Source organism: Lepus europaeus, chromosome 7 (assembly GCF_033115175.1).
Source record: "Lepus europaeus isolate LE1 chromosome 7, mLepTim1.pri, whole genome shotgun sequence".
In the NCBI taxonomy this organism is placed as follows: Eukaryota; Metazoa; Chordata; class Mammalia; order Lagomorpha; family Leporidae; genus Lepus; species Lepus europaeus.
The window spans coordinates 113,359,372-113,488,707 of NC_084833.1; the positions used below are offsets into that span (position 1 = coordinate 113,359,372).

General features: G+C 45.0%; 4 protein-coding genes and 1 pseudogene across 4 annotated transcripts; 4 read left to right on the plus strand and 1 right to left on the minus strand.

Moving 5' to 3' along the window:
* The first annotated feature begins 2,686 nt into the window (after window positions 1-2,686).
* On the plus strand, window positions 2,687-8,594 carry PANX3 (pannexin 3). Its single transcript, XM_062198443.1, has 4 exons — window positions 2,687-2,867; window positions 4,400-4,542; window positions 6,221-6,435; window positions 7,863-8,594. The coding sequence occupies exons 1-4, from the start codon at window positions 2,687-2,689 to the stop codon at window positions 8,500-8,502; spliced, it is 1,179 nt and encodes a 392-aa protein (XP_062054427.1). The 3' UTR covers window positions 8,503-8,594.
* Window positions 8,595-12,023: 3,429 nt separating this feature from the next.
* Window positions 12,024-22,062, plus strand: TBRG1 (transforming growth factor beta regulator 1). The gene is made up of 9 exons (XM_062197246.1): window positions 12,024-12,377; window positions 13,917-13,987; window positions 14,637-14,869; window positions 15,721-15,857; window positions 16,144-16,290; window positions 19,615-19,712; window positions 19,944-20,054; window positions 20,847-20,989; window positions 21,570-22,062. Exons 1-9 carry the CDS (start codon window positions 12,228-12,230, stop codon window positions 21,713-21,715), a joined length of 1,236 nt encoding a protein of 411 aa, XP_062053230.1. The 5' UTR covers window positions 12,024-12,227; the 3' UTR covers window positions 21,716-22,062.
* Window positions 22,063-25,217: 3,155 nt separating this feature from the next.
* Window positions 25,218-64,721, minus strand: SIAE (sialic acid acetylesterase). The gene is made up of 10 exons (XM_062197247.1): window positions 64,603-64,721; window positions 60,082-60,243; window positions 50,216-50,394; window positions 45,510-45,648; window positions 42,437-42,614; window positions 39,388-39,497; window positions 38,412-38,545; window positions 30,064-30,221; window positions 28,959-29,154; window positions 25,218-27,733 (listed from the first exon to the last, which is right to left on the minus strand). Exons 1-10 carry the CDS (start codon window positions 64,667-64,669, stop codon window positions 27,512-27,514), a joined length of 1,545 nt encoding a protein of 514 aa, XP_062053231.1. The 5' UTR covers window positions 64,670-64,721; the 3' UTR covers window positions 25,218-27,511.
* Window positions 64,722-64,818: 97 nt separating this feature from the next.
* Window positions 64,819-79,028, plus strand: SPA17 (sperm autoantigenic protein 17). Its single transcript, XM_062198444.1, has 5 exons — window positions 64,819-64,944; window positions 66,681-66,864; window positions 73,160-73,230; window positions 76,403-76,480; window positions 78,708-79,028. The coding sequence occupies exons 2-5, from the start codon at window positions 66,711-66,713 to the stop codon at window positions 78,843-78,845; spliced, it is 441 nt and encodes a 146-aa protein (XP_062054428.1). The 5' UTR covers window positions 64,819-64,944; window positions 66,681-66,710; the 3' UTR covers window positions 78,846-79,028.
* Window positions 79,029-107,901: 28,873 nt separating this feature from the next.
* Window positions 107,902-108,360, plus strand: LOC133763975 (myosin light polypeptide 6-like; annotated as a pseudogene).
* Window positions 108,361-129,336: the final 20,976 nt, after the last annotated feature.

Below are 129,336 nucleotides of genomic sequence, written 5' to 3' on the forward strand. Positions count from 1 at the left end.
GAGTCGAAGGATGCCCAGGTCAGAGCCACAGATCTTATTGGCTCTAAGCTGAAAAGCCCTTCACTCAGCCCAACTTCCAAAGTGACCACTGCAGCTGAGGGTATGGTCAAGTAGGGTCAGCAACATTGCAGGCAGAACTGTAAATTTCTTGTTAGAGATGCCCCCTGCCTTTACCTGGCCAGCTCTCCTCCCAGGCCAGCCAAGTAATCAAAGTCAACAGAGTGCCTTTCCCTAGGAGGTTCACACCTCCCTTAGGATATACCCCATGTGAAGAGATAGATAGGTCTGGGCCTCTTCACTTACAAGGCCTAAAGCCCACCAGATTATTATCAAGCCCCTTCTATCAGGTTCTATTTGCCTCTCAATCAGAAAACTTCATTGTAGCTTAGACAGCACCTTTCTTAGCTCCTCTAATAATGACTCTGTCCTTTGTTCTAGACCCTGTCTAGCGCACTTGGGCCTCATTCCTTTGTAATCATAAGCTCTACTCTACCACCAATGGCTCTACTCCCAACCTGTGTGTACTGATGGTCCTCTTCCCCACTTAATGCTGTATAATTGTTCAAACCTGGTAAATGCCACTCTTAGGATCATTGGTTACTATCCTCACTCTGTCTTTTATGACCTTGTCTAAATATGATCAGAGTCGGTAAACTTGGAAGGCTTCCATAGCCTTGGCAACTCATGACGACAGCCTAGGGTGGTTAATGGTGCCATAAACTAGAGTGTCAATTTGTTGGGTCAACAACAGGAGCCACTGTGCACTTGCTCCTCATGTGGGATCTCTGTCCTTAATGTGCTGTACATTTTGATTTAATGCTATAACTAGTACTCAAACAGTATGTTTCACTTTGTGTTTCTATGTTGGTGCAAACAGTTGTAATCTTTATACTAAATTGATCTTCTGTATATAAAGAGAATTGAAAATGAATCTTGATGCAAATGGAAAGGGAGAGGGAGCGGGAGTGGGGAGGGTTGCGGGTGGGAGGGAAGTTATGGGAGGGGGAAGCCATTGTAATCCATAAGCTGTACACTGGAAATTTATATTCATTAAATAAAAGTTTAAAAAAAAAATCGTGTCACACAGTGGCAGGGAGCTTGATGGAAAACAGAGCAACCAGGACACCAACCGACTCTCCAATATGGGATGCTGGCATCCGAGGCAGCACCTTAATTCACTAAGCCACAATACCAGCCCCTCTGCATTTATTAACTGGAATTTTGTTATTTAAGAAAAAGAACTACTGGGGTTGGCACTGTGGTGTAGTAGGTTAAGCCTCTGCCAATATCCCGTATGGGTGCCAGTCTATGTCCTGGCTGCTCCACTTCTGATCCAGCTCTCTGCTAGTGGTCAGGGGGGACAGCAGAGGATGGCCCAAGTGCTTGGACCCTTGTACTTGAGTGGGAGACCTGGAGGAGGCTCCTGGCTCCTGGCTTTGGATCGGCCCAGTTCTGGCTGTTGTGGCCACTTGGGGAGTGAACCAGAGGATAGAAGACTCTCTCTCTCTGTCTCTAACTCTGCCTCTCAAATGAATAAATAAATCTTTTAAAAAAATTGTGTCACTTCCCAGTGCTGTGGCCTAGTGGCGCTGGCATCCCATGTGGCACCAGTTCAAGTCCTGACTGCTCCACTTCCAATCCAGCTCCCTGCTAATGCACCTGGGAAAGCAGCAGAAGATGGCCCAAGTGCTTGAGCCCCTGTACCCATTCGGGAGACCCGGAAGAAGCTCGTGGCTCCTGGTTTCAGATCAGCATAGCTCCAGCTGTTGAGGCCAATTGAAGAGTGAACAAGTGGATAGAAGAGACTCCCCCTCCCTCCCTCTCTCTCCCTCTCTCTCTCTCTCTCTGTCTCTCTTCTCTCTGTGTAACTCTTTCAAATAAATAAATAATTTTTTTAAAAAATAAAAATAACAATAAGCACTACCAGATCTTCAGGAGAGGATGGGTCCCTTTTTCCTCTACTCAACACCACCATACACATAAACACACACCCACACACACACCCACACACAATCACACACACACATAAACCCCGCCCAACCCCCATCTTTCCAAAGAGCCAAGGGAACTAAAAAGAAACTGGATGTTGTAAATTTGTGGAAATTTTTGGAAAAAGACCAGAATCAGGTACCCAACACAGAGCAGTTTCTGGAAATAAGCCTGGGACCAGAACAGAGCTCATCGCTGGAACAAAGACTACTCTGTAGGGGTAGCTATGCCAGCTGAGTCCTTGGGCTCCAGTCCTACCCCAAACCATAAAATGAGGGCCTTCAACACGCTGAAGCAATCCCCACCCAAATTCCACACCAATTACATGGGGAGGCCTAGCTCCACAGCCCTCCTTCTCTCCACTGCCCTGCTGAAAATACTTTATTAATGAGAGGACAGGATAAAGCCACACGCTCCGAGACAATCCAGAGACAGCAATCTGGCACCAGCCGCAGGTGAGTACTGACCCTCCTCCAAAGAGGACCCAATAAAGACCAGGCCTCCCTCTAATTACCGGGAAGCCTGTCTGAGGGCTGCAGCCGCTATTTAGAGAACCATCAGCTCCTCCTAGCACAGACATCCACGAGGTTGGGCTGCAGCGCTGCCTGCTCAGAGCCTGCCGGGTGAAGCTGCCTTCTCCTCACTCTGCTCTCCCAGGACCGCCTGCCGCCTCCGCTCCCCTGAGCCCAGCAGCACCATGTCGCTCGCACACACAGCTGCAGAGTACATGCTCTCGGACGCCCTGCTGCCCGACCGCAGGGGACCCCGCCTCAAAGGACTGCACCTTGAACTGCCCCTGGACCGGATGGTCAAGTTCATAGCTGTGGGCTTCCCCTTGCTGCTGATGTCCCTGGCATTTGCCCAGGAGTTCACTTCTGGTAAGTTGCTTCCCGGACCAGTGCGTGAGAGAGACCCCCACTTCCTTTCCCTCTTTGCACAGGCTCTGAAGTCAGCTCCCACATCACATATGTAGGCTTCAGGAGTTTGGGCTGTGCGAGATCACCCAACAGGCAGACGATGCATGAGTTTGCAAGGTAGCAGCAGAGCAGAGAGGCAGCAAAAAGCCTTAGAAGTCATCTCTGGAACTTCGTAATTTTTAAAAATATTCGATGCTGTTTCATTTTCCATATATTTTATGTCATTTCAATAATTAAACTTTTATTTTGGTTTTCATATGGATGAGAGAGGTTGGGGCCCTGTAAACTCAGGACCTCAGATCTCTCCACACTACCAACATGTCTCTCATTTTCTCTGAGTCCTTTTCCTACCCCTACCTCCAGAGTTACTGATTGGAGAACACACAACAAGTACTAGACCAAGCCTGGCACATCTGAGGCAGTAGATATTAGCATGCACAAGTATTGAGTCTTCTAGGTGCTGGGTTAACTTAGCAAATCCACCATCTCTATCAAACAGAATGTGGACCTCCTGAGAACTGAGACTTCTGGCTTTCTTTCCTGGCTGTGCCATTAGCTGACCACATTTCCCAGTGAGATATGCCAACCTCCCACTGCCGTCTTCATCCCTCCACAAGAGGGGAAGATTTGGTTTCTTTTCTTTTTTTTTTTTTTTTTTTTTTTAATTTTTGACAGGCAGAATGGACAGTGAGAGAGAGAGACAGAGAGAAAGGTCTTCCTTTGCCGTTGGTTCACCCTCCAATGGCCGCCGCGGCAGGCACACTGCGGCCGGCGCACCGCGCTGATACGAAGGCAGGAGCCAGGTGCTTCTCCTAGTCTCCCATGGGGTGCAGGGCCCAAGCACTTGGGCCATCCTCCACTGCCCTCCCGGGCCATAGCAGAGAGCTGGCCTGGAAGAGGGGCAACCGGGACAGAATCCGGCACCCCAACCGGGACTAGAACCCGGGGTGCCAGCGCTGCAAGGCGGAGGATTGAGCCGCGGCACCAGCAAAGATTTGGTTTCCAGCTCAGCATCTTTCCATAGAATGAAAGAGAAATAAAAAGCCAGGGAGTCTACTGCAATCCCACTTTCCTTCCAGCACTTTCTCCTGATTTGGGTTCAGAAGTCCAGGCAATTAATCCTCTGCATTTTAGAGCTTAAAGATGCCAGCTCACAGCAAATTAGAGGAGGGCAAAAGTCCCCACTTCCTGCCTAACTGGGAACCCAGGGATGAGATGAGAGAAAAGAACAGCAGACCTAAAAGGCTAAGTCAGTGCATTTTTGGCAAGCCTGGAACTAACAGAGGGGTGCTGTCCTGCCATGCCTCATCCCACTCTGACATAACTGTGTCCCCTGACCCCACAGTAAACAGCCTGGGGAGAAGACAGTGCCCACCAGACACACAGAGAAGAGTTGTGGAGGGAATGGCTAGGAAACTCTTAGATGATAGCCCTCTGCGTTCCCACTCCTCCATGCCAACTCAGAGCTGCCTTAACACTGTGTTCTGCTCCAGGGTCTCCGATCAGCTGCTTCCCTCCTAGTAACTTCAGTGTTCTCCAGGCTACCTATGTGGACAATTCCTGTTGGGACTCACTGGTTCACCATGAACAGGATGAGCCTGGCCAGTTCAAGACGAAATCTCTTTGGCCACACAAGGTAAAGCAGAGACTGTAACAGGCCTGCTTCATGGCTGAGTGGAGGGTGACAGAACTGAGTCATTACATTCCCTCTCAGCTCTCCCCCTCCCTCCTGCTACCCCATTTATTTGGGTCACTGACTTTCATATTTCAGGCATTCTTCAAAGGCCTGGTGATCTTACGTTGCCTGCTTTTATGCATTTGGAAACTTTGTGCCTATGGGTGAGGCTTGTTGAGTTTCCAGCATTTCAGTGCTCTTGTCTCTCTTCCTGTTCTCTCTGACCTTGGAGGATTTATATTCATATAAATAATTATCCTGTATTGTCAGCCTGATGGGAGTTTTGGAGGGAGTAGTGGTAATAGATACGTTCAATTCACAATGTTTAATCTGTATCATCTCACAATTCCAGAGGTCAGAAATCTAAGATCAAAGTGTCATTAGGGTTGGTTGCTCTGGGTGCTATGAGGGAATGATCTCTTGGGTCCATTCCTTTGGCTTGCAGACATGTCACCTTCAGTGTTCTCTCTGTGTGCATATCTAACACTCCATTGAAGCTTTTTGTTAAGGACACCAGTTACAATAGGTTAGGGGCCACCATATTGCAGTATGATCTCATTTTAAATTAATTACATCTGCAATGACCCTATTTCCAATTTCTCAATGAGATGCTCAGGATTAGGATTTCAACATACAAACTTGGGGATTTGGGAAGAGGGGGGAGCACACATTTCAGTCCCTTATCTCAAGTGGCTAACAAGGTAGTTGAGGAGACAAGGCTCATGTAATCCCTGAAAGTCAGTTTCTACAGCTGCATACCTGACATATAGCGTCTGATGATATAGTTTGGCATTATCAAGAATCCACTGTACACTGGAGAAGTCAGGGGAAGCTACATGAAAGACAAGGGATTTTCCCATAGGATTGCCATAGCCACTGTTGGTCAGTAACCCAACATAGTTACTCAAAACACATTTGGTGTAAGGAAAAGGAGCTTCCTTTCTCTTTCTCTCTTTCTTTCTCTCTCTCTCTCTCTCTCTCTCCACTCCACTCCACCAACCCAGACTTCCACCAGGACTCTAGACAGATCCTGAATAAAAAAAAAAAAAAAAATGGTTCTTGATGGATGTGGGAAGCAGGAAAACCCACTATCCCTTCTCTACTTCACAATATTCATCCCAGTCAGTAGACAGCCTCGGGTCCCACAGGCAGTAGCCCATTCCACACAGTGCTTTCCCTTCCTAGGGCAAGAACTGGGGAGAGACTGGCGCCGCGGCTCAATAGGCTAATCCTCTGCCTTGCGGCGCCAGCACACCAGGTTCTAGTCCCAGTCAGGGCGCCGGATTCTGTCCTGGTTGCCCCGCTTCCAGGCCAGCTCTCTGCTATGGCCCGGGAGTGCAGTGGAGGATGGCCCAAATGCTTGGGCCCTGCACCCCATGGGAGACCAGGAGAAGAACCTGGCTCCTGCCTTCGTATCAGCGCGGTGCGCCGGCCGCGGCAGCCATTAGAGGGTGAACCAATGGCAAAGGAAGACCTTTCTCTCTGTCTCTCTCTCTCTCTCACTATCCACTATGCCTGTCAAAAAAAAAAAAAAAAAAAAAAAAGAACTGGGGAGAGGATAGTACCTCACTAACAGCTGTCACTCAGGGTCCAACATCTTGTGCTCCCTCCTCAGTGGACTCTGACTCTTGCCCTGCAGGCCCTCCCCTATTCCCTGCTGGCTCTGGCCATGGCCATGTACCTGCCAGTGCTGCTGTGGCAGTATGCAGCTGCACCCGCCCTCAGCTCAGATCTGCTGTTCATCATCAGCGAACTGGACAAATCCTACAATCGCTCCATCCGCCTAGTGCAGCACATGTTGAAGATCCGGCAGGAGAGCTCCGACCCCCACGTTTTCTGGGATGAGCTGGAGAAGTGAGTTTTCTCTTCTTCATTTTTCTGAAGGACTTGGTCAAGCGTTAAAATGATGTCCTTGCATAGTAATCTTTAAGTTATCTTCTAAACCCTCCCTTTTAAGAGTGCAAAGTGCTTAGCACATCATCTCATGAGCTTCCTGTCATTTCTGTAAAGGGAGAAGAGAACAGACTCTGCCTGTAACTTGCAGATGAACGCACTAAGCCACAAAGGGATTCATCTCTCTATAATCTCTCTAAAATCACTCTCATGCACTATTCTCCTGCTCGGAAATCTTAAGTAGCTCCCCTCATGCCTACCAAAAGTACTCAAATTCTCCCAAATATTTGTCCAAGGCACTCAACACAGTTCCTTTTTCAAACTTCTACCAGCTGACAAAACTTTCCACTCGACCTAAGCAGTTTCCTCCTCTTCCCCTAAATAAATCATTTATTTATTTATTTAATCATTCTTTCATCTGAGTACCAGGCACTGTGTTGAGTGCTATGTGGGGAGGAATAGGAGGTGAAAGAGAAAAACCTATCCATGTGGGGCTTATATTCTATTGATGGAAAACAGGCAACAAGTAAGCAGACCACTAAGTAAAATATGTGTTAGGAAATAAGTGACAGGAAGAAAAGAAAAAGCAAAGCAGGGTGAAGGGGCTCAGGAAAGCTGGAGGGATAGACTTCATTTTAAATAGGGAGCCCAGGGTAGACCGCACCAAATGGATAGTTAAGAGTCGCTGTGTAGACAAACCTACTCTATCCTTTGAAAAAAGTCCCTCTCGAACTTTTGAAGCTCAACTTTAAACCCAAGTTCCCTGTAACTGTTTCTGAACACTTCAGCCCACACTGCTACCCTCCTAGCTTTTGCATCAGTGATATATACTATTACTATCTATATTACTATCAAATATATTTATTATATATACTAATATATCTATTATGTTGGCATGTCTTATCTGTCCCTTCTCAACAGGCAGACTTCAAGTCCCCTCAAAGCACAGACATACTTACTTGCACCTGAACACCACAGCTCTCAATAAATACTTGTTAGCACATTTATTTGTATAAATGAATAAATTTGCACAAAGCTGATACAAAGAGTACAACAGCCAAGAACCTAATGCATTTTAAAGCCCCATTGCAGAATGGTTTTCATAAGCCTATTGCCTCCTAAGGATCCTACCTCAGTTTGGAGATTTAGTCTACCTTGTTGGGAAGAAATCTAGTGTAACCATTCATCAATTGCTGCTCATTAATATACCTGGAGGATCAGGATATAGTCACACATGTCTTTTGCAGGATGTAAGGTTATACTCTGGGAAGGTAGATTTTCATGTGAGCCAAGGATGCCATGTTGCATACATACTTACCCACAGGACTCTCTTGGGGTATGGTTCTAAACAGTTTTTCTAACTTTGCCTCCTTTCTTCCCCTGCCCAGGGCCCGCAAAGAACGATACTTTGAATTCCCCTTGCTAGAGCGGTACCTGGCATGCAAGCAGCGCTCACATTCACTAGTGGCAACCTACCTCCTGAGGAACGCCCTCTTGCTCCTCTTCACCTCAGCCATTTATCTGTACCTTGGCCACTTCCACCTGGATGTCTTCTTCCAAGAAGAATTCAGCTGCTCCATCAAGACAGGGCTGCTAAGCGATGAGACCCATGTCCCCAATCTCATCACATGCAGGCTGACCTCCCTGTCCATTTTCCAGATTGTCAGCCTCTCCATTGTAGCAATATACACCTTATTGGTTCCAGTGATAATATACAACCTCACACGGCTATGTCGGTGGGACAAACGACTCCTATCCATCTATGAGATGCTCCCAGCTTTTGATCTCCTCAGCAGGAAAATGCTGGGATGCCCAATCAATGACCTCAATGTAATCCTTCTTTTCCTCCGAGCCAATATCTCTGAACTCATCTCCTTCAGCTGGTTGAATGTCTTATGTGTATTGAAGGACACAACCAACCAGAAGCACAATATTGACACAGTGGTCGATTTCATGACTTTATTGGCTGGCTTAGAACCCTCAAAACCTAAACATCTCACCCACCAGACATGTGATGAACACCCATAGTGAAGAAGTCATAGAGCAAGGAATTTTTTGGAAAGTAAGTCTCCTCGTTCCTTATATGCCACAGTACCAACACACAAAAATACCTACTTTGGAATGGCTAAGCTTGAATTCAGCTGAATCCTATATCATGTATCACATTATCTAAAGATAATAAGATATAATCAAGACATGGAAATATATGTGAAAGGTAGAGGTGAAGAGTCAGAAAACTAAAAATTAGATCTAGTACACTCTTGGAAGGTAGTAAACATAAATAAATCTAGACATTCTACAAGTAAAAGAAGATTCTAAAGACTATTTCTGAAGACAGGTTCTTCTCACTATATTTACTCTATGGGCCTTCTAGAATGCATACTTTGGTTTATCCCAAAGAGCAAATAGAGCAACATGTAAGAGATTAATAAAGATGTGAAACCCCTGGAAACCCTTTGGTGTGACCTAAAATCCTAGGAATTTGTGCAGCTTGCTTTGTGGAAGTCTCAAACTTGCCTAGGCCCCCTATGCTCCTCAAAGTGCACTGGGAGCTAATGATGGTTTCAATTTGTAATCTGCTCTTGGGATTTAAGGACAGAGTATAATAAGGTCAGTGGCACTCATCAACTATGCGTGGAGCTTTGAGGTACCTAGATGTACATTTCAACATCTAAACTAGAGACTCATTTCACCAAGGGCTGAGGTTATGGTCTGTGGACTCCTTGACAACTTTTAATAGTCCAGGTAAGCTTTTAGTACTCTAGAGGATACTGTATCTTCATTTATAGCCAATCACTAAATAGCAAATATTTTGAAGTAAACACCATCAATAGTGAAGTGCTATTCAGCATCTTCTCTCTCACCTCTGACTCACCACCCCCATCTCTTATACCTCTCATTCCTATGCATGGATTTAATAGAACTTTGATCTCACTCCAAAGGCCCCGCTCAGCCCATAATACCATGCATGCTCTCATTTTACATTTCCTTTTAGAGCTACACATTATGTATTTCTTGTGAAAATTTGTGCATAGGACCTTTAGATGCCTCTTCATATAGGCAAGTAGAAAAATTATGTTGCTTCTGACAAATTCAGAATGTGTCACCTAAACAATAAGATGACTGATGTATAGACATTCATCAATGACTTCCTATCATCATTGCATACATACTCAACTCCTTAGCAGATACACAAGACCTTTCATGATCCAAACCATGTCATCCCATGCCATGACTACTTCAGTCTCTCGTCTGGCTTCTCTACACACACCTGTTTTGCTCTAATCAATTACTTGTAGTTCCCATGTTTCTCATGACGCTGATCCTTTGAATATGTTGTTTCCAAGATGCCTCCTCTATACTTCACCAGGCCAACATCTACCTCTCCTTCAGGTCTTCCTAGGAATATTTCCTTAAAGAAGACATTACTATCTCCTCCCTCCTGTCTTAACTGGGAGCTGCCAGATCAAACAAAATCTACCTCTAAATAAAAGTACTACATTGTATTAACACTATTAATTTATTTGTCTATATTTCCCTCCTAGACACCCTAAAGGCTGTGTCACAACAGGCACTAAATAAATGTCCTTCTGACAAACAAGTGACTCAATTGGTTGCTCAACAGCATCACGTTCTTTGGAGCATCATATTTGTTGGAGCACACAACCTAGCCTTTTTCCTATTGAGAAAAAGCTTTGTGCACAAAGCAACTGACCAAAAAATCAAGCAATGTGGAAATAATTATGCAAAATATAATACAGCCATAACCAGAATGTTAGCCATTCATTTAAAATCATGTTTACAGAGAAGTCTTTAACACTGTTAAATGACTATAATAATGGTAAATGAACAAAAATATATTCTCCAGGACCTAACCTACATTGAAAATATTAAACAGGTATACTAACAGATTCAAAGTAGTGCTTGCCAAGTAAACCACTACGGATTTTTTTAAATGCACTTTGTATTGTATGTCCTGAATTTCTAAAACTTGCAAGCAATGTTATAGAAAGTTAAAAAATGTTTCTAATGAAGAAGAAACGGTAAACATTTCATGCAAATTCCATTAAACTAACCACATTGGCCAGAGTAGCCTGCAAAATAAGACAAAAAGCACTTCCCTTCCCACTAGATATGACACATGCACATGAAAATCAATGATTCAAATTAGCTCAGACTCCAAAGTCTACAAGGACAACATATAGCTGGACAACAAATACACTGAGTAATTAGCAAATAAGATTTGGAGGAGGAGGGGAAGAGAAGGAAGGGGAGGGGGTCATCTTCCTATTACAGGGACCATTTAGATTCCAAGGTAAAGTGTTAGTCTATGTTATCAAAGACGTTAGTGTGGGTATTCTGTGAGCTGAAAATAATCCTGGCTATTTCCAGAAATGAATCTATGTGGTTATCTTCAGCATGTTTGCAAATGCAAACTTGACATCCTAAAGAATAGCACTATTAAAAGGTCCGACAAGCACAACTTACATATGAATGGTCATAAAAGGACTTCCAGAAGCATTCTCTGTGTAGTAAAACCATCTTAGAGAGTGCCTGTAATTTCAGAAATAAAGTACCTGAGACATCAATTCTATACCAATCTTTTGACTTCTGCTTGCTATCTTTTCTCCAGTAACTCAATGAATTTAATCTAACTATGTAACATTTTCCTGAATACCCATATACAACTTAGGAAATCTACACTTTTTAATATATAATGTATATTTTGTATCAGAGAACTTTGCAATTTAAAAATCCCATTTGCCTCCATTAAAGAGTACGAATATATTCAGTTTGAGAAGAAAAAAACAGGTGTGAATAAGAGGCTCAATCAACTAGTTAGTGGCACCAGCAAGAATGCAAGCAAGCCTTAAGCAACGGGCATTTACCAATACTCCATTCTCAAGATTTGCCCATCCTCCTCATTTGGTGATTTTAAGTAGCTTTGGTTATAAAGTTGGAACACACACACACACACACACTTTTGGTTTCCTTGGGCACACCTTTCGTTAAAACTGCCCTGCTAAATTTTCTAGCTAGAATCTACACTTTGAGAACGACAAGGCCTTTGTTCACTGTTCACTTTGTTCACTGTTGTAGTCCCAGCTCCTAGGAAGATCTTAGCATAAAAGCGTATGCGAAGTCGCACAATCAACCGTCGGAAGCCAAGAGACCAGCAGACCCCCAACACCTGCGTGCTGCAAACACAGGTTTTGGGACACAGCGGCCAGGGGGGGCGCGAAGCAGAACTTGGCGTCGGAAAGACTAGCTTGTCCTCGCTTCAGCTCAGCAACCGCAGGCAGCGAAGCACACGGACGCACGAATTAAACCTGGCGCTTCCGGCCGCCGCCCGCATTCCCTCTCCCCGACCCGAACTCAACCCCGCCCCATCCCCTCCCCCAGACCCGAACTCAACCCCGCCCCATCCCCTCTCCTCCTCCCGAGCTCAGGCCCGACCCACCCTCCCCAAGGCGAGCACTAAGAACTCGCGGCCCAGACCCAACAAGAACGGCCCCGGAACTTACACGCAGCCGGCGCCTTACGTCACTTCCGGGCAGCGCCGGCGTCCCAAGCAGACGCGGAAGTGCTGGGAAGTGCGGGTAGCCGGGTCCGTTGGTGGACCCCTGTCGGGGGCTTTCCACCTTAAAAACTCTTGGAGCGCTAGATTGCTAGAGGCCCGATTCTGCCAGCCGCTGTTCGACCCCGGAGCCGATGCTGGCCGCGGTCCGGAGGCCCCATAGCGGGGCCGGACCATGAGCCTGCCGGGCGGCCTTGCCTCCTCGCCGCGGGCCCCTCTGCAGCCCAGCAAGGCCAGGATGAAAAAGCTGCCGAAGAAGAGCCAGAACGAGAAGTACCGCCTGAAGTACCTGCGGCTGCGCAAAGCGGCCAAGGCCACCGTGTTTGTGAGTCTGATGTCGCTCCGCCTCGACACTCCCTCCCAAAGTCTTCCCCCAACCCCAGAGCGACAGTATGAGTATAGCTAGCTTTCCAGTAAATGTTCCTACTTGTTAGCTTTGTGTCCTGGGACAGACTGTGTCATCTTTCTGGTCCTGTTTCCTCGTCTGTAAATAAAACTGCCTTGCAGAGTTCACGAAAGATAACATGAGAACAGGAAAGTGCGTGGTACCCGGCAGTGTGTGCCAATAAATTTTAGTCATTGTTACCGCTTCTGCAGAATTCTTAGAAATGCACCGGTAGTTGTGGAGATAATCCGGAGAGTTAAGCACTGTTTTTCAAATGAGAACACAGAAGCCCGTAGAGACAGGAATTTGCTGGAGGGCGCTGTGTCCGAACCCTGATTTCAACTTGGGCCCCCAGATTCCAGCTTATCACTCCCAGCACATGGCCTATTTCCCAAGCACCCCACATCCTTAAAACTTACCTTGCCTAAACAGGTACATGAACATTTCCGTCTCTCCTCCTTGCAACCTCTTGACCCTCCCATGTGTTTGTTCCTTTCTGAGTTTATTGAATGCAGGGTTTGCCAGCTGTTGCTCTGAGTTACACCATTCAGGCTTGCTCACGCTTACTCCAGTGCTTGGAAGCTGAGGTGCAGTCCACAAATCCCGTCCCGCATCTGAACCAACCGTTTACTGCTTTCTACCAAAAACTTGAACATCTCAGCGTTTGGGGAAAGACTTAGGAGTTGGAATATTCATTCCAGAAACATCTATTCAGTATGTGCCATGAGCTGGGAAAAAAATAAGAAAAGTAGAATTGAGAGAACCTGACATCTGAATAACCAGTCCCTTTTTTTTTTTTTTTTTTTTGCCCTATATGTCAAAGGAACCTAAAGCTTGGAGTCTGTGTTACCAAAAGGGTCTTGGTTCCTTGAAGTACGTAAAGGTTTTGTGAAGGAAAGGCATGTTGTTTTGAACACTGGGAGGTTGAGGTTCCACCTGTGGAGCTTCCAGATTGAAGCATCCCTTTCGGGATATGTACTTTAAGAATTTTACACATAAAATGTGATTTTACTAATCCAAGTTTTCTCTCCCAGGTTCTTATTATATGGAAGTCAAGGCCCTTGGGGATGGACACACCCTAGAGTGATAGTATTGAATTTAAGAATCTGTAGGTTTAAGCAGTATACCCTTTATTTCTGCCACAGATTACCCCAATCACGGTGACCATACATCTTAGTTTGCCCAAGACAATCGTGGTTTTCCATACTGTTCTGGCATAATAAGCATTGATATTGCCCCCTTTTAACTCAGAGGTGCCCCAAATTAGATAATAAATTATATAATTACCCTGCCCATAGTGGAATCTAGCTACCTTTATTACCTTTAGGTTTACTTGCAGCTTGCCTGCAAGGTAAAATAGCTCATTCAGTTTACTCAGCAATACAGAGTTTTTTGGTTTGAAATATAAATCTTCTTCCCAATATAATGCTTTGATCTTTTATTCATTTTATGTGATGATGTTCAAAATTTTTCTTAAAGGAAAATGCTGCTATTTGTGATGAAATCGCTCGTCTTGAGGAAAAATTTCTTAAAGCAAAAGAGGAAAGAAGGTGAGCTGGCTTTATTTTGTGCTCAGATTCACATTTTTGGTGATTGATAGAGTATTATTACTCTGGGGGTTTTTCTCCAATGTGATTTCTGTGAATTGCACAGCCCCTTGGCCGCGTGATCAAATACAGAAAAATTTACAGCCTTTAATATTGGTTCCTACACAGCCAAGTTATTTTGGACCACGATGATGAGACAGCTGCTCTAATCATCTTTCTAAGACCAAGCCCTGTCACACGTCTAATGAGGAATCCTATTATAACTCCCCAATTACAAAAGCCAAAGGATGAAAGAAACTGCCTTTAATTCAGTGGATATTTATTCAGAGTGTATCACTCTGTGCAAAGTACAGTGGGCTTATGTACACCTGTAATTTATGATATAAGCCCTTTAGAAACTTAACACCTTCCATTATCAAGGTAGAGAAACCCTCCAGATGCAAGACAGAAAAGCTGCAATCATTCTCCTTGGCTTCTTAAAGTAATGCTGACTCTCTGGGGCTTCATTAATCCCAGGGTCCAATAAGAATCTTATTTTTGCAAGTGTAATAATCTTTGCTTCTAATTCTGCTTTTTTCTCCACTATTTGAGTAAAATACGGAATTGAGATAAAACTGCTCACTACTCTGCTCCCTTTCTTTTCTGACCTCAGGTACTTGCTAAAGAAGCTCCTCCAGCTTCAGGCGCTAACTGAAGGGGAAGTGCAGGCTGCAGCGCCTTCCCACAGCTCCAGTCTGCCCCTGACTTATGGTGTGGCCAGCTCTGTGGGAACTATACAGGGAGCTGGGCCCATTTCTGGGCCCAGCACTGGGGCTGAGGAACCTTTTGGGAAGAAATCCAAGAAGGATAAAAAAGAAAAAGGCAAAGAAAACAACAAACTGGAAGGTACTTTGGGAGATACTAGTTGTCACGTAGCTGAGCTACCCAATAATGACAAAGACCTGGTACTAACTGGTAAATACATGGCCATAGTTAGACTCAAAGTCTCATCTGGTCCTTATGGAACCCTACTAGCCCTTGAGAAGCAAGTGTCTTACTGGACCTGGCCAGCAGATAGACCTCCTCTTCCCCCAGCTCACTGGATTGCTCTCGGATCAGTCTTTCCTAGAGGAAAATGGACTAAGTGGCCCCTTGAGCACACTGTTGACTTGGGAAATTTCTGACATTTTACAGATGAATTAAAAGACCTTAAAAAGTATAAAGCTTATAACTGTTAAGTGCCAGTATTTAGATTGGTTACAACCCAGTGGGTGAGACAGAAACCCTATGTGCCCATTCAGTGAGTACACATGGACTCCAGCTTAACAATGGTTCAGCTTGGGATTTTTCAACTTTACCATAGTGCAAAAGTGATGCACATTCAGTGACACCATACTTTGAATTTTTAATTTTAGTCTTGTCTTGGGCTGATGTTATATGGTGTTATACTGTTTTAGGACTCTGGGCAACAGCAGCAAATGCAGCTCCCACTCAGACACCCAATCACCCAATCGCTGACACTCTACATTCTGCTGTGTTCTGTGTTAAGCTATGGTGTTCATGGGCTAGGTGTAATAAATGCCTTTTCTACCTACAGTATTTTCAACTTACGACACGTTTATGTAGCTGTAACCCCACTGTGAATAAGGAGCATCTGTATAAAGTCAGGGTGGGCTTAGCATTCACATTTGAATTCTTCTCTTCCCCCTCACCATTGGGAAGGGCCTAAGGTGGGTGACCCCAGATTTGCGTTTCAGTTCTGAAGAAAACATCCAAGAGAAAGAAAATGGAGGGAGGTGCTCGCAAGCTGGTTCAGCCCATTGCCCTGGATCCCTCAGGACGGCCTGTGTTCCCCATCGGACTAGGGGGTCTAACAGTATATAGCCTGGGGGAGGTGAGTGAGACCAACCATATAGAGAGAGGAAAATCGGAAAAATCCGGGACTGGGACTGAGCCTTCCTTCCCTATTCCTGTTAGCAGCAGCTCCTTGCTGATCCATACCAACCCCAGACAATCCTACAAAACCGGGTCACTTTTCTCTGCTGCACAGCATGTGCTCTTTCTCTATGTGAGTTGACTCCTCCTTCTCAGACCTAAGTGGTTACAGAGGCCACCACTATAAACTGGACTTGTGAATTCTTGAGTGACCTCAACCCCAGGTTGGGGGAATCTTTTTATAGATCATCACCGACCGACCTGGCTTCCATGATGAGAGTGCCATCTACCCTGTGGGCTACTGCAGTACTCGAGTCTATGCCAGCATGAAGTGCCCAGACCAAAAGTGTCTGTACACCTGTCAGATCAAGGATGGTGGGGCGCAGCCTCAGGTACCCACTGTAAAAGTGGCCTTTTTTTTCTTTTCTTTTCCTTGAGAACCTTCTCTGTTCTAGGCACTTAATATGTATTACCTGTTCTAACACACTATAAAGTTGATAATTCATAATCATCATTTGGGTAGCCCCAAGATACAGAAAGGTGACTGGCCGTCAGTCACACCTGTACTGGGATGTGAGTCTGTATCTGATTTTCAAATTGATGCCCTTTCCCTTGAATCATTATTGTGACATTGTATTGTGACAGTGGGAAGCCTGATCCAGCCTGCTTATGTGAGGCAGAGGCCCAATACAAGGAAGGTTATGATACTCTGCCATTTCAGACTTGACCAAAGTGGGAGGTAGCAAAGAAGCTGCATATTGGCTTTAGCTGTCATATTCTTAAGAACCTGGAAGACTTGGTTCCTAGTCTTCCTAAATACCTTTATTCATCCTTTTTGTTTTTTAATACTTATTTATTTTGAAAGCACTGCAAAGAGGGAGGAGAGATCTTCCATCCACTGGTTCAATCCCCAGATGACCACAACAGCCAGGGTTGGGCCAGGCCAAAGCCAGGAGAGATGGCAGGGTCCCAAATACTTGGGCCATTTTCCACTGCTTTTCCCAGGCCACTAGCAGGGATCTGGGTCAGAAGTGAAGCAGCCAAGACATGAACCAGCTCCCATATGGGATGCCAGTGTTGAAGGTGGCAGCTTTATCCACTACATCACAACACCATCCCCGGTTCATTCTCTTCAGTGCTCAGGTTCAAGGCAGTTCATTTTCCCCAACTATCACTTCTTGATTACTGGGAAAAAGATAGAACATTTTTGGAGTTCCAAACTTCAGTAACTGATGAATTTCCAGATCACTAGGAAATTGAGTTGAAGAGAGTGGAGGCAAAATGAGTAACCTTTAAACAGAAGCTGCAAGAAACCTGAGCCTCACTGACATTTGCAGATAATATTGTGCCATTCCTGTCAGAGCACTGTTAGAGCTAAGAGTTCAAATGACTGGCCATGCACTGGTTCTTACAGAAAATGTTCTGGCTGAAAAGACTCACTATCATGGCGGCGTACCCTAATTTATAACAAACTTCCCAATGCATTGCAAATCTAATCAAAATCCTGACAGTTAAGATGCCCTTGTCTGATATTGTAGTGCCTGTGTTTGAGACCTGGCTCTGGCTCCCAATTCTAGCTTCCTGCTAATACAGACCCTGAGACACAGCAAGTGATGGCTCAAGTAGTTTGGGTGCCTGCCACCTACATGGGAGACCCGGACTAAGTTCTTGGCTGCAAACTGGCCCAGCCCCAGCAATTGCTGACATCTGGGGAGTGAACCAGCTAGCAGATGGGTGCATATGTTTTCCCCCCCATCAATTATCTGTGTCTGTCTATCTATCTGTGTGTGTGTGTGTGTGTCTTCCTCACAAATTTTTTTTAAAAATCAAATTTTAATGGAAATTGACAAGCTGATTCTTAATTTCTTCTGAAGGACAAAAGTGCTAAACATTTTTTGGAAAGAAGAATCTGGAGCTTTTAGTTTTCTTTCTTAACTCATCAACCTAACTAGACATTTTTAAGTTTGTGAGCCAGGCATCTGTTATGCTAAATACGTGTAATACTGGACTCTGTTTCATTTATGTGTTTGTGTCAGTGTGACTTTTAAGTGCTTCAGATTTATGGAATTTTTAAAGATATATTTATTTATTTATTTGAAAGGCAGAGTTACACAGAGAGAGGAAAAGACAGAGAGAAAGAGACAGATCTTCCATTCATTGGTTTACTCCCCAAATAGTCGTAGTGCTTAGGGCTGGGCCAGGCTGAAGCCAGGAGGCTGGACCTCCATCCTACTCTCCCATGTTGGTGGCAGGAGCCCAAGTACTCAAGCCACATTCCACTGCTTTCCCAGGCGTATTAGCAGGGAGCTGGGTCAGAAGTGGAGCAGCCAGGACTCCAACTGGTGCCACAACACCAGCATCTAGAATGTTTTATTAGACCAAAAAATATTTTGGAAAATGCAGACAGGCTTTTTATAATCTTAGGGTGAAAATATTTCTCATGTCTTGAGCAAGACATGAGACATAAAATCCCTACAGGAAAGTAGCCCTTGTTTTGTAGAGACCCACCTGCATCCTTCTTCAGCCATCTTAGCAACTAGGATCACCCCACAATGGCCAGTGTGCCGGCGCCGCAGGCGGAGGATTAGCCTCTTGAGCCGCAGCGCCAGCCCAAACTGCAAATTTCTCTAGGAAACAGACTACCTAGAAATATTCTGGGTCAAAGATATACATATTAAGATTGTGATACTGCCAAAAAGCCCTCCAAAAACTTTTTCCAATTTTCACCAACTCTAGCCAACACTGGCTATTATCAATCTCTGATAGTAATTTTGTCTATGGGCAAAATAAAATCTAATTTTTATTTTCTTTGCATTTCCCTCATTACTAGTGAGGTTTGCTCTCATCAAACACCTGCACAGTTTCTGTGGAATGCCTGTTTTATTGGTTGCTTTTTATCTTATTCTATTGGAGTACTACTTTAGCTGGCTAATAATCCCATGGTATCTTTCTTGTTTTGTGTTTAAATGTCAACTATGATTACATTTTGTCATTTACAAGTGTTTAGATTTTAAAGTCAAATCTGTTTTGAGAGCAGAGGGAGATGAGGATAGTATACAAATGGAAGGATGGTATGAGCACACTTGTGCGGCGCCGGCACCCCGGGTTCTAGTCCCGATTGGGGTGCCGGATTCTGTCCCAGTTGCTCCTCTTGCAGTCCAGCTTTCTGCTGTGGCCCAGGAGTGCAGTGGAGGATGGCCCAAGTCCTTCGGCCCTGCACCCGCATGGGAGACCAGGAGAAGCACCTGGCTCCTGGCTTCGGATCAGCATGGTGCGCCGGCCGCAGCGGCCATTGAGGGGTGAACCAACGGAATAGGAAGACCTTTCTCTCTGTCTGTCTCTCTCTCACTGTCCACTCTGCCTGTCCAAAAAAAAAAAGAAAGAAATTTGCAGTTTGAAAAACGAGTAGCATATAATAATGTAGATGGCATTTGTTTTTAAAATATCATTCTATTTGTACTTGAGGATATAAGTAAATAGATAGGAAAGGGTCTGGAAAGCAGTCAGCCAAATGTAGAATTCAGTCAGTGGACTTTCTCTGTTTCCTTGGATTTGTTGGCATTTCTAACAGCACTGTAGGAATGATTTGCTCCCATTTCCTAGTGTGGTATACATCAACTTCAAGTTCTAGCATGCAGAAATACCTTAACAGGAGTAAAATAGCTCTGCTTCTCCCTCCTTCAGGATTGATCTGATTGTTCCTTTATCTTTCTCAGTTTGAAATTGTCCCTGAAGATGACCCCCAAAATGCCATCGTCGGTCTTTCTGCAGATGCTTGTCATGCAGAACTGCTCCAGACCATAAGTGCTACTCTGTAAGTTGACCAGCAGCTTGAAGACAAGCTAAAAGGATCACTGTTGGTATGGTGAGACCTTTTCTCTTGCCTTTAATGAGTGGAGAGCCCTTATTTTGTAGAGACCACGTGCATCCTTCTTCAGACATCTTAGCAACTAGAGTCTCCAACTTAGAAAGCTTGTCATGTATGTTCATACTATCCTCATCTCCCTCTGTGCTCTCAAACTAAAATTCTCCCTCTTTTATTTAGGGGGAAACTAATGCCTAAACTGCTTCCATCTGGAGCTGACTTTTTTGGGTTTTCTCATCCAACCATCCACAACCTGATCCAGAGTTGTCCAGGAGCTCGAAAATGTATCAAGTAAGTGTGGTGAAGACCATTTCCTTTGAGAGAAACTCAGTGATCAGCAGAGCAGGGACCTGACACTGGCAGTACTCCATTGTTCATTCATGTGTTTATTGAGCTTCTGTGTCCAAGGCATGCTTGCTTCTCTACCGTTGTTCTTGATAGTAGCCCCCTTAGCCTCCTGGACAGGGAAGCAGGAATCATGACCTCACTGTACATACCTCACTGTATCAGGTTGAGTAGCCCTTTTTTGAATGAAATGCTTGGGCCCACAGTGTTTCAGATTTCATATCTTTTTGGATTTGGGAATATTTGTGTATTTATCATGAAGGTAACTTGGGGATGGGACCCAGGCCAAAACATGAAATTCAATTATGTTTTGTATATGCCTCATCTACATAGCTCAAAGATAACTTTTATAGAATATTTTTATCTGTGTTTTGAGTGCAGTTCACCACATGAAGTCAAGTGTGGGATTTTCTAGTTGTGGTGTCATATTGATGCTCAGTAAGTTTTGGATTTTGGAGCATTCTGGATTTTGGATTATCAGATTGGGAATGCGCAACCTTTATAATTTTCTGTGTATATCATGACAGCAAAAGGGTTGAGAAGTATAGCAAAATAATGTGTCACTACCGAGACCTATCCACTGGCTTTTAGTTTTTATTGTTTGTAGCTAATATTTTTAGGTATATATGGGAGAGATTTGAAGAAAAAAGTACCCAAACCCTTTATAGGAAGAAAGGGTTATAAGGGCTATCAGACAACTGAGTAATCATTAAAGAATGATTCCCTTTGATCGTACAGTTACCAGTGGGTGAAATTTGATGTGTGCAAACCTGGAGATGAGCAACTACCACTGGGGCTGCCAGAGAACAACGCAGCTATGAGCTTTGAAGCCTTTCAGAGACAGATGTTTGATGAAGATCATAATGATCCCGTTCTGCCAGGTATCTTAACTTTACCTTTCTGCTTTGAAAATTGCCCATCTCCCGCTCTTCACACATGGCTGAATACCTTAACTCTCTGGGCAATAAATGATACAAGCTTTCACTGATCCAGTTGTGGATGAGTGTGGAGTCTGAGAGGACCTTATCCTACCAGCTTCTCAGATTACTCACAGAAGTCACAGTGAGTGCCTGTCATTATAGCAAGGCAGGGTACCCAAGAAACTAGGGTGTCTCACCATAACCTAAGTGGAGAATGGAGTTTCAAGTGAAGTCACAGGGCATAGGTAGTAGATTTGGCCCTGCCCACGTTCCATGGATTCCCTCTCACATATGGGTGCAGTGGTCATGGGTTGTCAGTGACGTCATAAAGGGTAATGTAGCAGGCAAGTTGTTTAGTCAGTTTCAGCCACTGTTTTCTTGTAAGAGAGAGTACCTGCCTTCCCTTACCAAACGTGGGCACAGTTGGCCTGGCAGGTGCACATGTGTTAAGGAACGGAAAGGACATACGGGTCTGACCAGAACAGAACTGTCTCCTGCAAGTCCCAGACAGCAGTGGAACTTAAGGAATTGTTTTTTCCAGGAACCTTGGACCTCCCAGAGCTTCAGCCTGCAGTCTTTGTTTCTCCTTACCAGCCCGAGTTCCTGACACCCGAGTCCTTGGTAGATGCACAGCTGCAGGGCTTGAATTCTCCACCACATTGCAGCCCAATTCCATCTTCAGACTGAATGAGAAGGGACAAGATATACATCATTTTCATCATGGTGGATCTTTTCAGTTAACAAAACTTACAATATATGGAAGAAAGCGGTTAATTCAGGAGATACTTCTTCGTGGAGTTCTCGTGGTGACTGTGGACCCTGGGAAAATCTAAAGCTGCTTTATTTTTAGTAATAAATTTCTCTTGACAACTCTGCTTCTTTTCATCTTAAAATCAGGATATAATCTTTTTGGCTTAGCTGCCTAGAGTAAACTTTAGTCCTTTATAAAATAGAGTGAGAGAATCATCATGGTCCATTCGGGCTGCTATTAAAAAATACCATAGTTCAGTGGGTTATAAACAATAGAAATTTATTTTTCAGGCCGGCGCCGCGGCTCACTAGGCTAATCCTCCGCCTTGCGGCGCCGGCACACCGGGTTCTAGTCCCGGTCAGGGCACCGATCCTGTCCCGGTTGCCCCTCTTCCAGGCCAGCTCTCTGCTGTGGCTAGGGAGTGCAGTGGAGGATGGCCCAAGTCCTTGGGCCCTGCACCCCATGGGAGACCAGGAGAAGCACCTGGCTCCTGCCATCGGAACAGCGCGGTGCGCCGGCCGCAGCGCGCTACCGCGGCGGCCATTGGAGGGTGAACCAACGGCAAAAAGGAAGACCTTTCTCTCTGTCTCTCTCTCTCACTGTCCACTCTGCCTGTCAAAAAAAAAAAAAAGTTAAAAAAAAAAAAAGAAATTTATTTTTCACAGTTCCAGGGGCCAGAAGTCCAGGTTCAGTGTGCCAGCAGACTGAGTGGTCAGGGCTTCCTACTTCGTAGACACTGCCTTCTTGCTGTTAACATCACAGGGTGCAGGGGGAGAGGGAGCTCTCTCTGGTCACTTTTATAAAGAACACTAATCCTACTCATGAGGGCTCTGCCCCTGAGACCTAGTTACCTCTCACAGCTCCCATCTCCAGATATCCTCACGCTGTGGGTATTTAACTTAGGAGTCGTTGAAGGAGTAGAAACGGAGTCTGTAGCAACTACAGACTCAGGACAGAGATAGTAAGATTCTGACAACCTTCTGCTGATTCTGATCCCAGTTCAAAAGTATCAATTCCCCCAGCCCCTCAGCCTAAGCTGCTGCTGTATTTTCCTGTGGGTATCATGAAAATCAAATCCTTTAGCTCAAGCTGGAAAGTCCTGTCCAGGGTACACTGTTCACCTTTTTCCTCAGTTTGCACATCCTTCAAGGGGATCTAGGTTCCTTAAACCCTTTATACATCCCCTTGGTACCTCACTGGAGAATGTGCTTTCAGCTCAGTCCATTGAAATGGTCTGATGATACAAATTCAGACATGATTGGAGATTAACTCCCATCCTCCATAACAGACTCAGCCATATCATTTCATTAGCCATGGAGTTACTATTGAATTTTTTAGACTCTGCTTATAGCATTAAGGTGGAGGTGTATTGCCTCATCTAATCACAGTCAGTGTAACTCCACACTACCTTACTGGATGCCCTAGGTCCCCAGAAACAAGAGACACAAGGTTGGCTGGAATAACAGGAGACAAAAAAATAAGAAGTTCAAGAATGGGGACAGGGTAGTGAGAATGAAATGGTTGATGTGCAAACACTGGTAAGAATAGCATCTTAATGGTGATAAATCCAGCCAACAGAGGGAAAGGATATTAGCAGTGTTAGAGCACAGTGCATTGGCCACAATGAACTGCTGGCATTGCTTTAATGACTTTATTATAATCTTTTTATATGCTTGTATAAATCCTACAGTGTAAAAGAAAAACAATAAAGTTGGGCTAAAAGCCAACCGAGGGTGGGAAGGGGATTATGCAAAGCTGTGAATGTCTTAGTGTTTTAACTGTGTTCCCTACATCAGTTGCTTGAGCATATTGGCACTCACACAGAAATGATAAGTGCTTTTTTTTTTTTTTTTTTTTTTTTGACAGGCAGAGTGGACAGTAGAGAAAGACAGAGAGAAAGGTCTTCCTTTTGCCGTTGGTTCACCCTCCAATGGCCGCCGCGGTAGGCGCGCTGCGGCCGGTGCACCGCGCTGTTCCGATGGCAGGAGCCAGGTGCTTATCCTGGTCTCCCATGGGGTGCAGGGCCCAAGCACTTGGGCCATCCTCCACTGCACTCCCTGGCCACAGCAGAGAGCTGGCCTGGAAGAGGAGCAACCGGGACAGAATCCAATGCCCCGACCGGGACTAGAACCCGGTGTGCCGGCGCCGCAAGGCGGAGGATTAGCCTAGTGAGCCGTGGCGCCGGCCTATGATAAGTGCTTTTATCATATAACAAATAGCTTCCCATCTTATCACGACTTTAGTAAAACATATTTAGAAAAAGCCTCATGTAGAAGTTAAATTTTTAAATAAATTGGTGTAAGTTTCCTCAAGTTGTTTTTCAGACTGCAAATCTCGTTAGTTATTCATAAACTTAAGGAGTCAAGACTTAACACCTTTTAAAACCAAATAAGGGGTCAGCGCTATGGCATAATGGGTAAAGCCACTGCCAGTATTGCTGGCATCCCATATGGACGCCGGTTGGTGTCCTGGTTGCTCCATTTCCAATTCAGCTCTCTGCTTGTGGCCTGGGAAAGCATAGATGGCCCAAGTCCTTGGGCTCCTGCATGCATGTGGGAGGCCTGGAAGAAGCTCCTGGCTCCTGGCTTCGGATCAGCACAGCTCCGGCCTTTGCAGCCAATTGGGGAGTGAACCAGTGGCTGGAAAACCTCTCTGCCTCTGCCACTCCTTCTCTGTGTGTAACTCCAACTTTCAAATAAATAAATAAATCTTTAAAAAAAAATAGATAAGGGGCTGGCGCTGTGGTGTAGCAGGTAAAGCCACCACCTGTAATGCCTGCATCCCATATGGCCACCGGTTTGAGACTCAGCTGTTCCACTTCCAATCCAGCTCTCTGCTGTGGCCTGGGAAAGCAGTAGAAGATGGCCCAAGTCCTTGGGCCCCTGCACCAGCGTGGGAGATCCAGAAGAAACTCCTGGCTCCTGGCTTCAGATTGGTGTAGCTCTGGCTAGTGCGGCCAGTTGGGGAGTGAACCAGTGGATGGAAGACCTCTCTCTCTCTCTCTACCGCTCCTTCTCTCTCTGTGTAACTCTGACTTTCAAATAAATAAATAAATCTTTAAAAAAAAATTAGAACATGTTGGAATGCATCAAAAGGTTGAAGCTGATCTGAATTACAGTGTGTATGTCAATATAAACATCACATGCACACCTACACATATATAGTGATACACAAAATAATGTGAAATATTTTTTCTGTGGGTCATGGTTTTTAAAAACTGTCATGACAGACACTGCCTTAAGTATAACTTTCATCTAACAAATTGAAAGGATTTTAGTTTGACAGTTGATGTCAATGAGGGTGAGAGGAGAAAGGGACTTTGAATGTGTTGGCAGGAATGTATACTGTTAAATCTTTGGGAGGGTTAAGCTGTAGGTATCTTTAAATATATGCATTCATTAAGCTGCTCAGAAATAACTGGATAAGTGTGGTATAATGTTTGCATGTAACAGTCTCACAACTTAATTGTGGAAATTTGTAACAAAAAACAAATGAAGAACCAACATACCCATCAATAGGATACTGGTTAAATAAGGTGTGGGACTTTCCACAAGCAAAACACTAAATCTATATTCTATTTACATAGGAAATTTTAGATAAAATAGACAAAAAGGTACAAAGCAACATACTATAGTATAGAAAATTATATAACCCAAAGCAATCGACTTCCAAAAGTGATTCTGGTTAATTTGTGGGTGATTTTTTTTTTTACTTGCCTATATTTTTCTTTAGTGTCCAGCTCTGGTACAGTGATTATAAATTTCATTTTCAGTTCCAAGTTCTTTTCATTTGAAGAAATACACTGAATTCCCATAGTTTTTTACATTATTGAATCACTAAATAAATTTACACATGGCTTTGTTAATGTTATCCACTATCTAACTGAATTCTTTTCACTGAGTGTGCTTGGAGGGGTGGGGGTTAAAGGAGCCTGGCTTAGAGTTCTTGACTACTTCTAGCTGCCTTCAAAGTGAACAGCCCATGGGCAAGGCTGAGTGGACAGAGGAATTTACTTTTTCTCAGGAGTCCGTTACTAGGTTTGTGGTTCCCTGGGGCCAGATGGGTGCATGATCAAAGTGTGGGCCTTGAAAGCTCATTGCTAGGAAGTCTTCAGAGGAGCCAATGATCCTTGCAGAGTACATCACTTCTGGAGGGGGCGTTTTTGTTCTACCTTGGCACTGAAGAAGCTATTTCTGTTGTTCAGAGATACACCAGAACCCCTTGGAAGATATACAGAGAGAGTGATATTGCCTTAGTTATCATTTTTCACATTACAAGAGTGAAAGCAAACCACAGATTACAGTCTTTCATTTTTCCCATGCTTCAAAGACAAATATATATTCATCACTAATTATAATACTTTTATTTCCAACTTCCTTTTGAAAAGATTTATTTATTTGAAAGAGAGAGATCAATCTTCTGTCTGCTGGTTCACTCCCCAAGTGGCCACAATGGCCAGAGCTGTGCCAGGAAAAAGCAAGAAGCCTGAAACTCCATTCAGGTCTCAGATGTGCACGCAGGGGCTCAGGTGCTTATCTATTTGAAAGGCAGAGTTACAGAGGCAGAGAGGTCTTCCATCCACTGGTTCACTCCCCAATTGGCTGCAATGGCTGGAGCTGCGCCAATCCGAAGCCAGGAGCCAGGAGCTTCTTCCGGGTCTCCCATGCAGGGCGCAGGGGTCCAAGGACTTGGGCCATCTTCTACTGCTTTCCCAGGCCATAGCAGAGAGCTGGATTGGAAGTGGAGCAGCCGGGTCTCGAACAGGTGCCCATATGGGATGCTGGCACTGCAGAGGGTGCTTTACCTGCTATGGCACAGTGCTGGCCCTGTGGCTTTACTTTCAGCTTTGTATTTTTCTTCCATCTGGATTACCCTTAAATCATTTACCTTTAAAGACTCACAGGTTCCTATTTGACTGTAAACGACCCCTTTGCCTCAGTTATCTCTACTTCCATGTTGGCCTAAGCCCATGATTCCACCACCCCTCCTGCTATTGGTAGCCTGAGTGCCTGCACTTGGCTCCTACCACCTGGTGCCTTCTCTGTTCCTTCAGACAGCCCCTCAGCACCTCCCAAAATGCCTGCACAGGGCTCTGGCTTGTTTGCTTTAAACATTTACGTTATCACTATTGAGACTAAAGGAACAGAAATGGTTTTGGATTGAAGAAAATCAAAAATAAGTCTGCAATTATCTGAAAAACTGTCATATAGTAGGGAAATTTCACAGGAGGAAGATTTCAGCTCCACATTAGGAAAAAATGTTAGGAAGTTTAAAATGGAAACTTCATACAGAGGTTCAGTAACAACTCGTCAGAGGTTCTGGAAAGAAAACAAACACTAGCTGGCCTCTATGGCCTTTAAAAATCTCTTCCAACCCTGAGATTCCACACTTCTGGAAGAAAACGGGCATAAATGTTAGACATTTCACTTCCAGTAATATAAGGGAAGTGAATGACATTGAGATCCAGTTTGTTTGTAGTTCAATACAGACTCTTAGACTAACTAGGGCACAAAAGCATCTCAGATTGCCTACCAGCCCAGGCTCATCTCAGCATAGAAGCAGCCACAGAACAACCCAGCTCATTGCCAGTTTAAAGCTATTCGATGAGGTTTTCTATTAATTTCCTTTAAAAGCAACAATGTCATTGTCTGAACTGCATGCCAAAAATCTAAAGGACCCACCCTTATCTCCAAGCTCTGATCACACTGCATCTATCCTTGGGCAACCTTGTTCTAACGTCCATTAATGAAAGCAATGAAGGGAGGCGCCGGCAGGGTACTGCTGGGGTGGTAAATGGGACACTGCTTATATTCACAAGGCCACGTGTCCCAGGCATAGCGAACAGCAGCCACGGAGTCACGACAAGGTTTGGTGTTCAGGGTCAGAGTCCGGGTGGAAAACGTGCTCATGGGAGCTGGAAGCCACTTGCATTGATGGTTACTGCAACATGAGATCTGATAAAGAGAGTCAGAAAACAAGGACGGTCAGCTCAGAGGCTGCTCTTTTAGACACACTGGAAGGGAGGGAAGGACCCTCCCAAGGACTCATTTACCTGGGACAAACCTGACTCCAGGTTGATAATGTGATTAGACAAATGAATAATATGAATAAATAGAACACTAACGTACTGGTGGGGGGGCACAGGAAGCACAGTCATAGAGCATTGAGGGAAGGCTCCCCAACACTTTCCCAGTGACCCCTCCTACTAAAGGGTGAACAAAGCTGCCCCTGCTGCTGCTGCACCCCGGCACTCCCAGAGGAGCCGCGGGATGAAGAAGGGCCAGCAGACGGCAATCCCAATTGACACAAATCATCTAAATGCAAAAGGTTAAAGTCTGACCCCAACTCCGATTCTGGGGCCATGCCAGCAACTGACTGCAGAGAAGTAGGAATCCAGAGAGATCGTGGGAGTCTCTAAATTGATATCAAACCCAGTGTGGAAAGAAGCCAAGTGGACCTCCAGCACCGACCAAGCATCTGAGGGAGACGTTGTGGTGAGGATTCTGGAAAACTTGCAGCTCTAGGTCAGCGCCTTGTTTATCTGTAATATGCTTTCATCCCCTGCAGGGCCCTCGTTGCACACCCACCCACCCACCCAGTCTACAGGCCTCAAGATTCCCAAAGACACTCATGCATTCGATCCTCTAGGAACTCCTCCGCCCCACACCCTCAGCTAAAGAAGACACCTAAACAACCTCTTTAATCAGTAGCCCCCATTCCCTAGCAGGAAGATCCTAGCTAGATGTCAGGACAAAGCAGCCTCACTACATTAATTCACACTAAGCTACAAATCACTAAACGTAACCATCTCAAGACATTAAGCTCAAAGAATGTCAGAACTGAGCTCAGTGTCAGAGGAAAAGACACCAAGGATGAGGGAAACATTCTGGAGTGAAGGTCTTTGACTGGATCACTACAAAGCAAACTGCAGGCCCTTCCACGAGCAAAGCTGGTTGTTCGGCCCGGGGAGGGCACAACAGGAGCAGCATTTTAATATGGCTTCTTTCCCCGCCCCTGATGGTGCGGTCAGAACCGCCTCGAAGCTAATGCATCAAGAGCTGCTGCTTTGCCCTTCTGAGAAAAGCTCAGCCCCACCAAGCAAGCAATAGAATGCTGTGATGAAAAGGAGGGGCCTCGGCAGGAAGGAATCCTGAACCCCTACTTTCCTGCTAGTCTCACCTGAAATATCTTATTGTCCTGCCTCTGCAACTGGATTTGCTGGTGATATGTGATGTTGATCAGCTCCTGGCGAGCCAAGAGTTCAATCTTCTCAGGTAGCGGTCCTTGAAAAATCAAATTCTTCTCACCATAAACCACAGCCCGGGCACCCAAGTGCAGCCGATAGGCCACAGTCTGCTTATCACGAGGATGGACACTGCAAGGCAGAGAAGGCAGAGAACTGAGGGTTTGAGCTCAACAGTATCCACATTTTAGAAAACGTATTACACAAAGCATCCTTTAAGAAAGCAAGAATAAGATCCACTGAACTATCAGCTTAAAAGAAATGGTGAATAGTAGCGGGAATAGGGCTCTGGGCCGTCTATGGAGTGGGCCCTGTAAACAATAGGTGGCATGGAAGAAAGGAATAAGTGGAAGGAGGGACTGTGGGTGGGAAAAAAGACGTTGGAATCAATGTAGGAGCGCTAACTCAGACTATTCCCATCACAAAAAGTCATGCTTCATCTGAATCAGCTCTTCATAATTTGGTTCCAGCTTTTATTTGTTCATTTAACAAATATTGTCAAAGCTCCTATTAGAATCCAGACATTACATGTCAGGCTGCATTTCATATTTGAAACCTCCTGTACTCCACAGCCAGTATGTGGTATTCACGGGAACTGTTCAGAAACACTCCACCCCTCCTCCTCTGAGTACATGCAAGATTCCATTTCCTGCTCTCACTAAAGCAATCCACGGCTGTGTGATGTGGTTTGCCCAATGCAGTATGAGTAGAAGCGGCTTAAAAGTGCTTAATTGTCAGCATGAGACTTCAGGGTGACTCGGGGAGCACAAATCAACTTGGAGCCCCTGTTGTTCTGGTCTGGCAAAGTCTCTGCGGGTCTTCTCTGGATATGAGATAGGAGCAAGAAATAAATTTTTGTTATATCAAGACACTGAGCTGTTGAGGAGCTTTTTGATGATATAGCAGAGCCCAGGGGAAATGACTGACATTGTGTTTCTAAGCTCCAAGACTTGACCCAAACTGTCCCCTCACAAGTGAACACAGAGTGAAGAACTACAAACAACGTGCACTGTTCAAGCAAAGCCCACACAGCAACCATACCTGCCAAAGGGTGAGTCCCTGTCACCAAGATCCATGGCCACAGCCATGAAGGTGTTGGGCATCTTTACGTTGGGGACATACCCAAAGTCTGCTGTTTGATGCCAACGGATGTGGGGAAATCCCTCATCGGGACTGGGCGGAGCCAAATATGAAGACAACTAGGAAGGAAGACATCGTTATATCAGAACCATGCACTGGAGTCTCTTTTACCTACACACTGCTTCTGCTTCACTGTTTGTTCAAAGGCTCACTCAACAAGTGTTCACTGAGCTCCTTACTATTGTAGCAGTGTCTTCCCAAAAATGGAGCAACAACCCCTCTCCTCCCGTGCCCCCTTTCACGACCCAGCTTTGCCACACCTCTCAACAAGAAGCGAGCTCTGTTTCTCCTCCCACTGAATCTGGGCCAGCCCCGAGATGTGTTCCAACCAAGAGACTGCGGCAGAATGGATGCTGTGCATCTTCTGAGGCTCTGCCATCAGAGACCCCGCCTTCTGCTTTCACTCTCTTGGAACCCTGCGCTGGCCATGTAAAAACAGTCCAACTACTCAGCTGGAGAGAGGTCTTGGAAATGGAAAGATCATAGAGAGGCTCTCAGGTCCCAGCAATCCCCATTGAGGGGCCAGTCAAGAGAACTCTAGCTTTTCTAGTTCCAGTCACAGCCACGAGAGCAACCCTGGCTCACATTATAAAGAGCGCCGCTGAACCATCCCAGCTGGGCCCTGACAGTCAACCCGGAAAGTCAGCAAATAAAACGTTTTGAGATAGTTTGTCACAAAATAGGCTACTGATAGATCTGCATACAAGAGAGGAGAAAGCACCAGAGGGAAGCAGAGAATCTGCCCTGGAGTGTGTGGCAAGCTGCAAGGATCCCAAGTCTTCTTTCACCCTCTTGCCACGCAGCTTTGCTGTTCCTGCCGGGAAGAGGATGAGTCTATTTCCCTTCCCCTTGATTCTGAGCTCAGCCATGTGGTGTGCTAGGGCCAACTGATGGAAGCAGAAGTCAAGCTGTGTCAATTCCGACCGAGGCCTCAAGAGACCTTATCTAGCAGCTCTATACTCATACGTACCACTAGAGCTGTCTGTCTAATCCACTCAGGCCAAGCCCCAAGTGGAGGGAGCAGAGGCTCCTGCTGATGCAGAGAGCTCTAAAAAAGCACAGTGGAACCAACAGCACCAAGTGCCCAGATCCCCAGACACCTGAGTTGTAATCAAAAAGGTTATTTTGTGTCATGGGGAACTGTGGTGGTTTGTTATATAGTTGTGGCTAACTGGTGCAGCTACTTTACAGCTTTGTTTGGGGGACAGACCTGCACATAAGAAATAAAAAATAAAAACAAGAAATTATAAACAGAATAAAAGAGTATGGATTAAACATAAGATTGTTAGTACACACAGCAAGTGCTATACATTTAGAACAAAGATTATTACAGGAAAACATGGCCTCTGAATCTGTAAAACACACACACACACACACACACACATAGGATTGCTCTTACTTCACCTGGCAGACCTCTATAAGGTGCGAAGGTAGGAAGGAGGATGGCTGCCTTGAGAGAGAGAGCAATCCAGACAAACGGGGGGGATTTTTTTCTGGGAAACATATGGTTGGAAAGACAGCAGACTGTCTGGACACAGAATTTCTACTTGATTCTGTGAGCAACAGGGAACCACTGTAGGGATGACAGTTGTACAGCCTTGCAAATATACTAAAATACCACTGAACTGAACACCTCAAAATGGTAAATTTCAGGTTACATGAATCTCAACCCAATAATAAGAAAGCCCATGAAATTACTGATGTGACACAATGGACCTATACAAAAGATTAATCCAGTGATCACACAAATGGCTCTGGCCCAAAAAAAGGGGGCAGGGACTTAAGTAGACAGAGACTACCATGATAACTGGACACACAAAAACACAGGCCTAAACTAGAGGTTAGAAATAAGTAAAAGAAGGCCAGCACCATGGCTCAACAGGCTAATCCTCCGCCTAGCGGCGCCAGCACACCAGGTTCTAGTCCCGGTCGGGGCGCCGGATTCTGTCCTAGTTGCCCCTCTTTCAGGCCAGCTCTCTGCTATGGCCCGGGAGTGCAGTGGAGGATGGCCCAAGTGCTTGGGCCCTGCACCCGCATGGGAGACCAGGATAAGCACCTGGCTCCTGGCTTTGGATCAGCACGGCGCGCCGGCTGCAGTGGCCATTGGAGGGTGAACCAATGGCAAAGGAAGATCTTTCTCTCTGTCTCTCTCTCTCTCTCACTGTCCACTCTGCCTGTCAAAAAAAAAAAAAAAAAAAAGAAATGGTATGGTCAGAAATAAGACAAACTGACCGACGCACTAGGAATCTGTAGAATCTGAGTCATCCGCTTGGAACTGGGGGTATTGCAGCAAGTGGTAGTAGAGTATTTGGGAAACGATGCTGCCTCTGCAGGACCAACAGCTCATGTACCATCTATCCATTCAGTCTTCTAACAGATGTTTACCCACTCGGTGTCAGTCACCGAACACTGGCCCAGGAGCCGGAGCAGGGAACGAAATACAGAAATTCCTTCCCATGCTTACATTCTAGTGGGGACAGCAAACCAATAAAAAAGGTAAAAAAGTAAATTACTTTCCTGTGGGAAAGTCAGCAGATTAGAGAAAAATAGATCAGGGAAGGAAGTGGGAAGGCCCATGAGAAGCAGCTATGAAAATTTATGATGTGTGAGACAAAATTCTAAGATGACCCACAATGCCTCACACCCTCTTCAAATACCCTCCCCTTTTTGCGGGAGCAGGTTATAACTTGCTTACAACCAATAGGCTATTGCAAAGGCAATGAAAAATCATTCCTGTTATTATCTTCTGTCAGGTGGCAAAGATGAAGGCACTTTGCTGATCTAAGTAAGGTCCCCACTCAGTTGCCTTCAAGATCCCCAAAAGGAAAAGGACTGTGGTGAGCCTGACCTGGTCAGGTGAGCCCCTGGGATGAGGGTCAGAAGGTCAGACACTCACCTGCTGGTCTTCAAAAAGGAAGCTGCCATGAGTTCTCCGGCCTCAAGAAAAGGGATTCTGCCAACAGTGACGTGAGCTGTGAGAACTCAGCCTCAAATGAGACCCCAGCTCTGTGCCATGGCAGAGGACCGCACTGAACCCTGCACGCCCAGGCTCCTCACCCATACAAACTGGGGTTACTAGTGTGTGAGGTGTCATTTTAAGCTGCTACATACACAATAACGAATGTTAAGCATTACTGTAAAGTCAAGTCAACAGCTTTCCAGGCAGAAGGAAAAGAAAATGGTAATATTCCCTGAGATGGGAATATTCCTGTTGTGCTTACAAAAAAGAAAAGCAGGCAGTCAGTGTGGCTGAAGCAGAAAGAGAGAATTAGGAGGTGGGGTCATACATGGCCTTATTGACCTCAGCCACATGGGGGCACCCCACTGGAGCTTCAGTCTGAGCACCACTTGGACACGGTGAGAACATCCTAAAGAGATAACAATTCAAGGGAGGAATGGCAGTGGCTTAGAATCATGTAGGAACAGTCAAGTAGTGAGAAGTGGTCAGACACCATAGCGGACTGGGCTGATTTCCTCTAGATTCAAAGTTAATTCATTCCTACTCCTGGAAAGGACAGAGACTTCCAGAAAAATTAGTTGTTTTTTTTTTAATATTTATTTATTTATTTATAAGTCAGAGTTACAGGAAGAGAAAGAGAGAAAGAGAGAGAGAGAGAGATCTTCCATTCACTGGTTTACTCCCTAAATGACCACAATAGCCAGAGCTAGGCTGGTCCCAAGCTCGGAGCCAGAAGCTTCTTACATGTCTCCCATGTGGGTGCAGTGTGGGCCATCCTCCATTGCTTTCCCAGATGCATTAGCCAGAAGCTGGATTGGAAGTCGAGCAGCCAGGACCCAAGATGGCATCCAAATGGGATGCCAGCATTACAGGTGGCAGCTTTACCCACTGTACCACACAGTGCCAGCTCCCCAGAAAAATTCTTTAGTATTGCTGTGATGCATGAAGTCCCACTATTTCTTCCTTACTTTTTTGATGTTTACATCACCCTGTTCTTTGATTTATAAAGCACCTTATTCTTAGCTCTAGTTCCAGCCACTGAGTCACCAACCTATATCTCTCTTTTCTTCTTTTTTTTTTTTTTTTTGACAGGCAGAGTGGATAGTGAGAGAGAGACAGAGAGAAAGGTCTTCCTTTTTGCTGTTGGTTCACCCTCCAATGGCCGCTGCGGCCGGCACATCTCGCTGATCCGAAGGCAGGAGCCAGGTGCCTCTCCTGGTCTCCCATGGGGTGCAGGGCCCAAGCACTTGGGCCATCCTCCACTGCACTCCCGGGCCATAGCAGAGAGCTGGCCTGGAAGAGGGGCAACCGGGATAGAATCCGGCGCCCCGACCGGGACTAGAACCCGGTGTGCCGGCGCTGCAAGGCGGAGGATTAGCCTGTTAAGCCACGGCGCCGGCCTATATCTCTCTTTTCTAAATCATGATCTAGCAGTAAGTCAGATCACAAATTGGGAAGGTCTGGGCCATCAACCATGCTGCTTTTGACTCCATTTCTAAAAGTTCAGCCCCACCAGAGGAGCTGCATCACAGATGGTTTTACTACTCATATAGCCTAAGAAACACCTGACATCATCCCTACAAAAGTGGCCAAATAAAGCTTAAATGGAGGACACTTTCTGCTTCTCCACTTAACTCTAGAAAGACTAGAAAACCATCTGGAAACCATGGAGCAGGTCGCAATGATAGCAGAAAGCAGCCTTGGCTATGATACGGAACTAAGAGGACATTTCCAGCTCTCTCATTGGAATCATCCTATGCAAACCAGCTTTACCATGAAACGATACAAGGTGCTGAACCTACCCAGTGGAATCTCATGAAAACTAGCAACTAGAACAAAAAAGAGCCAGTGAGTCACCCCACGCCTTCCACGCAACACCCAGGAGACTGGAAGGAGAAGCGTGTTCACCAGCAGGGTCACAATATGGAACACAGACACAAAGCCGCCAGAAGGAGTCTCTGGTTAAGTACCAGGCTGAAGCTCAGCACAGAGAAATTCAATTAACAGCCTCACGAGCCAAGGGGAGTTGTTTTCAAAATGGCAGTTTGCTGAGAATTCCTGCAGCAATTTATTTGACTGCACTACCACATACTGGACACATGGGGGCACCAGCACACTCCATACTCAAATGAAATTCCTTCTGCTTTCTTAATCTGAGATAACATCAAGAAGCACAGTGATGGCAGAGCATCAGAGACAGTGGCTTTACCCTCTATGCCACAGCGCCGGCCCCCAAATCCAACACTTCTATGAAGCCAATTCATCTTTCCTCACAGATCACCTGTCTCTCCAGATTTCCTGATTTCTCTCACAGTGAAAAATACTAACATTATCTGGCATGTGCAAGAATTTACATGGGGCTAATTCATCTAATACTTAAACTAGGAAGGAAAAAAGTATCTCGTGGTCAAAATGCCACAGGTCAAGACGTGTCAGAGCCAGGCAGTCTCGTTCCAGACTCAGTTCCAGCAGTCCCTGAACTACTGTCATCACATTGGATAGTTTCCTTTCAAGGAAAATTTATACTTCCAGGCTTCCATAAGTAACCAACATATTATCATTAAATATCATAAAGCTAAGGCCCAGAGCTTATAAACTTGTACAAGGCCCAGGTCTTGCTGATAGGCTGTAATTCCTAACACCTCACACAATGGATGGCAAACAAGGAGCATTCAAGAACACTCTCGGGGCCTATGATGTGGCACAGCAGATTGGACCACCTCCAGTGACACCAGCATCCCACACGAGTGATGGTTGGAGTCCCAACTGTTCAACTTCCAATCCAGCTCCCTAATGCACCTGAAAAGGCAGCAGAAGATGGTCCCAGTGCTTGGGCCCCTGACACCATGTGAAAGACCTGGTGGAGTTCCAGGCTGCTGGCTTCAGCCTGGTCCAGACCTGGCAGCTGTGGCCTTTTGGGGAGTGAACCAGCCGACAGAAGGCCTGTCTCTCCCTGTCTCTCTCTCGCACTCGCTCTTGCTCTCACTCTCTCTCTCTTGCTCTCTCTAACTCTACCTTTCAAGTAATCTTAAAAGAAAAAAAAAAAAGACCACCACTCTGAGTTTGAATTGGCTGAAGTCACATTCAAATTGCCATGTACACAGGGTAAGGGAGGAGAGTAGAAGCGTGGTTTCTACCAAAAGTGATACACAACTGGTGACAAGAGCTGCTATTTTGAAAATAATGAGAATAATTTTGTTTCAAAGTCAAAACAAAGAAAGAAGAAAGTGATCATAAAGTAATTTTAAATGGGAAGAAGGGTCTATAAAATCTTTATTCAGAAAAAAGGGTAAAGGTGGAGGAGACAGGAAGGCGATGAGTAGGAGATATCTGGGGTTGTGTGGGGGTTGATGTCTGGAACTGTGCCTGTTCCATTCACATAATGACTGTCTCATAGTTATGTTGCAAGTTTTTATTATATCTTATCTAACTGCCTCTGGTCCAGAAAAGCTAGACCCCCACCAAAGTCTGGTACCCCGGATCTTAGATGAACACATGAAGCAAGGCAATTAGGAGCTCAGCCAAATATGTTTATTCTTTCTGCACAATGCTGAAAAGAGAATCTTTTTTTCTAATGACCTCAAGTATGGCTTCTTCTCTGATATATTTTTTCTTTGTGCATATGCTAAGCTATTATTTAATGACTGTTGACCAACTCCGTACCAGGGATATAACTGTGATAGAGAAAATCATCTGGCCATGTGCACCACCTACATGAAAGCCAAATGGGGAAGTGGAAGGTACGAGAAGATCATTATCTGGGGGAACACTTGGGAGGGTAGCAAGCAGTCCCTTAACTAAGATCCAGACTGAAGGATGATTGGAAATGGGGAAAGTATGGGAGGCGGCTATCCCTACAAGGAGAGCAAGAGAGGATGGAACATTCTAGCAGGTGAAAGAAATACTGCAAGTGAGGGAGGGTGTAGGGAGGGGGACGTTCTCACAGACAGTTGCCAAGATATAAATATACACAAATTCATAAAATTCTACAGAGAAACTTGGGGACATGTTCAAAGCCTTATAAAGGTATGCCTTTCACCACAGCAATTTCATTCCTGGGAACTTATGGAAATAATTAGGCATACAGTGATTTAGCTTCAAGGAAAATAAACACAGCACTACTACTTGTAAAACCAGAACATTTAAAATAACCTAAGTATTCATGTGTTGAGAACTAGTTAAATAAATTACAATACAACCATATTTCAGAACATTCTGCAATTATTACAAATCAGGCTAAAGGTCAGTATTTACAGACATGACAAATGTTCACAATAAGATATTTTTTAAAAAGAAAGATAGGGTACAGTATTATTGTATGGGTCTTATTTCTTTTTTCTTTTTTTTGACAGAGTTAGGGACAGTGAGAGAGAGAGACAGAGAGAAAGGTCTTCCTTCTGTTGGTTCACTCCCCAAATGGCCGCCACGGCCAGTGCTGCACCGATCCAAAGCCAGGAGCCAGGTGCTTTTTCCTGGTCTCCCATGCGGGTGCAGGGGCACAAACACTTGGGCCATCCTCCACTGCCCTCCCAGGCCACAGCAGAGAGCAGGACTGGAAGAGGGGCAGCCGGGACTAGAACCCGGAGCCCATATGGGATGCTGGTGCCACAGACAGAGGATTAACCAAGTGAGCCACTGCACTAGCCTGTATGGGTCTTATTTCAAACACACAAAAGCAGAAAAAGGCTGCTTACTTCTGGACTATAGAATTATCCATGTTTTAGCTTTTTTCTTTTTGATATTTTTTCCAAAAAACTACAACTTTTTCAATAAGAAGTATTTGGGCCAGCGTTGTGTCGTTAGCAGGTAAAGCTGCTGCCTGAGACACCAGCGTCCCAGATGGGCACCGGTTCGAGTCCCGGCTGCTCCACTTCCGATCCAGCTCTGCTATGGCCTGGGAAAAGCAGCAGAGGATGGCCCAAGTGTTTGGGCCCCTCCACCCACATGGGAGACCTGGAGGAAGCTCCTGCCTCCTGGCTTTGGTCTGGTCCAGCCCTGGCTGTACAGCCATCTGTGAACCAGCAGATGGAAGATGTCAGTATCTCTATCTCTCTCTCTCTCCTACCCCTCCTCCCTCCCTTTCTCTCTGTAACTCTTTCAAATAAAAATTAAATCTTAAGGGGGAGGAGGAAGTATTAGTTACTTCTTAACCATTTTCTTGAAGATTCACTTGTGCCATCACTGAGCTAGGAATGAAACCTCTCATTCAGTTCATGACCAGCACACAATGAGGACAAAAAAAAAAAAACATAGATTGCCACAAATAAACTCTTTTCCTCTCAACACATACCTGAACAAATCCAAATGGGAAGAAACGCTCTGTCTGGCCCTGGGAGCCACGATGGAAGGTTTGGCGCCAGTCTTCAATGAGTGCAGGGAACGTGCAATTGTACAGGTTCCTGTTATAATCCATATTGGACTCCCCTAAAAACAGTCAACACTGTGAGAGGGGTTATGACAGACTGAGAAAGGGGGCCACAGGTTACCCCCTTCCCTCTATCCATGCCCTGATATATGCCATCCCATGGTCCCTCTCCACTGGCCAATGGGATGTCAGTGAACATGGTGTAAGCAAGTGCTTCTGCTGTGGGCTTCACTATCTCTCTGGATGCCCTGGGAGCCCGAGAGTGCAATGTAGATGACAAACAAGTTCTAACTAGCTTGCTGAAGGAGGAGAGGCCACCGGAGAACCCTTGTGCCCTAGTACATAGGCCTAGCTCATCCAGGGCATCCACCTGCCAGGTGGCCAGACACTTAAGTAGTCCCAAAAGAAACCTGGCTGAGGGGCCAGCATTGTGACATAGTGGGTTGAGCTGCTGCCTGTGACGCTAGTATCCCATATGGGTTCAAGTTTCATCTGCTCTGCTTCTGATCAAACTCCCTGCTAATGCACCTAGGAAAACAGTGGAAGATGGCCCAAATGCTTGGGCCCTTGCACCCATGTGGGAAACCAGGAAGAAGCTCCTAGCTCCTGGCTTCAGCCTGGTCTAGCCCCAGCCATTGCTGTCATTTGGAAAGTGAACCAGCAGATGGAAGACCTCTCTCTCTCTCTCTCTCTCTCTCTCTGTAACTCTGCCTTTCAAATAAATAAATCTTAAGAGCTTGAGAGAGAAGAAATCTAGCTGAAGCAGCCCAGAGAGAAAAACCTTGCTAACCAAAGAAGAGTGAGATAAAATCATGGTGGCTTCAAGCCACTAAGTTCTAGAGTGGTTTGTTATGCAATACAGTAACAAACACAATGGAAAAATAACAAACTGAACACTCACCCTGGTACCACAGCACTCCTTTCAGAGTCATATTACATAATGGATGGACCATGGCATTCCAGACAACAGAGTGCTCCTTGGGGCCAGTAACAGACTCTTCGGGAATGTACCTAAAGTCAGTAGGAAGCCAAAGTGTCACGGGAGAGCTAATGACTCATCAAATGATGGCCTCCTAAGCTGGGTATCTATCCCCTCCCTCTTGGGATAAACATCTGACAAAAACAACACAGAACTAAATTGATCTGCTCTGTTGTACCTGAAAACGTGTGAACAGCCTCTAAATTTCACTTTCAGGTTCTTCCTACGATAACCATATGAGCTCGTGGGAGTGCAGGATGGATCCTCCCAGGTCCCAGAGAAGGTAATCAAAGCCGGAGGGGAGGAGTGCTTTATTCTGAGTCTCTCCCACAGGCAATAAATTCATCTGATTCATAGTCAGTGAGTGGCCACTTAGACTGTTTTATTAAATTTTTTGCTTTATAAGCAATGCCATGATTACCTTTGTTATAGCTAAATCATGGAACACCTGCTTAATTCGTTTCCTAAAATAAATTCCTAGAAAAGAAACTGCTGAGTCAAAAGGCATAAAATCTTTGAATATGTCCCCAAATTTATCTGCAGAGTACTTGGGTGCTGGGACTGGCACTGTGGCGCAGTAAGCTAAGGCCTCTGCCTGTGGCACCTGCACCCTATGTGAGCACCAGTTCATGTCCCGGCTGCTCCTCTTCTGATCCAGCTCTCTGCCTGTGGCCTGGGAAAGCAGTGGAAGATGGCCTAAGTGTTTGGGCCCCTGCACCCATGTGGGAGATCTAGAAGAAGCTCCTGGCTTCTGGATTTGGATCAATTCAGCTCCAGCCATTGCAGCCATTTGGGGAGTGAGCCAATGGATGGAAGACCTTTCTCTCCGTCTCTCTCTCTCTCTCTCTCGCTCTCTCTCTCTCTCTCTCTCTCCCTCCCTGCCTCCCTCCCTCTTTCTTTTTCTCTAACTCTACCCATCAAGTAAACAAAATATTTTTTAAAAAAATAAGAATAAAATTTTTTAAAAAGAAAAGAATACTTGGGTGAATTTATCCTCCTAGCAGTTGTAAATAAGAATACCTACACCCTCACATCCTTGATGTATGCCTTCTTAAGTCAAGAAATCTGAGAGATCTGGCTTCTGACCCCTCTCCCAGTTCCTGCTGGGCCTGACACTCTCACCCGCTCTACCATTCTTCCTGCTCCAAAGCTGAACACCTTCTCTGCCTACCGAGAAGCTTTGTTCAAGCCCTACAGAGAGCTCAAGGCCATCCTCCTCCCCAAGGCCTTCCCAAGTGAAAAGACAAGGTCCATGAAAGCAGTTTCCCATTGCTCATCTCCACATTAATACTTAGTGTCAGGGTGGGTATTAACTTGTCCTTCCTTCCCTGGTGCATTCCTCCTGATCCAGCTCTTGCTAAGGGGACTTTCACATCAGTATACCAGTAGGTTTCTTTGGGTGCACACATCCATATTTGTTCTTCCTAGTAGATTGTCTGTTCTCTGCAATAGAGCACAGTGCTTAGGAACAGGCACTGAAGCCAGACTTTGCCACTTAGTAATCATGTCCATGAGCAAGCGGCAAACCTCTGAGACTTGGTGTCTTGATCCATGGTGTGTTGATGGGTGTTGACACACCAAGGGGTTGTTGGGAGTATTAGATGGGTTAATATATATAAATTGCTGAGAACAGTGTCTGTCATTCAGAAAGCTTTTAATAAGTATTAACTATTTCTATTAATAAAGAAAAGGATCGGCTGGCGCCGCGGCTCAATAGACTAATCCTCTACCTGCGGCGCTGGCACACCAGGTTCTAGTCCTGGTCGGGGTGCCAGATTCTGTCCCATTTGCCCCTCTTCCAGGCCAGCTCTCTGCTGTGACCCAGGAGTGCAGTGGAGGATGGCCCAAGTGCTTGGGCCCTGCACCCGCAAGGGAGACCAGGATAAGCACCTGGCTCCTGCCTTCGGATCAGCGCGGTGCGCTCGCCACAGCGCGCCAGCCACGGTGGCCATTGGAGGGTGAACCAATGCCAAAGGAAGACCTTTCTCTCTGTCTCTCTCTCTCTCACTGTCCACTCTGCCTGTCAAAAAAAAAAAAAAGGATCATAATTCCTTTTTACTATACACTCAGGTGATTATGGTAGTGACAAAGAAAACAATATCCTGCCTGTATATCAATAAACTACATTATGTTCAACACATATTTGGATATTCAACATATACAAGGGTACTTCAAAAAGTTCATGGAGTAAGCCTGTCATCTCTTTTTTTTAAAGATTTTATTTATTTATTTGAAAGGCAGAGTTACAGAGAGGCAGAGGCAGAGAGAGAGAGAGAGAGAGAGAGAGAGGTCTTCCAACCACTGGCTCACTCCCCAGCTGGCCACAATGGCTGGAGCTGTGGCGATCTGAACCCAGGAGCCAGGAGCTTCTTCCAGGTCTCCCATGTGGGTGCAGAGCTCCAAGTACTTAGGCCATCTTCCACTGCTTTCCCAGGCCATAGCAGAGAGCTGGATCGGAAGAGGAGCAGCCAGGACTAGAACCGGCACACACATGGGATGCTGGCACCACAGGTGGCGGCTTCACCCACTACGTCACAGTGCCGGCTTTTTTTTTTTTTTTTTTTTTTTTTTTAAGATTTATTTATTTGGAAGAGCTACAAAGAGAGAGCAAGAGCAGAGAGACAGAGAGAGCAAGATCTTCTATCCACTGGTTCACCCTCCAGATGGCTGCAACAGCCAGGGCTGAGCCAGGCCAAAGCCAGGAGCTTCACCCAGGTCTCCCACATGTGCAGGGGCCCAAACATTTGGCCACCTTCTGCTGCCTTCCCAGGCCATTAGCAGGGAGCTGGATTGAAAGTGCAGCAGCTGGGACAGAACCCTATATAGCTTTTCCCACCATGCCAGCCCCACCCATTATTTTTTAATTCCATTTTCCATGATCTTTTGGAAGTACCCTCATCCCTAACTCCCAGGGGAGACCAAGGTCCTCGCCCTGGCAGGCTTTCTCCCAGCCTGGAGAACGCGCTCTTACCCGTGATCAGGGACGTTGCAGGCTTTCAGCACCCTTGCAGATGACCAGGCTTCAATGGCTGTCCCACCCCAGACGGAGGAGACGAGCCCCACGGGATACCGCAGAGTGTCATACAGGTAGCGCCCGTACAGCCAGCAGAGAGCTGACATGTAGGTGAAGTTTCCGTGGCCTAAGTTTCCTGTTCAGAGAAACAGTTCAGGAAAAACAGTCAGGGAAAAAGGGAAACAGATACAAACTGTAACTACTAGATGGGTATGGGGAAAAGGAGGGGTGTGCTCATCCCTTCTGTTCCTTTCTAAGACTTTTCACAAGTAGGGTAAGAGAGGAAACGAGAAAAAACACCATCAAGACCAAGCACCTCTTTCAAACCTTCCCTAACAAGAGCCTCCCAGTGAGGAAGCTGTAGTCATGGGGACAGTCTCCTTCTATCTGGCTTCATAATTTTCTCAGGTGCTGAAGATGCTTGTTCTGGTAGTGAGAAAATGCTGCTCTCACCCTGGGACAGAGGCAAATGGTAATCTGAGTGAAAAATACTACTCGTGTACACAGTCAGAGAGCCAAAGCTCTCACCAGGCAAGCAGGTTTCCCACACTCCTCCGCCCTCCGCACGTTCCTCAGAACCTGGGAATATTAATGCCCTTCCTCCATAGAGAAGAGGCAGAAAGGCACCGGCTCTCTGGGCTCTCCTCTTCCCTATCTCTCCTCTTCCCTACCACTCATTCCTGAGGTTTAAATTCTCATCAGTGTCTCACTCTGCCCAGCAACCACTGCAGGCCCCAGGAGCAACCTCCACAGAAGAGCAAAGCTGAGGAGGCGGAACAGGCATGCACACACAGTGGATGGCGGCAACTCGACCCACTTATTAAAGATGTGCTATGTAGAAGTCGCCAGTGTGGCACCATGAAAGATTCAATCTCAGTATACTTCTGGCAGCGCAAAAGCTGATAGTACAGTAGTGAGAATTCCAATCAATCTCAAAGCAACTAAAATTGATTGAGCACCTACTATGGGTCAGGAACTAGCAGATGGTATGGATACAGCAATGAAAGAGACGTGGAGAAACACGGAAGCTCTCTTCATAGGCCCTATAGTTTACAGAATAAGACAAGTATTTAGTTGAATAAAATATATGATAAAATTAAAAAAAAGGCAAAATATTTTAAGTGCCTTAATAGGTAAAAGCATACATTAAGGGGTTTTAACACCAATGGAAGAATTTAAAATAAGAGGCAGATCATAAAAAAAAAAACCTAATAAAGACTGAGCTCCTCTTCTAGGCTCCCACAGTCTTCTACACGTAGTTCTCGCACCACACTTCCCAATAATAATCTGCTTAGTGTTTCCCTTGCTTCACTCCACTATTAGCTACCTGAGGGCAGGGACATCATCTTACTTGCTTCTGCATTCTGTGTCTAGGACATAGTGGAGAATCTGCAAGGGTGTGTTGGCTGGTGTTGGCTGGCTGTGAGCAGCTGGTGTAAAGGAGGATTCCTTGATAGGTAGGTAGAGTGGAAAGGTCGAGAGGAAGGCAAAGAAGGGAGGGCAAGTGTTGAAGGACAGACAATAGTTTAATAAGCAGAGTTGGCATTCTAGGGAGAAAAAAAAATAGGAGAAGAGACATAAAGAACAGGAAATATTCTGAAAGTGTTTGGAACAGAGATTACAAAAGGAGAATGGTGGAAGACTGCGAAGGAGGCTGGAGCCACATATGGAAGTAGAGAAAAAGGAACGACACTTGAAAATGTAAAATGTGAGGTAGGCAGAACAACAAGCCCCCAAAGATGCCTACACCCTAGCCCCAGCACCTGAGAAGACGTTGCCTTACATGGCTAAAAGGACCCTGTAGATGTAAGCGTAAGGACCTTGGGGGGAGGACAGCATCCTGGATTCTATGTGGGTCCAATCTAAGGACACAAATCCTCCAAACACTGGAGAACCTTTCCAGCTTCAGTAAGAAAGAGACATGATGACAGGAGAGGTGGGAGAGACTTGACACCTGCACCCACGCACATCCCAGAACTCTGCAGCTATGTTACTCACCTCTTCCAGGTTATTACTGAAATGTCACCCCACTCAGCTGGGACGTCCCTGACCACTCTAACTTGCAACCACTACCTCCTCCCAGCCCAACGCGCCCTACTGTATCCCTTCTTGTAACACTTGGGTAACAACAGCGCATAGTAGGAACTCAAATACTTGCTGAACAAATGAACACTGGAAAATATAGAAGCAACTATGTTCACCAACATAAAGCATGTACAGATGAAGCAAAGGGCCCAGAAAGAATACAGGGACCATACTTGAAGGAAGGGACTGAAGATGAGATAGAGGAAGTGGAGAAGGATGAAGAAGAACCATACACGATAGGAGGAACCTGTGGCTTCCCAAAGGGGCGGTCTTCAGTGCTGAATGCCGCAGAGGTCTCCAGAGTTTATAATCAGAACAGCAGCAGCAACCTGGCAGTAAACAGCTGTTGAGGTGGATGCAGAAGCCAGATTATTATAGAGGATTCAGTAAACGCACATGGCAGGACAGCAGAAAGAATGAAAACAAAAGATGTCCTCCAAAGGTTTAACAAAGCAAAGGAGAAGTCCGAAGCCTCATGAGAAGGCCGCTGGTTATGTTTAGCTTGGTCTGAGAGCACAGTGTAGTTGACTTAGTCACTGCTGTATCTATCCTCGGGGGCTAGCACAGATTCCAACACCGAGCAGCCATAAAATAAAGACCCATGCTGAGTGGACAGAGGGGAAAGAACAGAGGCTAAGGGACAGAAGAGAGAGGTAAGGCACTGGAGGGAGGTGCTGGCACAGCTCACACTGAAGGCCCTCAATACTGTCACTGAAGTTGGAGGAAGGGTCATTTCCTCATAGCAAAAGGGAAGTCTGATCAGTGGAGCCCTGGGAGAAAACATGAAACAGTTACCATCGGGAACGCAATGAAGAGCCAATGAGAAATGAGTGACAGGGTTGGTGAATAACAATAAGTAGACAACAACAAATGTCAAGCTTACAGATTCCACTTAGAAAGCTAACCCATTACAAAGGAGCTGGCACATGTTAACGAAATCATGTACCTGGGGTGGGCTTAGACCATGGCAAGTCAATTTCAGTAAGATCCTCCAGTTCCTCCTCGGCTTCAACAAGAGAGACAGACATGATGCGGACAGACTGATAGGGAGCAATGTTGTACATCTCCTTCGTAGCATTAAATATCTGAAAGAGAAATTCAAATGTCACTTAACCTAGTGTATGGTGAACTAGCCCACGGCCTCTGAGTAAACACTAACAATCTGGGGTATGCCTTCTGTGTCTGCAATATACTGAGATCAAATGAATAACAACCAAAACCAGTAAGGAGCGGGACTCAATCACCTTAACCTACTTTGACTAACAGAGACCATGCTGAGTCACGTTCCCAAGGAGAGCAGAAAGATAATGAAATGTGTGATGTTAAGCGGGTCTGTATTAGACAAGAGGGGCTGAGGAGTGGTTCAGGCTAAAGAATACTGCCTATTGATCAGACCACTGTGATATCGTGAAACTCGAAGCTGTCAACTCTAAAAAGAATCTGATCGCCCAAAGCCATGGCAATTAACTTCTTTCAAAATGGTGCTTAAGGAAGCAGGTCTGGGAAAGTCACACCAGACAAGAGAAGTGTAGTCAACAAGCCACACCTAAGACAGAATTGCGGAACTACTAAAAGATTGTTCAGTCAGTCTTGGGCTTACATTCTCATGCTGGTGCTGGGACATCACCAGAGAACAGCATGGGTTGCATGGCAGTGTAAAAAATGGTGGTCAGGTTAAAGCTCAGCACAGTCCTAAGGAATTCAGCAAAGAAAAGCGTCCCTCCAAACACAGATCCCCTTTTCCCAAGTCACCTTCTGAAGGCTCATCGGCTGCCAAGAGCACGACAGGAGCGGCTTAGGGTTTTTCTGGACAGGAATGTATGCGCTACACGGAGGAGTATCTTCATCCTATTAAGTCCCATTTTCTGTGAACTTACTACACACAAGTGCTATTTCCTTCAGGCCTGATTTTTTTTTTTTTAAGTTATGTTTTTCCTCTATTTTGAAACGAATAGATCAGAATTTTCTTGCTTTGCATTTTGGTTTGTGTGTATGTTTTTTTCTTGACTCCTCTGTCCTTCCCTGCCCCCACCCCCCCACCCCCAGCCTGGTCCAGCTTCTCCCAAAACAAAGGGCTCTCAGGAGCATCAGGAAGCCTAGCTAGTTACCATTCGCCTCGGGGAACAAGCGCTCCAGCTGAGCCGGCTGCTACAGCGAGAGGCACAGGAGGCTGGGACGCTTTCTATTGGCCACTAGCCACAGAGTGTGCAGCTGGCTCGCTCTCTTCCCACCCACCGCGGAGAATATGGCTGGCCCTCCAGCCCACAGCGTTCACAGGAATGAGGGAGCAGCCAGGGTGCCCCACAGAGCACGGCTCTGCAATGTGCTGCCCCTTGAATCGCCTTTCCACTTGCCGCTGGGCCCGCTGCGGCCAAGCAGCTAGCCAGATGCAAATGAAATGGTCCCACTGGCAGCCACAGCCTGAGACGCTCCCTGGGTGACAACAGCTCTTGCCTGTCAAGGCTACTGGTCTTCCTGCTTTCCGGACAGAGATTACACATGGTCTCAGGAAAATTCCGCAGGAAATCCAGAGTGTTCGTTCAGGAGCTTGCCTGGCAAGCTACATGTGAAATAAACACTGAACAGTACAAACAGGCTAATGCGCTCACAGTATCTTCTGGCAGGGAAATTATTTTTCAGCAGCAAGTACCTGTAAAAAGTCACCTCCCTTGAAATTCAGTCCTGCGCTTAGCACCAAGGATCGCATGTTGCTTCCATGGAAACGGGATGAAACTGCTCCCATTCTCTCCACCCACACGAGCTTCCGCACCGACTGGGAACTCAAGTGCCTCATGGCACTGAGATGCCAGCTCAGGGAGGCAGTCTGGGGGAACATGCTACTTGTCATTTAGACCCATTGCTATCGCTGCAGAATCCTGCCAGGCCAGTGGAGTCAGGGAAGCTGGTAGTCCCCCACACTGTTACCAGCACGCAGGACTGGGTCCGAAACACTGCCTGGAAAACTTCCATTCTCAGACTCACATTCGTGCCTTGCTTCAAGCCAAAACCTGAACGCCACAGAAGGTGTTCACAAAGACAGGGGAAGGGGGAAAAGTCCTGCTGTACCTGGCTGACAATGACTTCTGAAACTGGTTTCCATTCCCTGCATCCCGAGGCCTTTCTGACGGAAGCATTCCCTCGGGGATGCTGGCAGCAAATTTAGGAATAAAGAGATTTCAGGAAGATTTTCATTTAAATGACACTTGGTTTCCCTGCTGATGAAAGGGGAAGCCTTGCTCCATCTGCTGAGATCAGATTTCATCTCATCAAACACCTCAGCATAATGATTTTCCTACCAAGTATTTAAATGAGGATGTAAATGAATACCAAGGTATTTGAAGTCATTAATGCTGCTGAGGCTGTGAGAGACCACTGCTGCCCCTCTGGGGACCAGACCCGTTCGCCATCAAAGCAGCTGCTCACCGGTGTTCATTTTGTAACCTTTACACCACATTCTTGAATTAATGGAGACACGTCAAGAATCTATTTCCTCAGAGAATCTTGGCATGGAGTCTGCATGGGGATACAAGGCATGTGTGAGTGTGTGTGTGTGAGTGTGTGTGTGCACGCATGTGCTGAAGGACACCGAGAAACCTGATTTACTCAAAGGAATTGGGATTTTCTGCAAGTTACGGTACCTTCTACCATTGTATATAATATAGGCTCTAAAGTTCAGATAATAACAATAAAGAATGTAGCCATCCTAAGTCCTGTGACTCTTTTATTGTAATGTGATATCAGTCCATTTCTGGATTTTAGTTTCTCTACTTGTAAAGCGGGAATGTAGGACGTGTGGAGATATTGAGAAATGGGTTTCCTGTCCAACAACAGCCATCTTTTACTGAACCTAACTAGAAGTCTCCAAATCTTGAGACCCACCCTGACTCAGGAGGCGACAGATGAACATTTAGACTTCTCTCCATTTATAAACATCTCACTCAGTGTTATAAATAACACCCAATTTTAAAATTCCACTTTACCCTAACAACAAGATGGGCATACAATCTGCCATTTCCTTCTTTGAATGTGAAGAGTGGTAGGTTATAGTGGGACTCTTATCTACCTGGAGAAGTCACACAGAGAGGGAAAAGGAGGAAGAGACAGGGTGTGTGCATGTGTGCCTGTGTGTGTGTATCTGTGTGTGTGTATCTGTGCATGTGTGTATCTGTGTGTCTGTGTGTGTCTGCGTGTATCTGTGTGTCTGTGTATGTGCCTGTGTGTGTCTGTGTGTATCTGTGTGTATCTATGTGTGTCTGTATCGGTGTGCCTGTGTGTGTCTGTGTGTATCTGTGTGTGTATCTATGTGTGTCTGTATCTGTGTGTCTGTGTGTCTGTGTGTATCTGTGTATGTGTCTGTGTCTGTGTGTATGTCTGTGTGTGTGTCTGTGTCTCTGTGTCTCTGTGTGTGTCTGTGTCTCTGTGCGTGCGTGCGTGTGTGTGTGTTGCGAATCTGTAGAGAAGGGAGCAAAAGGAACAAAGAGGAAGTCACATAGAGCATCCTTTTCATTAAAAAATCAGGTCCTATACACTGCTAACCAACCAGAAAATTTGGCATTTGGGGATTGAGAGCATCTAAAATGCTGTTGTGCAAACTAAGTGCGTGATTTTAAAAAAAAATTATCACTTGGATGTTTCAGACGGAATCTGTTTTCTTCTAGCCCTGTATCTCAGAGCAGTCCTGACATCACACAGAAGATGCTCAAGAGTAAATGCTAGGCAGAAAGAATGTGATTTAGCTTGACAGAAAGTGGGATGGGCTCCCCTGGCACAGAATGTTATTGAAAAAAAGTGACTATATAGATACAAACAGATCTGGTCCATGCCTTTCTATGCAAACAGGGAACTATAATTAAAGCATTAAGGAAAGTACTGTTTTCCTTAACGAGTTAACAGCAACTCCACTTCCACACAAAACCACACTTCTATCAAGAGATAAAACTTCAATTTTGCTTCCTTTCACTTATGCTAAGAGCGAGCCTAGTCAAAGTTCAGTTTAAGAAACACCTCAGTTCCAAAAGCTTCCATATATATTTAAGTAATGTAGGAAGTAAGAGGTAATAAAATATCAGTTATGAAGACAAAAATACATGAATTTGGATTGTCAATCAGAAAATCAAATGAAGCAGTTCCAGAGAAAGATAATTTTTGCAGCGTTATTTGGTAACATGCTTTTCAGAAGAAAAAAAAAAGAGAATAATGAATAGAAGCTTAGAAACAAAACAGGAAATCCGAAAGTATATAAAAGGACTCAACTTTACAAATCTTTCAAAAAGAGAAATAAATTGAGATTATAGCCTACTTAGAGATTTTAAAATACCCAATCTAAACAACCCTCAAAAACAGTGAAAACAAAGCAAAAAAAATACAAATCAACTTGGGAAGAAACCTAGTTTTGGAGAAGGAGCTAAAGAAAACAATAACTTTCTCAATTTCATAACCTATTACAGGAAACAAATCAAAGTATATGGAAAGTATTAGGGCTAGTTAATAACTACATTTTTAACCAATGACTTATCTCTCAAAGTTGATAGATCAGACTAATACAGGGAAAGCTCAGAACAGACCTTGAGACAGAAACAGCCTTCCTTCTCCTTCGCTTCCTCCTCCTCATTATCACCAACATTAGTTATCATGGCTGAGGCTGCACATTACCTGTGAAACAGTCATCTTCAGATTACTCTGTCCACTGCAAAGCCAGACGTCTCCAAAGAGGACATTATGAATTCTCAGAGTGGAGTTCATACTCCCCAGAGTTTGCTGAGCCATCACTTCAAAAGGTCCACCGGGCTTCATAGGATCCAGTACCACCATCCAGGTATTACTAGACTGTGCTGAAACAATAACAGAGTGCCAAGGAATTAACAATGGGTTAATTACACGAAATTAAAGCCCAATCAAACTCATTTGTGGTTATTCCCAGCCTCTATGATAAACTGAATTCAAAGCTACAAAGATTGGCCAAATTTCAGACAAGAGGATGGAAATGACAAGAGCGGCAGCATTTTTATCCTTAATCTGTACCAATCCTTCACTATTTTTATCAGAAGCACTTCCAAAAAAAAAAAAAAAAAAAAAAAAACAAGTTACACAGTTATAATCCAAAATGAGAACAGACAAAAATATACACATTAAAATTCAAGGGAGTTTAGAAAAAACAAAAAATAGAAATTCTTGTTGTACTATCCAACTGTCAATATTAACATAATCTAATCTTCTAGATTTACACAGTGCCCCAAACTAACTTGTAATTACACAATCAGATGTAAGTGCAAGTTAGAGGAAATCACTGATAATCCAAACTCTCCCTTTAATTGGTGGTACCACCCTTTCCATCATCTCCTCCCACATTCCTAGGAAGGACGAATACTGCCAGTGGTCCTGGGTTTTCCTATGGACAAACAGGTGGGTGGAGAAACTGACACATCAAAAAGCAGTGGGAGGCATATAAATCAAATTCTGTGAAGAAGATATTTCAATTCACCCAACAAATGATTCTTACAGAGTTGAAGTTTTCAGGGAAATGAGAAGCCACCCAACATCCTATTCCAGAAATTCATAGCTTACTCCCTAGAAACCACCCACCTGCCTACCTCTCAACTACCATTGGACCACCTTGCCAACATATTCAGAGACTTTAGGAAAATATCTTCCAAAATGGAAAAACTATGCCTACGAAAACCAAATAACATGAACAAAGTTGAAGACATGAAAGTGGGAAAATAGGAAAAAAAAAGAGAAATGAATATTTTAAAATAAAAATTCCTTGACATAATCTCAAAGAACTGATTTATAATTTGTGCTCATGAGATCAATTTAAATTCACGGAGAAAGAATAATGATAACTGAAAATGGAGTGGTCTAAAGTTTTTATATACCACCCATGGGAAATACTAATTATAAAAATACCCTCCAGGGGCCGGTGCTATGGCATTGTGGATAAAGCCCCCGCCTGCAATGCTGGCATCCCACATGGGTGCCAGTTTGAGTTCCAGCTGCTCCACTTCTGGTCCATCTCTCTGCTATGGCCTGGGAAAGCAGTAGCCTACACCCACATGGGAGACCTGGAGGAAGCTCCTGGCTCCTGGCTTTAGATCAGCACAGCTCTGGCCATTGCGGTCAATTGGGGAGTGAACCAGCAGATGGAAGACCTCTCTCTCTCTCTCTCTCTCTCTCTCTCTGCCTCTCCTTCTCTGTGTAACTCTGACTTTCAAATAAATAAATAAATCTTTAAAAAATAAAATAAATAGGCCAGCCAGTGCCTGCTATGCTCAAGACACTGTGCAAAGTTCTCTCTAATCAGTAAGAGCTAACAGAAGCATGAGAAGTCCAGATGCATGACAGGAGATTAGTAAAAGCTTAAGCCATAAAGGATTGCTTAGAGGCCTGGGGGAAATGTCCTAAAACACCAAGCCAATAGTAAAACAGGGCATGTTTGCTCCTCTGAAAAGCATAATCAACTGGGCTTGTTACTCCCATCCCTAAGAAGTCAATCAAACCCTGTACCAAATGTTCACTTTGGTTTTTCTATCACCAATAGCAAGACATGAACATATTAAATGTATAATTCACCTAAACCAGAAAAATCACTGTTTTGGAAACAGTGGGCAGCTAGTACAGATTGTGTCGCACAGGTGTGATGTGCTCCGTATGGCTCACACTTCTGAACAGGCAGACATCCCAATCTGTCCCCACAGAGGCTTGCCAAGGTCTTTCCAGGCTTCCTGCACTGACATCTCTTCCCAGAGCTCTGTCCTTCTGCCGCCAACATCACCTTTCATGATGACGGAGACAGCCCCCAGAAAACCCAGGACAGCACTGTTTCCTAACCTTCTACTGCACCACTTATTCCAAGTCATCGCTTAGCTAGGTATTCCCACTTATCCTCAACCCAGGTAGCATGATTGATAAAGAAAACGACCTTCCCCAGAGCTTCTGAAAAGTTTTGCTGCCCAGCAATAAAAAGACGATAAGAGGGGCACAGGCAAGAGACGGTAACACCAACAGAAGACAGCCAGAGGATAAGCTCCTATCCGGCCAGGGAATGAACAGAGGGGAACTGAGCATCAACACCTGAGCCTTATTCCCAACATCTGTCCTCCCAGAGAAGCTTCCTTTCAACCTTCTCAAAGATCTTGGAGAACCTTCTTCTGAGCTAGCCCTCAAGTCTTTTAGTTTCTAGTTTTGTTCCTCTCCCACTGAATTCAAGAAAACAAACTCTGACACAATAGTGAGTGTTAGGAGTAGTTAGCTCACAGTGCAGGCAGGAGAGACCAAATGCATTACAGAGGTTACTAACGGTCAAGCTAACTCAGTGACGCTAGCATAAGACAAAGGGGATGACTCCCATGGAAGTACTGTGTCGGCCAAGGAGGACAGCAGGTGCAAACACTCTGCAACCAAAAGCAGGGGTGAGATTATAAATGCAAAAGCTGAGGCTGGCACTGTGGCATGGCAGAATAGGGCTGCCGCCTATGGTGCTGGCATCTCATGTGGGCAGCAGTTCGAGTCCCAGCTGTTCCACTTCTGATCCAACTTTCTGCTGTGGCCTGGGAAAGCAATGGAACACAGCCCAAATCCTTGAGCCGCTGCACCCACGTGAGAGACCCAGAAGACGCTCCTGGCTCCTGGCTTCAGATCAGCCCAGCTCGGGTCGTTGCAGCCATTTAGGGAGTGAACCAGTGGATAGAAGACCTCTCTCACTTTCTCTCTGCCTCTGCCTCTCTGTAACTCTACCTTTCAAGTAAATAAATAAATCTTAAATAAATAAATAAATGCAAAAGCTGCCACAACTGACAAGAATTGATCAGTCCTTAGTTTGTCAATTCAGGACCGATTGGTTGAAGTCCAGTTAAGAGTTTTAGAAACTAGGGCCAGGGCTGTGGTGTAGCGGGTAAAGCCGCCGTCTACAGTGCCGGCATCCCATATGGACACCAGTTCGAGATCCAGCTGCTCCACTTCCAATCCAGCTCTCTGCTATGGCCTGGGAAAACAGTAGAAGATGGCGCAAGTTCTTGGGCCCCTGCACCCACATGGGAAGACCCGGAGGAAGCTCCTCGATCCTGGCTTCGGATTGTCGCAGCTCCGCCATTGTGGCCAATTGAGGAGTGAACCAGTGATGGAAGACCTCTCTCGCGCTCTCTCTTTGCCTCTCATTCTCTCTTTGTGTAACTGACTTTCAAATAAATAAATAAATCTTAAAAATAAAAAGTTTTAGAAACTGTTGACCCATCAAGTCCATGTGAAAACTGTATCTACCAACCAGAAAGACTTCACCATCACTAGTCCATCACTGGATGCAAATCCCCCATCCAGCCGATTCTCCACTGATCCTGATGGGCTTTCTTAGCAACCGTTACTTGAGCTCCTCCATCTGGGCCAATCACTTGCTATCATATAACTTCTTTTATCAATCAAGGCCCAGGTTTCCGTAAATTCTCATTTTAACCCCACTTTATTTTTTAATTTATTTATGTATTTATTTGAAAGTCAGAGTTACACAGAGAGAGAAGGAGAGGTAGAAAGAGAGAGAGAAGTCTTCCATCTGCTGGTTCACTTCCCAACTTGTTGCAACAGCCGGAGCTGCGCTGATCTGAAGCCAGGAGCCAGGAGCTTCCTCCGGGTCTTCCACGTGGGTGCAGGGGTCCTTTGGGGAGTGAACCAGAAGAAGGTCCTTGGGCCTTCTTCTACTGCTTTCCCAGTCCATTGCAGAGAGCTGGATCAGAAGTGGAGCAGGCGGTTCTCGAACCGGTAGCCATATGGGATGCCAGCACTGCAGGTAGCAGCTTTACCCACTATTAAACAGCATCGGCCCCTAATCCCACTTTAAAAATCTGCTCCCTCGCGTTTTTTCTTCTACCATGTAGGAAGATTAATTTCCTTCTTTCATTATACAGCGACTTAGAATGATTACCGTGTGCCAGGCACTCCGTCAAGTGAACGGCAGAAAATAAACCCTGGCTTTGGGTTACACTGATGAGAAAGCCCCGTGAATTGACTGGGGCTTTATGTTTTCATGTCTAACAGTTAGCAGATCTGGTGGCCTTTTCTGTCAGCTGCTCTTCTCTTCATATTCCAGCCAAGGGCCTAAGTGAAGACCTCTCCATCTCCATTTTTCCTTCCACTTCCTTCCCTGATTAACTCCCACCTCAAAAAGGGAAGAACAAACAACCTTATCAAATGGGGGAGGGGGGGGGTGCGGCAGGGGAATGAAAAGCATTTTCTAAAAACATGATTAGCCATAATTTTTTTTCTTTTTCTTTTTGCTATTCACATCAGATGTTAATTATTTTCTGGGTTGTTGTGCCAAAATTTCAGATGCCAAGAAAGAAGGAAAAATTACCCATGGCCTTTCTCTTCCAAAGAGGAAAAACCCAGGGCTGAAAGCCGCAGCCCTATTCACTTCTCTCCCACAGAACCCTGAGCCTGCACCAGCTGCAGAGTGGTTCTGTGGTTTGCGTGCATGGTCCAGTTGTAAAGACCATACGCCTAAACTGTCCCTGGCCAATCTATATTTACTCTGTAACCTCAAGTTCATTTCCACCACTACCAAATATGATCACAAGAAGAAAAGCTTAAATATTTCCCTATGCACTAAACAAGCTTATGCAAGTTACCATAAAATGCTGTGGCTTATAGCCATTGTCTACATTCCCAATAAACTAGGGTCCTTTTGCTTTTTATTTCTTAAACCTCTTATTCGGTGAAGTTTTAAGCTTTTTTACTGTAATGTAAATTAAAAATATGTTATCTCAAAAACTAAAAAAGAAAGAAGGGTACAAGGAAGGAAACGGGGGGGAGGGGAGAAGGAGGGGAACAGCATTATGTTCTTACACTTGTATCTACAAATCATATTGAATGTGTTAAAAATTAATTAAAAGAAAAATGAAAAAAAATGCTGTGGCAGACACACACAAGGGTGAACCCATTCCTCCAAAGTCACAGCCTTGTATTAGTTCCTCCCTTCAAATGAAGGCAGAACCTGTAGTTTCCTTCCTACCAACAGAAAATGGCAAAGGAGGGTGAGACGGCACTCTGGTGATTAGATTAGGCTTTGGGAATGAGGTGAAGGAGTTCTGCAGGTGTGATTAAGGTCCCTGAGCGGTTGGCTCTAAGTGAATAAAAAGGGAGATTACCCTGCCTGGGCCTGACTTGATGAGATTAGTCTTCAAAAGAGGGTCTAGAGGTCAGAGAATTGAGGCAGCAAACATGTACTTATTTACTTCAATCATGAGGACAAATACAGACACACCCTCATTGTATCACCACCATGTGCACACATTCACCATCTATGTCAAAGTGAGATGTCTCCCTGATTTTAGGCCATGTGTCTGAAAAAAAAATTCACCATACTTCTTTTTTTTTTTTTTTTTTTTTTTTTGACAGGCAGAGTGGACAGTGAGAGAGACAGAGAGAAAGGTCTTCCTTTGCCGTTGGTTCACCCTCCAATGGCCGCTGCGGCCGGCGCACCGCGCTGATACGAAGGCAGGAGCCAGGTGCCTCTCCTGGTCTCCCGTGGGGTGCAGGGCCCAAGGACCTGGGCCATCCTCCACTGTACTCCCGGGCCATAGCAGAGAGCTGGCCTGGAAGAGGGGCAACCGGGATAGAATCCGGCGCCCCAATCGGGACTAGAACCCGGGGTGCCGGCGCCACAGGCAGAGGATTAGCCTAGTGAGCTGAGGCGCCAGCCCTCACCATACTTCATTTGACAACATGGTCTGAACTGCCCCAGTACGTGACCAGGTTCCCGCTCATCCATCAGGATTTAATTCTTCAAATGCTTAAATGTCAGTCTACTGGACAAAAATCTTCATGTTGCTAAATATCACTTCTTTCTGGGATTATAGGAAATAAATATTACCTATAGGGAAAAGTAAGGTAGTCTAGCTGAGAATCCCAGAGTTCTCATCAAAATCTAAAATGGAAGTCAATCCTCCAGGAGCAGAAATTTAGTCTAGCAATTATGATGCCTATACCTCAAAATGGAGTGCCTGGGTGAGATTCCCAGCTCCAGCTCCTGACTCCAACTTCCTGCCAATGCAGATCCTGGGAGGCAGCAATGATGACTCAAGTAAATGGGCTTCTGCCACCCACGTGGAAGGACCTGGACTGTGTTCCTGGCTCCTGGCACAGGCCCTAGCACAGTGCTGACCATTGCAGGCATTTGGGGAGTAAACCAACAGAGATGAGAGTGAGTACTGTGTGTGTGTGTGTGTGCTTTGTTAATTAATAAATAAATTTTTAAGGGGAAGAACATACTTGACCTCGGGATATCCACATCCCTTGTCAGAGTACCTAGGTTCAAGTCCTGGCTCCACTCCCACCACCAGCTTTCTGCTATTGCACACTCTGGGAGGCAGCAGATGATGGCTCCAGTGGTTGAGTCCCTATCACCATTACATCTCTGGCCCCCAGCTTTGGTACTGCCCAGTTCTAGCCATTGTGGGCATTTGGGGAGTGAACCAGCAGATGAAAGAGTACTCTTCTCACTCTCTCTTCTCACCTCTAATTTTTAAAATAACAAGTCAACCTTCCAATATTCTCTATACTGTCTCTCTTCTGAGACACTTTTTCTATCCTGTATAATTTCTTACATGTCTACCTCCTTTTTTCCAAATAACACTTCATCTGTTCTCCTCCATGGGCAGAAAAAAAATAAGATGCCCACTGAAGCAGGCCTGCAGATCTCTTTACACTGATAGCTGTCTTATCTACCAAGCAAACGTGGAGAGTCTGATAAATAAATCGATTACCACCAGTACCATCAAGCTGTTTTCTGATGAAATTTTCAGCAATAACTGATGAGTCACTTGACTCTCTTGAGCTCTGTTGGTTGTTTTCACTCCAGCTGACCACCACTGTGCAGTGCAGTGGCTGCAGTACCACTTAACGTAAATTGCCAAATGTGAAAGGACAGCATGCGACCAAGCTCCTGAAGGACGGGCACCAGTTACGGTCTCTTCCTATCTTCCTGGGTTTCTAGCCCAGTGTTTTTTGCATAGGAATCCCTCAACAGATGTTTATGAAATTGAACTGAAGATAAATGAGTAAGTTCACAATCACTTGGAGAAAAAGGAAGGCTCATCTCCCAATTATTACCTGTTATTTCTTCCCATCACCACCTACCCTCCTGCTTCATCTCTGCCCACCTCAAATATTAGCCTTAAAATAGGCATGAGGGGGAAAAAAGTCTTCAAAAATAATGCATAAGAACATCTGTTGAAACTGAAATGCTACATAATAGCATGTGCTTTCTATATCTCTACAATACTACCTATTCTGTCTCCCAAATACTTATTGAAATATTAATTATTAGCGCCAAGGAAATCCATTTCCTACTTTGAAACCATAGCAGTACTTTCGGTTTCTGAATCAATGTCATTTACCAAAAGCACCACTACTTGTACACAATGCTGCTCATTTCTAAGAGGGACACAGCACCAACAGCACTGCCAGTCCCTTGAATTCTTCATGTTCAGTACACTCTGCAAGTCACCAGCAGCGAAAGCTGCCCTTTCAGGCCTCTTAGTTTCACTGAACAACATTCCTGCCATTAGAAAGTCTTAAAATCCAAGAACTTCCTTTGTATCTATGCCTGGCACATAGTATTTAGAAATGCCTGCTAACAGAAATCAATCATGAAGGGGACTACACCAGGATCTGAACCACTCAGGATTGGATAATCAGTTTATATAGTGACAAAACCAACCAGGCAATTCTTGTCTTCAGGGTCCAGTGAAATTTCCAGCAGCTTCCTTGTCATGTACACATTCGTCAGAGCTCAACACCAACCTGCACATGATCTCCACCACCCCCTAGAGTAGCCTCCTCACCTCCCCCATTCTCACCTCCATTCCCCCACAACTCTAGAGCTATCTATAATCCATATGCAGCCCTGAGCTTGCTTTCCTGCATCTGCAAACTTGTAGCTTTGCCTACTTCCCACACTGTGTTACAGATCCTTACCCCTTCTAGAAAGAGACTTTTTTGTAAAATCTCCCTGCACATGAGCTGTTAATTCTTACCTTCTTGAACGTCCCTACTGCTACTCTCTCGGCAAAGAACTCATGCCTGGGTATCTTAACAGTACATAAGTAAGATATGTCCTCTCTCACTCCAACCCACCCTCCACAGTGCTGGCACAGGGTTCTTTCTCTTTTTTTTTTTTTTTTTTTTTTTTTTGACAGGCAGAGTGGACAGTGAGAGAGAGACAGAGAGAAAGGTCTTCCTTTTACCGTTGATTCACCCCCCCAATGGCCATCCTCCACTGCCTTCCCGGGCCACAGCAGAGAGCCGGCCTGGAAGAGGGGCAACCGGGACAGAATCTGGTGCCTCGACCGGGACTAGAACCCGGTGTGCCGGCGCCACAAGGCAGAGGATTAAACGAGTGAGCCACGGCGCCAGCCTAGGGTTCTCTCTCAAATACCAATCCAATCACCTTACTTTGCTGCTTAACAATCTGTTGATTCAGAACAAGGTATCCACCCCTTAACGACAATAAATATGCCTCCCTACTTTTCCAACCTTTTCTCTTGTCATCTGCCACCAGTCAGTGTCGCAGACTAACCTCCCCGCCTGGCATTCCTCCAACGACCCATGCACATCCACGCCTCTCTGCCTCTGTCCTACTCACCTTGCAAAATGAGCCTTAGACTAAGTTCAGTACCCCTACTACTTTACCAAGTGCTCTCATAGGATCCTGTCCTTCCTCACTGTAGTACTTATCACATTTTATTGTAATTGCCTTATTATTTTTGTCCCTTCCTTTAACCGATAGCTCCCTTAAGGGAAAGGCCACATCCATTTTACTCCTCACTGTATCATTAATCCAGAGCATAGTATCTGGCACATAGTAGGTACTCAATAAACATTTGAGTGACTGCCTAAATAATAATGGTAGCAGTAATAACAACAGCTAAAAATTATTGAGCACTTACTGTGTGCCAGGCATGGTTCTAGGTACTTCACATAGGCTCACTCATTTAATCCTGATAATCCTATAAGTTTTATGACTATCTCTACAAATAAAGAAATAGCAACACAGAGATGTTAAATAGTATGTTCAAGATTACACAGCCATTAAATGACAAAGTCAATACAGATGGTTTATTCCAGAGCTAGGTTCTTAACCACACCTCCACACTGCCTGTTTTACACCTGATTCAACTGAATTGTCACCTTCTGTGGAAATCCTCCCACATCACCCAATCCAGTCAGACGTTTCTCTTCTGCATCCTGTAACTCTCCACACACACCTTCATCACACCAGTCAACACACTGCACCACACCCCTTGGTGTCTATTTCCAATATTCCATGAGCTCCTTGAGAACAGGGATTCTGATGCTGCCTTTTTTTTTCTTTATTTCCCCAGCACCTAGTACGTGATAAATACGTAGATAACTTTTATGGAAGGATGGACAGGTGAACTGATGGAGGGAGCATCAACATTGATTTTCAGATAATCCAGCAGGTGGCAGAAGAGGACAATACTGGTAGCTGAACAGAGGCTGGGTGGCCTTACCTTTCACCTGGGTCACTTTCTCCATGATGGCTTCCTGACCTCGGTACAGGATCACCGTCACTGTGGCTCCTGGTGTACCAAAGCCCCAGATTACCGCCCCAGCAGGCTCCTTCTGCAGCACCATGTAATCACTGATGTACGAAGCAAAGCGAAAACCGACACCTAAAAAGATTGAGCAAATATTTAGCAAGGGTACACCCGAGAGATCCAGCACCAACTGGATAGGTAACCAACCAGGAATATCCAGTTCTCATACTGAACAATTTGAACAGCATCAGTCCTTTAATCTGCTGGAACCGGATCTTAAGCCTTCTAATGAGGTAAGCAACATAACAAAACACCTTCCAACAATATGCACCATAGTACAAAAACTCAAAGAACCCAGGCCACCACGGGGCCACAAGCCTCCTCCCCTCCCCTTCAGAACACTTTACCTTCCTCTGCCTTCAGGCTTGGCCCTAACGCTTGACTTCTCCCCCCAGATCGCTCTAACTCTACCGGTCTTCCACGCACCACACAGATGGTGTTTATGAGGAAAATAAACCACTTCCTTCCCCTGCTTTCCATCACCACACCTACTCCTTTTAGCTGCGAATAAAGAGGCATGCCTCCCTCCAAAGCAGCCTTCTCTAATCTGTTTTCCTTTTCTCTATCTCCTCCTTTACATCAGACTAAAGTCAATCGTTTTTAAGACTGAGGGATTGATGCCTTGACTTGAAAGGCAGAGAGAGGGAGAGGGTGAGGGAGAGGGTGGGGGAGAGAATCTTCCCTGCTGGTTCACTCACAAATGGCAGCAACAGCCAGGGCTGGGCTGGGCCAAAGCCAGGAGTCAGGTACTCCATCCGGGTCTCCCATGTGAGTGGCAGGGACTCAAGCACTTTGAGCCATCATCCTCTGCCTCTCAGGTCCATTATCAGGGAACTGGTTCAGAAGCAGAATAGGAAGCAGAGTAGCCAGGAACTGGCACTCTGACAAAGGATGCAGGCATCCCAAGCAGTGGCTTAACCCAGCACACCACAATGCCCACCTTCGTATAATTTTTTTCCCAACCTAGTATAAAGTATTTTAAATTCTAAACAAGTATTTATGAATATCTCCAAGCCTGTATCCTCCTCAAGTAATTTCAGATAGAGCAGGAAGGTCAAAATGAGCAAAGGCTTTCCACCACAATGTTATCCATTTCACATGTTAAAGTATAACCCAAAAAAATAGAGAAACACATCTATTCTGGAGAGTCACTAACAAGACTGAATAAGAACTCATTTTAATGAGATCATTCCTATTTTTATCATCTAGCCTATATGGAAGTATTTTACTAATAACAAGCATCCATCCAAATTATCTCAGTGAATGCCTTATCAAAACGTCACAAGGAAAATAATAAAACTTATCTCCAAATTTGTCTAAACAAAGAAAAGTCCTTTAAAATCATCAAAATTAGGATTTTTTAAAGGTTTTTAAACAAAAATGATAGACAGAAAAGAGAATCAGAATTAATAGGGCTGACATTTTTCTCACTGGAAGCTGCAAATGATGATGGCCCCTTAGGCTATACTTAACCGGCCAGTACAGCTAACAGGATCTCACACAAGTTCAGTGACCTATTTACACTGCTCTTGGTGTAACAGACTGGTCCCTAAAAATCTCCAGTGCTCTCCTATGGCTGGCTCCATCATGAAACCTATGTGACAAACAAGGATCACCCAGAGGGGCCTACCGGGCTCAAGATGCACAGCTACCATGAGCAAAATGCTCTAGGAAGAAATTATATAACCAGGTTGGCAGCCTGCTTGGGGGAAAAGGGGGAGGCACAAGTGTGGGAGGGCCCTGTCTTGGGTGGGTGCTTCATATGGAACAAAAACTGAAAACCAAAGGCATAAATAAGAGCTAAGTAAAGAGACTGGAGGTGGGGAAACAGCAAAGAAAACTGGCTCCTACTTGCACAGCTGTGGGGACAGCCAGTAACCCATAAGCTGGGGAAACACCTTTTCCAGTCGGTCTGTCTGCACCAGCACACCCTTACTGAACCTCTTAGTGTTTGGCTCTGTGCTGGGTTAAGGAACTTTGGAGGTGGAAAGATCTTTATTTAATCTCAGTATAATCACATTACTTACCTGATCAAGGGGTTGAATCCTATTATTGACTGAGACAGAGACTCAAGTACATGAAACATTTTTTTAAAATAGCTTATATGTTCATTAACTCAATAAACATTTATTTATTGGTTCCTGCCACATGCCAGGCCACTATTTTAAGCACTAAGGTATAACAATGAAAAATAAAACAAAAATAACAACAAACAAAAATCCCTTCCGGCAGGGATCTTACATTCTCCTGAGGAGCTCACTTGGGTCAGGCACAGTGCTAACCAGCCAGCAGACAATAAGTTCTGGCCTCAGAGCACAGAAGTAGTTTATGAGAGGCTAGACATCAAGTCACCTGATTCCAAAGTGACAATTTCCACTTGCCACAATTAGGTAATGGCAGTAAATCAAGAATAATATTCCCAGGCCGGTGCTGTGGCCTAGTGGGCCAAGCCTCTGCCTGCAGCGTTGCTTTGAGTCCCGGCTGCTCATCTTCCTATCCAGCTCCCTGCTAATGGCCTGGGGAAGCAGCAGAAGATGGCCCAAGTGCTTGGGTCCTGCTCCTGCATAGGAGATCCAGAAGAAGCTCCTGATTCCTGGCTTTGGATTGGCCCAGCTGTAGCCATTTGGGGAGTGAACCAACGGATGGAAGACCTCTCTGTCCCTCTCTCTGTAACTCTACGTCTCGAATAAATAAAATCTTTAAAAGTAGTAATAATAATAATATTCCCTGTCCTTATAAAGCTCAAATTCTAAGCTGATTAGACAGTGAAATATTACCAAGGAATTGAGCAAAAAAAAAAAAGAGGGAGAGAATGAGAAAGGAAGGGAGATTGGTAATTGCTGGCATCAAACAAATTCATTTAACATTTGAATTTCTTTTTAATGTGCTTAATTAAAAGCAGACATATAAAATGAGGCAGGCCAGCAGTTATCACTTTGCTTCTGGGGGAAAACTGGCAGAGGTACTGGGAAGAAGCACCTGGAGGACGCCATAAAATTGGCCCGGCTCAAGTTCACTCTTCATTGTTTCACTGTTACATACAATCTTGTACATCTCCCATACTGCATGATAAACATGGGGCGGGGGAAGATCTAAAGGAAAGCTATTTCCCTTTTTGGGAAGGGAAATTCAGAGCACAAGTGAAAGGACAATGTAGTCAATGTTCATGAAGGCGATGTAATGGCATGACCCAAAGGAGGACAGGATACAGTGATCTTAAAGTCAACAGCCTTCAATGGAGGATGGCCCAAGTGCTTGGGCCCTGCACCCCCATGAGAGACCAGGAGGAAGCACCTGGCTCCTGCCTTCGGATCGGCGCAGCACGCCAGCCGCAGCAGACATTTGGGGGGTGAACCAACAGGAAAAAGGAAGACCTTTCTCTCTCTCTTTCTGTCTAACTCTGCCTGTCAAAAAAAAAAAAAAATTTAACAGCCTTCCACAGAGCCTTCATAAAACCATGGCTCTACCCTCCTCTATACCTTCTCCCAGATCAAAGGTCCCTGGCAAGAAGACAGTGCTACTAGTTTGCACTTCCGTTAAACTCTGAGAAAACGTTTATGGGCTGCAGTCCATCTGATTCAAGGTAGCTTTCCAGTTCTTAAGTGGAACAGTAGCCATGTTTCTGCAACTGCTCTCTCCCACTTCAACCTTAATTTCCTTACAGAGATCTTTGGCAGGCAAAGGGGGGGGGGGGTGTTATCCAAAAAAGACCCTTCCTTAAGATCGGACTTTGCATTAGCACACACATTTCATCTATACTGGTTTCTCCACCCTGACCCAGTCAGTGTCCAGTCCAGGGCATTTAAACGATGGGCTCTGACCTGCACAAGAGCCACTGTTGAGTAACCCTCCTGGACGCTGCCACGCATTCTTTTCCCTCCACCTGTATCTAAGCTGCACCCGGAATCAAAGCTGAGCCTGAAATATTCTGAGCTAGCGAGGGGGCTGTATTTCTTAGCCCTAATAACCACTTAAACTAGTAAAACTTGATTTCCCCAAGGAATCCAGCCTGAAGCAAACCCTCCCCAAGGGCTCCACTGAGGGGGCAGCTGCTGAAACGTTTCGGATGACTCAGACACCTGTTTCCAAATAGTATCTAAGTGGCTTCGCCCCCTTCCCTGAGCTCCGGCTGCAGGCACTGCAGGCACTCGAAGACCCTGGGCACATCTGGACCTCCCCCGCTCCAAGAAACTCGACTCTCCGGCCCCACCAGCTGCCTGGGCGAGAGGAAGGGAGGAGAGAAAGCAGTCGGGCTGGGGCTCGGGGCCGGCAGGCTGCTGCGGGCCAGGCCTGGGTCGGCACCGCCGGCTCGGAGCTGGGGTTCCTTCTCCGACCTTGAAAGGGGCGACGCGGGCCGGAACCCGCAACAGACGCGGCGGCTGGGAGCCCGCGCAGGCTGAGGGGCAGCGGTGCGGCCTCGCCGGACCGCCTCACCTGCACTTGTGTCGGCCCACAGGATTACTGACAGCACCAGCGCAAGGACTGATCCAGGCGAGACCATGTTTGTGACGAACCGCCGCCAACAAGCGGGACTCAGAACGGGCGCCGGAGCGGAGGGGAGGAGCCACGCGGGAGGGGGCGTGGCCCGGGCGGGGCGCGGCCTGCCGACTCCACCCCTCCCAGGACCGTCCCTGTGGCGGCGGCGAAAAGCCTGCCGCTCCCCGTCCCGGCCGCCGTAGTTTTTTTTTTTTTTTTTCTTTTAAAAAAAAAAACGGTTCCCCAGCAACGAGAAAAAACAACCGGAATCCTGGGTATCAGCTCGGAGAGAAAGAAGAGGTGAGGCGGTTTCCCCCACTTCCTGTGCAGCGCCGAGGCCTCGCCTTTTGCCTTCGTCTGCCGTCTTCTTGCACTATCCCCGATTCGTCCCGGGAGCTAAGGCCGCCTGTTCTGCGAGGGTCTGAATCCCAGGGCCTCAAGACCCTGCCCCGACGGCTGTCCGCCGGGCCTCCCACTCCCCAGCCCTGCCTCGGGTCTCACCGGGCCTCGTACAGCCCCAGAAACATTCCGTACTTCTGTTGCGTTTAAAAAAAAAAAAAAAAAAAAAAGACAAGAAAAAGAGAAAGCCCTCCGCGGGGTGGGCCTCGTTAAGTCGTCCAGTTTCGAAGTCCCAGCCCCTCGCCACGGGCCCGCCTTTTTCCGGCCTTGACAAACCCCGCAGGTCTCGCGTGCTCCCCTCCTACCGGTGGCCTACCCCACTGCTTGGCACCTGCCCCTCGTCTAGCCCTTGAATTGCAACACGGGAAGAAAAGACTGGGTCACGACAAAACTAGGAAAACAATCTCAGAGGTTCAGGGACTGGGGTTGGAAAATCACGACCTACCATCTCATTCCCCTCCCCACCCCGGCTTCCTCATTCCAGAGTTCAGAGTACTCGGAGGCCGTGTGGATTAGGCTTTAGATGAGTCAGCGGAGGGAAAGTGGAAGTGTGAGGCTTCCAGCTAGACAAGTTAGAATTAAATAGAATCGGGACTCGTTCCTACTTTGTTTTGTTTGTTTGTTTATTTGACAGAGTTACAGACAGCAAGAGAGTGAGACTGAGAGAGAGGTCTTCCATCCGCTGGTTCACTCCCCAAGTGGCCGCAACGGCCAGAGCTGCGCTGATCTGAAGCCAGGAGCCAGGATCTTCTTCCGGGTCTCCCACACAGGTGCAGGGGCCCAAGCACTTGGGCCATCCTCCAGTGCTATTCCAGGCCATAGCAGAGAACTGGATTGGAAGTGGAGCAGCCGAGACTAGAACCGGCACCCATATGGGATGCCAGCGCTGCTGGTGGAGGATTAACCTAGTGCACCACAGTTTTTTTTTAAGAGCCTAAACTGGGTCTTCTTAGCAACTGATAATGAGTTCAACATTCATTTAACAATCATTCTCTTTAAATGGCTATGGGATAGCAAAAAGTACCATTTTAAGAAGAGAAAGAGAGGGCCGGTGCTGTGGCGCTGTAAATTAATCCCCGCCTAAGGTGCTGGCATCCCAATATGGGCACCAATTCTAGTCCCAGCTGCTCCTCCTCCAGTCCCGCTCTCTGCTATGGCCTGGGAAAGCAGTGGAGGATGACCCAAGTGCTTGGGCCCCACACCCTCATGGGGGACCCGGAAGAGGCTCCTGGCTTCAGATCCAGCTCTGGCCTTGGGGCCATTTGCGGAATGAGCCAGCAGATGGAAGACCTTTCTGTCTCTGCCACTCTTTGTAACTCTGCCTCTTAAAGAAATAAAATCTTAAAAAAAAAAAAAATAAGAAGAAGAAGAACAGAAAAAGAGGGATAGAAAACATGCTTAGTGTCACAGTGAAAATCTGTATTTTTCAAAATAATTTGGCTAACTGGGTTTGTGTTTGTAATACCCTAAATCATAATACAGAACAGAGGGTTCTTTGTAAGAGATGGACGGACTTGGGTTGTGTTGAGATAAAAGAACGGAAGTCCAGAAATTCTGGGTTTCAGAAATCATTGTCATGATTGTGATTACATAGTTAAAATCAGACACATTGAAAGTGCTCTCTAATAAATCTCTAGGTACCACATAGGCAAGTTCTTGCCAAGGAGATGTCGATTCCATTTTCCAACACCCACTATCGAATTCCACAAGGATTTGGGAATCTTCTTGAAGGGCTGACACGTGAGATTCTGAGGGAGCAACCGGACAACATTCCAGCTTTTGCAGCAGCATATTTTGAGAACCTTCTAGAGAAAAGAGAGAGTAAGCTATTATTCAATAGGCATTTTTACACTTGAACTTAGCCAAAAGGCCGAGAAGCAATCAATAGGCATTTTTAAATAAGAGACTCAGCATTTGGTTATGGTAAAATTTGCTTAATGTCATTCCATTCTACAGAAAACCATTAGGAGGCAGGTAGCTACAAATAATTTGATGCTTGCTCTTTGAACCAATTGTGTGCCCCTTTGACAGGCTGTCTTGAATGAGTTCCATGTTATTTGAATGTTATCAGTTTACTGCCAAGACCTTCACTGTATGTCTCGTGGACTCACAGGGTGGAAGGGAACCACAAAAGATCATAGCATCTTGCCCTCTGCTTTGCAGTTGACCGGCCCTGTGCAGCCCCAGCAGTTCACTAGCTATGCTTCTGGACAGGAGAGTTTGTGATTCCCTTTAAATTTTGAGTCTTCTCATTTGAGAGTGTTATATAAGTATTGTAAAAAGTAATGCTATACATTCCTTAGATTGAGTAAACTGGTACTCACTGAAGTATACAAAACTGTTCTACATTAAAGGCATAAAAACAAACTGCTCTGAAAAATGTACTGCCAGTTTGGAAAGGGAATTTACATTCTTTATACTCTTCCAAGTCCCATCCTGCACAGACTACGAGTCACACTAACAATTAAGTCTTTGGTTGAGAGCCAAAACAAAGTTCAGTCACTTCCATAAACAAAATTTCCATGTTGCTAACTTAGAGGTTCCTAACTATCAGGACCTGACCCAGTGCTCAAAATGGAAATCGTTAGACCTTTAATTTGTACTAAGAACCTCTTCTTGATTACAACAATCATTTCATGTAAGCAATTGTCATTCCTTTGGATTATAATACTCCAACAAAATGGTAAAGCTGACTAGAAATAGCCACAAGCAAACAAACATTCCATTGTAAATCATTGTATCGAGAGAGGAAACTTAACACAAGGCCTAAACTTAAACAGCGTCCATCCACACTGCACAGCTCCACCCCCTGTCTTCTCTGTCCTCCCCTTGCAGAGCCCAAAATCTTTGCCAGTTTCCTGATTGTTGTTGGGCTTTTCCATATCCAGTCAATGTGAATATTTGCTGCATTGTCTGGAACTTCAATTCAACTGAAAACATAGACATTTTTCAGAGGTGAAAGGTTAAGAGAAATCCTTTGGGAAAAGACATGAACTGTGACCATTAAATAAATTAATGTTAAATTAATGAAATAGCCGATGCAGTAAAAAGTCTTTAGTCATTATTTAATTTTAGAACTCAGAAATATCCCATTACAAAAACATTTGAGTCATTGTTACTGGATCACAGTAATAAAAGGAAATGATGATTCAGATTAATGGTCTCAGGATACTATCTCTCTAACTAATAAACCATGGGTAATACATTTTAAAAAATTAAGAACCACACCCATTTCAATCCATGTCAACCAAAGGTGAATTATCTAACTGAAACACATATGAGAGTACTTCAGAATTTCATGGAAAATTTAATTAAAACATAAATTTATTTTGGTGCAAAATAATTTTGAAATCCATGCATGGCTATTTTCTTTTTTCTTTTTTTTAATGATTTATTTATTTACTTGAAAGTCAGAGTTATACAGGGAGAGAAGGAGAGGCAGAGACAGAGAGAGGTCTTCTATTTGCTGGTTCACTCCTCAGTTGGCCGCAACAGCTGGAGCTGTGCCAATGCAAAGCCAGGAGCCAGGAGCCTCTTCTGGGTCTTCCATGAGGGTGCAGGGGCCCAAGGACTTGGGCTATCTTCTACTGCTTTCCCAGACCATAGCAGAAAACCTGATTGGAAGTGGAGCAGCCAGGATGCGAACCAGCACCCATATGGGATGCTGGCACAGTAGGCGGCAGCTTCACCTGCTATGCCACAGCACCAGCCCCAGGTTATTTTCATAATATACATTTCCTGTGAACTTTTTGAAGACCCCTTGTGTCAGAATTTAGTTTCTCCAAAAAGGCAAAAGCAATCGTGGACCAATCTTCCACACGGTGTAAGAATTTCCTTGCCAGCATTCTGAATAGGTAACTACTAATCTTCATTTTTGTCTTTGTAAAAGCAAAGATGTTAGCATACAATATGAGTAATAACTGTCTCAAATCACTAAGGAAAAGGTGGATGTTTTATTTAATGATATTAGAATGAAAATAGATAAAAATGGATAAATTTCTTGTACATCAGGGTAAATGCTAAACTGGTCTGGCATTTAAATTTTTTTTTTTTCTTTTTGACAGGCAGAGTGGATAGTGAGAGAGAGACAGAGAGAAAGGTCTTCCTTTGCCGTTGGTTCACCCTCCAATGGCCGCTGCGGCCGGCACATCTCGCTGATCCGAAGCCAGGAGCCAGGTGCTTCTCCTGGTCTCCCATGCGGGTGCAGGACCCAAGCACTTGGGCCATCCTCCACTGCCTTCCCGGGCCATAGCAGAGAGCTGGACTGGAAGAGGGGCAACCGGGATAGAATCCGGCGCCCCAACCGGGACTAGAACCCGGTGTGCCGGCGCCGCAAGGTGGAGGATTAGCCTGTTAAGCCACGGCGCCGGCCCATTTAAATATTTTTTAAATAAACAACATAAAAGGGTGAATTTCTATATAACCTAAGAAGAAAATTTGCTAGCTAATTTGTTTTAATTGTTTCAAAAATCCAGAAGCAAATTAGGGAACAGATAGATAAAAAAACTGACAACATAAAAATAAACATTTACATGACAAAAAGTACCATGAAGAAAATGAAATTACAAATGACAAACTGAGAGAAAATATTTGCAACTTATATCCCAATGGGTTAATAAACCTTGTAAACAAAGTTTGTGAAAAAGGTGCTAGAATACATAACCCAATCAAAAAAGTGGACAAGAGATATATAGTTCACAAAAAAATAAATGCAAATGGCCCTTACCGTATGAAAATATTCTCAAAGTAACCCATAATAACAGAAGTCCAAATCAAAACTACAATGAGCTACCAACAACAGCCTCTCTATCATATCAAATAGAGAGAAATAGGCACTCATATATTGTTGGGAGAGATGTAAGATGATACAGCCTCAAGGAGGATAACTCAGCAATACCTACCAAAATTGCATATGTATTTTACCTTTAAATTACATTTTTATGCTTTTCATTGCATCGTCATTTGTGGAAACAACCTGGATATCTATAAAAGTAGATTTATTGAATAAGTGAAGAATACATACAATGGAATAATATGTAGCTGTAAAAACAAAAAAAGAAGAATGAAGAAACAAGATAAGTTTATTTTGGTGGAAAAAAATTGAAATTCATGTATATGAGGAGTCTTCCAAAAGTTGGTGAAAAATGCATACTATGAAATAATTTCAAAATTTTTATACCAAAATGAGCTTATTTTTAATTCTATTTCCATAAACTTTTTGGAATACCTTCACTGTAGAACACTGTAGAACATAAAGCAAGCAACTATTCCAGTGTTGATGGAATAAATTTTTTACTGAAGGAAAAAATGACATGTAATTATAAATCAAAGACGTTAATAAAATCCTGTAATCCTAAATGTGAGTTGAAAAATAAGTGTGAGTTCATTATATGTTTTTACTTTAAAAAAAAGAAAGAAGTATTTTCTAGCTCTAATATATTAAAAAAAAAAAAAAAAGCCTCAAAACAATGCCCAACCCATACAATTAAGTCACCTACTTAGTCCCTAAACTGTCATCTCTAAATACCATTCCTGAGGAATCAGGACTTCTTACTTGGTTAACTGAATCCATGACCTGGACAAAAATATACAAGATGAGGCTTAACACCTAGAGGAGGAAGCTATCAAAGATGGCCAGAGCTGTTTGTGAAGGACTCAGGGGCATCTGAGCACCTGCATAAACTCCCTTTTGTACAACTAGAGAATTAGTGAGAGTAATAAATACAGTGGATTGAAATCCATCCAAATTATTAAAACTATTCATGAGTACATAATAGAAACAAAGAACATGCATTTCTCACCCTTAAGGATCCTGTAGAACCAATTGATTATTCTGAAAACTGGTAACTAAAGGACAAGGATCAAACCCGTAACCTTCCTTTTTTGTTCTTAAATTTTTCTTTATTGATTGATATTGCTAATGCATATCCTGGGAGGCAGCAGGTGACGCTCAAGTACTCTAGTCCCTGCCACACACATGGGAGACCCTTTGATGGAGTTCCTGGATTCTGAGTTGGCCAGACCCAGCTCTGATTGTTGTGAACATTTGGGGAGTGAGCCAGCCAATGGAAGATTCTGTCTGTCTCTTTCTCTGCCTTGTGCCTCTCAAATAAACCAAATAAAATTTTTAAATGACCTAAGCAATGATCATCTATAAGCATGTAAAAATTATAGCAGAGATAATAACTAGATAAATCTCCTGACAGAGTTACACAACAGTAGCAGAATACTCTTGATGGAACAAAGACATAAGCCTCAGCCATTCTCTTTCATTGCCCAGAAGATAGCTAAACATTGGAATGTATTCCTTGCCCTTGAATCTCAACTGGGTCTCACACTCTATTGCCTTCATACCCTAGCCCCCATGGCCACCTGAAAGACCAGTTCCAGGAATTCCCTTTCACCTGCTGCCCCCTACCCTGCGGGTTGGGGCCTTCTGCCACGTGTTCCATCATGTGCACGCAGGCAGTTGGTCACCCACCTCTATGAATTTATTTTCTCTGGATAAATTCAGTCCGGCTGTAAATTTGTACACTGCCTCCTCTCTATTCTTTGCCTCTTTTCCTAAGATTTATGGTGCCTCATGTGAGGAGGACCAATCTGCAACTCTTTTCCTAACACTCTTCACCCAAAAAATAAAACAAAACAAAGGAAAAAAGCCTCACAAATGAGATCTTACCTGCAGATCAAACTGTCAATCCACAAGAAATTCACAGGTAGAGGAACCTGTCAAAAGCCACCATGAAAGTAGAGTCAGAGATAACTAAACTCTGGATAAATTACCTAATCTTATCAACAAATAAATTATGAGGAAAAATTAGGGGGTTGGGAGTTTTACATTAAAACATTGAAAAAAATAACAAAAGAATGTGTGTGCTCACTTTGGGATTTTAATTTGAACAAAGAAAAAATATGTTAGACAATGGAGGAAATTTGGATAGTTGACTGGAAAGTTAATATTAAGAAATTATTGTTGCTGGCGCCACCATAGCTCAATAGGCTAATCCTCCGCCTGTGGCGCCAACACACCGGGTTCTAGGCCCAGTCGGAGCGCTGGATTCTGTCCCGGTTGCCCCTCTTCCAGTCCAGCTCTCTGCTATGGCCCAGGAGTGCAGTGGAGGATGGCCCAAGTCCTTGGGCCCTGCACCCGCATGGGAGACCAGGAGAAGCACCTGGCTCCTAGCTTCAGATCAGCACGGTGCGCCGGCCGTAGCGCGCCGGCCAAAGCGGCCATTGGGAGGTGAACCAATGGAAAAGGAAGACCTTTCTCTCTTTCTCTCTCTCTCACTATCCGCTCTGCCTGTCAAAAAAAATATATATATATTGTTAGTATCTTTAGGTGTGCTAATGATAAGGTGGTTATATTTTTAAACTGTATCAGAAATGCATACTGAAATATAAATAAAATGCTAGGATACCTGGAGTAGACTTTGAAATAGAAGAAAGGGTAAAAAAAATTAATCAGAATAAAAGGTTATAGGTAACACAAGATAGATCATGAGTTAATAATTATTGAATCCAAGTGATGCATATAAGATTTGTTACACTGTTCTCACTACTAAGTTTGAAAAGTTTCATAATGAAAAAAGAATAAATTTTGTTTAAATGTATGTATCACTTTCTATGTCAATCTTATGTGCATCATTAAAAATAACTCTCCCATCCTTCACTTTTCCAAACTTCCTGACTATTTAGCATTTATTTTTATATATTTTTCTGTAAGTGCCTGTATTAACACTAAGTATTGACATTTGTTCTCTCTAGAAATTCTGCAAAGGCAGAAATTATGTTTTTTAGTGCTTCTCTAAATATTCCCATAGGCTCATCTAATGTTTAATTGGTCATCATATATGAGGGTACTTCAAAAAGTTCATGGAAAGTTGAATTAAATAATAAGCTTATTTTTGGTTCAGAAAAGTTTGAAATCCATGGATACTTGTATTCAATGATCATGGGTAGTAATGTCTTCTGTGTTAGGCTAAGTGCAATATCAATAAATTTTCAACTTGTCAGTAAAGAACCTGTGATTTGAAACAAGAAACATATTTTGTTACTATTCTAGATTTACTTGAATGAGCCCAAATGAGTCTGACATTACTGTATCTTTATTATTCAGAAACCAACTTTGATCCAGCTGAATGGGGGGCTAAGGTTGATGACCGCTTCTATAACAACCATGCGTTCCAGGTATAGTTCTATGAAGCTACTGGATTTGGCTGTTTATTCTGCCTGTCCACAAAACAGACTTTTAGAGTCTCCCCAGAATTGTAAGGACTGTGTGAGGTATGACAAATAACCTATTCAAACTGTTTAATTGTGCCATTTTTCTCATGAGGAATTATTTTCTAAGGTCTCTGAATCACACACAGATAATTAGCTCAAGTTTAAAGATGACATTTGGCTCAAATTTAAAGATTACCAACAGAAGAAAGGTGCTTGAAAAATAGAAAATAATTATGCATCATTTATTCAAATTTTATTGAGCATCACAATGCTTAGCAGTAGCAGGTACTCAACAAATCCCTGTTGAATTAATGAATGATATTTTATAAAATAAAACACTATTACTCCAATATTTCATTATCATTTACATGTTACAAAACATTGATTGAAATTAAAGATGGAGATAGTATCGGATTTTCTCTGTAAAGTTAACTTCTTCAGAGACTGAACCTGTCTCTCTCTGAAGCAACCTATCAAAGACAGACTTTCTCAACCACGGTTCCTCAAAAAAAAATAAATAAATAAACCTTAAACCAAGTTAAGCCCTAAACTGTCACAGGTGGGAAATCAGTGCCTTACCTTTTATCTAGAATGAGTCTAATTCCATGCCACCCTTGGGAGAATTGAAAAAAATAGACAAAGCATTCTCTGTGTTCTGTGGTTCGGATGAGGAAGGTTGCTTGGGAAAGGCTGTGTGGAATCAGTATCACTTGCATCAACTGCAAACTTGAAAGAAATTTAAAATCTTGGGCCCTACCCCAGGCCTGCAGATCAGTTACATTTTAACAAGATTCCTAAAGTTAATTTGAAGGGACATTAAAATTTGAGAACACTAGACAACTGAGATGATACCATTAGCCAATCTACCTAAAAGGTCAGGTGTTGGTAGATCCTCTAATACAGTTAGGGGGTTTCCTGGAGAAGTAGCTGTGACTTATTCCATGAGTTCAAACGTGAAGTAAGTTCTATCCATTTGTGCCTACAGATATGGGGGTGATCTGTTTATTTTATTTTATTCTCTATGTTCATGTTTCATTTCTCTCGTGTTTCATTAAAATCAAAGGAATATTGTAGAAAAATTTTCAACCATTCTGTCACATAAACATTTCAGGCATTTTTTTAAATTCTAAAAGCTTTGTTTGATTAGCTTATATATCCTTAAATTTCTGTTTTATATGTTAACGAGGCTCTTCCCATGTGTGATGAATTGGTGACATCTCTATTTTGGAAGAAGACTTCAATAGTCATGTCAAATAGGCATAGCTGATTTCTTGTTTTATATTTAAATCATTTCCTAAAGCAGAAATTACTTCTTTTTTAAAAAAAAATATTTATTTGAAACTCAGAGTTATACAGAGAAAGGAGAGGCAGAGAGAGAGAGAAGTCTTCCATCCAATGGTTCACTCCCAATTGGCCGCAATGGCCGGAGCTGCACAGATCCGAAACCAGGAGCCAGGAGCTTCTTCCAGGTCTCCCACCCGGGTACAGGAACCCAAGGACTTGGGCCATCTTGTACGCTTCCCCAGGCCACAGCAGAGAGCTGGATTAGAAGTAGAGCAGCCGAGAATTGAACCGGCCCCCATATGGGATGTTGGCATTGCAGGCAGTAGCTTTACCCGCTATGCCACAGCACCAGCCCAGAAATTTCTTCTTTGACCTAGTTTTAAATTCATAAACTTCATTAAAAAGTCAGTGTCAGACAGCCATCAGTTAAAATATTCATGTCCTAAATCAAAGCACCTGAGTTCAGTACCCATCTCCAGTGTCAGACTTTTACATCCTGCTAACATAAACCCTGGGAGCAATGGTGAAGGCTCAAGTAATCAGATTCTTGCCACTCAGGATGGAGACTTGGATTGAATTCCTGGCTCTCGGTATCAGCACAGAAGATTAAGCCATCACTTGCAGTGCCAGCATCCCATATGGGCACATGTTAGAGTCCAAGCTGCTCCACTTCCACTCCAGCTCCCTGCTGATGCTCCTGGGAAAGCAGCAGAAGATGGCCCAAGTCCTTGTTCCACTGCCACTCACATTTGGAAGACCCAGAGGAAGCTCCTGGCTCCTAGCTTCAGCCTGGCCCAAGACCTGGCTGTTGTGGCTATTTGGGTAGTGAACCAGCAGATGGAAGATCGATCTCTTTCTCTCTCTCTCTCTCTCTCTCTCTCTCTCTCTCAATCTCTGCCTTTCAAAAAACAAAAACAAAACAAAACAAAACAACCCTCCTGGCTCTCAGCTGTAGCTAGCCTAGTCCCAACAATTGCAGACACTTGGGATGTGAGCCAGAGGATGGGATGAGATCGTTTGCTCTCTCTCGTTCTTTCTGTCTCGTCTGCCTCTCAAATTTTTAAATTTTTTTTAAGGATGTATTTATTTATTTGAAAGGCAGAGTTACAGAGAAGCAGAGGCAGAGAGAGAGAGAAGGAGGGGTGGGGGGAGAGGGAGACAGAGTCTTCCATCCATCTGCTGATTCACTCCCCAGATGGCTACAGTGGCTGGAGCTGCGCTGATCCGAAGCCAGGAACCAGGAGCCAGGAACTTCTTCTGGGTTTCCCATGTGGGTTCAGGGGCCCAATGACTTGGGCCATCTTCCACTGCTTTCCTAGGCCATAGCAGAGAACCGAATCGGAAGTAGAGCAGCAGGGACTTGAACCAGTGCCCATATGGGATGCCCAGCACTGCAGGCGGTGGCTTTACCCATTACACCAATAGTGCCAGCCCTCAAATATTTTTTTAAAGTCAACTCAACTTCATACTATGAAGCACAATGGCATTTGTTTTATTTCTACTTTAGAAACTATTGGCACCGCTTTTTTATGCTTTGCTCAGGATTCGTTACAGCATCTTAACAACATTTAGTATAAGACTGGTTTGTTTTTAATATAAAACAATGGCAAATACATTGCAAAAGCAGAAGATCAAACATTTTAACCAATTTCTGGGACTTTGATGTTTGTTTATACATGCTCCCTTGAGAATTTTCATTTTTTTTTCATATTCCAGTATACTTCTGTTGTTAAAAGATAAACATGATTCCTTCTACTTCTCAGTTTTAATATTTAATTGCCCATAGGCATTTTGTTGAAAGACTTTTGTATTTTGGAAACATTGCCTATTTGGCCCTCTCCCTTTTCTCTAGGAGCATGAATCTGAGAAATGTGAATCTGAAGAAAAGTCTCAATCTGTGACAGAGGAAGAGACACCAGTCCTGACCTTAGTATGTAGTATTTTCCATGTATATTGGATTCCCGAGAATGATATTATATAGCTTAAAATTATACCCTAAGTATATGAGTAAATCTACTATGTATATTGTTAGAGCTATGTTGCTTTCAAGATAAGTAACATCAGTGATAAACTATCTGGTTAATCATTTTCATCTATGCCTCTTGCAAAGGAAAACACATTCTTCTCATTAAGAATAAAATCATTTCCTAGATTGTCAGTGGGTAGAAAATCTCCCTGTGGAGAAAGGTAGACAGAACTCACAGTCCCAGTCATGATCCTTGAGATTCAGCTTCCACTCTTGGAATTTTTCACTAATGGACAGTGCCACCACCACACACTGGCAAAGGCTCAGAGCTAACAAAAGGAAAATCACAGAGAATTACGTATAGCCAAAAGAAATGGCTTTATGCAATGCAACTCATTCATCTTCCATGCATACCCTCTACACAAAGATCTGTCTTCCTGATAACCTACATCCTAGCAATTCAGACATGGGAAGTTCATCTTCAAAGGTATCTATATTCAAAGGTGTATGGAGCCAACTCTCAAGAGATAATTGTTGGCATCTCCAACCACCTTCATGTTAAGTAACATCATTTTAATAATCTGAAATCAGCCACTATAGGAGTATTAGGGCCATGACAAACATCACAAATCTGGGCTTTTTTTAATTTTTTTTTTAATCTTCTGGAGTTGTTACACATTTATCAGCACATCATTGTTGTGTGTGTTCTTCATAGTCCAAACTTAAGGATCAGGCCTAGTGAGAAAGGACTTACTCTCTGCAACGTCAAAGGCCAAATTTCTGAGTTCTTTTTGATGTCTTAATGTTACAGTTAGTTATCCAATAATTGACACCCAAAATGAACATTCCCCTCAAGGAATACCTTGTTTCCCACCCAGTGAAGCATGGTTTCTCCTCACGGCACTTACAAATTATTCCAGAATTATATCAATACAACCCAATAAGCCTAACATAGGCACAAGATGTAATGGGGAGTCAAAGAAGAAGGAAGGAAGTGTGATTGCCTTATGTCTTTCACAGGTGCCTATATGTAGGTTTTCATGAGTTTGAGTGGGATCTGTTGATTTCTAATTTGAGCATAATTTATTTGCCCATTTTGGGGCATCATCTCAGAGGGTTTTATGGCATTCTGTTTTCCATTTAAAAGTTTAAGAGCACAGTTTGCCTTACTGTTTGTACTATGGTCCATCAATAAGAGATTAAGTAAATAAACCAAAATATATCAGTACAATGGAATACAATATTGACATAAAAAAGGATAAGCAGAGTTATGTGCAGAATAATAACATAGAAAAAGAAAGTGAAGATATACTGTTACATGGAAAAATATAGAAATTTTGAAAGGATATATATTTATAAATATATCACTATTATAGTTTAGATATATATATTGGAATATATATCATAGAAAAGGATTTGGGAAGGTAGAGTACATTTACTGCCAGTAACACAAATTTTTTAAATGCATATGTAGTATTATTTTTATAATTTAAAAAGATAATAATAGCCATGTATCTATTCAATAATACACTTAAGAGCCATGCATTTCACTGTCTGTACCTATTTTTTTTTTACCTATTTTTTTTTAAAGCTATATGATAAAGTTCAAAGTTTAGCTAGCAGTGTTACATCCAACACTACTGGACTAACTCTGGAACTCTCTTTGACACTCCACTTTAAAAGTATGATTTTGGTTAGCCAATAATTTGGAAATTGGGAGATAATTTTAAGCCATTTTATGTAATCATGATTATTTTGAAACAGTATATTTACTAATCTTCTTACCATTTTTACCATGCTTTAGGGATTCTTACTGGTTTCCCCCCAAAAATGTTACCACTCAGGAAACCGTGAAATAGGAATTATTTGGGGCAAAATAAGAAGTTGGCAATGATATTTTATTTCAGAGACGTATTAAAGAGTGACAAAACAAAATGCTTGCTATTTTGGCATTCACCATTTGGTGCATATACAATGTGTCAATATATAAAATTCCCTTAGGAAGCAGCAGGTTCCAGATAGTTGCATCCCTAAATTTATTAAATTTATGCGTTTATTTTTTTTGCACAGTTTCACATCTTGTATTTCCCACATGCTTTAGCTGAGTTCTTTCTATATAGTACATTTATTTTTATGTCATCAAAATGTGGGATATTTAAGAAGCCTCTTACTTTTTTTCCTCTCAATGAAGGACTCTGAAGACGATAAAGGTAAAGAGGAGATGGCTGCTCTCAAAATCCAGGCGGCCTTCCGGGGACACTTAGCCAGAGAAGATGTAAAAAAAATTCGAACCAACAAAGCTGAAGAGGAAACAGAGGAAGACAATTGAGGGCACTGGCTTTACCCCACACACACCTGCAAAAAAAAAAAAAATGAAAAACAGTTCAATCCATCAATCCATTCTGATTGTCAGTTTTTTCCTTAGTAAAGGAATTTTGGTGTTACAAAATAGCATTAGTTGCTGTTGTGAAAATCTGTCATGAGCATTTGTTTAATAAACATGCCATTGATACCTGCCACTGAAGAGTTCTTTGAGTCATCAGTACTGTTTATACTCTTCCCAAGTCTACGTAGAGAGACCTTTGGATTTAGAGTTAAAGAACTGGGGTATGAGGTTTTTTTAAAAGATTTATTTTATTTTATTTATCTGAAAGTCGGAGTTACAGAGAGAGGTAGAGACAAAGAGAGAGAGAGGCCGGTGCCGTGGCTTAACAGGCTAATCCTCCGCCTTGCAGCGCCGGCACACCGGGTTCTAGTCCCTGTTGGGGCGCCGGATTCTATCCTGGTTGCCCCTCTTCCAGGCCAGCTCTCTGCTATGGCCCGGGAAGGCAGTGGAGGATGGCCCAAGTGCTTGGGCCCTGTATCTGCATGGGAGACCAGGAGAAGCACCTGGCTCCTGGCTTTGGATCAGCACGATGCGCCGGCCGCAGCGGCCATTGGACGGTGAACCAACGGCAAAAGGAAGACCTTTCTCTCTGCCTCTCTCTCACTATCCACTCTGCCTGTCAAAAAGAGAGAGAGAGAGAGAGAGAGAGAGAGAGAGAGGTCTATCTGCTGGTTCTCTCCCCAGATGGCCACAACGGCCAGAGCTGCGCCGATTGATCTGAAGCCAGGAGCCGGGAGCTTCTTCTGGGTCTCCCACATGGGTACAGGGGCCCAAGCACTTGGGCCATCTTCTACTGCTTTCCCAGGCCATAGCAGAGAGCTGGATCAGAAGAGGAGCAGCTAGGTCTCGAACCGGTGCCCATATGGCATGCCAGTGCCGCAAGCAGAGGACTAACCCACTGCACCACAGCGCTGGCCCCAGGGTATGAGTTTTTATAGATTCACAGGTTATGATATCTAACCACCACCTAATGAATAAATCCTCCCTATCACACATCTGAAATGTTTCTTTAGCTGCTGTTTCATTCCTAGTGATGAAGAATTTCACTGTCTTTCAAGGGTAGTCTATTTAACTTCGCGAATACTTGAATTACTAGAAAAATAGAAAGGCTTGGTAGTTTTCTTTCTTTTTTTTTTTTTTGACAGAGTGGACAGTGAGAGAGAGAGACAGAGAGAAAGGTCTTCCTTTGCCGTTGGTTCATACTCCAGTGGCCGCTGCGGCCAGCGTGCTGCAGCCAGCGCACTGCGCTGATCCGAAGCCAGGAGCCAGGTGCTTCTCCTGGTCTCCCATGCAGGTGCAGGGCCCAAGCACTTGGGCCATCCTCCACTGCACTCCCTGGCCACAGCAGAGAGCTGGCCTGGAAGAGGGGCAACTGGGACAGAATCCGGCGCCCCGATCGGGACTAGAACCCGATGTGCCAGCGCTGCAAGGCGGAGGATTAGCCTGTTGAGCCATGGCGCTGACCGGTAGTTTTCATTTGTTATACATACTCTAATCATTTATTGAAAACATATTGAGCACCATTCATGTGCTAGGAATTAGTAGTGAATATTTGTTCTTAACATTCCTGCAGCTTACACTCTATTTTATCTTGCTCTCCAAATCCACACAAAACAAGATAAATAACAATACCACATTTAAAAAAAGAACCAAAAGCTATCATAATTTCCTCAGTCTCTTTTTTAAATTACTTATTTATTTACTTATTTGAGAAGCAGAGACAGAGACCAACCCTCTTCTGCTAGGTTCCCTCCCCAGTGGGCAGAGCCAGTAAGTGGCAGGAACTTAATCACCTGAGCCATCACCACTGCCTCCTGTGGTCAACATTAGCAGGAAACCGGAGTCAAGAGCTGGAGCCAGACAAGGAACCCAGGCAACTCCACTCCTCCATGCCCATGTGGGACACAGACTTCCCAATCTGTGACTAACTGCTAGACCAAACATCTCTCCCCACTCACCAAGTCCCTTTAATGTGCAAATGGTGATACCTGGTTCACAAACTAAGGGGCCTTTTATCTTTTTTTTTTTTTTTCAGTGAATCATTCAACCCAGGGCTTTATTTTTAGAAAGTTTAGTTTCTCCTTTTTAAGGCCTCCCTACCGTTTATTGTCTAATAAACTAAGGTTCATGAAATGGAGCAAAAGGTATAGTTCCCTCCCCAAGTAAAACAGGGAGAAAGTAGTCTTACTGTTAATAAAATGGTGCAGCCTCATCTGTGGTGCCATCTATGCCCCAGACACCATCTTGGGCTATAGCCTGCTGGTGCCATTGCTGAAAACCAGGTGACCACATGACCCAACCACAGGTGTCAGCTCCACTCCCCTCCTATCCCCTCACCCTCCCTCCCTCCCCACCACACCCCTCCCCCCTTGGGCTTCCTCCACTAACAAGAAACCTTTCCTCTAATTCTGGTGTTTGGTGTGTTTTGTGGTGGCCTTACACTCACCATTTAATTAAGGATGCTGTCTCCTACTGTAACGTTGTAGTATAGTCTAGCACACCAGGTGATGCTCTGGCTGATTCTGATTCTTGCCTACACCACAGTGGTTGTCCCATGTTTTATGTGGAGAGTTGCCCCAGGGCAGTTAATGGACAAAGTCCCTAAAGGCAGTGCAGACTCAGCTCTGCCCAGAAATGTAGATTACATGGCTGGGAAAACCTGTTGGACCACAGGAAAACTCGTCCTGACTAGGAAGATGCTGCAGTCACAAGTGTACATCTTGGATTGTAGTCCATGAGGCCTCTGGCTATCCTGCCTGCTCTCTCACAGCATATTCAACAAGTCCATCTCTGCTAACTCCATGTGACTACTCTAGTGAATTCCTTCACCACTGGCAACATCAGCCTCAATTGGTCACTCTCTGCAACATTTTGCCGGCCTCTACAGGGACCTCTGTGATCACTGGGGGCCAGTCTCCAACATGTGGTGCCACAGGCAGTGGCGGCTCATCCAGGCAAATCTGCATACGCCTTTGATCACTCTCGGCCCTTCCTCCTCCTCTGTCTGGTCCTCTAGGAACAGCTCAACCATGTGAGAGCAACTGATGACTCCTGGCCAGAGCAACTCCCTGGTGGGATCCGAAGGGCCTCATTTGCAGATGCCCAGTACTCGTTGCCCTCCGGAGTGAGGACTACACTTCTCTCCATTCCATCTTAACAAGCTCCCTGTGTCCTGAGTAAAGATGAAAAGCCTACCGACATCACCACCACCACTCCCCGCCCCTACCTGCCCCTTTTGGCCGCCTTCCCCACCTGGAACAATCCCGGGCTGAAAGACTTCGTGCTTCAAGGGTGAGTACAGCTTTTTGTCCCTTTCTTCCAGACTTGGATTGGCCAGCCAGCATCAGACACCTTCCTTCTCAGGGAGGAAACATCAGGCCTTCTTAGAAGCCAGAAAAGTGCCATAGATCCCCTTCAAGGGGTAGGATGTCTCCATGTCCCCTTCAGTGGGTAGGATGTCTCCATGGAACACACACCCACTTTGTGCCCCTTTGTTGGGCCATGTCACCCCTTGTTGGCCCACGTTGCCCCCTTTGGGGCTGTTTTCAGAAAATGTGACAACTGCCTTAAAGAACTGGGAGCAGTTTGATCCTCAGACCCTGAAAAAGAAGCATCTAGTTTTCCTTTGTAATGTTATCTGGCCCTAATATAAACTTCTGGAGCAGGGGGCTGGCCCTTTAACAAAACTCTTAGCTTCCGCTTGATCTCTTCTGTAATGGTCTTTAAGGTAATCGTGACTGCTTGGGAAAGCTAAGTCTTAAAAGAGTTAAAATTGTTATCTTGAAAAATAACCCAGAGACTCTTTTCTGAAGATCTTTGAGGCTGCCCTTAGCATCACAGGCAGGCCCAGTGGCCACAAAGGAACAGCAATTTTGTAAAACTCTTCAAATGCTTTTTAAAATGCTGTATACAATGAACCTAACTGGTTTTCCTTGTCACTTGCTGATGTTTATAACTTTAGTCATGGCTATTTTAAGGCTTTTGTCATCCAAAGTTTTGAATAACGGGTTTCTGACTGCTTTAAGATAGATGGACTAGTTAAGAATGTCCAGAACTCTGAGGGAAAACCTGGAAAATCCACAAAACAGCTAATGGACCTCAAACTAGAGTTAGTTAATAAATTAATGAAATTTGTGTTTCTATATCTTTTATTTAAAGTGTTGGTTGGTTCTACATTTGAATGTTTCATCTTCCAGGTTCAGGAAAACTTTTTCCTGTGATTTCTATGGCATGCAATGCTTTGGTAAAATACAATTTTTTAAGGACTTTATTTATTAATTTGACAGGTGGAGTTACAGACAGTGAGAGGGAGAGACAGAGAGAAAGGTCTTCCATCCACTGGTTCACTCCCCAATTGATGCAACAGCCAGAACTGGGCCTATTGGGAGTCAAGAGCCTCCTCCAGGAGCCAGGTCTCCCACATTGGTGCAGGGGCCCAAGCACTTGAGCCATCCTCTGCTTTCCCAGGCCATCAGCAGAGAACTGGATCAGAAGAGGAGCAGCCGGGACTAGAACCGGTGCCCATATAGGATGCCAGCGCCATAGGCAGACCCAAGGTACAATTTTTATAAGCAGAGACAGAAGTGTTCCCTTTGCCCACCCTACCTTATTTCTCTATAATTCAATACCTTTTATAGGAATTTTTGGCTGTTTATGATAATGCAACTGTTTGCATGAGTTTAGTAAGAATCTGTCCTCATCAGAACAGGATATAGGGCATATCTAAAAATTATGCACAGAATGCCTGGCTTCCAGGGTTCCCAGTGAGTAAATGGAGTTTTCAATTCTTAGCAGGCCCTGAAACTTCAAAACATTAGGCACTGGAGTTCTTTTCTTTTTTTTTTAAGATTTATTTATTTATTTGAAAGGAAGAGTTCCGGAGACAGAGGCAGAGGCAGGGGCAGAGACAGAAAATTTGTCCATTTGCTGGTTTACTTCCCAAATGGCCGCATCAGCCAGGGCTGGGCCAGGCCGAAGCCAGAAACCAAGAGCTTCTTCCTGGTCTCCCATGTGGGTGCAAATCTCTCTAATTTCCTTCTGATCTCAGACAACTTGGAGCTGGCTCTGTGGTGTAACAGGTAAAGCCACCTCTTGCAATGACGCCATCCTATATGGATGCTGGTTCGGGTCCCGGCTGCTTCACTTCTGATCCAGCTACCTGCTAATACACCTAGGAAAGCAGCAGAGGAAGATAGCCTAAGTGCTTGGGCCCTGGCACCCACATGGGAGACCTGGAAGAAGTTCCTGGCTCCCGGCTTTGGCCCAGCCTAGCCCTAGCCATTGAGGCCATCTGGGGAGTGAACCAGTAGATGGAAGACTTCTCTCTCTCCATCTCTTTCTCTCTGTATGTAACTCTTTCAAATAAATAAGTAAATCTGAAAAAAATAAAAATAAAAAAGGAGGAAATTAGAAACCCTAGGCTTGGATTCTCTACTCCCCAGTTGGAAAAAATGGTTACTATTTTCTCTCCTGCCCCTGGTGATTCCTCTCATTTCTCTCCTCCTTGCCTTAATTCTTGGACCTCCTCTTTTTCTTTCTTTTTTTTTTTTTTCAGATTTATTTGTTTATTTGAAAGGCAGAGATACAGGGAGAGAGAAGAAAAAGAGATTGATCTTTCATTTGCTGGTTCACTCCCCAAATGGCTGCAACAGCCAGGGCTGGGCCAGACTGAAGCCAGGAGCCAGGAGTTTCCTCTGGGTCTCCCATATGAGTGCAGGGGCCCAAGCACTTGGGCCCTCCTCTGCTGGTTTCCCAGGTCCATTAGCAGGGAGCTGGATCAGAAGTGAAGCATCTGTTAAACAGACTATTTCATTTTATCTCCTCCAGAATACAGAAATCCATTTCCAAATGGTAATTGGAACAAAGATTGCAACTGTGCGGGCCAGCTGCACCAGTTGAACGAAACCTAAGGGAGGGAGAGGGACCTAAAAGAGAGACAAGCGATCACAGAGAATGGAGCCAAGACAACAAGGCAGATCAAGGCTGGTTTATTCTAAAGTCCCAGCAGTATTTATACATAACCAGCTGCAGAACAAAGAAACACAAAGAAGCACAAAAGATAACAACATATGTAAGCAACTTATCAGGCCTCTGGTAACACAGATAACTTTAATAGAGCGTTCTTGATTATCATCCTCCTTCAGGATGGGAGTATGTGACTTTCTTATACCAAGAACTACACAAGCCAAGACTGGCCTTGATTTGTCCAAAGGCTGCCTACATGCAACATCAAATTCCTCCAGACCAGACCACCCCTGGACATTTCTGAAACAGATCACCTCCTCTTCCCTGAGGTTCTGCCACCCACTGGATCCCTGAATCCAAGACCCCAGATTACCCCAAACTCCTGATAATTTTAAGCAGAGTCAACACAATGCCCCCATCCAACATGAAGCAGTTATAGAAGATGAGACCTTCATCCAAATGCCAAAGATCTGTCATTGTCAACCCATCAGGACGGGAATATTAAAAGTGACCCTAGGGAATGTGAATAGTGACCCTAGGGCACTCAGCTGACTGGGAAAGTCCCTATGCTAAGGGTGGTGCAGGATCCCCAGCTCCTCCCAGGAATGCAGATTACCTAGTTGGACCATGAGAAAACTCACCCTAAGAAGTTACTGCAGTTGAAAGTGTGCACATCAGATCGTAGACCATGCTGCAGTGGTGAACCTCTGGCTGGCCTGCCTGCCAGCTGCTCCCCTTGCAAAGTGCAGCAGCCAGTAGTCAGTTTCTAGCTGTCCTGCCTACCCACTGCTCTCTTGCAACATATTCAAAAATCTAACTCTGCTCACTCTAACTGTTGTGGTGAATTATTCTGTCACCTGTGATGTCAGCCTCAGTTGGTGGTTCCACATCACATTTTGGTTCTAGGATTACACCTCTGTTAGTTTACACAGTCATTGTCCCCCAAAACTCAGAAACAAGCCTAGGTGGCTCAGTCCTGAGGCACTTCCAAAACCAACCACGTGTTATGCCATAACAAGTGCTCTCCTACAAACTCTTAGATCCTTGTCCTGGGCTCACACATGCGCTTTCTGCAAAGCAGTTTTATTTCAGGTGCCTCAATGCACTGCCCTGGCCTTGATCAGACTCTACAGGAGAGGTTCTCCCACGTGATCTTCACTGAAACACAAACGACTCATGTCAGTGCTTTCAAGGCTGCAGCTCTTATTCTCTAGTCTCCACTCCCCCTCTGGGTAGCCTTCCTCCTTCCAAGGTCTTGCTGCTTGCTGCTGGTAGAGAGTGACATGCTAGCTAACCTCAGGTCTCTGATGCACACTGTACATCTCATAGACACTATGCATCTCTCCTCCAGACTTGGAGATGGGAAAATGCATTTCTCCTCCAGGATCCCAGCTGCTCATTCTCCTATTCCACTAGGAGCACCAGTCTCCAATACCTTCTGTTCTCAAGCAAAGCCTTCCGCCTAAGTAAGTGGTTAACAAGGGCGCCTAGAATTAATGCAAGGACTTTGCTTCCCCATCCTAGAGAGGAAACTAAATGAGAAAAAGGAGATTTTTGTCCTAGTAAGGATATATGGCAGTGGGAGTGGGGGATGATTTTAATTACCTTTTGCGATCATTTTTTCAGTTATACATGCAAAATGATTAACATTGCTATTTCTGTATTGTCAGTTCACACGCACAGATACACAAATTTAGTAGTGATGTTTGTGAAGGAGGAAGAAGAAAAGATGGAGAGTAATGGATATGTAATTATAACAGCGCAAATGAATCCCACGTAATTAGAATATATCTGGTGCCCCTCCTCAAACTCCTTTGCTGGTAATGTGCTCAACTCCCCCAGACACTAAACACTAAAGTTGCCCAGGCTCAGTCCGAGGACTCCTTTCCTGCACCCACTTGTCGATTCCATGTAGTCTCATGATTTTAAAGGCCATTTCCATGCTAATTACTCCTATACCTTTCTCCTCTCCCCTCCAAGCTTGTATTTTCTTTTTTTTTTTTTTTTTTTTTTTTTTTTTTTTTTTTTTGCTTTCTTTCTCTCTTTCTTTCTTTATTTACTTTTTTTGACAGGCAGAGTTAGACAGTGAGAGAGAGAGACAGAAAGAAAGGTCTTCCTTCCGTTGGTTCACCCCCCAAGTGGCCACTACGGCCGGCGCGCTGCACCAATCCGAAGCCAGGAACCAGGTGCTTCCTCCTGGTCTCCCATGCAGATACAGGGCCCAAGCACTTGGGCCATCCTCCACTGCCTTCCCAGGCCACAGCAGAGAGCTGGACTGGAAGAGGAGCAACTGGGACAGAATTCGGCGCCCCAACCGGGAGTAGAACCTGGTGTGCCGGCGCAGCAGGCGGAGGATTAGCCTAGTGAGCTGCAACGCCCGGCCAAGCTTGTATTTTTAACCCCTTCCTGAAGGTCCAGATTTAGGTAGTCATGGACATCTCAAAAGTAACATGTTCTTAAAAAAAAAAAAAAAAGTAACATGTTCTAGGGCAGGAGAATGGCACAGAGATTAAATGCCCACCTGGGACATAGTTTGATTCCTGGCTTCTCCACTTCTGATCCAACATTCTTGCAAATGCCCACTCTGGGCAGCAGCAGATGGCGGCTCAAATACCTGGGCCCCTGCCACCCACATGGGACACCAGGATGGGGTTACAGGTTCCTGGCTTCAGCCTTGCCCAGTCCTGACTGTTGCAGGCATTTAGACAGTGAACCAGTGGATGGAAGAGATATTTCTCTTTCTTTCTCTCTCTCTCTCCCCTCTCCCCACCCCTTTCAAATGAAATGAAAATATTGTTTTTAAAAAGTGATATATCCAAAGCAGGTCTTGAAATTGTCTTCTCAAATCTGCATTTCCCTCAGTGTCTCCAAATCAGGAAACTCCATTCCCCCATTTGTCCAGAATCCATCCTTAATTCCTTGTTTTTTTTTTTCTCACAAACCGTATGCAAGCTATCAGCAAAACCTGCAGGCTATGCCTATAAAATATGACTCATAGCCAAACTCTCCTCACCACTTTCATTGATACCACATTGGTTTTCGTTTCCATCTACTTTCTTGTGAGTTATCGCCAGAATCTTTATATTGGTCAGTCATTGCAACATTACTGCCACTAAACAACCCACCCCAAACTCAGTGATGGAACACAGTTCTTCTTCTCATGGGTTTAAGTTAGTGGGAAGTTAGCTGAGTTACGCTGAATTCTAATCTCAAGGTTAGGTTCAGGTCTGCTCTCTGCTAATGGTTTGTGGGTTGACTGGGGAGGTCTGCTTCAGGCTGTGAGCCTAAGGGCCAGCAGCAGTGCCTCTGTTTTATGGGTTCTGTTCACAGCGCATGCTGAAAGATGCTACCCAGGACGCATTCTTCTCTTGGTGGCCATAGAAACACCTGCAGCAAAAACCTAGCATGTATGAATATTTCAATCTTTTGTTCATACTACTCCCACTCATATCCTCTTGTTCAAAGAAGGCAATCTGACCAAGCCCAAAGTCAAGAGGATGCCTTGAGGTCTGGCTTTGTAGCACAGCTGGTAAAGCCACAGCCTGAGATATCAGCATCCCATATGAACACTGGTTCATGTCTCAGCTGCTCCACTTCTGATCCAGCTCCCTGCTAAATGCCTGGGAAAAGCAGCAGAAGATGGCCCAAGTGTTTGGCCCCCTGTCACCCATGTGGGGAGCAGAAGAAGCTCCTGGGTCCCAACTTCAGCCTGGCCCAGCACTGGCTATTACAGCCATCTGGGGAGTGAACCAGCGGATGAAACATCCTCTCTCTCTCTCTCTCTCTCTCTATCTCTTTTAAAATAAATAAATTTTTTTTAAAAAGAGGATGCATAAATATGCTGCTAAGCCTGTAGACATGGCAAAGTCCACATGTATACATACTATTATAGGATAGTGAAGAATTGGGGCCAGTAATTCCATTTATCACTTTTCTGTCCTTGTAATAAGTATTTATATCTTCTCCAAACACAAAATGCACTCATTCCTATCCTATAACCCCTAAAAGTTCTATCAGAGGTGGACATTTCATGTAGTAGTTGCCACTAGGGATGCCAGCATATCCCATCAGAGTTCCTGAGTTTAAGTCCCGATTGCCCTTCCAGTTCAGCTTTCTGCTGACTCACACCTGGCTGGCAGCAGGTTCAAGTAGCTGGGTCCCTGCTGTCCACAAGGGATACCAGGATTGAGTTCCAGGCTCCTAGCTTCAAGCTGTCCCACTCCCAGCTATTGTGGACACTTCCATCCAACCAGTGAATGGAAGATAACTCTCTCTCTCTGTTTCTATCGCTCTTCTGTCTCATTCTCTTTCAAATAAAAAATAAATAAATAATTTTAAAGTTCCATTACATCTTTGAAGTCCAGGATCTCATGATCTACTCTAGTTTCAAATATAGCTCATCGTGGAGCCAGTGCTGTGGCGCAGTGAATTAAAGCCCCAGCCTGCAGTGCCGGTATCCCATATGGGCGCCGGTTCAAGTCCCACCTGTTCCACTTCTGATCCAGCTCTATGCTATGGCCTGAGAAAGCAGTAGAAGATGGCCCAAGTCCTTGGGCCCCTGTGCCCAAGGAACAGAGACAAAATTGGTGGTATATATATTGTTATACAGATATAAACATAAACAGAGGATTTATTATAAAAATTGGCTTATGCAACCATAGAGGACAAGAAATCCCACTACATGCCATCTGCAAGCAGGAGAACCAGCAAAGCCACTAGTGTAATTCAGTCTGAGTTTGAAGACCTGAGAACCGGGGGACCCAAAGCTACACCTCTCAGTCCAAAGCCAAAGGCCTGAGAACATGGAGGCCCCTGGAGTCCTAGAGGCCTGAGAACCAGGAGTTCTGGTATCTGAGAACAGGATGAGATTCTTATCCAAAAGAGAGAATTTGCCCTGCCTCTACCTTTCTGTTCTATCCAACCCATGAATGTCAGCCAAACTACGTTGGTGAGCACCAATCTTATTTACTCAGTATACTGCTTCAGATGTTAATATCTTTCAGAAACATCTAGAAAAAGTATTTTGGCAGCTATCTGAGCATTTCTTCACCCAGTCAAGTTGACATATAAAATTCATCATACACCCTTATCCCCTTTCAACACAGCAACCAAGTATCCTTCCATATCATATATCACCCTATTAAATCATGTCATTGTCCCTCCTCTGCTTAAATCCCCAATGGCTTTGCAATTCGTCCAGAGCAAAAGCAAAAGTCTTAATAACAGTCTACAGAGCTCTGTGCAGATCTTACTTCCGGTTACCTCTTACCTCACCCTACTTACTCGTTGGGCTGCAGCCACTTTGGCCTCAAAGCTCTTCCTCAGACATTGCAGCACACGTCCACCCCAGGGATCTTCTGCTTGTTGTTCCCTCTGCCAGCAGTGCTTTTTCCTAGGCATTGCCTCATTGCTTCAGTTCTTAATTCAATAAACAAAAATCAATGAGACCTTCCTAAAATGCCACCCCCCCTCAAAAAAAAGCACCACCATTTCCCTTGCTCTTAATTTTTCTCCCTGCTTCTGAACACCATCTAGTACATCTTGTTTATCCCTGCATCCCTCTGGTAGATAGAGACTTACTATTTTGTTCATTGCATAGTGCCTTTTTTAATATGCAGGAAGAGTGAATCATTTCTAGTCATTTATACAGAAGTGAGAAGAGCCTGAGAAAATAACTCCTTTCATCCAAACAACTTCAATTGGGTTATACTTCTATCCCTGAAGCAATCATCAAGACTACTGTTAAGGGATATGCTGATTGGCTTATGCCTATCATCAGAACACACCCTGCACTAGATCAGTTCTGACCCCAGAATCTGGACAAAAGTGGTAAGCTTGAATCCCCTATAGGAAAGAGAGTATTATTGTCAGGAAGAAGAGATAATAGATGGTGGATAGCATCCAGAAAATATCCAGCACAATATTTTACTGACCACATGGCTCCTCAGTACACTGCACCGATTAAATTGTCAAAGCCAAAGGTGTCAAAGATGAAAAGAAAGCATTATAACAGCATGGGAGGTGCCAGCAAGGCAGGTCACTGTGGACATTTGGACAGTCTGCTGCATAAATTGCAATGTTAGTGATACTTTTTGGAGTTTTTCCATGCAAATCTCCAAATGAAAGAGCTTTGGAGTCTAGGAGAATATGGAAAAGCATGTGAGTGAGGAGATTTAAACTGTTTTAAAATATATACAAAATTTTGTTCTGTGGGAAGCTGAAGTGTGAGAGTTTGTCAACATAAATTTTCATACAACATTCTTTTGAACACTGTACCTATAGGAGTTTTTGTCATGATCATCAGTCAATCGTATTTTAAAATATAAATTCAGCAAAATCTTCAGGGAATGGATCTGTATTCCCACTATGACATGGAGCTCAGCCAAACTCTCTGTGAATCAGAGTTGTACTCAGGGTAAAGTCTGGAATTATTATTACAGATTGAACCTGACTTGTCTCCCCAAACTCACGGAGATGTTTAAACTCCAAAGTTAATGATTGATGGATGAAGGGTGCAGACTTGATTTGCTTATGGCATCTGAGAGGTGGGCCTGGTGGGAGGCCCTTAAATCAATGGAGGCTTAACCTTAGAAAGTGCTTGTCAAAAGAGCACTGGTTATATAAGCTGAGTGTGTTTCTAGTCTCTCTCTCTCTCTCTCTCTCTCTCTCTCTCTCTCTGCTTCCTGGCTCACCATGTGATTGTTCTTCCCCACTCTGCCACTGCCAGCCTCCACTAGATGCCAAACTAATGAACCTCCTGATCTGCATTTGTGAACCTCTAAACTATAAGCCGAAATCAATCTTTTCCTTCCCAAGAAGCTTCTCTCAGGTTTTTTAACAAGTAAGGAAAAGCTAACTAACGCAATTGTTGTCATTCTGCCTCTAAATATGCCATTCACTTTTGTTGCTGTCCTAAAGCAAATTGTACAGTAATTTCTCAAAGTTAGCATAGCTGTTTCTCTCCACCTCACAACAACTTGAGGTTTCTAACATTTGGAAATATCGTAGCAGGCATCGTACTTTGAGTTTTCCTCTGTGAAATTATTCCCATCTTTTTGTTAGATGTTTATAGGGTATGAAATATAGAAATCAAGTGCTACTTTCTTTTTTTAAGATGTATTTATTTATTTGGAAGTCAGAGTTACAGAGAGAGAGGGAGAGACAGAGAATCTTCCATCCACTGGTTCACTTTCCAGACGGCCACAACAGCCAGGGCTGGGCAAGGCCAAAGCCAAAAGCCAGGAGCTTCTTCTGGGTCTTCTAAGTGAGTATGGGAACACAAATACTTGGGCCATCTTCCGTTCCTTTTCCGAGGCCATTAGCAGGGACCTGGATCGGAAGTGGAGCAACCGGGACACAAACCAGCATTGCAGGAGGTGGCTTTTGCCCTCTCTGTCACAATGCTGATGACAAGAGCTACTTTTTTGCATGCAATCTCCCAGACTTGAGGGTATTTCTAAAGTATGGGTTATAAACATAGAACCAGGGCTTCTGGCTCCATTATTATTCTCATTTTCCCTCTCCCAAATACCCATAGTGAATATATCATGATGTCCCACTTTGTATCTGCTTACGATGTTTCCAATCTGAAGTGCTTTGTACAAATACAAATTGGAGTTGACAATCGTTTATGCCTGCAAGGTTCTCAGAGGAGACTGCATGTGTAGAATTCAATACCACAGAATGTGAATTCATTTATTTGTGAATGAAATATGCCTGGAAGTTAGCAGTGTCTTACTTCTTGTGCAGACCCTAGAACTGAAGCCTGCTGAGTAGCAGCATTATTGTCACTGAAACCTCCATACCATGACGCTGATCTTCAAAGGGTTGTCAAGTTCCCCAAGAGCAGCAGATCACCACAGGAAGTGTGTGAACAACCCCAAGGAGTAAACAAGATGAGGAAGCTATGAGAATCTGCTATCCTACTCCTGAAGACACACTCCTGTCTCAGAAGAAGAACTAAGGCATCTTACCCTTTGAAATTATATCACTAAGAAGTAGAGTTTTGTTTGCCAAACAAGGCATTAAACCCAATTTTGGATGCTGTTGGAAAAATTTATCTTTTCACTCCTTGAAACAACAGAAAGCACACTTGCTTGAAGTCTTAGCAAGCAATCAGTAAGGAAGCATGTTCCCTGCAATGTTGCAATAGTGAATTTAGAGTCACTCACTTGTCACTTGCATAGGTATTGTTGCAAATGCTGTGGTGTGCTGCCCAGGTCAGCAAATATTTCCAGACTGAAGTCTGTGTTTTTTCTAAGACTTGCCCTACCATTCACCCTAAGCTGTACCCTCCCTGGGGACAGCCCCCTATAATGACTAGTCTGTTATAGTACAATGGCTTCATTCTTTGCTTCAAACTAAGACATTTCTGTGGAGTTACCCCAGCTCTACACTCTGGGATTGGCTGAACCCCTGTTGCAACTTTTTACAGTTCATCTTCTATCTAGTCCTGCTTCCCTACCATCCTTATAGGTAGTGCTCCTGAATGCACTCTCTAATAAACCATCTGTACTCAAACTCTGTCTCAGGAGCCATCCTCAGTAGACCTGACCTAGGATGGAATAAGTTGTAATGCCCATTTAAAAACTCTTTGTGGGAGTGAGGAGGGAGAGCAGAGCAGAATGACAGCTGAGAGAGTCATTTGGGTGATTATCTCCCCCAGAGACACCAATTTAAACAGCCTTTCATGCGCCAAGTCACCTTTATAAGAGCTATTGAAGACAGGAGAGAGCACTGAGCATGGGTTTAGCATATAATAATAAGAAAAGATACATTAAAGAAAGCAGGAAAGAAAGGGTTGCCCATGTCACCTCTCCCCCAGCTCCAAGTAGCACAGATTGGAAAGAGATACTTAACCTTCCACTCAGGAAAGGGAAAGTGAATTAGGCCAGTTCTTAGACTTTAAATCTAATACCAAGCCTGCCAAGATAAATACCAGTGCCCACCAGGGCCCCATATCCCTTTGGCCTCAGGCCTGTCCCTGCAGATTGAGATTTGGGATCTTCCTCAGGAGGCTGAGGGACACCTCCACCACCCCTCCCTCAACCTCTGGCAGAGGGTGAAGCAAGTCTCCAGCTTCCAACCGTAGGCCCACAGAAAGAAACCACAGGATTCTGTGTTGGTACTCAGTGCCAGACTGGAAAAACCCAACTTTGGGCAGATCCTAATGGTCCCATCCCCTGGCCAGAGCCTCTGAACATGCCCAGTGCCAAGTAAGTGGAGTCCCCTGACCCCAGTTAGCTGGATTTACATTCTAGCCAGCATCACCTACAGTTGCTTGCAGCAGCCTCATCGTTCACCCATTTCAGTAGCACACAGATCAAAGCCCTGGGGGCTTTGACCCTACCCCTGTGCTGTGCTGGTCTGGGCAGACCGTGGGCTCTGGGTGTTAACTACCATTGTGACATCCATCAGCAGTGGATGTCTGGACCTTCTCCAGCCCTGGCAGGAGGCTTATCGGGTGTTTAACCACCCCTTTTTGGACATCTCCCTTGTTCATTCTAAGTGGCATGTCAAATCTGGGCTGAGGGTGTCACTCAGGCAGTGCATGGTAGCAGACTTATGGCAAAACTCATCATAGGGCGCCACCTAGTGCTGCCATGATTAAGAGCTACAGGCTAGGTAAAAATAACTACTTCTATGGATTCTGGAAAGACAATGACAAATGCAGCTAGCTTGTGAAGACTGGGCCAGAATAATTCTCCAATGCACAGATGAAGTCATGCACAAACAAGCATCAAGAATGCTGAGGGTCAGGGTGGGTGGTATGACACACCAGTTAAAGCCATCACTTGGGACACCCCCATCCCACATCAAAGTGCCTGGGATTTGAACCTCACCTCCGCTTCCAACCCAGCTTTCTGCTAATGCACACCCTGGGAAGCAGCAGATGATGGCTCAAGTACTTGTGTTCCTGACACCTCATGGGAGACGGAGATTGAATTCCAAGCTCTTGGCTTTGGTCTAGCCCACCCATACATGTTCTGAGCATTCAGGGAGTGAACTAGTGAATAGAAGATATCTCTCTCTCTCTCTCTCTCTCTCTCTCGCTGTGTGTATCTGTGTGTCATTCTGCCTTTCAAATTATTTAAAAAGAATTTTCAAGGAACCATGACCTCACCTAACCAACTACCTCAAATCTGACATTGTTAAATGCTCAGATGAAAAATTTAAAAATTACTGTCTTAAGGAAACACAATGACTTTCAAGAAAACACAGAGAAATAATTTAATACCTAACAGATTCTATAACGAGATGGTAGTAATTAAAAAAAAAAAGCAGAAATCCTTCAACTGAAAACTTCAGTAAGTGAAGTTCAAAATGTGATAGAAGGTAACCATAACAGAATCGATCCAGCAGAAGAATCTGTGAGCTCTAAGAAAGATCATTTGAAAATACACAGTTGGAGGAGAAAAAGGAAAAATGAAAGAAGAGGAATGATTAAAGCTTATGGAACTTTGGGACAGCATGGGAAGAGCAAATATCTGAGTAATTGAGATTGAAAAGAAACAAGAATGCAGAAGAGGGGGGCACTGTGGCGCAGCGGGTTAAAGCCCTGGCCTGAAGCCCCAGCATCCCATGTGAAGTGCTGGTTCTAATCCCAGCTGCACCGCTTCCGATTCAGCTCTCTGCTATGGCCTGGGATAGCAGTAGAAGATGGCCCAAGTCATCGCCCACATGGGAGACCTGGAAGAAGCTCCTGGCTTCTGGCTTCGGATCGGTGCAGCTCCGGCCGTTGTGGCCAGTTGGGGAGTGAACCAGCGGATGGAAGACCTGTCTCTCTCTCTCTCTCTCTCTCTGTCTCTCTCTCTCTGTCTCTCTCTCTCTGCCTCTCCTCTCTCTGTGTAATTCTGATTTTCAAATAAATAAATAAATCTTTTTAAAAAATGGAATCAGATAGCAACAAATTTGATAACCTAGAAGAAATGGATAAATTCCTGGACACAGGAATAAATTCCTACAAAGATTGAATCATGAATATATAAACTACTTAAATGAGTAATGAGATTGAACAAGCTGAGTAAGTAATAAAAGTCTCCCAACAAAGAAAAGCCCAGGATCAGATGACTTCAATTCTTGTTAAATTACTCATTCTATAATGCCAACATCATCCTGATACCAAAACCAGACAAAAAACAAAAGCAAAAAGAAAGTTGCAGACTAATAACCTTGGTAAAATTCCTCAAAAAGTATTTGCACATCAAATCCAATGGTACATTCCAAAGGTTACTCATCATGATGAAATGGACTCCATCCCACAAATTCAAGGATGGTTCAATATATGCAAATCAATAAACATGATGCACAGTTTCAACAGAATGAAGGAAAAAAATCACATGAACATCTCAATAGATTCTGAAAAAGTATTTGATAAAGTCCAACATCCTTTTTGAAATTTGAAAATTATGAACAAATTAAGTATAGAAGGAAAATATCTCAACATAAGAAAGGACTACATAACAAACCAACAGCCAACATCACACTGAAGGGGAAAAGCTTCACGCTTTCTAAGATCTGGAATAAGGATGCCCATTACTATCACTTTTATTCAACATAGTACTGGAAGTCCTATCCAGAACAATTAGACAAGAAAAAGAAATAAGGGGGCCAGAGTTGTGGTGCAGTGGGTTAAACTACCATCTGCAACACCAGCATCCCATAACAGAGCAACAGTTTGAGTCTTGGTGGTTGCATGTCTGATCCAGCTCCTTGCTAATACACCTACGAAGGCAACAGAAAATGGCCCAAATACTTGGACCCCTTTTCACCCACATAGAAGACCTGCACGGAGTTCCTGTCTCCTGGCTTGGGCCTGGCCTGGCCCTGATCGGCGTGGCCATTTGGAGGGTAAACCAGTCAATGGAAGATCTTTTTCTCTCTCTCTTTCTCTGTCACTCTGCCTTTCACATAAATAAAATAAATAAAAAGAGAAAATATATCCGAAAAGGAAAGGAGAAACTCAATTTGTCACTGTTTGAAGATGACATGAGCTTGTACACAAAAAACTCCAATAACTCCACCAAAAAAAAAACTTTTGGAACTAATAAACTCAGCAAAGCTGCTGAATACAAAATTAATGTGTAAAATTCAGTAGCATTGTTATACATGAATGACAAATCAGCCAAAAAAGAAGTCAAGTTATCCCATTTTGAATATATTAAAAAAAAAACAACTAAGAATAAATTTAACCAAAGAAGTGAAATATCTCTGCAATGAAAACTGTAAAATACTGACAAAAGAAATTGAAGAGAATACAAAGACCTGGAAAGACATTCCATGTTCATGGATTAGGAGAGTATGATTAAAATGTCCATGTTGCTCAAAGCAATTTACAGATTTAATAGAATCCCTATCAAGATATCAATGACAATTTCCACAACACTCTAAAAACACTACTTAAATTTATGTGGAACCACAAAAGACTGCAAATAGCTAAAGAAATCTTGAGCAAAAGGAATAAAACAGGAAGTATTAAGCCATTTGACTTTGAAATATATTATCAAGATATAGCAATTAGAACAGGATGGCATTAGCCTAAAAACACAGACCAATGGAAAAAAATAAAGACATTAGGGCAAGCATGGTGGTGTAGCAGGATAAACCACCTCTTTGGCTGTCACATCTCACATTGGAGTTTTTGGTTTGAGTCCCAGCTACTCCAAGTTTCCAACTCAACTGCCTGCTAATGCACTTGGGAAGCAATAGATAATGGTCCAAGTATTTGAGCTCCTGACACCCACATGGACACAAAAGGAGTTCCTACTTTCCGGTTTCAACCTGGCCTAGTCCTGGCTAGTGGGTAGTTGGAGAGTGAGCCAGCAGATGGAAGATCTCTCTGTGTGTCTCTCCCTCTATTTCTGTCATTCTGCCTTTTTTTTTTAAATTTTTTTTAACTGTTATTTAATGAATATAAATTTCCAGTGTACAGCTTATGGATTACAATGGCTTCCCCCTCCCATAACTTCCCTCCCACCCAAAAGCCTCCCCTCTCCCGCCCCCTATCCCCTTCCATTCACATCAAGATTCATTTTCAATTCTCTTTATATACAGAAGATCAATTTAGTATAAAGATTTCAACAGTTTGCACCCACATAGAAACACAAAGTGAAACATACTGTTTGAGTACTAGTTATAGCATTAAATAACAGTGTACAGCACATTAAGGACAGAGATCCCACATGAGGAGCAAGTGCACAGTGACTCCTGTTGTTGACCCAACAATTTGACACTCTAGTTTATGGTGCCAGTAACCACCCTAGGCTCTCGTCATGAGTTGCCAAGGCTATGGAAGCCTTCCAAGTTTGCCGACTCTGATCATATTTAGACAAGGTCATAAAAGACAGAGTGAGGATAGTAACCAATGATCCTAAGAGTGGCATTTACCAGGTTTGAACAATTATACAGCATTAAGTGGGGAAGAGGACCATCAGTACACACAGGTTGGGAGTAGAGCCATTGGTGGTAGAGTAGAGCTTATGATTACAAAGGAATGAGGCCCAAGTGCACTAGACAGGGTCTAGAACAAAGGACAGAGTCATTATTAGATGTGCTAAGAAAGGTGCTGTCTAAGCTACAATTAAGTTTTCTGATTGAGAGGCAAATAGAACCTGATAGAAGGGGCTTGATAATAATCTGTTGGGCTTTAGGCCTTGTAAGTTAAGAGGCCCAGACCTATCTATCTCTTCACATGGGGTATATCCTAAGGGAGGTGTGAACCTCCTAGGGGAAGGCACTCTGTTGACTTTCATTACTTGGCTGGCCTGGGAGGAGAGCTGGCCAGGTAAAGGCAGGGGGCATCTCTAACAAGAAATTTACAGTTCTGCCTGCAATGTTGCTGACCCTACTTGACCATACCCTCAGCTGCAGTGGTCACTTGTCACTCTGCCTTTTATATAAATGAATATTCTTTGGGGGAAAAAAAGGAGGAGGAGGAGAATAAAGACCCTAGAAATAAATCTATGCATCCACAATCAACTGATCTTTAATGAAAGTGCTAAAAATAAAAAACAGATTGGAAAAAAACAGTCTTTCAATAAATACTGCTGGGAAAACTAGACTCTCCTCCCAATCCAATCTCTCACCATGTACAAAAATGCACTCAAGACGGACTAAAGACTTAAATATAAACTTGAAACTAGTTGAAGAAAACATAGGAGAAATGTTTCAGGACGTTACAATTGGCAAGGATTTTTTTTTTTATCAGACCCCAAAAACACAAGAAACAAAAGCAAAATTAGACAATTTGTTATTCACAGACTAAAGAGCTTCTGCACAACAGTGGAAATAATCAGCAGAGTGAAGAGACAACTACAGAATGGGAGAAAACATTTGCAAGTTATACATCTGATGGGGGCTTAAAAAAAAAAAAACAGGATAAATGAGGAACTCAAAGAACCAGTTCCATTTAAAATGGGCAGTAGACCTAAACAGACATTTTTCAAAGGAAGACATAAAAATGGCCAACGAGTACATGAAAAAATGCTCAATGTTACTAATTCTCAGGGAAGTGCACGTGAAACACTTAGTGATATATTACCTCACCCCAGGATGCTTGACTGTTATCAAAAAAGCTTAAAGGGATAACAAGTGCTGGTGAGAATGTGAAGAAAAGGGAATCTTTGCACACTGCTGAAGAGCATGTAAATTAGTACAGTCATTGTGGAAACCAGTATGGAGGTTCCTCAGAAAAAGAAAAACACAACTACCATATGAGCCAGCAATTCCCCTACTGGGTATATATCCAAAGGAAATGAAATCATTCTGTCAAAAAGACATCTGCACTCCCATGTTTATTGAAGCACCATTCACAATACCCAAGAAATGGAAACAACGTAAGTATCCACACACTGATGAATGGATTTAAAAAATATGGTACAATTACATAATGGAATGCTATTTGGTTTCCCAGTACATATTAAAGTTATGTTTACACTCTACTATAGTCTATTAAGTGTTCAACAGCATATACCTAAAATATGTACACACACTAATTGAAAATAATTTACTGTAGTGACAGGCACTGGGATGCAGTGGGTTAGGAAAACCTCTTGGGACATCCACACCCCATATTTGAGTGCTTCCACTTTGACCCAGCTTTTTGCTTATGCACACCCTGGCAGGCAACAAATGATGTCCTAGAGTACTTCAGTCCCTGCTACCCACCTGTGAGACCCAGGTGGAGTCTCTGGCTCCTGGCTTCAGACTGGCCCAGCCTCTCCTGATGTTGTGGGCATTTAGGGAGTGAACCACTAGACAGATGGGAGATCTCCTCTCTCCCTTTCTCTCTCTCTCTCTTCTGCCCTTCCAATAAATAAAAATAATAGATAAACATTCAAAATATTTATTGCTAAGAAATGTTAACCATCTGAGCTATGGGAAAAGTGGCTCTGATAAGACTTACTCAGCATGGTTTTACCACCAGACTCTGACCTAGAAGAGACACAATATCTGCAATGCTCACCAAAGCCAAGTGCAATATAACAAGACATGCCTGTATAGACGTGACTTGCTGAATCAGAGGTGAAGTCCTTGGACCTTCTACTTGTATGAATTAATTCCTCCCCTTTATTTTGAATAATTTTCATTAGAATGTGACAAAGAACTATAACCCAAGAGACCTCAGCAAAGAATGAAAAGGAGAAATGGCCGGCGCCGTGGCTCAACAGGCTAATCCTCCGCCTTGCAGCGCCGGCACACCGGGTTCTAGTCCCGGTCGGGGCACCGATCCTGTCCCGGTTGCCCCTCTTCCAGGCCAGCTCTCTGCTGTGGCTAGGGAGTGCAGTGGAGGATGGCCCAAGTCCTTGGGTCCTGCACCCCATGGGAGACCAGGAGAAGCACCTGGCTCCTGCCATCGGAACAGCGCGGTGCGCCGGCCGCAGCGCGCTACCGCGGCGGCCATTGGAGGGTGAACCAACGGCAAAAGGAAGACCTTTCTCTCTGTCTCTCTCTCTCACTGTCCACTCTGCCTGTCAAAAAAAAAAAAAAAGGAGAAATGTAGTTATGACCAAAAAAAAAAAAAAAAAGAGGAAGAGAGGAAAGGACACAAGACAGTAGTTAAAAGGAGCACAGGTAGAGTTAACTATGCAGAGAAACAAGCTACTGCTCACCAATCAGGTCTCTCTGACCTTCCAGGAGTCACTAGAATTAACACCATAGAAGATGAAAGACACACAGAAGTCATGATCCTCTCCTCAAGGGAACAGAGACATTCACCAAGGAGGTAGGACACATTCACAAGAAGTGTGCAGAAAAGATTAAAAAGGGCTTTAAAAATATACTACAAAAAGCACAAACCATAAAAGAAACATCTGATAAATATGATCGCATTAAAATTTAAAACATTCATGTATCAAAAGCACCATAAGCAAAGTGAAAAACACTCTGCAGAACAAGAGGAGATATTTGCAATTCAAAAAGCATAAAATTAACAAAAGATTATTATCCAGAATATAAACTCCTACTCAGTATAAAAACTTTAGATGGAACAGTAAACATTAAATTCATAATCATGATAATTGTAGGGAAGGAACAAAGAATAGGATTAAAGGACACCACAAGGATCACAAGTCTGTGTAATATTTCTTTAATGAATATTATTGGGACTGGCATTGTGGCATAATGGGTTAGGCTGCTGCTTGCAATGCCAGCATCCCATATGGGTGCCTGTTCAAGTCTTGGCTGCTCCATTTCCAAGCCAGCTCCCTGCTAATGTGCCTGGGAAACCAGAGGAAGGTGGCCCAAGTCCTTGGGCCCCTGCACACACGTGGAGGCTCCTGACCCTTGGCTCCTGGTTTCAGCCTGTCCCAGCCCTGGCTGTTGCTGCCATTTGGGGAGTGAACCAGTGGATGGTTCTCTCCCTCTCATTCTCTCTGTAACTCAAATAATAAAATAAATCCTTTTTTAAAAAAGAATATTAATAGTCAAATACGACAATATCAAGAGTTAATGAAGGGGGCTGGTGCTGTAGCACAGCAGGTTAAGCCACCATCTGCTGGCATCTCATATGGGCACAGGTTCGAGTCCTGGCTGTTCCACTTCCAATCCAGCTCCCTGCTAATGCACCTGGGAAAGTAGCAGAAGATGGCCCAAATCCTTGGGGCTCCTGTACCTGCTTGGGAGACCCAGATGAAGCTCCTGGCTCCTTGCTTTGGCCTGGCCTAGCCCTGGCTGATGCAGCCATTTGGGGAGTGAAACAACAGGTGGAGCCGGCGCCGCAGCTCACTTGGCTAATCCTCCGCCTGCGGCACTGGCACCCCGGGTTCTAGTCCCGGTCGGGGCACCGGATTCTGTCCCAGTTGCTCCTCTTCCAGTCCAGCTCTCTGCTGTGGCCTGGGAAGGCAGTGGAGGATGGCCCAAGTGCTTGGGCCCTGTATCTGCATGGGAGACCAGGAGGAAGCACCTGGCTCCTGGCTTCGGATGAGAGCAGCGTGCTGGCCGTAGTGGCCATTTTGGGGGGTGAACAAACAGAAAAGGAAGACCTTTCTCTCTGTCTCTCTCTCTTTCACTGTCTAACTCTGCCGGCCAAAAAAAAGAAGAAGAAGAAGAAAGAAACAACAGGTGGAAGGTTCTCTATCTCTGTCTCGTCCTATCTCTGTAACTCTGACTTTCAAATAAATAAATATTTTACAAAAAAGTTTAATGAAGATGAGTGCTTCAAATATGCTCCACCAAAAAAGTTAAGAATTCTTCAAAATTGGTAAGAAGAAAAAATTAGAAAATTTAACAAAAAATATGAGAAGAGAAAATTCAAGTTCAATAAACATATAAGAAATGATATTTGACTTCCCCGATAAGGGAAAATAAATTAAACCATAGTGAGATGCAATTTCTAAATCATAGATGAGCAAAATTAGAAAGGTCTGATAACAGAATGGATGATATAGAACAAGAGGAACTCACTTATACTGCTCTCGGGAAAGCAAAGTGGTACAAAACTAACAAACTTGATAAGCACACCAATGACGTTTAAAAGGACCAACACATAAAATTCCCATCTTCCATCCCAAATTCTGAAGCAACTGAGGGAAACTAAGGAGGAAAACAAGGACCCAAAGACAGGTTTGTCTAGGGGCAGCTAGTTGGCTTAACAGTTAAGACACTGACGAAGATGCCCAAGTCCCATACTGGAGCGCCTGAGGTTCAGTCCGTTTGGCTTCTGATTCCAGCTTCCTGCTAGTGCACACCTAGGAGGCAGCGGATGGCTCAAGTAGTTGGGTGCTTGCCTCACACGTGGGGAACTCAGAGCGAGTTCCCTGCTCCCAGCTTTGGCCCCAGCCCAGTCCAACCCTGGCTGTTGCCAGCATTTGGAAATTGAGGGGGTGGGGATGAGGTGGGGGGTAGGGGGTGTCAGCGATTCTCTCTCTCTCTTTTTCCTTCCTCCCCCCCCAAACTCTTTCAAATTAAAAAAAAAAAAAAAGTTTTAAAAAAGACACTCAGATCCCACTGTGACTGAATTTGAGCAGCAATTAATAAAGCCCAGAAATAGATAGTGAGACTGCCTCCCCCGTGCGGATACAATTGTTGTCTGGAATTTGTGTCTCCTCATTCGCTGGAGAATGTGAGAACGACTTTGCAAGGAGGTGGAAACAGAGTCAGTTTTGTTGTCTGGAAATTCAAACGCGTCTCATAGGCTACACAGGAGTCCTGAGCAGCCGAGAGGGTGCACTTTCGAAGCCGACTGCACCACTGTGGTATCTCCCTTCAAGCCCACTTTCCAGTCAGCTTTGCCACGCGGCAGCGGGGCTCAGCAAACCCCCTCGCCTTTGCCAGCCGAATCTCTTTTAGGCTGCAGCACGGGAGCCCTGGGAGGAGGAGGGCTCCTTTCTGTCGGCCTCCTACACCTGGCCTGGCCGTGTCACCGCCTTTGTTGCTTCTTCCTCGCCCCCAGAGCAGCAGTTTAGCCCAGGAGCTGTGGAATCCGGTCCCCGCATACGCAGCCGGCCATCATCACTCTCCCTCAGCGACACCAGCCCAGGGCAACCAGAGTCTCAGGACCAAGGTCATTTCTCTAAATTCCTAATCTGAATAAATTCCAACTTCTTCCTTCTGGGCGAGATGTGGTCGCTGCTTCCTGCGGTTCTGTCTCCATAATAACTGAGTTTTCGGGGCCAGCGCTGTGGCGCAGCCAGTTAATGCTCCGGCCTGAAGCGCAGGCATCCCATATGGGCACTGGTCAAGTCCTGGCTGCTCCACTTCTGATCCAGAGCTCTGCTACAGCCTGGGAAAGCAGTAGAAGATGGCCCAAGTCCTTGGGCCCCTGCACCCTCATGGGAGACCCGGAAGAAGCTCCTGGCTCCTGGCTTCGAATCGGCGCAGCTCCGGTCGTTGCCAACTGGTGAGTAAACCAGCAGATGGAAAACCTCTCTCTCTCTCTCTCCCTCTCTCTCTCTCTCTCTCCTCTCTGTGTAACTCTGACTTTCAAATAAATAAATAAAAATCTTTTTAAAAAATAACTGAATGTTCTGTTTAAACTTTCCAGTTATGGTGTGAACAATTCTTTATACCCAATTAACAATTCTAAATATGAAATTCTACCTATTAAATAAGTATGGTGGTTTCTGTCTTCTGGTTAGACTGCAATCCATTCACAGAGGAATCAAAATGCCAGGTGTTTTCATGAGACACTTGGATTGGAGACAGTTGTAACACTGGTACTAGAAGGAAGAGGAGGAGAGGATACATTTTGAAATTTGTTTTAATTTTTATGCATATTTTAAAAATAGGTAAAAGTTGTTTGCAAGGCAGTGAGATATTTAGATTCCTTCCCCAGTCCATGCCACTCCCTCCGCCTAGCAGGAATCTAGACGAGTAGTCCAGAGGGACGAGAACATCCTCTCTAGGCCAGAAAATGCCAGGCCTCTCTGAGGACAGAACCCCTGTGGCTCAGGAAGACAGTGTGCTGAATCATGAGTGCAGGGACTCCCAGTCCTCCTTCCTAGACATCCCCCAGAGCACTGGAGAAACTGGGAAAATCCCAACTTTCCCACTGAGGGACTGGAAGATCCCACTTGGAGATAGCTGACATTAGAAATTCTCAACAAACACCCCATCAAATCACTTTGAAACCTAAGGACAATGAAGCTATCCACACGACCAAGACCGCAGTCCTCAGCTTTCTGGTCCCCAGTCTTGAATAAATCACTCTTGACCACCCAGGGATTATGAGACATTTGGGGAAAGCCCTTAACATCTAAAACAGATTTTTAAAACTAAATAAACGGCTGGCACCGCGGCTCACTTGGCTAACCCTCTGCCTGTGGCACTGGCACCCCGGGTTCTAGTCCCGGTTGGAGCGCCAGATTCTGTCCTGGTTACTCCTCTTCCAGTACAGCTCTCTGCTGTGGCCCGGGAAGGCAGTGGAGGGTGGCCCAAGTACTTGGGCCCTGCACCCACATGGGAGACCAGGAGAAGCGCACCTGGCTTCTGGCTTCGGATCAGCGCAGGGCGCCAGCCGTGGTAGCCATTTGGGGGGTGAAACAACAGAAGGAAGACCTTTCTTTCTGTCTCTCTCTCTCACTGTCTAACTCTGCCTGTCCAAAAAAAAAAAAAAACTAAATTAGTGAGATAGACTAGGCAGAGAGAATAAAAAAAATTTTAAAGGCATTAGTATCATCAGAGACATGGGGAAAGGCATTACATTCTTTTTTTAAAGAAATAGTTACAAACTTTTTAAGAGTGTTTAGAAATACATAACTTACTAGTAGAATTCTAAAACTCAGAAGAGTTTGGCAGTTCCTTAAAGGGTTACACATGGAATTACCATATGATCCAGGACTTCACTTCTGAGTGTATCACAAGAGAACTGGAAACATGTTTACACAAAGACTTGAACGTGGGGGCTGGTGCTGTGGCATAGCAGGTAAAGCCACCGTCTGCAGTGCCGACATCCCATGTGTGTGCCGGTTCTAGTCCTGGCTGCTCTTCTGATCCAGCTCTCTGCTATGGCCTGGAAAAGCAGTGCAAAATGGCCCAAGTCCTTGGGTCCCTGCACCCGCATGGGAGACCCGGAAGAAGCTCCGGATGGACCAAGCTTCAGCTGTTGAAGCCACTTGGGGAGTGAACCAGTGGATGGAAGAAGCTTTCAGTGGATGGAAGATCTCTCCCTCTGCTTCAGCCTCTCTGTAATTCTGCCTTTCAAATAAATAAAGCGGCCTTTAAAAAAAAAAAAACAACTTGTAAATGAATATTTTAAAATTTATTTGTTTATTTGAAAAGAAGAGTGACAGAGAGCAAGAGAATTTTCCATTCACTGCTTCACTCCCCAAATAACTGCAAGATCCAGGGCGAGGCCAGGCTAAAGCAGGAGCCAGGAATTTCATCCAGTCTCCCACGTGGGTGACAGGGACCCAAGTATTTGGACCATCCTCAGTTGCCTTCGCAGGCACATCAACAGAGAGCTGGAACCGATGTAGGTTAACCAAGATTCAAACCAGCTCATCAGTAGGTGATGCCAGCATCACAAGCATAACTTGCTGCTCCACAACTCTGGCCCCTTGTACATGAATATTTATAATGACATTATTCGGGACCGGCGCTGTGGTACAGTGGGTCAAAGCCCTGGCCTGAAGCACCGGCGTCCCATATGGGTGCCGGTTCTAGTCTCAGCTGCTCCTCTTCTGATCCAGCTCTCTGCTATGGCCTGGGGGAAGCAGTAGAAGATGGCCCAAGTCCTTAGACCCCTGCACCCAAGTGGGAGACCTGGAAGAAGCTCCGTGCTCCTGGCTTAGGATTGGTGCAGCTCTGGCCATTGTGGCCATCTGGGGAGTAAACCAGCAGATGGAAGACCTCTCTTTCTGTCTCTACCTCTCTTTGTAACTCTTTCAAATAAATAAATAAATCTTTAGAAAAAATTATTCATAGTAGCCCAAAAGTGAAAATAACCCAAATGATCAATTGATGAATGGATCAATAAAATGTGGATTCTCCATGCTCTGGAATATTATTCAACCATAAAAAGGAATGAAAGATTGTTACATGCTAGAACATGGGTGAACCTTAGTGACATTATGCTCAGTGAAGGAAGCTGGTCACAAAGCATCACATATTGTATGATCCTATTTTTATAGAATGTGCAGAATAAGTAAATCTATACACACAGAAAATAGTAGTTTTGTGATTTACAGGGGAGGGGCAGGTGGGAAGAAGTTGAGACTGCTGATAGTTTCAGGATGTGATAGTTTCAGGATGTCTTTTGGGGATGAAAAAATGTTTTTGGGTGATCGAACTTCATAGTCATGGTTGTTGCACGACATGGTAAATACACTAAAAGCCACCGAAGCACGCACTTCAAAATGGTGAATTTTATATTATGTGAAACTATCTCAATTTTAAAAAGTTTTTAAAATTAAACCCAATAGAAGGGTTGAAGGGAAAATTTGGGAAATTTATAGAAAGAGAACACAGGAAAATAGAATAGTATAATTTATCAATGAAAAAAATTCAAGAAACATTTCCATAACTGAAGGTCATAGGTTTCTGGATTGAAAGGATCTTCTCAGTGTCCAGAATAATAGATAATGGAAATTCACTTTAAAGCACATGGTAAAAAAAGAATTGTGCAAATTTCACCAGAAAAAAAGAAGATTCTCAGGGCGGCTCTGTGGCATTCTCTCTGTGGCTCTGTAGTCTAAGCCTCCACCTGCAGCACCAGCATCTCATATGGGAGCTGGTTCATGTCCCAGCCTTCCCTCTTCTGATCCAGCTCTCCACAGATGGCCTGGGAAAGCAGTGGAAGATGGCCCAAGGGCTTGGCTTTCTACACTCACGTGGGAGACCCGGAAGAAGCTCCTGGCTCCCAGCTTCAGATCAGCCCAGGTACAGCATTGCAGCCATCTGGGGAGTGAACCAGCAGATGGAAGACCAGTCTCTGTCTCTGCCTCTCTCTCTAACTCTTTCAAATAAATAAAATAATCTTTAAAAAGAAAAAAATATAATAAAATGTTGACTATCTCATGCAAGTTACTGAATGCCTTTATACAAAAAGCACTGGCAGACATTTCTGTAGGAAAAGATCCTACAGGGCTGAGCAGTCAAGATGTGTGACTGCATCAAGGGCCAGACTGCAGAGTGCAAGGAGGCCATCCAGCTGGTTGACCAGACAGGTGATAGCAAGATCCTGTACAACCAGTGTGGGGCCGCAATGAGGGCCCTGGGCCAGAATCTCAGCAACACCGAGGTGCTCAATGTCCTGGCTCGGTGCTCAACGTCCAAGAGTGACGAGATGCATGTGAAGGTGCTGCACTGTGGGAACCTCCTGCCTATGCTGCAGACTGGCCAAGAACAAGGACCAGGGAACCTGCAAGGATTATGTTTAAGGCCTTCAGGTGTTTGACAAGGGAAGGACTGGCACCATCATGGGTGCTGAATCCATCATGTCCTTGTCACACTGGGTGAGATGACAGAGGAAGAAGTAGAGATGCTGGTGGCAGGGCATGAGGACAGCAACGATTGTATCAACTACAAAGAGCTTGTCTGTATGGTGCTGAATGCCTGAGGATATTCCCAGTATCCCCAGAACCCGTGTCTTTCCCTGTGTGAGACTTTGTAGCAGGCTCTCCGGTCACAGCACCATTCCAAGCTCCTCTCTTTCTTGGATGATGCCTGCCATCAGTATTGACTAAATAAACTTGCTGTCTGTGCCCCCACCCACAAAAGAACAAAAAACAAAACCAAAAGCACTGGCAACACAACACACAGTAGAATCATTGTTTCCTTTCACGATTGCAAGGTCAACTGGGAGCTGCACTCACTGCTGCTGCCCAGGGTGTGAAAGAGTATCACACCATACAGATAGCCTGGGAAAAGATCAAAATTCAAGTGTCACAGCATGGCTTGTACCGAATAAGTATTACAGTTATAGCACTTCGAGTTGAAGTCACTAAGTCAAACCATTGTAAGTTGGAGGTTATCTGTATGCAATGCCTCTTGAGGCCTAATCTTGAAACTGGCATGCTCGGGGCTGGTGCTGTGGTGCATCAGGTTAAAGCCCTGGACTGAAGCACCGGCATCCTGTATGGGCGCTGGTTCTAGTCCCAGCTTCTCCTCTTCCGATCCAGCTCTCTGCTGTGGTCTGGGAAAGCAGTAGAAGAAGGCCCAAGTGCTTGGGCCCCTGCACCCATGTGGAAGACCCGGAAGAAGATCCTGGCTCCTGGCTTCAGATCAGTGCAGCTCCGGCCGTTGCGGCCACTTGGGGAGTGAACCAGCTGATGGAAGACCGCTCTCTCTCTCTCTGCCTCTCCTTCTCTCATGTAACTCTGACTTTCAAATAAATAAATAAATCTTTAAAAAAAAGAAAGAAACTGGCATGCTCACTTTCACATACCATATGATGAGCCAAAACAAGTCACACAGCCCAGCCAGTGATGTGAGGCATGGAAGTATACTCACTCATCACGAGGATAGGAAAGGGTATGGATACATACAGGGGTAAAGAATTGAAGTCAGCCACCCCTGCCTACAGCTCTATAAACATCCACTTCATTCAATCCATCTCAATTACTGCCATTTGAGTGTGTCATATGTTGCCTTCCAGGCTGTAGATAGTTACCGGATGAAATACCAGGGAGTGCCCAAGAAAATAGACCCCCATAATGGGATTCTGATCTTTTATTGCTCTCATATTTAAGAAGCACACAGTAAACTTCCTCACTGGGGAAAACGGAATCCAGGCAATCGTGACATTCAGTGGCACAACAGTGACTCAGCTTATCACTGGTGGTAGCAAGGAATGGATGCAGGTGAAGAGCAACAGAAATAAAGTGACTGTGATACTTGGTCGCCATGGTGACAGTAGTGTGATTATGAAGATTGTGGAGTCAGCTGACTGCCTCCAATGGCTTTAGAATGAGTAAACAGGGGGAAAAAATATTGAAAGCCTTGAATACCCAACTCAGAATATGATGGGAAATCAGAAAGCTTCCATGGTCACTCCAGAAGAGTCCTTCTGTAGTCACTGGGCTAACATGGATGAAGACCATGTCTAGAAAATTATTTCATGGGGCCAGTGCTGTGGCATAGTGAGAAAAGCCACCATCTGCAGTGCCAGCTCCCATATGGGCACTGGTTTGAGTCTCAGATGCTCCACTTCCAATCCAGCTCCCTGCTAATGTGCCTGGGAAAGCAGCAGAAGACGATCCAAGTGCTTGAGCCCCTGCACCCACGTGGGACACCTGGAGGAAGCTGCAGGCCCCTGAATTCAGATTGGCCCAGCTCCAGTCATTGCGGCCATTTGGGGAGTGAGCAAGCAGATGGAAGACCTCTCTCTCTTTACCTCCACCTCTGCTTCTCTGTAACTCTGCCTTTCAAATAAATAAATCAGTCTTAAAGAAAAAAAGTTTTTTTCAGTGGTTGCAGAGCTGCAAACCCAACCAAATATTCAAACTCTCTTGCTTCTTAATATAATCTAAGGGTACTGACAGGAAACAAATGGGACCCCAAGATCCAGAATGAGATGTTTGTGATGGATGAGGCTGAGAATTTGAATGTTAAAATCCTCCTATAGCTCTCTGTGGAGGCTTGTATCCTGTAATCTCATTTTCTTTTTTTTGTTTGTTTGTTTTGTTTTTGTTTTAAATATTTATTTATTTGAAAAGCAGACAGAGATCTTCCATCCATTGGTACACTCCCCAAATACCTGAAACAGAACTGGGGCAGGCCACAGCCAGAAGCCAGGCAGGAACCCAAGTGTACTTGAGCCATTACCTGCTGCCTTGATTGTGTTGCTAACTCCATAGAATGGCCCATCAGTCCATTTCACTGGTAACATGATAGGGAATCCAACGACTTGCTGGCTTGCTACATCAGTGAAGTTCCTAAGAGTCTAATGGTCTGGTTCATGTCAAGATACACTTTTTTTTTTTTTTTTTTTTTTTTTTTTTGGACAGGCAGAGTTAGACAATGAGAGAGAGAGAGAGGGAAAGGTCTTCCTTCCATTGATTCACCCCCGAAATGGCCGCCATTGCCAGTGAGCTGCGCCAATCCGAAGCCAGGAGCCAGGTGCTTCCTCCTGGTCTCCCATGTGGGTGCAGAGCCCAAGGACTTGGGCCATCCTCCACTGCCTTCCCGGGCCACAGCAGAGAGCTGTACTGGAAGAGGAGCAACCAGGACAGAATCCGGCGCCCCAACCGGGACTAGAACCTGGAGTGCTGGCGCCGCAGGCAGAGGATTAGCCTAGTGAGCCACGGCACCGGCTGAGATACACTTTCTAAAGTAAAAGACGGTTGCATCTACCCACAAGAAAGAGGCACGATGCTTGGCAGGCTTCTTTGGACTTTAGAAGCAACATATACCACACAGGATTGTGTTTCTCTTACCCACTTATTAGGAGCTCATAATAAAGCTGTTAGTTTTGAGTGGAGTCCAGAACCCCCCCCCCCCACCAACAAAAAAGAAAAAAACTTTGCAACTTTGCAACAGGACCAGGTTGCCAAATAAGTTCCTGCACTTGTAATCATGCCAGATCAGACTGTCCAAGTGGCAAATGAATGGGACAGGAGTTCTGTTCTCCACGAGGATTAATTTGGACAACTGTAGCCAAGGCAAGCTTCTTGGAAGAAGAAAGAGTATGGGATCAGATGCTGACAGGGAAGGATGCATCCATTCCAGTCAGAGAAGACAGGTAAATGTCAGGTGTATCTCTTCTCAAGGAGAAGTGTTATTCCTAAATCAGAGAGGTCACCTGAAACTCAGAGTTTCCTAGTAACAAAACCAGGATTAGGAACCATGGGCTTGCTTCTACTCAAGTTCTTCCAACCCCAATGTCATAAATCCCAATGTAATATAATAAGTCTGAGTGTCTTAAAGTAAGTCTTTGCCACTCACGCCATCACTGGCTAAGATGCTATCGAGAAGCAACCCAAAATGAGTAAAAAGGATGTGATAAGAACGTGTGCAAACTGTCTGCACAATATAGTGGCTACGGCCACTGCAATCTGATCTTTCCACGGATTTTTTTTTTTTTTTTGAAAGGCAAAATCAGAGAGGGAGAGGGGGAGGGGGAGGGGGAGGGAGAGGGAAAGGGAGAGAGAGAGAGAGAGAGATCTTCCAACCATTGGCTTACTACCAAAATTCCCCCAGCCAGAACTGGGCCAGGCCAAAGCCAAGAACCCAGAATTCCATCCAGTCTCCTATGTGGGTGGAAGCAATCTAAGTGTTCAAGCCATCATTTGCTGCCTTCCAGGTGCATCAGTAGGAGGTGGAGTAGCTGGGACTCAAGCCAGGAACTCCAATACGGGATGCAGGTGTTCCAAGAGGCAGCTTAACCTGTTGAACCCCAAAGGACAATTCAAAAAAATATATTTTCCAATCTCTAACAACCACAGTCCATAAAGGACAGACTCCTGCCTTGGAGCAGGCTGTTGCAATCCTAAAACTGGCTCCCTTCTGGGACTCTTCCCTGATAACCCCTAAGCAGCACTCAGAGGCCCGGGGAAGGAAAGAGCAGGAGACAGTGTCCTCTCTAGTTTGCTTTGTGTCTGGCTGTGGCAAGGTTGGAAATAAGTGGCACCATCTGCCCATTTTATTGACAGCACTATTAAGATAGGAGCTGCTATGGACTGTTTGTGTCCACACAAAATCATTTTGTTGAAACACTGATCCCTGATGCGACTGCGTTGGAGGGAGGATCTTTGGGAGAAAAGTAGGTCATGGAGATAAAGTGAGATTAGTGCACTTGTAAGAAGAGATAGGGGGCCGGCACTGTGGCATAGCAGATAAAGCTGCTGCCTGCAGTGCCGCTATCCCATATGGGCACCAGTTCAAGTCCTGGCGGCTCCACTTCTGATCCAGCTCTCTGCTATGGCCCAGGAAAGCAGTAGAAGATGACTTAAGTCCTTGGGCCCCTGCACCTGCGTGGGAGACCTGGAATAAGATTCTGGCTCCTGGCTTTGGATTGGCGCAGCTCCAACCAACGCGGAGTGAACCAGAGGATGGAAGACCTCTCTCTCTCTCTCTGCCTCTCCTTCTCTCTGTGTGTAACTCTGACTTTCAAATAAATAAATAAATCTTAAAAAAAAAAAAAAGGATAGATAGGATCTTTCTCTCTCCCTCTCTCTCACTCACTCTCGCTCTCTCTTGGATATAATGAGAAGGTTGCTGTCTGCAAAACAGCAAAAGGGCCCTCTGCCACACACTGGCTCTGCAACGCCTTGATCTTGGACTTCCCAGCCTTGAGAACTGTGAGAAACCAATGTCTGTTGTTTAAGCCACCCCATCTATGATACACTGGCAACAGCAGCCAGGGCTAACTAAGACAGGAGCCAGGGGAGTCCCAGCAGACAGCCAGCAAATCACGGATGTCCTTTGTCAGACCACTGGCAAAGAAAAAAAAAACATCTGGAGACTGCACAGCTTCTGCCTCCAAGCCTGAGAGAGGGGAGCTGCATCAGAAGCGAGCGTCTGCCACTCGGAGTCCCGTGATGGCTGAGGAGCCTGGCTAAAGAGCATAGTCAATATTTGACAAAGTTCTCAGCCTTCCGAATGAGCACAGAGAACGGAAGGATTCAAAGAGGCAGCCGGAGCATGGCTTCGGACCCTAATCCCATGCAAAAGGGAACAGGCAGCTACCCCTTGCCTGGGGAGCCTGAGGGTGGGGACAGCTTTGGGCAGCAGTGGCTGCAGCAGCTGTCAGTGTTCAGGCTGCAGGGGGAACAGGGTGGCAGTGGCGCCCACACGTGTGCGGCGCCCTTTGTATAAGGGAGCTGTGCTGGCACCGAGATGATGCAGGGGGAGTTGGAGGCAGGCTGACGGGTTGTGGCTCCCTAACCACACAGTTGTCAGTGTCGGTGGTGGTGTTATTGTTGTGGTTCAGCGCTTGGCAGCGCCCCGCCTCTCCCCCACCTCCCTCTACTCCACAGCACTCACTTGGCTCTGGGCTGTGCTTCCCAGCAGCTCTCCTGCCAGCCCCTCCCCACAGCCTCCCCAGCACCCAAGCTGCGTGCTTCATCTCCCCTTCCTCCTCCAGGTCCCAGGGAGACTGCAGCCAGGGAGGGGGCAGGCGGCATGCTAAGGTACTAATTGTATTAATGAAAATGGCAAACACACATCCTTTCCATCTGGCAGCACAAAAGGAGAGGCTGTTGGGGATGCAATTACCCACTACAGGAGAGAGTAAAATATTTGTCAGATTTAGCAATAAAATTAATATCCCCAATTACTAGAGCCTCACTAATGAGATGAATACAAATTGCCTTTCCTAGTGGCAAGAGGAAGAACCTGTCGCCTGAAACCCAAAGTGCCGTTTTCACTAAGCTCAGGAATCTCGCCACTTGCAGGCATTTTCCACGTCTGAGGATTCAGGGTAGTGACGCTAGATGTGCAGTTCCTATTGTCAGTGACACGCACTCTGACATTACAAACTGGAGTTGTGTGTGTGTGGGCGCACCCATCTGCAGCCTGGGTCCCACCCCTAGGACTCCAGAGAGCCCTGGAGAATCCCAGACACACATGGCAGAATGACCGAGGACCCCAGGCACCCTGGCCCACACTCACTTTCCTCAGTCCATCTGTGCAGCCTTCCAAGCGCCCTGCAGACAGTGGTAGTAGCCTGCTCACGGTCAGATACTTCTGCAATTTCTGACATGATTTTCCCTGCGTGAGATTTGTATATAGCGAAAGCTGGAGTTGCTTTAGGCGGAGCATATGCTTCATATTTATTGGAATAAGTTTTCTAGTTCCTTAGCATTCTGTTCACTGATATTCCCGTATGTTAAAAATATCTCTGCTTTTTCCCCTGATAGTAGTAGGCAGCCACAGTTTTCCTCTGGAGTTTTTCCTGGGTAGAAACCAGAATGTGCTCTCCACTGCCTGGGGGAGGGTTCTATGCCTTTGTCTGGATGACCTGATTTCCCACCTGTGTAGAGAAACGGGATTCTCTTACTCTCCACCACTTTCATGGATAATGGTGTCAGGCAGCCTGATTTCCTTTAGAAAGGGAAAAAACTGACGCCAAACACTTTCTCTCACAAGGGGAATCTGGAATTCTGATTCCTCTTGCAGATCTAGGATGTGCTCAATACAGGAAGCTAAAAGAAGAAGGTCTGGGGCAGGTATTCAGCACAGTGGTTAAGACACCTGAATCTTGGGCCAGCGCTGTGGCTCACTTGGTTAATCCTCCACCTGTGGCGCCGGCATCCCATATGGACACCAGGTTCTAGTCCCAGTTGCTCCTCTTCCAGTCCAGCTCTCTGCTGTGGCCCAGGAAGGCAGTGGAGGATGGCGTGGGCTCTTGCACCCACTTGGGAGACCAGGAAGAAGCACCTGGCTCCTGGCTTCGGATCGGCACAATGCCGGCCGTAGCTGCCATTTGGGGAGTGAACCAACGGAAGGAAGACCTTTCTCTCTCTCTCTCTAACTCTACCAGTAAAATAAAATAAAATAAAATAAAATAAGACACCTGAATCTTATACGTGCTTTGATTCCTAACTCTGACTCCTGACTCCAGCTTCCTACTATTGTAGATGCTGTGAAGCAATGGCTATGACCCAAGTAATTGGATTTCTGCTCCCATATAGCAGACCTGGATCGAGCTCCCAGCTCCCAGCTTTGGCTGGGTCCAGTCTTAGCTGTTGCAGGCATTTGGGGGAGTGAATCAGCAGGTAAGAGCTCTGACTATGTCTCTCCCTGTGTCTCTGCCTCTTAAATAAATAAATGAATAAGATCTGAGCACTTGATGAGTCTAGGACTCCAGGAGATTATAAATAAGGTCTACAGGTTCATTCTCCCCTGGGGGAGTGGGCTCAGGCCCAAGGCAGAAGTCTTGCTGCACCCCCTACAGGGAGCTGGTATCTCACAATGGGACAAAAGTCAGCACCATCCACATTTGAGAAACAGAATTTGGAGTTAAGATGGCAGAATGGATACTCAAATTCATAGCTGTGTGTGTATGCATGTGTGTGTGTGTCTACAACAGAAACAAAGACAAACAAATTTGGGGGAACAAACTTCTTGCAGATTTCTGTTGAATATGTCTTTCAGCGGTGCTGCTGGAAGGGTGGGATAGAGGTTGCAGTGGCCAAGGTCAAGGCTGACCATCCACTCTGCTGGGCCCAACAGCCCCTCAGAGATCTCCTGGAAAGATAAAAGTTCCCCTTTCCCCCACCTCCCCCCAAAAAAAACCATAAAAAAAATTTCTAGAAATTCCTGCAGGCTGTGTCTTGGCCTGGCCAGGGAGCTGTCCAGGGGTTGAGCTAAGGGCCATGGCATACCACGTGCACATCAGAAACTCACCCTGGGCTCCTGACCCCAAAGAGATTCGACAAGCAAACTGAATTAGAAAATCATTATGTTTCACATATTCTTTCGTAAGCTGGCTTATCTGTCATTTTGAGTGCCTTTTCTCAAATAAACAACACTTAACAAGTGTTTATTAAGTGCTTACTTTAGCAAATGCTGGAGATGCAATGGTGAAAAACAGACACCGAGGTTCCATCCCCAAGTTAACCCCTAAAAACCTATTTTAAAAATAGTGAAGCAAGTTAACGTGTGTGTGTGGAAAAACTGCATTCTGAGCTCCATCTTGGGCTACCTGAAAAATAGCATTCCCCGCCTTGGCAATAGCAGTTGAAACTCCCACCTGGTCCCTGAGCAACTGCAACCACAAGTTAGAAATGTGGAAACCAATATTTGTTGAGTGCCTACTGTATGTCTGGCTGTGCTAGAATTTTACATATATCTATGAAATAGACACACATGCTCTTGTTTTGCAGATAAAGAATCCAGTAATCAGAAATGAAGATCACACAGTTACTAAGCCAGACTTTGAGCCCAGGCTGCACATGCCAAGGCAGTGCTCGCTCTTCTATTCATCAACCAACTGCTTCAGCTGGGCCTTGGCAGGAAGGATAGAGCGGCACAGGAAGGTTAGGACTGAAGGTATCCTGGTACGGCTCTGACCGCGGCATGCCACGAGACATTGGAAACTAAAGTGTGCATATATGTGCCCAGACGTTCATGAACTCATGGTTCTGAAATCAAGCTCTTGCTGCTCCAGTTTCCCTACCTGGTTTGTTGCTGTCATCCACCCCGCAGGCCACCCAGGAATCCTCAGGGGTGACCACAGCTCCAGTCACCAGCACTCAGCTGGAACTCAGAACCGTTTGCTCCCACTGTGCTTTCTAGGGGAGATGCTGTAGGAGTCTTCAAGGAGGAGGCCAGAACGTGAGTAATACAAGAGCTGCTTATGTAATAGGAAACCACACCGTCTAGGGCACACGGACGGCCCTAGAATCCAGGACTCCAGGACTCTCTTCCAGGTTCTCCCACACTTGGGTCTGTCTTCTTGAGCCAGACATCACTTTCTCCAGTTTCCTGCTGTGAAAACTCGACATGGCAATATCCCCTCACCCCCCACCCCCGCCTCCTACAGAGAGACCCCCAAGGAATAACACTCATGGGAGACTATGTGGCCCTCTGAGTGACATTCTTTCCTTTCTACCCCCATCCGAGCCTCTCTCCCCTTCAGGTGTCCCCACTGGGGTTAGGGCCCCCAATTATTTCGGATGTCTTCAATCTTTTTTGATGTGCTCAGGAGGACTGTTTTCTTCCAGTGATCCAGAAAGCTTGTCATGCGTGGCTCCTTATTGCCTCTTTATCAGCAGAGACAGGACATCTGTATCTTCTACTTAAAATGGAGTGTCTCACCTTGCACTCTTATTTACCAATGCCACCTCTGCCACTGGTGAGGTCTGACTCGCTGGAAAGGCATCTACCTCTCTGGACCTCAGTTCCTCCGTTGGTAATAGAAAGGGATTAGACTGGATGTCCCTAAGAGTTTTTGCAATTGCCTGATTTGGGCCCCCTTACCTAGGACTCTGGGCAACCTTACCCCTTTTTTGTTTCATAACCTTAGGAATGACAAGGCTCCATGGGTTGATTGAAATGTGCAGGTAGAAACATGCACACTAATCCAAGCCCTTCCGGGTCATGCCCCTGGATAGATCCTGGCGACAGTTCATTGGGGTGCACCAACCCAGCCACTGAGGTCGAGGGCGGCTTCAACAAGGGCTGTTGCTCTTGCCCATCACCCCCCTTCTTTACTCTTGCATCCTCCCCACAACCTCAGTCCTCTGCCCCAGGGCAGCTCATGGGGGTAGCTTCTACACAGCACGTAGCTGCCCCCGAGTCCGTCCTTCCTGGAAGTTGAGGGGCTAGGCTTCCGGAGGAGACTTGTTCCTCACCCCAGCCACCTGCATCTCAGCCTCAGGACAATTTTGCTCTGCTCCACACGCCCTGCGTGGGTTGGCTCCTGTTGCTAGGAGAACCTGACCATTTGCAATTCCTGCTGTTTTTATTTTAGATTAGCAGCCACACTGCTGCAGGAACACAGGGTATTTTAAGAAAGACAGAAAAGGGAAGGGTGAGGGGCAAGTGCAGCATGGGTCCTCCTTCCTACAGGCCTCCAAAACCCTCAGGCCAAGATGACAACCATCCCCACCCATTCCCACCCAGGCCTCTCACCTCCTCTTCCCTGAACTGCACCATCACCCCATCCTGACACCTTCACAAGCATCTTCAAGCCACCCAGGAACAAAACAGCTATAGTTTCCTTCCAGGAAAAGCAGACAAAGGTCACACCTTGAAATCAACCCAACACACACAGCACCAGTTCCCCCAGATCATAAAAAAAAAAAAAAAAAAAAAAAATAGAAACACTTCCCATATGGCTTGTCCAACCCAAAGCATCTGAAACTCCAAAGAAGGCTTCTGCTTTCTCTTTTTTCCTTCCAGTTTGTTCCCAGGCACTGCCCTAAAGTCACAGGGACACGACTCTGCCTCCAAGACCTAATACAAATAGTGGGACCTTCCCAGATCCTCTTCAGTCCTGTTCACTTTTCCTTCCTGTGTTCTAAAGACCCCTGCACCTTATCACCAAGTCCTCATTCTCCCCCAGTAGAGTGTGAATTCCTACAAGCCAGTGGCTAGGTCATTTTTAAAAAATATTTATTTTAGGCCGGCGCCGCAGCTCAATAGGCTAATCCTCCGCCTTGCAGCGCTGGCACACCGGGTTCTAGTCCCGGTTGGGGCACCGATCCTGTCCCAGTTGCCCCTCTTCCAGGCCAGCTCTCTGCTGTGGCCAGGGAGTTCAGTGGAGGATGGCCCAAGTGCTTGGTCCCTGCACCCCATGGGAGACCAGGATAAGCACCTGGCTCCTGCCATTGGATCAGCGCAGTGCGCCGGCCGCAGCGCACCTACCGCGGCGGCCATTGGAGGGTGAACCAACAGCAAAAGGAAGACCTTTCTCTCTGTCTCTATCTACTGTCCACTCTGCCTGTCAAAAATTAAAAAAATATATATTTATTTTATTTATTTGAAAGGCAAAGTTACAGGGAGAGACGGAGAGAGGGAGAGATAGAGATCTTCCACCCATTGGAAATAGCCTCAACAGCCAGGGCTGGACCAGGCAGAAACCAGGAGCCAAGAGCTTCCTCTGGGTCTCCCACATGGGTGCAGGGAGTGTTGGCCCAAGGACTTAGGCCATCTTCTGCTGCTTTCCTTCATACATTAGCAGGGAGCAGACTCAAACCAACACCCATATGTGATGCCGGTGTTGCAGGCTGTGGCTCAACCCATTATGTCACAACTCCGGCCCCCTCCCTTGGGTCATTTTTAACGTTGGTCACTTCTTGCTTTTAGAGCATTTTGCTCACAGGAAGTGCTCATTAAGACTTTAAATTTACTCATGTCCATCACACACTTTTTGAGCCATACTTAAAGAGCTGTATACCTGTGTCAGTTGTGGCATAGCAGGTTAATTTGCCGCTTGTGACGCTCCAGCATCCCATATCAGAGCACCCGTTGGAGTCCTGGTTGCTGCACTTCCCATCCAGCTCCCTGCTAATGTGCCTGAGAAGGCAGCAGAGGATGGCCCAAGTGCTTGGGCCTCTGCCAGCCACATGGAAGACCCAGATGGAGTTTCTAACTCCTGGCTTTCATCCTGGCCCAGCCTCCACCACTGTGGCTATTTGGGGAGTGAACCAGCAGATGGAAGATCTCTCTCTCTCTCTCTCTCTCTCTCTCTCTGCCTCTTCCTCTGTGTGTGTGTGTGTGTTGCTCTGCCTTTCAAATAAATAAAATAAATCTTTGTTTCTTAAAGAAAAAGAAAGAAACTGTATACCATAAGTGGTCACAAAAGTTCCCCTACCATTAAAGAGCTCTTAAGACAAAGGAGGAAGCCAAGTAGACCATCTGACACAATGTGATGAATGTTGTAATGAAGACAGGCACAGAGGATCACAGAACTGCAAGGTTCCTGGGGTGCGGTGGGCAGGCAGGGAGGTAGAGAAGTGGGACAAGAGAAGCCAGCAACAGTTTTGTGGAGCTGACTTAGGAGAGAGATTAATAAGAGTCCACCAGGGATGAAAACAGCTTGTACCAAGGCACTGAATTGAAGACACTCCCTAAACAAGTGGAATTCCACATTGCCCAGGTCACAGACACAGCCCAGACCTTTTCCCTTTGGCATCTTTTCTTGGGAAGGAAAAATGTTTTGCACTTCTCAGCCACCTGTTCCAGGCTATGGGGAGCCGTGTGCTGCCAGGAAGACAATTTCAGACATCAAACAAAGCTGTCCCGAGGCGCTCACTGCAAAGCCCCTGCAGAGCCATGCCTCTCCCTTCGTACTCCTCCTTTCCAATGGCCAACGCTCCCTCCTCTGCTCCTCCATCGAAGACTAACCCTGCCGTTCTCACTCAGGGAGACTTCTGAAGGCCAATTGTGGGATCAGGATCCAAACCAGAGTTGCCCTTTCAAGACTTCTTCTGTTGGTTTTATCTGGACAGTGGCCATGGACACCTTCTCAGATGTCAGCTGTCTCAGACGTCAGCATCTCCTTGTCCCACATGAGAGGCTCCTGGTCTTTTATGAGACTGCAGCAGAAATTCTTGGTTGTCCAAGAATCTTGTCAACAGAAATGCTGGTTGTACAGGTAGCTGCTACGTGGTCAGCTACAAGGCCACACTTCCCAGCTTCTCTTGCAGGTGCGTATGCACAGTTAAATGGAAGTGGATTTCTGGGAAATCTTGCCAGGAGAAGAACAGAAAACGGGAATGGACCTTTTTTGCCTCTACCATCCCACCTCTTCCTGCTTCCTGCCTAGAATATAAATGTTCAGCTAAGTCTCTGGCAGCCATCTGGACCATGAGGCGACCTCAAAGACGGGCTCCACTTGTTGAGGATGATTGTACCAACCCTGCTGGGAATCTACAACTCTCTCTCTCTCTCTCTCTCTCTCTCTCTCTCTCTCTCTCAAACAGTTTTGCAAACAATGTCTAGGGTTTGATGAGCCCTGAACCCAGTGCTCTTAGAACCTGACCTTAGAAAAATGGGGAGAACCAGTCCTGCCTCAACTATTTAACTATTGTCAAAGCGTGGTGAGCCTGGTACTGTGCTGTGAGCGCACCTGCCATAACCTGGCAAGCTCTGATCTCCCTTCTAGAATGCCAGCACCAATACCGCCCTGGCCTCATTCCTGGTATGATTCCTGAGGCAGGGCCACCTTCACCACTACCTGTCCCTTGTTGCTTCCTCTCCTTCCCCCTCCCCAGCTTTTCTCCCTGGGCTGCCAATCCCACTCCAAAGTCGTTTTATACTGGGAAAGAAATTAGCATTTGTGTTGGGACAGAAAGTGACACTGCTCAGCTCTCACTGTCATTCTGCTCTTAATTAATATTTAACCTCAGAGAGATTGTGCAGCAGACGGAAGTGGCTGATGGGAGAACAAAGCCCTGGCTGGCTCTCCTTGTCAACACTGCCTCCCCCACTCCCAGCTCCTTTCCCTGCACCTAAGGTACCGGAAGAAGCCAGAGGCCCCAGGAGGAAATGAGGAAGAGCAGCAGGGACAACCCCGGGGAGGGAGGGGGCTTTGAGTCTACTCGCTGGGTTTGCTTCTTCCAACCTCTTGTCTAGAGAGCGCTTCTACAGCAAAACGAAAGTGACTTGTACCAGGAACCTGATCCCCAGTGCCCAGGGCAAGGCCAAGGCTAGGCTTGCCACAAAGGATGAAGAGGCAGGCAAGGGGGAAAGAAAAGCAATGCAAATGTGCCCCTCAACAGATGATGTTTAATGCACTATTTTTATCTACCTTCAATCCCTGGGGCTGTCAGGGCGTTGCAGCCCCACTCCCCCGGGAGAGGAAATGACAGGCATTATTACCCAGCCCAGGAACACTGGTGCGGTGCGTGGTGGGTGGGGGAGATGCTGCCTTGCCAGCTCCAAAATTTGGGAACTTAACTTCCAATGGGGAAATCGAAGACACAGAGAAAGAGGCCTCCACAGGGACCTCCTCCCCTGCCCCCAGCCATTGGGCCTAAGCAGCCCCACAGCCACAGCCACTGGGCCCAGACCAGGAGCGTGGGAGTCTCCTCCATCCCCAACTTGTTTCCAGAAGTAGGTTATACAACCTCCTCCCCTGCCAAGTTCTTCCTGCTCTCTAATCTTAGCCCTGCCTTCGGTCTGCGTCCATTTCCCTGTGCTCTACATGCAGAGGCAAAAACGGACAGCTGGCCCTCATCCCCCCACCCCCCTCCAGCCAAGGCCCTTCTTTGTCTCGATGAAACTCATTCTGTTTCCTCTCAGCCTTCTCTTCTCCCACCTGAGTCATTCCAGTTCCTTTAACCTTTCCACACATGTCATGTTTTTTTAGCTCTCTCCTTTTCACTCTTCTAACCCCGCTCCAAATATATCTCCCAGTTCTTCCTTGGAACCCGAGCAGACCCTGGACTTTCTCTAGGGAGCAGCGAGCATCGGTTCAAATGGACAAGCTGATCATGTGCTGTCTGAGACAGGATTTCTACCTGTCTGAGTTCTCTCTCTCTCTGTCTCTCTCTCCCTCTCTCTCTCTCTCTCTCTTTGCAAGACCTCTGTACCCAGCTAAGCACAAGGCTTAGATGCAATGGTACATTGCTTTTCACTGTGTTTAGCTTGCAACGAGGAGCGTCCATAAAATTTTTGGCAAAGTACGTATAATTTACTTCGCAAACTATATACAATAGTATCTTAAGTGGCAGTTTTTATTGTTGTGGTATACACCACAGAATGCTTATTTTCTTAGCCACACAAACTATAGCACTCTATTATAGTCATTCATTCAATAAATATTTATTGAACTCCTACCACATGTCAGAAACTATGCTAGATGCTGGGATGTTTTTAAAAAGACTAAACCCTGCTTCTACAGGCATTCACAGCCTAGTGAGGAAGATGGAAACAGTGACTAGTCAGTGTGACATCTGCTAATACTGCACGCACCAGTGTAAGGGGCTGGAGGGAAGGAGGGGACTGCCCACAACTCTGCACTCTGTGAAGATTCTGCCTTCTTAGGTGTTGATGTGGACATGTGTTGGTTTGACTGCCAGAATCCCTTCCTGGGGTTTGCCCACTCCTCCCCAGTCTGTATGTTCCCAAGCCTGCGAGGGTTAAAGTTCAGAGTAGCCTGTAGACATTGCCAACATTATGGGCCTGGCAGATCTGTGCAGAAGGAAGCAGACAAGAGATCAAAAAAGAAGGGAGAGATTCTTAAAACTGACATTGCTGGATCTGACTCTCCTGAGGTTCCACTTGAGTATCCCATTCAGCCGAAGAATCTTGGTGAATATAGCATGTGATGCACTTCGTATAAAACAAATGGCACATACTAATGCCCATAATAAATATTTGGCACAGAAAGTGCTCCCAGGATAATGGTTTGAGACGTGCCAGACTTTTGGAATATTGGAATATTAACTTTAACTTAAGGTTAATTCAGAAATCCATATGTATGGACACACAAACACACACACACACAACTTTACAATGAACGTAATGTATAATAAAATGAGGGAAACTCAGTGTTCCAAAGGTTTCCGTTTGTTGATACAAACTATTCTCATATAGTAGTTCAAAGTAATGCCCAGTGATGAGTGGTTGGTGCAGCAGTTAAGATACCACTTGGGGAGTCAGTGCTGTGGCATAGCAGGTAAAATCACAATCTGCAGTGCCAGCATCCCATACAAGCCTGGTTCGAGTCCCTGCTGCTCCACTTCTGATCCAGCTCTCTGCTAATGCACCCAGGAAAGCAGTGGAGAATGGCCCAAGTGCTTTGGCCCCTGCCACCCACATGTTTCAGCTCCAGGCCGAAACTCAGTTGCAGCCTTTTGGGGAATGAACCAGCAGATCTCTCTCGCGCGTGCGCTTTCTATCTCTCTCTCTCTCTCTCTCTCTCTCTCTCTCTCTCTGTAATCTGACTTTCAAGTACACAAATAAATCTTTAAAAAAACAAAAAGATGCCACTTGGGACATCCATATCCGATATCATAGGGCCTAGTTTTAAGTTCCAGCTCCTCCACTCTGATCCAGCTTCCTGCTAATGTGCACCCTGGGAGGCAACAGATGACGGCTCAAGTGCTTGGGTTCCTGCCAATCATGTGGGCAACCTGGACTGAGTTTCAGGCTTCTGACTTCAGTCATGCCCAGCCTTGACCATTGTGGGCATTTGGGGAATGAATGAGTATGCAGATCTCTGTCTCTCTGTCTCTATCTTTGAGAGTCTCCTCTCTCTCTCTCTCCCCGCCCCCCAGTCTTTCAAGTAAAATGAGAAGAAAAAGAAAAAAATTTAAGTTAATCCCATTTTTTTTAAACATTAACATCTTTCATTTTATTTGGGGGGGGGGGGTTACTGTCCATTTATTTATTTTTTTTCTTTTTTTTAACTTTTATTTAATGAACATAAATTTCCGAAGTACAGCTTATGGATTACAATGGCTTCCCCCCACCCCATAACTTCCCTCCCACCCGCGACCCTCCCCTCTCCCGCTCCCTCTCTCCTTCCATTCACATCAAGATAATCCCATTTTAAAGGAGATAAAGTTACATTAGCCAAAGAACTGGTGGAGAGTCCTTGTCCTAAGAGTATCTAATTAATTTGTTCAGAATATAACTACATTGGCAACCATATGGTTTGTAGGAATGGTGAAAGACAAAGTTGTCCCTGAAGGAACCTCACAGGTCTTACAAATGAGGGACTCTGGGTGAATATCTGCTCTGCCTTAGCTCTGTCTCCTCCCAATGGTAACCTTGGAGGGTTTTATTTTTATTAAGAAAGTTAGGAAGTTTCTTCATCAGGTGGTCTGATATGATTGATCTAATTCCTTTGAACAAGTTGATATGTTAATGACTTCTGCCCACCACTTGAGTAGATGAAGACCAGCCTACTACTGCCATTTGTAAGAATTAAGGGCTTACCACTTTTTGCTTTTTAAAAATCAATACAGATCAGCCATCTGGTTAGAGACAAGATGCCCAAACCCATCCAGTCCTCATCTATCTCGAGGTTCTCATCTCTGTCTTAAAAGAATTTTCCTTTATCATCAGTGATTCTAATTATAGCAAGCCCACACTCTGAACATGGGACAACTGGGAGAGGCAAATGTGATAGAAATAGAGAGAGAGAGAGATGAGGGGCAAAGGTGGTCAATCTGACTTCAGCAACTAGAAATGGTTTAACAAAATTGCAGGTGTATTAGCAAGCAAGAAGGAGAAATGCATAGATATTAGCTAAGAAAACAACAGTGTCTACCATGGTGGTTTTAGGAAAGTCTACATATCCTACATATTATCTCAACTGTGGACATTTCTGTTTTCATGATCTGATTTGTGTTCATCAAACTGTAATGTAGCAAAGCTCCACCATCTTGTTCCCAATGGAACTGGAAGTGTTCTTTCTTCTATAAGGACCAAGCATTCAAGCTTTATACTCTTAAAAAAAAAAGATTCATTTATTTGAAAATTGGAGTTACACAGAGAGAGAGAGAAAGAGAGAGAGAGAGAGAGAAGTCTTCCATCTGCTGGTTGACTACTCAAGTGGCTACACTGGCCAGGGCTGAACCAGGACGAAGTCAGGTGCCAGAAGTTTCATCCAGATCTCCCATGTGGGTAGCAGGGGCCCAAGCACTTGGGCCATCTTCCCATTGCTTTTCCCAGACTTTAGCCAGAGGTGGATCGAAAGTGAAGCAGTCAGGACTTGAACCGACGCCCACATTGGATGCTAGCATCTCAGGAGGCAGCTTTGCTTCCTATGCCATAAGGCCAGCCAACATACTCTTTCTCTTTTGAGGAATATCTACTACACAGGATTTTGTCTACAGCACAACTTTAAGTCTATTAGATATATATGAACACTGAATCCGGTAGAAAATCTACTGAAATATCCAAAGGCCACAGGGGCAAAAGGAAGTGTGGTTTTACCTAGCATGACTTCTCTCTGAGCAGCAGGAACATTTCCACTAACAACCAAATCCAAAAACAGCTCATGTTCCAGCTCTCACCACCCTCATTCTACTCCAACACACAATCCATGAAGGCAAAGCAAAAATAACACAAATATACCAACCCAAATAACTATTAGTACATACCTCATTAAATGTACATGTTTTGCCCAATTATAAACAAAAACCTGTAGTTAATAATCTTTTAGTTTTCAATGCTTCAGTCTGGCCAAAAAACAAACAAACAAACAAACAAACCCAAACAAAATAATCCTCATTTCCTAAGGTAAGAGCCAGAGTTTATCTGGATAGCATTATTTTCATTATTTGCCAAGGAAAAGGTGTTGTTTGCCCAAATGACCAAATGTCTCTGTCATGATTCAATCGCAGGGGTACGTGAAGTGTCTTCCATTTTGCGTGGTGCCCTTAAAGGAAGCTACCTCTTACTGCTAGCCCATCGTGCAGGCCCTACAAGGGCTGTTCACCTATATCCTGGCCATATCGTATGACAGTTCCTTGGGACAATTCTGTCAACATGTCCTTCCTTCCAAAGCCTAAGGGTAGTTCCCTTCCACACCAATACTTTCTATGAGGAACTCATATGAAAAGTCAGTGCGAGATGGTTCTTGGTAACACCTTCTTCAACCTGATGACTAATCTGGACTGTTTTAAAGAAAATGATAAGCCAGCACCGCGGCTCAATAGGCTAATCCTCTGCCTTGCGGCGCCGGCACACCAGGTTCTAGTCCCGGTTGGGGCACCGGATTCTGTCCCGGTTGCCCCTCTTCCAGGCCAGCTCTCTGCTGTGGCCAGGGAGTGCAGTGGAGGATGGCCCAAGTGCTTGGGCCCTGCACCCCATGGGAGACCAGGAGAAGCACCTGGCTCCTGCCATTGGATCAGCGTGGTGCGCCAGCCGCAGCACGCCTACCGTGGTGGCCATTGGAGGGTGAACCAACGGCAAAAAGGAAGACTTTTCTCTCTGTCTCTCTCTCTACTGTCCACTCTACCTGTCAAAAATAAAATTAAAAAAAAAAAAGAAGAGAAAATGATAGGCGTAGGCATTTAACCGAGTGATGAGGATGCTTGCATCCCATTTTGGTTCAATACCTGGCTCTGGTTTTTTACTCCAGCTTCCTGCTAATGTCGACCTTGGGAGGCAGCAGTTCTTGTCTCCCAGCTTTGGCCAGTCATTGCAGGCATTTGGGAAGTGAGCCAGTGAATGGGAATGCTCTCTGTCTCTGCCTCCCTGCCCTGCCCCCAAATAAATAAATAATGCAAGAAAAGGAAAGGAAAAAAAGTGATAGGTGCTAGATCCTCAATTCCTTATAAATGGCAATGACAGGCTGGCTTTCATCCAGCTGACAGGCTACTGGTTAGACCTGATAGACAGAAATCATCAACACGTGAACTTATTCAGGGCAGTTGGGACCAACCATGTCAGATGACGCAGTCAAAGAAATGTCCCACCTTTTAAAATAAAAAGAAACCCCTCAGAGATTAGTCCTGGAAAAAGAATCTCCAAATGAGACAGCACAATAGACCACAAAACTTGAGAGCCAGCTTTCTCTTGCAATGCCTCTCTAGGAACTGCTGCCACCAAACGGACTGCCCTACCTTGGACTTTCTGGCCTAAGACAAAGTATATAAGTCTTCCATGATGTCCCCTTGCATGACTGAGACAAAATGGAAACTCTTAACCAAGCTAAATGAAGGAAATCATAACTTTAAAGAGATAGTGTGCCAGCGCCGCGGCTCACTAGGCTAATCCTCCACCTTGCGGCACCGGCACAGCGGGTTCTAGTCCTGGTCGGGGCACCGGATTCTGTCCCGGTTGCCCCTCTTCCAGGCCAGCTCTCTGCTGTGGCCAGGGAGTGCAGTGGAGGATGGCCCAAGTCCTTGGGCCCTGCACTCCATGGGAGACCAGGATAAGCACCTGGTTCCTGCCTTCGGATCAGCGCAGTGCGCTGGCCGCAGCACACCAGACGCGGCGGCCACTGGAGGGTGAACCAACGGCAAAAGGAAGACCTTTCTCTCTGTCTCTCTCACTGCCCACTCTGCCTGTCAAAAAAATAAAATCAAAAAAAGAGAGAGAGAGATAGTGACAGCAAGTGAGATGAACTGGTCCAGCCATGGCTCCTCCCCAGCTTTCAGGCCCTGTCCTGTTTTGTCTGCCGTGCTGCCTCCATGAAGGGGCCTGCCTCAGTGCAGACTTCCAAGGAACGTGTCAGTGTGTCAGCACCTCAGAATGGAAGCCCTGACGCCGAACCTCAGAGAGATGAAGAGGTGCCTCCCTAATTAAGGCCACCTTCTAAGTTCTTGTGGAAGCCATCCCTGGGTGGCTACTAGAATCTCTGCAAATCAGGTCATGCCTGACCAAGCCATACATACTTTTCCTTACTCCTTGCTTCCTTTCGACATATAGTCATTCATTCTCTCCTGTACTCATCCAATCATTCAGAAAATTTTTATTCAGTGCCCAGTATGGCCCAGATATTGTGCTAAGACCACAGTGATAAAGAAAATGACTCCAGGGGCTGGCATTGTGGTGCAGTGGGTTAAGCCACCACTTCTGCGCCTGGTACCCCATATTAGAGAACTTGTTTGAGCCATGGTTGCTCTGCTTCTGATCCAGTGCCCTGCTAATGTGCTTGAAAAAGCAGAAGATGGCTTAAATACTTGGGGCCCTGCCACCAACATGGGAGATGTGGAAGGAGTTCCTGAGTCCTGGTTTCAGACTGGCTCAACGCTACCCATTGTGTCCATTTGGGGAGTGAGCCAGCTGATGGAAGATCTCTGTCTCTCTCTCTCTCTCTCTCTCCACTGTCTATCTCTCTCTCTCTGCCATTCAAATGAATAAATAATTTTTTTTGACAGGCAGAGTGGATATGAGAGACAGAGACAGAGAGAAAGGTCTTCCTTTTGCCGTTGGTTCACCCTCCAGTGGCCGCCGCGTCTGGTGTGCTGCAGCCAGCGCACTGCGCTGATCCGAAGGCAGGAACCAGGTGCTTATCCTGGTCTCCCATGGAGTGCAGGGCCCAAGGACTTGGGCCATCCTCCACTGCACTCCCTGGCCACAGCAGAGAGCTGGCCTGGAAGAGGGGCAACCGGGACAGAATCCGGTGCCCCGACCAGGACTAGAACCCGCTGTGCCGGCCCCGCTACGCGGAGGACTAGCCTGTTGAGCCATGGCGCTGGCCCAATAAATAAAAATTTTAAAAGAAACAGTTCCAATCTCT

What these genes read in the sequence shown, in the direction of transcription:
- PANX3 (XM_062198443.1), top strand. Translation starts at nt 2,687, where the DNA reads ATGTCGCTCGCACACACAGCTGCAGAGTACATGCTCTCGGACGCCCTG. An exon ending in AATCTCTTTGGCCACACAAG is followed by an intron (nt 4,543 to 6,220) that starts GTAAAGCAGAGA and finishes CTTGCCCTGCAG; the next exon opens with GCCCTCCCCTATTCCCTGCT. An exon ending in TTCTGGGATGAGCTGGAGAA is followed by an intron (nt 6,436 to 7,862) that starts GTGAGTTTTCTC and finishes TCCCCTGCCCAG; the next exon opens with GGCCCGCAAAGAACGATACT.
- SPA17 (XM_062198444.1), top strand. Translation starts at nt 66,711, where the DNA reads ATGTCGATTCCATTTTCCAACACCCACTATCGAATTCCACAAGGATTT. An exon ending in CCTTCTAGAGAAAAGAGAGA is followed by an intron (nt 66,865 to 73,159) that starts GTAAGCTATTAT and finishes TTTATTATTCAG; the next exon opens with AAACCAACTTTGATCCAGCT. An exon ending in ATAACAACCATGCGTTCCAG is followed by an intron (nt 73,231 to 76,402) that starts GTATAGTTCTAT and finishes CCTTTTCTCTAG; the next exon opens with GAGCATGAATCTGAGAAATG.
- TBRG1 (XM_062197246.1), top strand. Translation starts at nt 12,228, where the DNA reads ATGAGCCTGCCGGGCGGCCTTGCCTCCTCGCCGCGGGCCCCTCTGCAG. An exon ending in CGGCCAAGGCCACCGTGTTT is followed by an intron (nt 12,378 to 13,916) that starts GTGAGTCTGATG and finishes TTTTTCTTAAAG; the next exon opens with GAAAATGCTGCTATTTGTGA. An exon ending in CAGTATATAGCCTGGGGGAG is followed by an intron (nt 15,858 to 16,143) that starts GTGAGTGAGACC and finishes ATCTTTTTATAG; the next exon opens with ATCATCACCGACCGACCTGG.
- SIAE (XM_062197247.1), bottom strand. Translation starts at nt 64,669, where the DNA reads ATGGTCTCGCCTGGATCAGTCCTTGCGCTGGTGCTGTCAGTAATCCTG. An exon ending in GTGGGCCGACACAAGTGCAG is followed by an intron (nt 60,244 to 64,602) that starts GTGAGGCGGTCC and finishes CAATCTTTTTAG; the next exon opens with GTGTCGGTTTTCGCTTTGCT. An exon ending in ATGGTCTAAGCCCACCCCAG is followed by an intron (nt 42,615 to 45,509) that starts GTACATGATTTC and finishes TTCTCTGAACAG; the next exon opens with GAAACTTAGGCCACGGAAAC.